The sequence below is a fragment of the Anser anser genome (assembly GCF_964211835.1).
Source record: "Anser anser genome assembly, chromosome: 2".
NCBI classification, from domain to species: domain Eukaryota; kingdom Metazoa; phylum Chordata; class Aves; order Anseriformes; family Anatidae; genus Anser; species Anser anser.
Window position 1 is genome coordinate 67365099 of NC_139721.1, and position 144179 is coordinate 67509277.

General features: G+C 37.5%; 4 long non-coding RNA genes across 5 annotated transcripts in view; all 4 read right to left on the reverse strand.

The window, feature by feature from the left end:
* Positions 1 to 11415: 11415 nt before the first annotated feature.
* LOC310893258 lies at positions 11416 to 86508 on the reverse strand. The gene is made up of 3 exons (XR_014578848.1): positions 86135 to 86508; positions 25290 to 25464; positions 11416 to 12432 (listed from the first exon to the last, which is right to left on the reverse strand). It is a non-coding gene; the product is annotated as an uncharacterized lncRNA (long non-coding RNA).
* LOC310893259 lies at positions 68257 to 78178 on the reverse strand. Its single transcript, XR_014578849.1, has 3 exons — positions 77348 to 78178; positions 74766 to 74780; positions 68257 to 69470 (listed from the first exon to the last, which is right to left on the reverse strand). It is a non-coding gene; the product is annotated as an uncharacterized lncRNA (long non-coding RNA).
* Positions 86509 to 99776: 13268 nt separating the features above from the next.
* LOC310894724 lies at positions 99777 to 110272 on the reverse strand. Its single transcript, XR_014580115.1, has 3 exons — positions 109621 to 110272; positions 101214 to 101380; positions 99777 to 101066 (listed from the first exon to the last, which is right to left on the reverse strand). It is a non-coding gene; the product is annotated as an uncharacterized lncRNA (long non-coding RNA).
* A 28263-nt stretch (positions 110273 to 138535) lies between these two features.
* The window catches only part of LOC310894723, a 21567-nt gene continuing 15923 nt past the window's right edge, over positions 138536 to 144179 (reverse strand). The window contains exons 3-5 of one of the 2 annotated variants that reach the window (XR_014580114.1): positions 143524 to 143586; positions 141879 to 142095; positions 138536 to 141672 (exon numbers count right to left, since the gene is read on the reverse strand). This is a non-coding gene — a long non-coding RNA (uncharacterized lncRNA). The remainder of the gene's footprint in view (positions 141673 to 141878; positions 142096 to 143523; positions 143587 to 144179) is intronic. The other variant, XR_014580113.1, reaches the window with a different exon arrangement.

Here is a 144179-nt window from a genome sequence, read left to right on the forward strand (position 1 = left end):
TGTTAATTAAAGGAACAAAGAAAAAATAGTGCAGTAGGCTGTATCCTACATAACAGCTTCTACTAATAAAAAGTAATAGACAATTTCCTGCATTCAATTCTTTTGAATACTATTATACAAGGTAATAGAGTTTTGGAAATGGAAGTCCTAGCAGCCTGTCAGAAAGAGCTTTCTTCCACTTTTTTTTATTAAATGACTAAGTGCAGCAGTCTGTGTCCTATCTCTCCCTCTTGCATCTATTGGATTGTATTATTTTACATTTTGATTGAAATGATGTCACCAGCAGATAAAAGCCTGGCCCAGGCATTGTAATTGAATGAGCCTGAGTTGTTTATTCTAGTGATCTACAGCGATGCTTTCCTTGTCCTAACACAGAATACATAAAAGATCCCCTCTTGTTTAACATGCTACTGATTAGATCTATTTTTTTAGAAGAAGAAGGAATCAAATTGGGGGGTTGAGAGAGTAAGAACTGGTGTTGGGGGGGGGGGAGGCGGAATGGAAAAAATAGATGAGAAGAGACCATCTGCAAAACTTTCCATGTGTGACTGAAAGTTTAAATAAATAAATTTCACATGGCATCAGTACCAGATGAAAACAGATTTGATTGACAACATCTAAATGATAGCTAATGAGAACATGTACATTTTTGAAAGGTTTTTCATGCTCATTTCCTAAATCAGAGGCTTATTCAAGTTTTTATTTAAAAATAAGACTTATCTTTGAAGAAGATGTATTTCTATTTGCTATTTTTTACTGCTATTAAAAATACAGTAAGTTGGATAATTAAATTACTGTTATTGACATTCCATTTTCATTTAAAACATATTAGATTTAATAGACTAAAACAATATTCAGATAAGGTGTTAAGGATAATCTATAATTGGCATTACTGAGAATCATATTTTATAAAACATATAATGACAGAGGAAAAAAAAAGAATTATAAGAACCCTTCACTTAGCACATTTTGAAAAAAAATACTTTGATAATTATTTTAAAAGAAAGTGTCTTTTATGTTAAGTGCTATTTCTTTATACACACTCACACAGAAACCTTACTGAAAAGTGAAATGAAGAAAAATATTGCACTATTTTATGTGATGTGTACACCCTCATGTAAAACTTCTTCAACAGTATTTTAGAGGGGTGTTTTTGTTTCCTTGTTTGTGGTTTTTGTTTGTTTGTTTGTTTCTTTGGTTTTTTAACTTCTGGGTCTTTCCTCGAAGTAAAATACATTTGTATGAGGTTTAATAGGAGTATGAAAATAGATGAAAATATGACAAGCCTATCAGGCAATTTTCTGAAATGCCTTTTTGCTTGAAACCTATGAATTCTTTGTCTCAAATCTGAATCTGGCAGCTAATTTAGTTTGTTATTTGGGATTTCTGTATGAGAAGGGAGCACAGGTCTACTTTGAGAAAGTATTTATTTAATGCATAAGTAAATTCTGGGAACACAAATAAATTAATTATTTTACAAATAACTACAATTAAAAAAATATTGTCAAGGAAATTGTTATTAAATACAGTAATGAAAAAAACTAATTTTGGATTTTACTTAATTTAAAAATTTCAAATGTATACAATATCTGTAATAATACTACTTCCCACAAGTGAAAATTAAAGTCAGCAAAAAGTTTTTTAATGTAGAATATAAATATATCTGCCATCTCCATATATATATGTTATTGTTAGTGTTATTTCCTGATTATTTGCTAAAATTTATGAATTAAAAATACATTTCCCATACCATTTACAGTCTATTTATCACTCCTAATAGCTGCATTACAAAGTTCACTCATAATAATTGCTGATACCTAACAAATATACCTTTGAGACCTGCAGATTTTTGCGGTTCATGTATTGTCCTGAAGGTATCACTATTTGAAAGCATATGTGAAAAATATTTTTTAATATTTCTAGTCAGTGATGAACTCAGAAGTGTAAAGCTGGAAGATATACTAGCTATATTTATAAATGTGTTTGTCTGGAATGTGTTTTAATGAATGTACTTTGATTGAAGTTAACCCTTCAACATGCACTTATTAGGATGAGATGGGTGATGCACTTTTCTCTTACCTTGGTTTTCAGTACTGATACTGCAACCTTCTTGGAAAGTAATCATTTCATAAAAACTAAACTGAAGTAAAGAACAAATTAATCCAGATCTGTCATTTAGAATTATAAAGCAAACTCAATGCTTTATCTGTAAACAATCATGCGTATTACAGTTGGCCACAGTTCTGTGGCCATGTAAAGAAAGCCAAGCTTGCCAAAGCACCAATCCATATTCAGTCCCCAGAGCTGCTTAAATGTAATTTGCATCACGGAGGTCATGCATTTGGTCTCTGGGAAGAAAAAAAAAAAAAAAAAGTAGGCAATGTTGATTTAGCCACCCTTCAAAAATATTCTCCAGCAGCTGCCTCAGGGAATAGCACTCAGAGGAACATCCCAATATGCCACGCTTTTTCTCACCATCACATTACGTTCTTGTTAAAGCATAAGTGGTAGGTACAGGCAAATTGATTTCAACAAAGAAAAATCACTGTGAACATGAACTCCAGTATCCAAGCCCCTCGAACACAAACAGGGATTTTTTTTATATATAATTCAGAGAAACAGAATTAAATTTTTCATAGCAATTTTAATGATTTTGGAATTTCCACTGTGAATTCCTGTGAAAATTCAGATGTCTGGTGTACATCCTAATATCATCAATGGGATTCCTGATTTTAATGGGAGTTGGTTCAGTCACTGCCAGCAGAAAGGTGTGAAGTAAAAGAAGGAAAAGCCTGTATTTCAATTTGTTATTTCTAGTCAATCTCTTACAATAGTATGCCCCTTTGAGATTTGCAGCCACAAGCATATTTGGTATACATGGACATTTTGTAGCTTATCAAAAGCAAACTAAACTTTCAAACCTATCAAAGTTTGCAAAAAGAAATGTAAGTTGGCAAAACGTAATGCCAACAAGTGAAAATAATCACAGGAAAACAGGCAGATGGAAATGGGTAACAACAGCCAAATGGTACCACAGTGGTAAGAATGCAGCAAAATCAAGTCTTTAAATATGAGAAGGAAGAATGCATGTGTGTGTGCTTGATTTGAGTAATGACATTTTACAAAATATTCAAACGCCAGTAATAATGATGTTTAAACTGGAAAAAGCACTATAGACTCTACAACGTTCCTTTCTCTAGCGTTTCAAGCATGTGAAAGTAATCTGTATAAATGACAAGAAGGTGGTATAAGAGGTTACTGTGTTGGGCTTTTATGGGTGGGAATGACAAAACTGATGTTTAGGAGAACAGTTTCCAGATTAGGTGGTGTGCTTTAAAATCTTGAAAATGTTTTAACTCATTCCTTAAACTATCTAATCCAAGGAACCCAAAATGAGTTCACAGTGTACTGTTAGACATATTACTAATATTTCATGTCTTTCTTTCACCACAGCAACAGGCTTACATATATATATACACATATCGATTAAAAAAAAAAAAAAAAAAAAAGCTAAAACTTCAAGTATATCTTATATCTAAACAAGGTATGCAATACAGGAAGAAACGGGGTTTTGATTAAAAGAAATGGCAATTTCCATTATCAATTGTCTTGTTTGGGGTACAAACAATATTTCAGAACCTAAACCCAACTCTTTCTAAAGCAACTCAAATAAGACACCAGATTTTCTAAAATGTTGTGCCCTAGCAGGCTCCTCTGAAATCAATTATTTAGAAATAAAAATCTAATTGAGTAATCTAATACATAATCCTCCTTTTGAAAATCCTGGTCTAGACAATTTAAATAACCACCAAGACATCTAAGTATATATAGGTCCTCCTGCTTTTTCTCAGAACTGATGTTTCATCTGTGTTTTGTCTTTTCTTCTAAAAATAATTAATACTAATAGCCATGAGTCTATCTCATAAAATCAAAACAACAACAACAAAACTGTTTTACATTAAGGAATGGTAGGAAAATAAGTAAAGGTACAGATGTTACCATAAGTCTTTAAGGAGTTATTATAAATTAAAACAAATGTAAATATACGCATAATTCTATGGCTATATGTATGTGTAGATACACTTACATACACATAAATATCAGAAAAGCAGAGGGTGAAATTTCTTTCTAAGTTATTTATAAAATGAGCTAGAGATGAATTAATTGAATTGTACAAAATGTGTTTGTTTAAGAAAATACATTACAACTGAGAGAAAAGATGCTTGTGTAGCATATTATTTCATCCAAGAAAGTATGCATATTTATAAAAAAAAAAAAAGTTTACATGTCATCGTGTTCCATCTTTGCATGTACTTGCTCCTTATCTCTAAAGCAGCATACGTTCCATATGAGAGAGGGGGTTGCCATGGTATCAGCACTTTTAAAAATTGAATAGCAGATCTAAAAGAAGCATAAAATCGATTTAACAAGTTGTCATGTAAGTTATCCTGGCCCATAAGGATGAAATCTATGCACCTTTTTCTGTATAAAAATGTTTATTTATAAAAAAAAAAAAAAAAATTAGTTTTAGTCACAGAGCTAAATATGCTGCTTGTCATTAGGTTTGTCTCCTTATCAGTTTACAAACAATTTGGGAGTGTACCTATAAAAATACACATTTTCAAGCACTTTTTTTCATTTTCTCTTAAAAATACAATAAAACACAGTAGTATTAAAGAAGTAACTCTAAGCAGTGCTTCTAATTCTGAAGATAAAATACTGACATATAATTGGAGACAAAAATAAACTTTAGTTAAAAATTCACTTTATGAAGTTCTTACTTATTCTAAATAAAAGAGGTTTCAGTAATCACCTTGAAGATGGCCTTTTATTTTTGGTCACTCTGAAAAGAAAACTCCATAACTATAATCTGGGACTTCCTAGAGTCACAAGCACAAACAGGCGCTCATAATTTTAGCTCCCAGTCTCCAGGGGAGGCCAAATAGTTCTTGCAAATATAGTGATATGGTTTCATGGGCATATTGGAGAAGTGTGTTTTTCCTTCTCTCTCCCCACCCACCCTCCTATTTGAAGAAGAAGAGGAAGAGAGAGAAATGTGAATGGAAGAGTCGTATAGGTGGAATATGGCAGTTTTTTCCAAAGCTATATCCTCTCAACTTCCCTGCAGGATAGGTTACCACAAACTCATTGAGTAAATCACAGCCAGAATCATTACTTCTGCTGAAACACCCTCATTGGCTGAACATAGCCTTTGGGAAAAGGTCAATGTTACCTAGCAACTACTAAGAGCTAGTGCCTTTTTATAAATTAACCCCTTCATATGCAGCTTCAATAACATCTTCCATTACAAAAGGACTTCCTCTCTTCTGTGCAAAACAAACTAAGAATCAATAGGTTCAGCTGTCAGAAGTTGCCCAGTGAAATCACAGATGAGCCTGAAAATGCTTTTAATGATTAGATTTGTTCACATATAATCTTAACTATGTTCAAATAGAATTATGCTAATCTCTCATAAACCCATACAAAAATCAAAGGCTGTTTCAGAGAGCTTCCAGAATTTTGTATGCCAAGTTTCCATCTCTGCAGCTTGGCTGTAGTTAGGCCTCAGGACAGGAGAGTCATAGAACAAACAAAAGGTGGAAGAGTGAGGCAAAGTCCGCAAAGAAGCCACAGACACTTGTCCCTCTGCAAGGTAGGGGCACTGTCTTATCACCTTGTTCACTATTTTGAAGGTAAAGTCCATATTGAAATAGAATGTGAACATGGCTGGATGTGACTAAGGGTAGTTCTTTGGCTCAGGGATCCCAAATAGCTGATGTGCTGGGGATTACCATGCTCAGGGAAAAGGGCAGAGCTGTCAAGTAGGAGAAAAGTCAGTCTGTGTTAGGGAATGCAGGCAGAGACTGTGGTAAGAGCAACTAAGAAGCAGACACCCTCTCTACATGATATTTTACCTCATGCAAGGGCTCTGTCATGGCCCACTGTTTGTCTAGGTTTGCTTTGTCTCACCAAACCATCTCTATTTTAACAAAATAGCATGCAAATTTATAGGCAGTTCAGCTACCAGCTATGTGCAATCTGATGAACATACATGACTCTTCCATACATGTCTCTATGCCGTGATGCACTAGAAAGAGTATCAGAAAGCTCCAAGAGATCTAATGGATTGACCACAGAAAAACCAATACTGCAGTCCATATCAAAAAGCACAGATGTTCTGCTTTTTAGACATAGCCATAGCCAGTATTTGCATGACTCCTCTGTTATTTTCAGAGAGGTTAAGACAAAATAGAAACAGTTTGCAGAATTTAAATGAGAAGCTGAGTTACTATTTTTGCTTCTTACAAGTCACTGAGTAGCAAAGATCTACTTAATAATAGACCTGTAAAACAAGTTCATGTCTTCAATATTTCATGTCAAAAATGAAGGAAGTATGATTAACAAACTTCACATTACTTATGCAACACCTAAAATACTCTATTGAATTCAAATCCAATGTCTTAACTCTCCCAGCCTCTCTCTGTCTGCAGTCTATAAATTAATCTATGGTGCATAAATACAATCTTGTACAGCTATTCTCTAGCCAGCAGTAAAACTCACTTGACTTTTAATCCTAATTCTACCTCATTGAGAAAAGCATGGCCTAGTTGATTAAATAAAAAGTTAAGAGCTTTTAATGACATGAGTTAAGAACAACAGATTCAGCTGTACAACTCATAGTGTTTTGCACAACATATATATATGTATACATAAATATATACATATATAAAAAAGAATATTTCAGATGGAAAAAAATAAAATAAAGTTTTATCAATTTTGTACAGTCCATTTTGCACTCAATGACCTTTCCCAGGGAAAGGCAAGTAAGCAGCCGTGTCCATTTCCATTTTACAAAATTGTAAATAGCTAGTTTTACAGCAGATGCGCACTTGCCATCCAGTCAGCAAATACCTTGCCAAAGACTACTCCTCAAGCATTCTGTTACTTGCCTATCAGATATATAAGTAGATTAAACAGAAGAGGGCATATGCAGACAAGAAGGGTTCCTGCAGTTATGGAAGCAAAAAAGTGCGGGGCTAATCTCTAGGAAGCCACAGTCTACAAGAGCTACTGTTTATGGAACACATTGATGGTACTATATCTCTTTTGTTGTTGTTGTTGTTGTTTTGTTTTGTTTTTAAGGAAATCTAGAAACATTACTAAAAAGTATGACTTCAAGAATGTATCTAAAACAACAACAACAACAAAAATAGAATATGGCAAATTCATGATAGCATTGGTAAAAAAGGCAACCCTGACTTGCGTGGCATGAAAGGAATGAAATATTTTAGGAAAAGAATGGTCTTTGACTTAAATGGCATTTCATATTTTATTTTCCATATCAATCTCAGCCTAATATTTTACTTGCATTTTTCTTACTTTGGACTCAGCTGTCTATAATAATACCCTTATCTCTCCACCAAGTGAAATTTACTTTGCATCCAGCAAGGCATTAAGTCTTTCTAGCAACTCCATCCAATATACATTACGTACAATAGGTCTGTCAGCAAAGGAATGTCCATTCAACTAGTATATTATGTTCCTCTTCAAGTCCCTTAGTCTTTGCTGCTTCTTAATAACTAATTAATTTTAGGTCATCTGCTTTCCTCATCATCATCTTGCTTCTTTTCCAGGAAGAAAATGAATGGAGTATCAGCGGAACCACCATAACTGATGTCAGGATTTTCTTGTTAAGAGGTTTGATAAATTGTCTAAATACATATGTGCTTTGAGTTACAGGGTTCATTAAAAAATAATCCTTTTTAAGGCTGAGATAGATTCCAAACATAGATGTTTCAGTCAGGACAAGTGATTGGCAGCCCAGGTATGCTCACTAGCTGTAAAGGGGCTCTAGATGATCCACCTAGGTATGGACAGACAAATCTGAGGTTAGGTGGAACAAACTACATCCCAAGGACTCAGAAGTTGTACCTACCTGCAGGCCACTCTCTGGACATTATCCATAAATGCCTTTGTCTTGAGGCCAAAGCTCCATGCCTATATTATACTTAAGCCTAACAGTAGTACAATATGAGGCAAACTTTTATATGCATTATATATTAGTAAGGTTGCATTTTGGTAAGCCTCCAGATGTACCATATAAAGCCCACATGAAACTCATCAGCTGAAGTACAGCACAGGTCTTAATCCTGCTGCTTTTTCAAAAGGAACAGTGAAAATATTTACAGACGATAAAATTGAGTTATCGTTTTTAAAACATCTTAGAGAAGCAGGATATATATACAGATATGTATTTTAATATATATACATACATACATATATACATACATACAATGTTAGCCAGTAAGCAAACATTATAGCCACAAAATCACAAGTTATAATCAGTAGAGTTAAATTTATAAATCTTTGTGTCTTCAGAAGCATTTTAATACTGTTGGGTGGTGAGGCACTGGAACAGGTTGCTCAGAGAAGTTGTGGATGCCCCATCCCTGGCAGTGTTCAAGGCCAGATTGGCTGGGGCCAATTGCTTGGGGCAATCTGGTCTAGTGGAAGGTATCCCTGCCCATGGCAGGGGAGTGGAATTAGATAATCTTGAAGGTCCTTTCCAATCCAAAACATTTTATGTTTCTGTGATTCCATTTTGATACATATCCTCCAGTCTTTAGTTGAAATCCCTGCACAAAAGATTTGATGACATTTTCATTAAGTTACACATTAACAGACACATGACTTCACTCCTAAAACAGAGAGACAGGGACAAAGAGGAAGGCTGAGCACAGCTTTTTGACTTGGTCTTACCTGGGATCTTTTGAGGCAATTTTTTTTTAAATACCTTAGTTGCTACGAATTGGCAATATGTAATGCTTTTTGCCCCGTCTACCCACGTTCCTGTAGCGTTGGGTTGTACTAATGTTTATTTTCTCTTTCTCCCATCTCAGTCTTGTGACTTTTCTCTTACTGTGTCCTTCCCTTTAGCAGGCTGGACAAACAGAAATAACAAGAAAAACTTGAGAACAAAAAGAACAATTAAAAATGTGTATCAGAAGTGATTCCTCTAAACTATTTCTAGTGAAAAATGCTGATTATGTATAATAAGCTCTTTGTGAAGAGGTGTAACATCTCATGAATGTCTCTTACACTGGAAAGGAACAAAAGATTACTGAGCAGCAAAAATACCATTGTGAACACTGTGAACCTGCTGTTTTGTTCTTAGGGCTTACATCCTAATTATAGCAGTTTTCTTTATTCTTTTTTTAAGAACCATTTTTTATTGCAGTATGGACTGGACATAAACATTCCCTTGGATCCTATGTGTAAATAATGAAAACATAAAAACTATGGATTTTTCCCCTATCAAGCAGGTTAATAGTTTAATTGTATACAGTTATTCTTACATTAAAAGCTGCATACCTGGCAAGCTTTATCGGGTAACAGGGACTTTTAAATGTGCCAATGTTTCTACAGAAGTAACGCAGGTCAATTGCAAAAGGGATAACCATAATGATTAAATCATTAAAATTTTGTCTATGCTTCACAGAGCATAGAGAAAATTAACTTCCCACCAACCTCATTTTTCTGCTGAACATGAAATAATGATTTTCTGCCAGTATAATTACAAAGCTAACATCTGATAGAGTCAGCATCCAGGGGGGATTATCACATGCATGAGTATTAGACCTCATTACCAGCTTGACTGCAAAATTATTACATCTTGTAATTGGATGGTGAGATTTATATACAGATTGGCTGGGTTCTCTGTAAGATTGTAATTACAAGCTTCGTTGGTTCGCTACTTATCACACGGTGCAGGAGGAGGCAAAAACAAGCAGAGGAAAGACCATTTCATTAAGCCATAACCCTATCAAGGGAGGAGCACTGTAACATCCCTGTATTTATTAGGCCAAACAGAGCTGTTTGCAGAAGGGGAGGCCATTTATTACTGCCTGACAAATGGGATTTCATTTATTTAACCTTGGTGATCTATTTCAGTAAAATGTACAAACGAGCCATCCATTTTATGATTCCGGAGTCAACGCCTCAATTATCTAAAGGCTAACTGACTGTTAAAGCACCCATCTGCTAGGATGAATTCATTGATTTAATTTGCTTCATGTTACTGAATGATTCTTCGTAGCCGGGGAGGGGAAAGGAAGGGGGGGGGGGGGGGGGCTGCTGGTTTAGGAGAATGCATCAGAGTGATTCAGCACACTTGTGTCTGTCTGCATGTGTATGCGCGCGCTCATGCTTTTTTAATCCTTCAGCACAATAGAAGAAGGCGATCAATAGCAGCTTAAATTTTATAAGACAAGGAGTTAAGTTGTTCGGCCCAAGCCAAAACACCTTTGTTCTACCATAACAAGTAATCTCTGTGGTGGAATTAATATTGACAAGCTGGCTTCTTTGTAGCTAATTTTGTGGGTGCCTGAGCCAATCAGGAGCCTTGCAGTAATAGAGTTGTTATTAGAGTTCATTATAAAAGCTGTGGATCAATGGCTACACTGGGAGGGAGAGGACATGCTGCAGCAGGATGCATATGTATGCTCAAGGAAATGAAATCCTTTTAATGTCCTTGTAATAATTTATTCTATAGTTCTCCTTGACTTAAAGTTTAAAAAAAAAAAAAGAAAAAAAAAAGGATATTTCAAAAACAAAATTAAAAATGTTCCTTTGTGAGGCTTTTAATTTTGTCACAACACTGAAAATGATAGGAAGAAAAGTAGGATTTTAGGGGTGGAAAAACTCAGGGAGACCTTGTTAGCTAGTTCTGAGTTTTATCAGAACTGGGTTTCATTTGGAAAATGTCACCACTCCCATCCTATCCAAACCACACAGGCTGGTTTGCTGAAAGCTTAAGCCACAGTGAATGTAGCATTGATGTCTTTTAAGCCACCCCTTTTCTCCTGCCTCCGTAAACCATCTGTCTCATTAAATCTGATTTTTAGTTTTTCTTTGATGGGGTGTCATTTTGTAGAAAACATCTTTACATTCAAGGAGAAGAAGTCACAAATAGCACGCTAAAGCTTTTTCTCCTGTGTTTCTAGGGAGGAATGACCTGTATGCTGTGAGTTAGCACTTTCAGCAAGCTGACAAGGAGTTCACAGAACACAGCTCTTTGTAAAAGGTTGCCTCTTTCAGCTGTAAAAGGGCCCTTCTTGATGTAAGAGTTCCCAGAGTAATAACCCATTTCTCTTGCGGCAGCCTCCAGCTCATGCTATAATCTTTCCCACAAGCTCCGAATCAGTACAAGAAAGCTGTTTACTGGACAATTTTCCCTGCATCTCAATGTCAAATGATACTGCATTAAAATGTGAGAACATCGCACTCTAAGAAAGGCAGAAGGATCAAAGGGAACCCTCACAGTGAGTGAGTTGAGACAAATTAGCATCTTTTGGTCATGGTTTCCTAAATATAATAATATGGCATTTCAGGGCCATGAGTTGTTTGCTTTTCTTCCTTCATTTTATTTCACTAAAAAAATAATAAAATAAAATAAAATAATAAAAATAAAATAAAATAAAATAAATAAATAAGCCATTTATTTTTTCCATCTCCCTATTTTTTTCTCTGCCAAAAATATTGAATCACTTTCAATTGATGCAATTAAACAGGGTAAGTCCCTTGTGTAAACAATGTTGTTTAAGTTCCAGTAGATATCAGTAAGTCAATATGAGGGATTCTTCTGCAAAAATAAAACCCTCAAATATGAGCATTGCTCTGTCTTTTTTTGTTTGTTTATGTGTGTGTGTGTGTATTTTCAATTATCACATTTTTTCCCAAGGATTGACAAAAAATAATCATTTCAATTTCCTCATTATTTTTTTTTCCTCCAGACCTCTGTCTTAAAACTTAGATTCTATTTAATGTAGTAACAGAAAATATTCCAGGACAGAAAAGTTGGGATTCAAAGAAAACTTGCCATTACTTTTTCTATACACTTTTTCTACCACTCTTTTCCTCCAGACAGAGGAAAGTAGGTGAGTATCAAAAATCAGTGATGGAAAGAGTTGAAAGTGATGAGAAAGGTCAAAATACAGAAAATATAGAAACCCACAGAACTTAAGAATAATTTTGTGTTAATCAGAAAGTTCTGAATTTGACGATTTATTTCTTTACTTTTGCAAATTTCAGAATTTTGAGCTAAATATCTCAACTGGAATTTTATTTTGAAAAGGAGTGAAAGAGGAGCATATTTCCTCTTTCCTCAGCTCAAATAAATATTTTTTCCAATCAGCCTTTCTCATTTTTCTCTTTTCTTCATAATGATTTATTCTTAATAGTGGAAGAATCTCAACAGAAACGTATTTGTGGTTTTAGTGTTTCCTCATGCTATTCTCTGACATTCATGTCCCTCCCAGAATCTTCCAGGATCTTTCTGAAGGATGAATTTCATTCTTGATGGTGTCATTGTTCTTCAAAGTATGCCTCATGACATGAGGTATGTCATGTTCTTTGAGGTCAAGTAGGGAAAGCCTGTAATGAAAGGGAAAAATGGACTGGTCAATGAATAATGCTGTGTATCAGAGGTCAAAAGGAGCTTCCATACAGTAAAAATCACTGTCAAATTGAGCACAATCCTGCAACACTGATGAAAACAAACAGGAAAAGGCTTTTTAGGCCATTGTGAAATCAGATCACAATGAAGCTGATACAGAGATTAAGGGCAACCTAAATAGGGCTCTAAAGTTAAATGAATATTACCATCCTCACTGAAAATGGAGATTAAATACCAACCCAAAATGTAAGGGTAAGATAGCTACTGGGAACTGGCACATCCAAATATAGATGTAATAGAACAGCTCCAGCAATACCACTCAGTATCAGTCTTTCTGAATCAGATCTGGTCAAATAATTTGATCAGAATCAGATAATAAAAATCATAATATAGACTATGTGAAACACCAGTTTAAGCTGAAGCTTAAAACAATTATACTGCCTAGAGCCTGTAGGTAAGGGTTTGGACTTGGTAAAATAGGAAGGCTCCTCTAATCCTGGGTGTCTGCATTTTTTTCTCTTAAGAAATCTGAACTCCTCCTATGAGCAACAACAATGAAGAATACCCCTTTCAATGCAAAGCAGAAATTGCCCCAACAAATTATTTCTTATTCAGTATACATTATTTCTAGTAGACCATCCCTTAGTATTTTTTCAGCGTAGTGCTGTAAGTGCTGTGTGGTCAAGCCCGCCATGAGCTACATAGAGCTGAACTATGCGAAGCCCAGAGGAGCAATTATAAATTTAGTATTAGGCTTTCTTCCATGTTTCTGCCCTCATCAGTTTATCTACTGGGCCCCCAGCCAGACTTTCTTAGCGTTTGCTTGAAGCTCTTCAGGACACTAAATTTCTTCTTGCAGCATGTTTTGGGCTACTCCATGCCAATGTAATGCAAACACAGAAATAACAATTGATCTGTAGTTTTACATTCCCTAATACTGAATTTCACTTCTTTGAACCACTGTTAGTCACTCATTATTCTCATTCACCTACTTTCCACCATTTTAAAGACTGGAAATTATTCTGTTTGCTTTTGTACTTGCAGAAGCACACAACATATCTTGCTGTGAACCCTTGATCACTGACTTCAAAAGTTACCTCTATACCTCATTGCAATCCGTTATCAGTTCTACTAACATAAATGTGGATTAAATGCTTCCAGAATTAAGATCAGTCTCAAATACCCATTGATTTCAATGAAAACAGAATTTCATGTTGTAGATCTGGTTCTCTGTGACAACACTTCATTTTACTGACATTACCTCAAAAACTTCACTGAGACATCCCAAGATTTATTCTACACTAGAAGTAAAGAAAAAAACAGACCACACTTTTAAACAGTTCAGTCCTAGAAGAGGTGCTTTCTTTGTAACAGGTTTATCCTTAGTGGAGATGAAATAAATTGGGCAGTTGTATCTGAAAATATTTTGAACAGCATTAGTGGAGGGAGAAAAAAAAAAAAAAAAAGGCTGTTCAGAAGAACACACATTTTTCATCCCTATTGCTTTCAATTAACACACTCAATAAACCATTGAATGTAACTGAACGTTACATACACAGCTGCAGTAAAAAGCATCTACTATTCAAGTTTTAAAGCTACTCATCCTTTGGCCTTATACTTCAAAATAGGCTTGGGGCAGGAAGGTACCACAGTATAAATAAATGGCTTAGAGTATGCTATTCTTCAGTAAAATGTGTGTTGTAATGAGATAACACTGCACCTCTAGTAGTTCACCATATCCTGAAGGTCTACAGTTATCTCATTACAAAGCATGTATGGTCATGTTTTATTGACTAATTCAGTTTTGTTTTTATTTTTATTTAAAAATTTTCAGTATGACTCAATTGTCCATAGACAAACCAGTAGAAGAGATGTTTAGTGACAGTAGATTATTGTTGAAAGGCTGATTGTAAATTTCAACAATACAAGCGCCAACATTTCCACTAACTTTCAAGAGAGTAAGATATATGTCAACAGATTTTTGAAAACATCGCTTTCCTCTTTAAAAAACTCATGCTTTATCTAATCTACACACCTTAAGATCTGCTGCATTTCACAAATTAAATATGTCCACAACTCAGAAAAGACATTTGTCAGAAGAAAAAGAATCAAACAATGTAGTCATGGTAAGCCATAATTAAAGATTAGATCCAAAAACTGTTGACAAAACTCTCATCTACCATACACACATTTTCCCTCGTATTTTTAGAAATAAATTCTGAAGAAAGGTTGTATAGAAAACAGAGTTTTTTACTTTTCTTTCAAGCAAGTGCGGGTGGAAAGGCTGTTATTTAGAGCAGAACAGAGAATAGAAAGAGCCTGGCTGAATGGACACCAAATAGGTATCTGTGTTGTTAGCTCTAAGCAAACTTATTTCAAAGCGAGGTTTATTGAACAGGGTTACCAAAGCACCATAGACACAGCATATAAAGTATCAGATTGTCTCCCCACAACTCTATAAAAGCAGAGATAGCCAAAAATATGACTGTGGGAGATGGGATTTAATATTTGTGTTATCACTTGCTATGCCTTATGACTAGGAAAAATAGGTTAGTTATAATGTTTGGGAAGAGTGATAGTTTAAGAGTCACTGTTTTCCCACCTGGTAACTCCTTTCTCATTTGCACAAAATGAACAAATGTTGGGAACATACAAGAACATAAGGAAAGTATTTCTGAATAAAATCTGATAAATTCAGGATTCCACTGTTTTTGCCAACATCTACACTTTTGTGTAGATGTAATTTATCATTAAAAAAAAAAAAAAAAAAAGAGAGAGAGATCATTACTTTAAAAATGGTGAAAATACAGCAGAACTAAAACGGTCCTTCTCAGGACCTTGTTTTATTTTGCTTGGTGAAATTTTTCATCATTATTTTTTCTCTGCTGACAGTAATTAAAAATTAAAATACTTAGAGTCATCAGGCTAACAGCCTTTGAGATCTAGAAAAAGCTAAATCCAAAAGTATCGCTGTTTCTCATTTTGCAAATAAGGTACTCAACACTCATTTAATTTTTTTAAGTAGATTATATATTGCTGAACAGTAAGTTCCTCAAAGATGTTTTCTATCATTTCTTATTTGTGTGCTACTCCTGACAACTGTGATCATAAAGAAACATAGTCTTCAAGTGCAGTTGGAAACCCTCAGGACTTCTGGAGAAAAAATAAAAATAATAAATGTTTTCCTGAAGATAAACACCCTCAAAATGGGAAGAAAGAATAAATAAATTAGTGACTGTCTGCTGAACATATGATTTGGAACATTTGCTCAGAATCAGGGTCAGTGTTTAGGCAACATTTCTCTCCTCCCTCTCTTTCCGGGTGTCAAATGGTGTGTCAAAATTCAGTGTATCTACTTGTTAATCTTTTTTGATTTAGCATTCACCAAGTGAGATCAGTTTTCTTCAGTTTGATCCTCTGCTATCTGTGATTTCCTAGGTCTCCCATTCAAGTACTGGGCAGGCCTGGGACTATTTAACTTCAAAAAGTCAGACAAAAGTAAAGAAGAAAAGACACTCTGGCTGTCAGGCCAGTGTGGTACTGCAGATCACTGGTGGGCATCAAACTGAGTTTTCTGTCACCAGGGCATAAGAGTTTTCTATGCTACCAGGGCATAAGAGATCTCTGTACCTTTCCAGAAGTATTATTTTTACACCATTAATAAAATTACCAGTTCCGGTAAATACCAGTTCCAGTAAATTGAATGAAATTACAACAATGGATAGAATCTAGTATTTATATTAATATAGTCAATACACTAATTTTATTATTTTAGTACTGTATTTTTTGGGTGGGAAGGGTGTGGGAACTTATTGCTTCTAGCTCTCAGGTAAACACTTAAGTCAGCAACCCGTAGTGCTATGCTCCCCTATAGATATTATAATGTTGAAATCTATTGTGCACAGCAGAACAGCTTCAACAGGAGACAAGGGAGCATTCACCTTGGAATATCCTACACCTCAGCAGTGGAGGTGCTTAACTAATGCATTTACTTTACACCTCTTTTCTACTTTTTTCCCAATTCCTATGCCTAAGGAGTATACGAATCCTCCTTTGCAGGATCCTAGACATATGGGTTGCAAATTAAGAAGCTTTTTGCTATCTCAGTCTTGGGAAAAGAGCACTGCGCTCCCGCTAAAAACATCTGCAAAAGCTGCATGGTGTTTCTGTGGTGGATCAAGCATTTACAGTAAATAAAATAAAATAAAAAAAATAAAATAAAATAAATAAAATAAAATAAAATAAAATAAAATAAAATAAAATAAAATAAAATAAAATAAAATAATAAAATAAAATAAAATAAAAATCTAACACACAATGGGTTCTCTCCCACACCTACACTGAACAAGCACAGTCTTCATTAAAGACTGAGTAGCCCTCCACTGATCCTCATGCTAACTTTTATTCTTACGCTAAGGTTTTTCTTCTTGTGAAAACAACTCTCAATCATTCTTACCCACTTCATTTTGTGGGAAAATGGAACTAAAGAAAATATCAAAGTATACCAAAAGGATGGCTAGGAAGAAGGGTGCCTAAGTAATATAACTCTGCATTTCTGTGAGACCAGGACTGAGACCAGTTGAATTTGGGGAATGTCATGGTGCTTGCTCCCCATCTTTGGAATGCAAAGTGGACATCAGCTCCAGAAAAAAAGTAGCCGCCAGGCCTGAAGGGGAAAATGCACGTGAGTGCTGCTTCCTCACCTTGCACCCTCACAGGCAGGCTCCCTGTTTTCTCTATACTGCATCTGCTCAGCCTACCTCAGAGCTAGTTCAGCCCTTGCCTGAAAAGAAAGCATCTCCCCAGGGAGGCTCCACATGGCCCTGGTCCCAGCGAGGTCCCAGATGCTGCCCAGCTGGGAGACAGCAGTCCCACCCTACCCCAGGCAACAAAATGTCTCACTACAGCAATGAAAATAATACTTGATATGTAACACACATATGGCATGACTTTCCCACTTGCACTGCAAGACTTCATCAAACAGTGGAATAACTGTGGCATAAAGCCTGCATAAGTAAGGCAAGAATAAGACCCTTTTCTGTCCTCTACAGCTTGATCATATGAGCTGCTGAGCATTTCCCGCTAAGTGCTTAGTGCCCTCTCCTCACATCTATTCGATTTCAGTGAAAATTCAGCTGGCAAAGTTAATCGCTTACAACCTACTGTTCTGATGCAATATGTTGCTCTCATTCAGGAAATCTGAACTGAGTATACAAATTCCCAGGTCCCTCTTACAGTCAATAACTTACTATTTAAGTGCAGTGTGCACATTAGCCCCGAACAGCTTGAGACTGCATTCTCCATTGATCAGATAAACAATTTGTGAGATATTTTATTACAAAATGACGCACCAATTTAGCCATCTTTTCATCAATGATGTGCTTAAATTGGATGTGAAATGCCAAGAAAGTTACCTCCCCAGGGTGCCATCAGTGAGAAATGTAAAGCAGAGGCTTTCAGTTAATATGGTTCATGTAACTGAGTTTTATCTTTCAGTCAAATCAAATTTAAGTCAGCTGGTAATACATGTTTGACCTCCCATTATCTAAAGCCTTCAATTGCATTGTAGTGATTTGTTAATCTGGCCTTAAATCATCCAGCAACCTCTATACTTCTTTGTGAATCATGGGGTTTTCTTCTTCATTTTCTTCATTAGTCCACAGAGTACAACTGATAGCATCTCTGCCTTCTTTTCCACACTCCACTCATTCAAGAACCTTTATTTCTGTCAGATATAAAATGCAATATTGCTTCTAAATTCATTTAAGTATAGAAGACTACACTCTGTTTTTAACTACTTCAGAGAACAGCACAGATATCCTTAAAAGCTCCCTTTAAGATCTCTGAATTGCAACAGTAGAAAATGAATCGCATAGTCTTCGAGATCTTTTATCAAAAAATATCTAATCCCATGCTAGCATATTTAATGAGACAAATTAAATTAACAGAACAGATGTCCTATCTAATGTCACAGCAACCTCATGTTACACTTCTGCCATAGTTTGGTCACTAAATTTCAGGAATGACATGAACCATTATTAATGATATATGGCATAAGTAAATAGGTAACACTGTTCACTTTCCTTGCCACCACTTTTGGGAAAAAAATAATAATAAATAAATAAAGGAAGATAGCATAAGTAAGGTAAATAAATATTTTATAAATAAAATGTCTTCATAGTACTTACCGAAGAAAAAAACTCAGAAGTCAAAATTCATGAGACTATGAGAAAGCCTTTTTTTTTTAATGTAAAAAGGTAACTCTGTTATTTGCAATTTTGGGTTGTTATAAAAATTCCTTTATTTTAACATATGAACAATAGTGAGTTTTGTCAGCTTTTAAAAACCTGTTGAAAGTACTGTTTATTGCAGTCCACAGCACAAGTCCCTCACAGAGGACCAAGAAAAGTTATGGTCCAATGTGTTAGGCGTTAGTAACAGGCCTAAGGAAATATACACCACAAGCGATAGGGCTGAATTCAAACTTGTCCAACTCATTTCATGGCATGGTTACTAAACCTGTATTAGATGGGTACAACCTTTCAACCCCAGCTGAACCAAACAGGAGGCAGACTGCTCCTATGTAAGAGGATATTTAGCAGTGACTTGAGACATTTGGTCCTTTTGAATCCAAAAGGCAAAATAAGCTTTTTTTCCTGCCAACACAGTTTTTCTAGCCTTCTGAAATTTTTCAGATAGACTCTTCTCTTCTCTTGATCCACAGGCAAAATACCACCACCACTATCCCTTCCTCAAGTCAGACATGCTGTCTTTGCCACACCAAGTTATAAAGGCATACCTCCCATTAACCAAATCTCAAACAGTAGAGCAAATGCAGAAGCAGCATTAAACTTCAGGGTATTTTACTGAAGAGCTCTTAGGTTAACTTTTATTAAGTCAAGTTTTATCCTTTGTCCTTTCATGATGTCTCAAATGGTTTAAAATCAATTTCTCCTACATCATCAACATCTGCTTCAGCTACTAGCTCAATTACTGCCTGCGTGGATCCCACTTGCAAAAGAGCTCATGACAATGACAGCAAATGAACACATTGACACCACGAGAGACTTCTGCTCTTTTCTGAGCTTGAATTCATTCTTCTGGACCATTCAGATAAATAACCCACTACCCATGTCTAGTTCATCAGCCTTTTCACTTCTGCCATTGCCTTTCGGATAGGCTGCTAGAGAAGAGCCCTTCCACAGGAGCTACCTCTGAGAAAACAGCTGTCAAACAGACAAACTCAGGCAATTGATCTTGCACTTGAATATCAAGAAGCAATACTCCTCATTATATTCTAAAGAGTTATAATCTTATTCCCAGTAATAGTTCATACTAACAATCCTTTACCTTGTATCTTAAGCCTTGTTTCTTACTGCTTAGCACAAAAAGAAATGTTTACAAAAAAAAAAAAAAAAAGTCAAACTAGGAAAATATATTCTAGTTTGGATTTTCTTACTTTTGATGCAGTTCTAATGAGTCTGCTTTTCCGTGTGTCTCACTCTCTGTGTCACCCAGACTAGCAATAAAGAAGGTAATATATGTTACCATGTACAGAAGAGTTATGTGGCATAAAGCTTATAGCTCATGTATAGTTTAACAGCTTTGGTAAAACATGGGTGCAGCACTCATATGGAATTTGATGTTAAGATCATAGGTGAGGAATTAGCAGCAAAATTGTTAGTAAATGTTATTTTTCAATATATTGGGGAAAAAAAATCCAGGGGTTGTGTTGAGTATTAATAATAGCTTAACAATTGTTGAGCAGTGTTACAGCGTGACTGTTCTCAAACACACACACATACAAAAAAAAATTTGCCATGACACAGAGCATCGAAAGGTTGTGATGGATTGTTTGTTTGCTTTTTTGTTTAAAAAAAAAAAAGTATAAGGAAAAAATATTGAGGTCTTTTAATTTGTCTTTTTGGCTTGGTGCACTTGGAGAATGTTTTCAACTTTTTCTCAGCACAAGTAGGCTGAAAACATTTTCCCACTTCTAAACAAAAGAACAAACGCTGAGATTCTAACATAATCACTCACCTCTAGAATGTGAAGCTTTAAATAAACTCATAGCAAAACTGCTACTAAAAAATATTCTAAATGTATTTATCAACTGATGATCAGTCATGCCTCAGTACAAGCTAGAAAACTCAAATAAGGCATATAATGAGAACTCATTTTCAAACCCATGCAGCTGCTGGGTGATGCTTTATTCTGTCTTTTTTTGACCTCAATCGTACTCACAGTAGAGCCAAACCGTACTTCAGGAGAGAGGAATATGCTACTCACATGCACCCATAGATCCCAATGCAACAATACTTCTCATTTTACAGCTTCTCTACCACTTGAAAGTTATCATCCTGGACAGCAGCCCATAACATTAGTATTTATTTAAAAGTTAAAATCACTTTTCTAGTAAAGATATAAATAAATGCCTTGAAGTATAAACTTTCTACCTAACATCACTCTTCCACTAGATGGTAAGTAATCTCAGCTGCCAGATATACCTAAAAAGTTGAAGATCCAGTACCACAAAATGCAGACAAAAACAAACTAAAACTGAAGCCATGAGTCATAAGCTTGTCTTTACAAATTAAACAGAAAATTGCTACCTAGAAAACATTAGAAATATCTGAGAAAAAAGAAGAATTTCTCACTCTCAAACTGACACCAATAATTAAAATGTGTGTTTTCTTATTTGAATATCTTATTGTATTTGGGTGCTTGGAAAACCTTCTTGCTTTTCTTGTAAAATTAACTGCTGTTTACATTTCAAATATGGTGCATCCGGCAAATTTATTATAGGTCAGCAGTCAGAGCAAATTTTTAAATAAATCTTTTAAAGGGTCATAGAGTTATTACATTTTCTGTGATATTCTCAAAATTCAGAACAGCCAACTTGATGAAATCTTGCAGGCTTTTGTTTATTTTTTATTTTCATTATTAGCTTTAGTATTTATTATAACCTAAAGTGATCTTATTTTTATCTAGATAGTCTTTTACTGCTGTATATTTTTAAATTTCACAGGACTGTCTCTCAGCTAAACTGTTTGAATTTTCTATTCATACGCTCAAGACTGCAATGACCAAAACTGTTTGAAAAAATTTGTTACATGTAAGAGTAGACAAAAATTCATTCTTTTGTAGATCATGAAAAAGTTTGTCATTCTTGCAGGGGAGGGAGGATGTGATAATAGAAGGCAAAGAGCACCCACAGATTTCAATTATATTGTCAAAAACCAGATTTATTTTTTTTTTGAAAAAACAAAAAATGTCACAAATACTTACTGCTTTGCAACTGTCGCTTACATTCACGGATTCAGATGTGTTTGGATTTTTTTTGGTTTGGTTCCAAATCAAATTAGAAATAACATACTTGCTTGTGAACAAAATAAAATGTGGGTATTTAAAATTTCAATGATCGAATGCTCACGTGATCTTAATAATAGTGTAAGTCTAACACATTCACAGGAAGTTTCAGATTGAGTAACATCTTTCCAAACAACCTGACCAATATCATTGATCTAACCTCATTGATCTAGGTGATGTAGCTCCTGAAATTACTCAAGGTATCAGAATCTGACTCATAAGTCTTTCTGTTTGGGTGGATAAAAATGAAACAAATATTATCCCTGCCTACTGTATACAAAGACACAACTGTGTATCACAGAGATAAGTAGTAGTGACACCTATGGGAAGGTTCTCTAAAATCATCTCCTGGAAAAGATAATTGTGACCTCTGTTTTTGTGTGGTCTCATGCCTTTCGTGCCTCTGTTGCTTGTAGCAGCTTTTTATATCCATCAATGATGAAGCCCTATAGTAAAAGACTTACCTTTGCCTTTTTACATTCAACTGTCTGCCTCCTGATGAGCAACATATCCCTAAAAATAAAAGCCATCTTTTGCTTCTACTCCTCTGGAAAAAACTGCCAAGACATAACATGAACTTTCACAGACCCTCCTGACGTTGTCTCCAAAGTATATAACTCAGTCACATCTATAGATGCTAAATGTGCAACAGATGGGGCAGATGGGCTAGGCTGGGTTGCCATCCTTGTTATCCCCATCCCTCCATGTTTCAAGTAGGGCACACAGGCTCTGGTTGTCCATATTCTCACTGAGGTATCTCAGAAGGAACTGGAAAATGCCATCTTCCAGTGGAAGAAAGAAAGTATCTCTCTTTCGTTATATAATCATGTAATACTTTTTCCCACATTGTAACTCTCTTTGAAAGATGTGAGGTGTAAAAATAGCAAATACAGACTTTTTTTTTTTTGATAAATTTCATTGGAAAATGTGAGTTCATTAATATCATTTTTCAGAGGAGTGTATAAGTGTGGATGATTCTTATCAGCAAGGGTTTCTCCTGTGCTGAATAAAATGTGATTCAATGACAGCAAAGGAGTCTGTCACAGTACAACTTGGAACTGAGGAGCTCACCCTCAATGTAGGATACTTATGAAGGGCACACTTGTTCTCATCTGGGAACTGATCCATACTGACTATAACAGATGGAGAAAAACAAAAAAAAAATCATTTAATTTAATGAATTTTATTCCCCAAAGTGGCCTTAACCATACTACGGTATGTTACTTTAAAATTTTGTCTTTTTGTTGTAAAAAAAAAAAATCAAAGTTACATAGTTATGTTAACCAAAATATTTGCCATTCTTTAGAAATTAGTAATTTTGAGGCTACAAGACTGATCATGCATATGGGTAGGCAGAGAACTATTTATGAATTTCGAGAATGAAAGTTCACAAAACAAGAAGCTGCATTTTTCTACTGCTTTATTCTAATCCTATTCTGAATGTTCTCAGATTATCAAAATAATTTGTTAGCCAACTGGGAGCACTGCCTGCTCTTGAACTTACAGCCACAGAAAAGCCTATTTATGAAAACTGCCACCCCCATCTCTTTACGTCAGTGCCTAGAGCTGCATTAGATACCTGCATGTGTTCTGTGTATGATATGCATAAATCTTGCAGTGGGGGAGGAGGCAGAAATTGTGGAAAATATTCTCTCAGAACATCAGGATAATAAAATGTTATTTTACAAACCACAACATTTATTCAACAAAACTTTGATTACTATGAATATCTTTACATTCCTGTTCAAATATATATATATAAATGATGACGGATATTTTGTTGATATTTTGAAATTATTATTTCATTTCAAAAGTATTCAAATATTTGTGTCTCAAAATCTGATTGTGTTTTCAGTTTTTCAGATAATTTTCTTCATACATTCTAGTTTCAAACTTATCAAGATTTTTCTGTATTTTGACCCTATGTTACAATTGAAATTCAATGTTAATTTTGAAATACCAAAATTGCCTATCAGCTGTCAAATATATATATGTGAGAGTACAATGTAAAGCTGGAAGCACAGCTATGCAGTCAGTCCACAGTTCAAGATAAATAATGACTTAGAATAATACAGAATAATACATGTGATAAGACTGTCACACGTTATTTACTACAACAGATAGCCATTGCTTTAGGACCTACTGTGATGCAGTTCATTCTAGCTGCCATCAGCGGGTTCAGCAGTGGCCAGTGGCTTGGTTTGCTGTTAGTTCACCCAGTCCAGTCCTGGTGATCCACCCTGGCCTAACTTCTTAACCTGACTTGCTCTCCTCCATTTCTTGTAGGCCAGGTTAGTTACTTCAGCTTCTTATTAAGGGAAGGGAGCTGTAAATTTCTTTTCATAAGCTCACTTGGCTGCAGACATTATATCTTTTCTCAGGAGCTGTTCCTTCTAATATCCCTGTGCCCTAAACTCTTGCATCACCTAAACAGCTCAGCTACAGCCGTAACATGACCAAACCCATTGGGAAAATCATTTAAACAGAAATACTGAAAGGTAACTGGGTACTGTGTAAAATCATTTTACTATTGGTCTGGACACGGTCCTGGGCAACCTCTAGGTATATACCTGCTTGAGCATGGGGCTTGGAATAGGTGACCTCCAGAGGTCCCTTCCAACCTCAAGCAATCTGTGACTCTGAAAAACTTCTACCTGAAGAAAGGCAATTAAAAAACATGCATTTACTGGTTAAAAATACCCTAACAGGTATGATAGCAGCTATGCAAGCACTGCCTGCTGATTAAAGAAACAAGAAGCTGACGATAAATGTAAATCAGAGTGCAGGAACCATAGAAAATTGGTAAGGGAAGAGAAGCAAAACAACTCAATCACTTTGCAAGAGAGAACAATTTAAAGGGATATTTTTTTCCAAAATTAAGACTCTTACAATATTGCAGGCCTCTAGAAAATTATAGTTTGATATCTAGAAAAAAAAATCTAGATAATGCTGTATGATGTACTGCATGATGTGCAAGATGTTTAAAAAATGCTAAAACTATACATATTAATTCAACGGGTCTGGGAAAAATTGAGCTAAGATGTGAAAAAGAACATAAGGAACTATGAAGATCATTGTATGTGTTGAGTTGCTGGGGAAGTTCCAAAGGATAGAGGAAAAAAAAAAAAAAAACCACTAAGTTAGAAACACAGAATCATAGAATCATTTAGGTTAGAAAAGACCTCTAAGCACTGCCAGTAAGTGGTAGAGGGGAACAGGGAATGGGGGCTGTGGTCAGTCCCTAACACTTCACCTCTGCTGCTCCTTCAAGGTTATTCTCAGTGCCTGCTCCAGCTGGGGTCCCTCCACCTGGAGGAATATGTTTTTGTCTCTCTCAAGTGGAAGAAAACAAGGGAAAAGGCGGAAGCTACCAAGTTCTCTCTTCTTCTTTTTCCTCTTCTGATATACTACTGGACCAAGTGAGGGGAAAAAAAAAAAAAAAAAAAAAAAACTAAACAGGACTTACTTTTTCCAGCCAGGGCTGAAGGAAGCTTGAGGCTTCTGACATCATTAACAAACATATTGCATTACAACAGCAGCACCAGGGAAGCTAGTAATGCTTCCCTGGTGCTGCTCCCCCACCTCTTCATGTTCCTTCTATTGCCAGCTCCACTGTCCTGCTGCCAAATCTTCCAGAGTCCCTGCAGGAATGAAGGAAAGAAAAAAGGAAGGACAAGTAGTGCAAGGTCAGGATATGGTTTCCAAAGTAAATCCTCTCAGACTTGCTCTGACTTTCCTTGCATCACTTCCTTTGATATAGTCTAGCCAGAGGCAGACCTCCAATTACATTGTCTAATAAACTGCTAGATCAGCCTCCTGCCTCATTACTCTAACTTTACCATCTCACTTTTGCAACTTTCTGCTCTCTAAGCTAACACATTATCTTGCCTTTTTTATTAGACTTCACCATACTGCTCTTCTCTAGCTATCAGATATGAGTTTTCTACACTGTCAAATCCCACCCTCAGTCTCCCAAACCCTGTAGCCTCAAACACACACATGCACACCTCTATATCAAACACTTGTCATTTCCTCATTGCCGTTCCCCACCAATAATAAAACCCCCTTCACATATTCCTGCTTTGCAGCCTTCCTTCAAACGTTTCTATCATGACACCTACAGATAATGGCAGTCCCCAGTGGCAAGGGAATGAGTGGTCTAAGATTACCAAGGTAGTTTGCACAGAGAGAAAGTCAAAAAGCAGAAGTCATAACATGAGAATGCTCTCCTCCAAGAATAAAGTGGTTCAAATATGCTGCAGTCACGTTAGACACAAGTTTAATAAACTTACTCAACTCGTTTTCCCTGAGTGCTCCTGTGTGAACATACCCTCTGTTTGCATTACTGAGTTCACACTTGTCAACACTCTCACAACACATTTACTTGTTGCAGCCTTCGGTTACATCTGTTCTGAAATACTGCCTCTGAAGTTTGTCTTTTCTGACATGTCCGCACAGTATTTAGGACAAGATAGATCTGATCTTTCACTGAGGTTCTTAAATACCACCTTGATATAAGAGGTTAACAGAAACAACAGTAATGAAGCTACATTTTAATGAACAACATGCTCACCTTTATCCTTGATTTTAATCCCATGACGATTATTGACTGTGTGACTCTTCCAACACACAGTACATTGCAAGCAAATTAAGTTTAAGTCTGTGGAGGTTTACTCTCCCTTTCGTCACTTAGATACCAGAGGAGTACAGTTTAAATATGTCTAAATTTTGTTCATTGGTTCTAGTTTGTCTTTATTTCAAACATAATAGAGCATAAATCTGATCACACAGCTTGGATAATATCATTGTTCACTTTATAGCCATGGTTCACCATCACACTGGACAAGATCACATAGGGGATAAGGTCAGAGAAACTCTCTATGTGTCTTCTACCCTGTGATGTTATCAGGTACTCAACCCTAAAGCAATAGAAACACACTGATAAAAAGAGGGGAAAGGGAACTGTGATAATAAATCAACTCAACTGCAGAGAAAGTGCCAGGGAAAACAATATTGATTTTTTTTTACAAGTCAGTGCACAGATTTGTCAGACAAAAGAATAGAGATGTCAAAACCCAGAGAATCAAACACACTAATACTAAGAGAAAAACAACTCCACTACCTACAAAATGCTAGAATGTGTGCATAGCGATATTTATCGGAAAGAGGAATGGTATTTTATCATACTCAGAATATTTAAAGGAAATATTTATACAGTCTCTATTTAACAGCTACTGTTTATCCCTCTCATTGATTTTACATTAAAACCTTATAGTAGGGTCAAGAAGAAGCAGAGTCAGAATCCACTGCAAAAAAGCAGAATCACAGAACCACAGAATCATCTAGGTTGGAAGAGACCTCCAAGATCACCTAGTCCAACCTCTGACCTAACACTAACAAGTCCTCCACTAAACCATATCACTAAGTTCAACATCTAAACGTCTTTTAAAGACCTCCAGGGATGGTGACTCAACCACTTCCCTGGGCAGCCCATTCCAATGCCTAACAACCCTTTCAGTAAAGAAGTTCTTCCTAATATCCAACCTAAACCTCCCCTGGCGCAACTTTAGCCCATTCCCCCTCGTCCTGTCAGCAGGCACGTGGGAGAATAGACCAACCGCCACCTTGCTACAGCCTCCTTTAAGGTACCTATAGAGAGTGATAAGGTCGCCCCTGAGCCTCCTCTTCTGCAGGCTGAACAACCCCGTCTCCCTCAGCCGCTCCTCATAAGACTTGTTCTCCAGACCCCTCACCAGCTTCGTTGCCCCTCTCTGGACTCGCTCGAGGACCTCGATGTCCTTTTTGTAGCGAGGGGCCCAAAACTGAACACAGTGCTCGAGGTGCGGCCTCACCAGAGCTGAGTACAGGGGGACAATCACTTCCCTAGCCCTGCTGGCCACACTGTTTCTTATACAAGCCAGGATGCTGTTGGCCTTCTTGGCCAGCTGAGCACACTGCTGGCTCATATACAGACGGCTATCAACCAAAACTCCCAGGTCCTTCTCTGCCAAGCTGCTTTCTAACCACTCATCTCCCAGCTTGTAGCGCTGCTTGGGGTTGTTGTGCCCCAGGTGCAGGACCCGGCACTTGGCCTTGCTGAACTTCATACAGTTGGCCTCAGCCCATCCGTCCAGCCTATCCAGGTCCTCCTGCAGAGCCTTCCTACCCTCGAGCAGATCAACACATGCACCTAGCTTGGTGTCGTCTGCAAACTTACTGAGGGTGCACTAGATCCCCTCATCCAGATCATCGATAAAGATATTAAAGAGAACTGGCCCCAGTACTGAGCCCTGGGGAACTCCACTAGTGACCGGCCTCCAGCTGGATTTAACTCCATTCACCACGACTCTTTGGGCCTGGCTACCTAGCCAGTTTCTAACCCAACAAAGTGTACACCAGTCCAAGCCATGGGCAGCCAGTTTCTCGAGGATAATGCTGTGGGAAACGATGTCAAAAGCCTTACTGAAGTCAAGGTAGGCCACATCCACAGCCTTTCCCTCATCCAGTAAGCATGTCACTTTGTCATAGAAGGAGCTCAGGTTTGTCAAGCAGGACCTGCCTTTCACAAACCCATGCTGACTGGGCCTGATCACCTGCTTGCCCTGCAAGTGCCACATGATGACACTCAAGATAATCTGCTCCATGAGCTTCCCTGGCACTGAGGTCAAACTAACAGGCCTATAGCTTCCTGGGTCTATCTTCCAGCCCTTCCTGTAGGTGGGTGACACGTTTGCTAGCCACCAGTCGAGTGGGACCTCCCCTGATAGCCAGGACTGCCGATAAATGATGGAAAGCGGCTTGGCCAGCTCCTCCGTCAGTTCTCTCAGTACCATTGGGTGGATCCCATCCGGCTCCATCGACTTGCGTACATCCAAGTGCTGTAGCAGGTCACCAAACATTTCCTCGTGGATTATGAGGGCCACATCCTGTTCCCCATCCCCTTCCACCAGCTCAGGGTACTGGGTATTCAGAGAACAACTGGTCTTGCCGCTAAAGACTGAGGCAAAGAAGGCATTAAGCACCTCAGCCTTTTCCTCATCTCTCATCACTAAGTTTCCCCTTGCATCCAGTAAATGATGGAGATTCTAGCGTAGTAAACAAAACATGCTTCACTCCTTACCTAAGGGAGGTGACTCAATGGTCATCATCAGTGACCTTACAGTCACCTCCCCAGGTGGTAGCAAAGTATCTTACTTCTCTTCAGTGGCTTAGAGGATCTTTCTTTCCAAAATGGCCATGGTAAGCTCCCAGAAATTCAGGGATTGGTCAGAATAGGCTAAGCAGACAGGACCATATTGGAGAGAAAAGACATTTAAATTCTATTACAGTAAGGAAATTAAGTATTAAAATTATATAACCAATTATAATAAAAATACTAGATGACATCATAAACTTTAATTCTCTCACTGAAGATAATAAGAAAATACTGGTTGTATAAAATGCCAAGTATAAGATTAGAAATAACTAGCAGTTCAGAACTGTGATTTTTCTGCTATCTAGTACTTATCTTTAATAAATTCAGAGAAACTAAGGTCAGGAGGACCATTATTTCATTTATTGTGTCCTATATAGAAAGCCCTTAAATTTCATGAAGTTCCCTTTACTTGTAGTCCCCAAACTTGTTTTGTTTAATCATTTTAGAAAGATATTCAGCATTGATTTGAAGACTTCATAAGGTATCAATCGTCAATTTCATGGGTAATCTATACTAACATTTTAGCACCCACACTGTTAAAAATTAGACCTAATTTCTTATTCAAATTCATATGCCTTTAACTCCTGACATTATTCTTTTTTTCTCTTAAATTACAGAGCACATGAGTTTTTCAACTTGAAGGTATGTGGGCATTATAATCACTTCATATTCAAGTCTTCTTTTTAGAAAAAATGAGTAAATTGAAGTCATCAAAGAATCATAGAATAATAGAATGGCCTGGGTTGGAAGGGACCTCAAAGATCGTCTAGTTCTAAGCCCCCTGCCATAGGCAGGGACACCACCCAGTAGATCAGGTTGCTCAGGGCCTCATCATTACGCTTCGTTGGGTTAGAAACTGGCTAGGTAGCCAGGCCCAAAGAGTCGTGGTGAATGGAGTTAAATCCAGCTGGAGGCCGGTCACTAGTGGAGTTCCCCAGGGCTCAGTACTGGGGCCAGTTCTCTTTAATATCTTTATCGATGATCTGGATGAGGGGATCTAGTGCACCCTCAGTAAGTTTGCAGACGACACCAAGCTAGGTGCATGTGTCGATCTGCTCGAGGGTAGGAAGGCTCTGCAGGAGGACCTGGATAGGCTGGACGGATGGGCTGAGGCCAACTGTATGAAGTTCAGCAAGGCCAAGTGCCGGGTCCTGCACCTGGGGCACAACAACCCCAAGCAGCGCTACAGGCTGGGAGATGAGTGGTTAGAAAGCTGCCTGGCAGAGAAGGACCTGGGAGTTTTGGTTGATAGCCGTCTGTATATGAGCCAGCAGTGTGCTCAGCTGGCCAAGAAGGCCAACAGCATCCTGGCTTGTATAAGAAACAGTGTGGCCAGCAGGGCTAGGGAAGTGATTGTCCCCCTGTACTCGGCTCTGGTGAGGCCGCACCTCGAGCACTGTGTTCAGTTTTGGGCCCCTCGCTACAAAAAGGACATCGAGGTCCTCGAGCGAGTCCAGAGAGGGGCAACGAAGCTGGTGAGGGGTCTGGAGAACAAGTCTTATGAGGAGCGGCTGAGGGAGACGGGGTTGTTCAGCCTGCAGAAGAGGAGGCTCAGGGGCGACCTTATCACTCTCTATAGGTACCTTAAAGGAGGCTGTAGCAAGGTGGCGGTTGGTCTATTCTCCCACGTGCCTGCTGACAGGACAAGGGGGAATGGGCTAAAGTTGCGCCAGGGGAGGCAAAGCCAAAGTTATAGGTGGAGCTTTTACTATAATGAAGCAGCTCCCTACACAGTGATTTTTTTTGCCACATGGTGAATTACTGGTCCTAACACTGAATCAGAACTTCGTGATAGAGAGGCAGGACAGAGTTTGAACCATGAGATGATTTAAATGCCAATGTTTGATAAGGCTTACAGCTAATTTTGTTTGTTTGGCAAAGCATGAAAACAACTCCTTTCCATTATCTTTTCATGGAAAAAAAAAAAAAACCAGTTCAATGGTAAACAAAATGCCATAAGAATCTGTTCCTACATTGTTTGTTTTGTTTTTCAAGCCAAGTAAAATCATGTTAAAATGAGGATTGTTAAGGCAGACAACCTTCAGCAACTTAAAGGTCCCAAAACCTTCTAGTACCTTTAGGAAAAATAAAAATAAAAAATCAAGGAATTGGATTGGCAGAGCAAGTCTCTTCTGAATTAACACCTACACCTGCTAGAAGATAGAATCACAGAATATCTTGAGCTGGGAGGGACCCACGGGTACCATCAAGTCCAACTCCTGACTCCACACAGGGCAGCATATGAGTTAAACCATGCATTGTCCAAATACTTTTTTAACACAGACAGGCCTAGGGCTGTGACCACTTTGTTGAGGAGCTTGTTCCAGTGCCCAATCACCCTCTCAGTGTAAAACTTTTTCCTAATAAACAATTGGAACCTCCTCTGATTCTGCTTTAAGCCATTTACCCCTCATCTCATCACCGGTCACCAGAGAGCTCCGGAGCTCACTTTCCTCATGAGAAATCTGTAGACCACAATGAGGTCACCCCTCAGCCTTATCTTCTCTAAGCTGAACAAGCCAAGTATCCCCAGCCATTCCTATAAGTCCTGCCTACCAGTTCTTTCACCATCTTTGTTGCCCTAATTTGGACACACTAAGACGTTTCATACCCTTCCTATACTGTGGAATCCAAAACTGCGCACAATACTAGAGGTGAGGCTGCACCAGTGCTAGGTACATTGTTACATAGCTAACACTGCTTTCAACTGGTTATCTATACTGTGCTTAGTGCACCCTAGGATATGGTTGGCCCTTCTGGCCACCAGGGCACACTGGCAGCTCATATTGAGTTCACCATTAACCAAAACCCACTGATCCCTCTTTGCAGGGCTGCACATAAGTCACTTGTCCCTCAGCTTATACATACAGGACTACACAGTCCCAGGTGCAGAATCCAGCATTTGTTCTTGTTAAATTTTGTATGGTTGGTGATTGCCCAACAGTCTAGTCTATCAAGATCTCTCTGTAAAGCCTCTCTACCCTCAAGGTAGATGCAGATCCACTTAGTTAACTATTATCTGCAAATTTGTGCAGTGTGCAGAAATATGGTGTTTCCAAACTGCTCTAGCTTGTTCTTGTCTATGAGGCCTGACAAATACAAAAAAAAAAAAAAAAGTTGTCTTTTTTTAGATGTTCTATGGGCTGATCATTGCACGGAATTTTGAATTCGAATTAGCGATGAAAGCCTATAGAATCTTGGGCAAATACCACCAACAGCTCTAACACTGGATTCACTTTATTCATCTATCTATTTTTAAGGAAGCATCTAGATTTAAAGACTGCCCTCCGAGACCTAAATAAAAGTCCTACCTAGCAAAAGATTGTCTTCCCTATTATACTTTCCTTAAAAATCTCTTTTCCACCCTGCCACCAAATGATGAAAGTGAGCTCTTTTCTTTCTTCTACTTTGTCACAAAACATTAAGAGAATTATTTTTGAATAATAATAATAATAATATAAATCCTGGTGGTTCTTTAAGAGGTAGAAAAGCCTCAACCACATAGGTCTGCTGCAAAATTTTCATCTGAGAAGTTCATACCACTTGACTTGTTAAAAACAAGTTCAAACTACATTCATATGCAAACTCCTTGGGGGGAAAAAAAAATCACAGTATACATATTTCATAATTTTAATGTTTTATTTTTCCATTTTTAGTATCTGATTAACAATATGGGAGCCCTACAGAATACCTTCCTGGGGACTGAATCTTTATTCTCTTCCTGAACTAGGTTTCTCTGTATCCCGTGAACTCAGATTCAGCCAGCAAAACTGGGTGCCTGTTCCTTTACAGCTCCACTCCTTCCTTCCATACAAGTCTCCTGCCTTGCTCACTTTTCTCATTGGCTGATATGGCATCAGTCTCCAATGCTGAGTTGCGGAGGACTGAAATATTCATCAGAAATTTCTTTTGCTCAGCCTGTGCAGCTATTTGTCTGTTTCAAAGCTAAGTTATTCTTATGAAAATGCCCATCGGCATTTTTCCTTCACAACAGCACATCTTATAAGCCTAACAAGACTCATCCATCATCTGCACTAACCATGGACTGAGGTGAAAGGTTAGGAGTCAGGGTTTGCAGAAAGTCAACTGCAAGGGGACAGAAGGCATGTTGATAGGTAAAAGACTGTATCCCTGTCATCTACCAGTAACAGTGATTGACAAAGACAATGGTGTTTGGTAATCCATGACATTATCCATATATTTAATATTTTCCTTTTGTTCTGCACAGTTGTAAGATATAATAGTTACTGATGAAAGTCTCTGAAAGACTTTTAGAACTTCTACCATGTACGCAGTACATAGCATATGCTCATTCTTTAGATGTGATCCCTCAGTGAGAGAGGTTCACCGTTTTAGGTTCCAGGTTCAGTCATTTTGCACTACCCACATGAGATCTTTTTTCTCCTCCAGAGAAGACAACAATTGGGTGAAAGAAAACAGATGATCTTGACAGTGTTAGATGTTCTTAACAACACTGTCCTTCAGGGACATTCTTTTAACAAAAACCATCACCACATTAGACTTTCTTAAATCCCACAAGTTTTAAAAAATAAGTCTCTCTCTGAGCAGGGTTTCTCTTTCACTCCCAAACATCCAAACTAAAATCTTGGCAACCATATTTCTAATTTCCAAGACAAACATTGTCCTCCATTACTCTAAATCTTTTAAGATTTACCTTATAAGGTATAGCTGCCTTGCCAATAAAACATCTCAGTTTTTCATGTTGTTTATTTAGAAAATTAAAGACTAAAAAAAAGAGCAGTATAGTTGGGATTATCTTAGGAAGAGAAAGATGTCTCAGCACAGTCTGCTAAACAAAAGCAGGTCCTTTTACCTGAAAAGAATTTTATTGTGAAAGCACTACATAGTAACATGAAAAAAAAATCTCCCAAGTGACATCACATTCCTCCCACAGTCCAAAGAGCAAATGATAGGGATGCTGGTGTCAGAGGGTATTTTTTATGGAAATATATCCAAAAAAGTATACAGAAATAGGGTAACCTGGATTCAACACAGTAGTCTCCAACTCTTAAACCAGCGACATAATATAAAGGCAGGAACAGAACTATGGTCTGTGACTGTCTTTTGGGGACACAAGGGTGAACTCCAAAATTTAAAACGGAGAGAGAAAGCAGTCCTTACAGAAAAATAATCAGAAAGCTTAAGGCCTGAGGGGATCCTTCAGTCATTCAATCTGACTTACTGTAAAGTGCATTATGGATCTTTCAGCTAGCCTGTGACACACTGCAAAACTTCCACTTGGCTCAAGTTATATTTGCCCAACAATTTTAGAAACATTTGCCCTAGACCTTAAGATCCATCAGGTGAAGATGCAGCATATTTCAGTGCTTGACTCACTTCATGGCATCAGCTCTCAGGGCATCACTCTCATTATGCCTGTCCAGCTAGAACAAAAATCTCTTCAGGAGCCAGTATTTCTTAACCTTGGAAATACTTAACATGTAGTAATCAAGTTACCATGGCCTTTTGTTTTCCCTTTTCTCAGCTGAACAGCTGGAGGTTTCTAAGCCTGCCCTTGGAAAGCCTTTACATCATTCTTGCAGCTCATTTACACACTGGCCCTGCTTTTAAAATATGTCCACAACCAGACTGTGGGGAAGAGAACTGTATTTGTTTTTTGTCAACATCTGTCTCAGTGATTTGGTCTAAAGAGGTAAAAATCACCCTTCTTCTCCTACTTGTTGATCCTCTTTTCTCATACCTAAGGTTCACATTAGCCATTTTGTCAGTGTATCACCAAATTCAGTATTTATGAAAGAAAAATATATTGTTAGTGTTCTACTATGCCACAGCTTATAGCTAAAAATTGTTACCTATAATGTGAATGTCAAAAATCTCACAGTCCCTTTGCAAAATCTCAGCCCACAATTAATTGGAGATGTGGAACCAAGGAGGTAGAAGTGTACACAGCAGAGAATGCCAGTCTTCTTTTAGTCATAATCTTTCACCCAATGTTTTACATATTTGCCTTTATTTCCATGAGAAAAAAAATATTTAATTTTTCATAATGTTACAACTTATTTTATTCTATTATTTTTTCAGGTGGGATTTATTATAATATGACTAAGGATACAGTATTATGAGAATGGTCAAATCACCAGAAAGTTATTGATCTTGGATATACACACTGGGAAAAATGTATATAAAAGATAAAGAATAACTTAAGGATTTTAGCCTTTAGTGGGACATTCTTTTTCTGTGCCAAGTTCCAGAAGACTAAAGCCAATCAGCCAGCACATTTAACTCCCAGAAGGCACCAAAGGAAAGGTTCATCTGAAAAAGCACTTGATTGCTAAAGGAGCTACTTCACACAACTATTAATCCCCAAGAAGGATGGCTGAGCTTACACTAAGAGTGAAATATGTGCAATTGAGGGTGCTACCCATTTCATTATTGACTGCTGAATGACCCAACACTGCAACCTGCTGCAAGGAAGCAATGATTCTCCTTTCCTCCTTCGCCTGTTTCTTTACACTGATCCTCTAGGGTTTTGATTTTAGCATCATAGTCAGTCTGCACTTTCTTAAGGATTTCCAGTTTTTGTTTTGGTAGGAAAGCTAATCAAGACTATTTTGAGAATTTTATTTTGAGAATTCTTGACTATAAAGGACTGAGAAAAAATATATATCACCCATTTAGAAATATTTTGTTTGCAATTTTATAATACATTTAAGTAAGTGTTTTGTACCATTAAAATCAATCTGTCTCACCTGTAAATTCAAATTCCCCCAGGCTGAGAATAACCCAGGACCCAGACCCTCTTCTTCTAAGAAAGGCTCTTTATTACTCAGCAGGCACAGCAAAAGTTAATGTCAGAATACATGGGGTTTTCTTTTTCTTTTTTTTTTTTTTCCTTTGTTGTTAAACTTGATGTAGTTGCAGGAGCTGATCAGGCATGCTCAGAGCACACCTAGCCATTTTTGACTATTCAGGGAGCTCGAGGCTGCCCACAGAGTAAACTCTTACACTGCTGAGACAAACTGCTTAAACTAAGGGCAGAAATATTAACTTAGGAAATAGCTCCAAGCTTCTTCCTCCTTATATCTAAGGAAGTTGTCATTTTCTTTTGATCACAAAACAGAAATTCTAGGCTCATTTACACAATTTAATGCTAATCCCTACAAAAGGATTTTGTTGTTGTTGTTGTTGTTGTTTTATCTCTTTCTTACCACATAAGTACAATTTACTGCTAAAATACTACTAAGCTTAGAGTCTTCAGTCTCTGTACCTCTATTCTCAATCACTTATTCACCTCTGGTTATACTATAAGGCTATCCAGACAACTCTAAATGCTTCAAGAACACTTTAGTTTAGCACTTCTGAAAAATCTTTACCAGGCACTAGCCTAGCTAACTGCATCTAAGTCTGGGGCCCCCAGCACAAGAAAGATGTGGAATTGTTCGAGTGAGTCCAGAGGAGGGCCATGAAGATGATCAGAGGGCTGGAGCACCTCTCCTGTGAAGAAAGGCAGAGAGCTGGGGTTGTTCGACCTACAGAAGAGAAGGCGCCGGGGGGACCTCATCACAACTTTTCAGTACTTGAAGGGGGCTTATGAAAGAGATGGAGAGCAACTCTTTGCTCAATCAGATATTGACAGGACAAGGGGCAATGGTTTTAAACTAAAAGATGGGAGATTTAGATTAGAGGTTAGGAAGAAATTCTTCACTCAGAGGGTGGTGAAGAAATTGAACAGGTTGCCCAGAGAGGCTGTGGATGTCCCACCCCTGGAGGTGTTCGAGGCCAGATTGGATGGGGCTTTGGGCAACCTGATCTAATGGGATGTGTCCCTGCCCATGGTAGGGGCAGGTTGGAACTGGATCTTTAAGGTCCCTTCTGTTCTATGCTGTTCTATGATTCTACGACTTGTTTCAAGCAGAGACTAAAGAATTTGGTCCTTCTCCCCAAGAGTTCTACAGGCCCAGTGGTAGAAAGCAGAGGGATAAAATATACAGAGGAGATAGAGTTTACATCAGAATTAGATATATCAGAGTTAAACCAGTTTCAGGTGGACTGTGTAGCCTAATCAGTCTTTCTGGAAAGGTAGATCTTAACCACATAAAAGAAGTGCATGCTTCTGTCAAAGATCTGCAGTGTCCAAACCACCTACGAGTTACATACCATCCACCATTTCAAAGGAAACCATGAGGTCAGTGGTTTATCACAAATTTGTTTTTGTATGATTACAATTTGTTTTTGCATGGTTACTTCTGATTCCTATTCCATGAACCTAAAAGCTCACAAATCTTCAGGGGCAAAGATCCAATGTCAAACCAGTAGTACATGACATTATGTCAGAGTTCTTAAAATGTGTTGAAATGACACCTGCCAAGCATTTGATGGCTAAATTCTATTTAGCAATCTGATTCAGAAAAAAAGTTTTCTGTTCCCTTGAAGTACTCCTGTGCCCACTACACATACTTCCAAGTTCTTTTTCCAAGGTGCATTTTCTCTCAATAGTTTTCAATATCATTAAATATCCTTTTTGATTTGGAAAATAATACCTGTGTAACACCCCTGTGCATCTTGTGACATTATGGTACTGTCCTTGGTTTTGTTTTGCAATGAAGAATGAAGTCAGCAAAGTCAAACTGTATCTGTCAGTTAAATGAAATTATATAACAACTAAATACAGTTTTTGTCTTAGCACTTAATTACCCTCCTCAGCTGACAGATACAGTTACTGGGATCACTTCACATGTGAAACTGTCCATATACAGCTGTCAATCATACACTTCATCAGGTTGCAAATACTGTGTTCTTCTAACATTTTGATAAGGTTTAACCTAGACTTTTTTATGCCACACTTCATTTCTTACATGCAACCTATTACATTTTCTAACAAAACAGACAAACAAACAAATAAACTTGCTATATTTATGGCAATAATAAAAGAGGTATTATAACAGATATTTCTTTTAATGATGGTTCTCTTAAAAAATCTGGTTTTGTTTCTACAGTCTCCTTTGTCAAGGAACTTCTTAGATTTCCAGATCTATTACAGAATGCATTAAATAGTTTTAAGTACTCTGTATCTGATTTTATAATATTATAAACATTTTTAAGTACTCCTATCTGGTAATAAAATCATGCATAATAAAACAGTATCAAACTCTACTTTGGTCTACTCCATATCTCTTTATTATAAAGTATTAAATATTAAACAATTTAGATAAAAGAAAGATGGGAAAGAGGTACTCTTCTTATCATAACTTAACATTAATATTTCATTAAAGCCCAAATGTGACATATTATTAAATTTTTTTAGGAGTATTTTTTTCTTATCACTGCATTTTTAAAACACAATACTAAAAATAGTCTTTTTTTCATGAAAAATTTACATTTTGAAACAAAAAATTAAAGGATTTATATTTCCCAAACTTTTAATGAACTGTATAAAACTGAATCACAGTCATATCATATTGTTGACATTTTTGGAGTCTTGAAATTTTCCAGACTTTTTAGCTATTATCAGGCATAATTAACATGGTTTCATCTAGGCAAAGTACATGTACAGCCTGGGAGACGAGTGGCTGGAAAGCCTCTCAGCAAAGGGATCTAGGGGTGCTTGCCAACAGAAGGCTCAACATAAACCAGCACCGTGCCCTGGAAGCCAAGAGGGCAAACTACATTTTGCGGTACATTAAACACATCACAGCCAGCATGTCAAAAGAGGTGATCCTACCACTATATTTATAATTAGTGCAGCCTCACTTTGAATATTGCGTGTAGTTTTGGGCTCCACAACATAAAAAAGATGTTGAGGTGCTTGAAAGCATGCAGAGGAGGGCAACAAAGCCAGTAAAATGGCTGGAAGGTGTGTCCTATGAGGAGGGGCTGAGGACACTTGGTCTGGAGAAAAAGAGGTTAAGAGTAGACCTCACTGCTCTCTTCATCTTCCTGAGGAGGAGAAGTGGAGAGGGAGGTGCCAGTCTCTTCTCCCTGGTAACCAATAACAGGATGTATGGGAATGGCACAAAGCTGTGTCAGGAGAGGTTCAGACTGGACAGTAGGAAAAATTTCTTTAATGGTGGTAGTCAAACACTAGAACAGATTTGGGTGGTTGATGTCCCAAGCCTGTCAGTGTTCAAGAGGGATTTGTACAATGCCTTCACTGATAGATATGCTTTAACTTTTGGTTAGCCCTGAAGTGGTCAGGCACTTCAGGTCCAACTTTGAAGGTCCCTTCCAATGATATTTGAAGGTCCCTTCCAATGGAACTATTTTATTCTATTCTGTTCTGTTTTATTCTATTCTATTTATTTACATACTTATTTATTGGAAAGTTAGAGTTACATTGAATGAGTTTCACCTCTATTTTTGCTTCCAAAATAAGATATTTTTTGAAGATGACTTTTTTTTTTTTTTAAACAAGAGTGTAAAAGTTCAAATGCAAAATTTTGCTGCAGAAACAGGAAAGGAATAGTCATTTCCCTGCCTATGGCAGCGGGGTTGGAACTAGACAATCTTTGAGTTCCCTTCCGACCCAAGCCATTCTGTTTTATCTGGTGATCTAAATGAGAAAAAGGCAGGAAGTCAATCATTCATTCAACTATTTTTTTTCCAAATGTATAAAAAATAAAAATAAATAAATAAATAAAAATAAGCTCTCCAGACTGTTGAACAACCCCTTCCTGCCTCACCTAGTTGGAGATATTGCAACTGTCTTTTCCACAGATTTTTGGGGAGTGTATGCAGCACCTGTATTGATGATTCAGCCTTTCGAAGACATGGTTTTTAGTATGAAGTTTGTATTAATGTTCTGTTGAAATGTTTTGTGTCTAGTGAGCTGCATATGTTTTGGCCAACATGACTCTAATACTTAATTAGTAAGTGTAAATTATAATTAGTAAAAAGTGTTATGCCCTTAGATCAGGGACTATTCCAAATACGAGAATTTTATTAAGCTATAGATGCAATTTTATTTAAAGTACATTATAGTTTATATGCACTTTCCTCATTCTAAGATTCCTTAATAACTTTAGCCTGACAGTTAATAATGTAACAATTATTTGCATATCTTTTACCTCATTGTATAGGAAAGGCAAGTGACCTTTGGAACCTGTACTATTTTGCTGAGCTATCTACATATGATGAAAGAGAAATAACTCATTCATCCATGCACACACACATGAAAAAGGGAGAGAAATCAGCACAACAGGTAAGCATATCATATTGGCATAATACAGAAAAGAACAAGACTAGTGACAATATGTTTATCATCCCTGGACAGTTCACATCCTAACAGTTATACCTCTGGTGACCAGGAGCTTTTGCAAATAATGGGATAACTTACTTGTCCTGCTTAGTGGGAACAAATGGCATTAAAGGATTTTTAGGATATCTTGTGAAATTGGAAAATGAAGACCTGGAGATCTATACAGAAGACAGTGAAAAATATTTCAAGCTCTGAGATAGAGATTTTTCTTTTCCTTTAGGATGAAACATGCCACAGCAGCAACGAGACAATGAAGCCATATATTGTCACACATATATTCTTGGCACCCAAAATCTCATAGGCTGTGAGGAAGTGTCATAGAATTTTAAAGAAAAAAAAAATGGGAAAAGAGAAAATGGAAAGATTATGAGATTATGAGATTAAGATAAGTGTAACTAATTAGTTATTGCATACAAAGCTCTTCTAGGAAGATGGAAAACATTTATTAGTAGGCAAACAAACTGAACAGAATAGGGAGTGATGTTTTTGATCCTGTTTCCTTTGCTTATTCAAATGGAAAAAATATATAAGTCCATATTCACAAAGATAAAAGTACAAGTATTATTTGGGGGAGCTCAGGATAAGCACTGTAATCACGTGCTTTTTAGTTTCCATATTACACAAAGTGGAAAATTAAATGTAGCTACTTTTGCTCTCTATGGGTGTATTAAACAAAGCTACATAAGAAGTTTGCTTACTTAGTAGTTTGCTCATTAATAGCAGACATTGATCAGCCTAATTGCAGGTACATATTCACACACCACTGCTGAAGTTGTTTACTTCTGATAAAGTTATTCAACTTTAGCATTGAATTATTAACACACAATTATTCTCAAAAACATTTTATAAGGCTTCCATAAAATTACAGCATTTAGGAGTGCTGCTTGTCATTTCCCAGTTAATTGTTTTCTGTGGAAGGAAGAAATTAAAGATCAACTCTATAAAACTAAATATGTACTAAAAATAAATAATAATAAAAATGCATCATAATGTGGACTTGTGATGAAGCTTACTTTTGTATTGTTTGAGAAAAAAAATATAAATAAACATAGGGGAATTTATCATTTCCATAACTCATCACCGTATCACTATTTTCTAGTGTTCAAATTCTGTAAAGGATGGAGTTAATCAGCATCCTTAATTGATCTTCTAAGAACAGAATTTCATTTCTTCACTCTAGTTCTGTTTCAGTTAAAACACATAGCTGACAACAGTGTAATTGTTGCTCTTGTTATTTATTCAGAAATGTGAACCCAGGGTCACAAGTACGTATAAAAATATATACTTCAGTTTGGTTTTCTCCCTGATTTTCTGGAATGGCCTAACCTCATAATCAACTTAAACACACACATAATAATTTACTTCTGAGCTCCAGTGTGGAAAAAAAACAGTCACCTCGAAAGGGAAACAGAAACATCAGAGATGCAGACAATGCGATCATGAACCATGTCATGTTCCAATCTTTTACTCAATGCAGACCTCCAACACTGTCCATTGCAGTCATCCAACACTGTCCTTGCAACTTCATTAACTCAAAAATACATTGTAAAAAATGAATAACTCCTTGATGATATACAGTAAAATCCCAATCTGTTGAGCTACAAAGCAGCCTTCTCATGAGTTGACTATCTAGTTTACTATGAAAAATAATAATAATAATAATAATGTCAAATGCTAAACCAGAGCAGCCTGTGGACTGGTACAGACTGCAGGCCTGGTAAACATCTGCAGGGAAATGAGCTGAAGTTTTGTTACCAGGAAGATATCATGGTTGCAATACAGGGGAATGGTCTGGGAACACACAGCTGCCAGCTATTAAAGAAGCATCAAGAAATGCAACTTCAAAGTGAAAAATATGAAATCTCTGCAGAAGAGGTCATAAGATGTCAGTGAGCATTCTGAAGTAGCTAAACACATGTGCCTGCAATATCTGGAGCTGCATAGTATCACTAGCCAGGAAGCAGCAAAAGAGGCCTTTGTGTTTCCTGACCCCAGCAATTGTGTGTTTTGGGGTTTCATGATGGGAGTCCATTTCCCAATGTAAATGCTACTTTGTGGCTCCTGGAATTCTTGAAGTCCAAGACAGAAACACTTTCAATTTCTCCTGGCCATTTCTCTGCCTCTGCATGCTTTTAACCCATGGCAGACAACTAGTAGCTTGCATCCATCCCCTGGGCAGTTTCAACAACAGTAAGTTACTGCCTGTGGTGAAGGAGATCATTCCCATCTCTATGGATGTTCCCCACTTGTGTAACTGTTTGGAAATGATGGTGTCCTTGTCTAAATCAAGCAGGAGACACGGGACATAGTAGACATGAATGGGAATGGCTCTCTTCAGCAGCACATAGATTTCAGGCCAGCTACATCCCCTGTGATGGAGTGTCCATTGGAACAAGAGCTGTCTGAAGAGCTTATTGTATTTGTGCACTGAAAATGTCAGTTATAAATGCCCATTCTACCTTCTGCATATTTGGGTGATTTTAATTGTGATATTCTCTAAAACATACAAACTTCAAGTTATGCAAATTTCTAAAGATTTTTTTTAATTATCATTATTACTATTATTAAAGACATTTAAAAAATGTTTAATAATTTATTTATAAGTCTTCATTAATTTAGTCATTCTGTTGATTGCTAATGGCCTGTTTTTCTGCAGGCCTTTTTTTTCTCTTGAAATTTAAGAATGAACTTTTAAATTTCCTTCAAACTGTTACCTAAATTATTTGCCCATTTCACTGTTTCTTTTCTGACCTCATTTTATTCCTGAATTCCTGCATTATTACTTAGTTCATTAATACATCAGCTTTCAAATAAACATAAATACATAATTTTAGACTTTGGAGCAAAGCTTTTTAAAGTCCTCTTCCTTTTTCAAAGAATATCCAGTTCATTGAATGTTGAGACTTATCAACTACCTCTAAAGTCACTGACATTATAGGTGGAAGTCTGTTGCTAAACAGAGGCAAGAAGTGTTTTTTCAGATATTTTAGGTACCTGAGACATCAGCATGGCAGATATGGCCCAGAGACTGGAGGAGATCTGCATCTCTCTGGAGACAAGCTGTCCAAGGCATCAGAACTGTCACTAAAAGCTCATGTTTGGGCAGCTCTCTCCTACTCAATATATTTTCAAGTGAAATATTTACAGTTAGGGGCCTGAAGTACTCATTCGACAGTGGAAAAAAAAATGGAACATACAGTCACTCGCTGGGTTTTCAAATGCATAAAATAATTGGCTAAGGGGATAGTGTATAAAACACTAGAAGGATTAAAAAGAGCTGTGACAATGTATCTTTGAATGAGAACTTTGTAATTCTGAATACAAATAAAGGGGGGACCACTTTGGTCAAAAAGGCAAGAACAGAATGCTTTGGAAACTTAAGTAACAGCCTGGGAAAAAGAAAAAAAAAAAAAAAAAAAAAGAAAAAAAAAAAGGAAAAGCAACCACCAGTCTGCACTCCAAACAGGAATTTCATGTATAATTTCTAGGTGGTATGTGCAATTCCCTATCTCCTTTCCTTCCAAGTAGTCACGTGCTAAAAGAACAGTTACAAGAAAGACCAGGAAAACAGTAGCACTATACCTTTGCTAGTACATGCTGAGCTGGACAGAGTACAGCTTTATGCAGAAATACATATAGAAATACAGAAATAAATAAGCACATTGTCACATCTACATGGGTTGAGATGGCAGCTGGCAACTAGAAACACATACGTAGATAGAGATGGATGACATCTGACTGTACAGACATGCTCAGAGATCACTGTTTCTCTGATCTGCGACATAAAACATTGGTACGAGCTGCTGCACAAGTCAAAAGTTGCTTGATAGTGAAAACCACCATCTCAAGACTAAAATTTAGCCTAGAACATATAACTTTAAATAAAGAACAAGTTAGTGAGCAGGCTATCTAGAGCTTATCTAGAGGATCACAGCAGGTGGTGAATCCCAGCAGAGTTAAGTGACAGCCTGATGGGGGTAACTTCCATGCACGGGGCTAACTAACACTCCAGCACAAGTGCAGCCAAACAGGGACAAGAGAATAAGTCCTAATACATTAACCAGGCTCTTTCAGAACTCTCTCTCTTTCATTTACGTTTGTTTATTAACTCAATGATTAATTAATATTAGAGGTAAAATATACAACAAGTTGAATTATTTTTCACAACACCATATGATGACTTTAAAGTCTAGACAAAATATCAGGCAAACAAGCAGTTTTTCACATTTGAAATGGAAGCAGAACTCTGTGAGCTACAAACAAATCAAACACAATTGATAGTTGAACACAGTTGTTCAGCTGCTGCTGAACAGAGCTGGTAGCTCTTTAAGGGTGTTTTCCTTAGAGTACAAGAACTCTCCGTCACCCTGTGTAAGAAAGCAGAAAGGGAGGGCAGACAACCAGGAAGGCTGACCAAAGACCTGATGGTCAAGCTGAGGTGCAAGAAGGAAATTCACAGGCAGTGGAAACAGGGACATGTAGCCTGGGAATAGTAGAGGGATGCAGTATGAGTGTGCAGGGATGGGATCAGGAAAGCCAAGGCATGGATGGAACAAAGCTTAGCAAGGGATGCAAAGAATAACAGGAAGGGATTCTATAGGTACGTTGCTCAGAAAAGAAAGGCCAAGGAGAGTGTACCCCCTCTGATGGATGAGAGGGACCTCAGGAACTACAGACTGGTGAGCCTCACCTCTGTGCCTGGGAAGATCATGGAACAGATCCTCCTGAAGCAGTGTCAAGGCACATACAAAACAAGGAGGTGATCTGAGACAGCCAGCATTGCTTCACCAAGGGTAGATCATCCTTGACCAATCTGGTGGCTTTCTATGATGGAGCGACTGCAGTAGTTGACAAGAGAAGACTGACCAATGTCATCTTCCTGGAATTCTGTAAGGCCTTTGACACGGTCTCACATGACATCCAAATTAGAGAGATATGGACTTGATGGATGGACCATGCAGTGGTTAAGGAATTGGCTTGAAGGTCACACCTAAAGAGTGGTGGTCAATGGCTCTATGTCCAGGTGGAGGCTGGTGACAAGTGGTGTCCCTCAGGGGTCTGTCCGGGGGCTAGTACTCTTTCATATCTTTATCAACAACGTAGACAATGGGATTGAGTGCACCTTCAGCAAGTTTGCAGATGGCACCAAGCTGAGTGGTGCAGCTGATACAACAGAAGGAAAGGATGCCGTCTAGTGGGACCTGGACAAGCTAGAGAATTGGGCCCATGTGAACTTAAGGAGGTTCAGCAAGTCCAAGTTAGGTGCTGAACTGGGCTCTTGGCAATCCCAGACATGAGTATAGACCAGGATAAAAACTCATGAGAGCAGCTCTGCAGTGAAAGACTTGGGGGTTCTAGTGGATGAAAAGCTTGACATGAGCTGGCAAGCCATGCTTGCAGCCCAGAAGGCCAACTGCATCCTGGGCTGCCTCAAAAGAGGCATGGCCAGCAGGTCGAGTGAGATGATTATCCCCCTCTGCTCTGCCCTTGTGAAGACCAACTTGGAGTACCGCATTCAGGTGTGGAGCCCCCAGCACAAGAAGGACATCGACCTATTAGAACAAGTCCAGAGGACGGCAATGAAGATGATCTGATGGCTGAAACACCTCTCCTATGAAGAAAGGCTGAGAGAGCTTGGGCTGTTCAGCCTGAAGAAGAGAAGGCTCAGGGGTGACCTCATTGCAGCTTTTTAGTACTTAAAAGGGGCTAATGAAAAGATGGAGAGAAACTTTTTGCTCATTCAGATAATGACAGGACAAGAGGAATGATTTTAAACTAAAAGAGGGGGGGTTTAGTTTAGAGGTTAGGAAGAAATTCTTCACTCAGAGGGTGGTGAGACACTGGAACAGGTTTCCCAGAGAAGATTTGGATGCCCCCTCCATTGAAGAATTTAAGGCCAGGTTGGATGGGCTTTGGACAACCTGATCTAATGGGAGGTATCCCTGCCCACAGCAGGGAGGTTGGAACTAGATGATCTTTAATGTCCCTTCCAACCCAAGCCATTCTATGATTCTATGATTCTATGGCAATTGCTCACAGTCAGAAAAAGTTTACTATGGGCATATGAAAAAGAATTCTTTTTTTAAATAATTAACTTTCCCATTTCTTCAATGACATATCAGAATAATTCCAATTTACCATATCACTTCTCTGTATCTTCCTAGGAAAAACACTAGAAAAACAGAGAAGTGAAATTATGTGCTGATTCACTCAACAACTTACAAACATCTTCACAAATGATTGTTCCAATATCTGCTCCCTGAACAAGATGCAGTGGCACCTGCATATACTTTTCTGTCTGTCCTCTCATGTTTTCAAACCCTGTCTAGAAAGAAGACAACTGGAAATGCAGCTTCACAACATCAGAGAAATCTACTACCAAGGGAAATTTTTCCATCAGGCCTTGTTCCCAGATTTGCAGCTGCTTCATTCCCTAGAAGCAACATAAAGATGCTGGATCATATCACTTAATCATGCCAAAACATCCTCAGTATTTTTAAGGACAAAAATAGAGCAGGAAAAATCTAATCCTTCTCATCTCCATCTCCACCCAAAATGTCCAGACCCAATAGATAATTAGTCCTTCTTAAAACATTACAAAGAAAAAATAAAAAGGCCAAAGCTAGTGTTCTTCCTTTCCTGTCAACTTTACATTGAAAATTTGATAGTTTTTTTTTTTTCCTTATCTAATTTCCTTCAAGTGCCTACATTAGAGAAGGAAAGATTTAGAATATACATTCAACAAAAAATTAATTCTTCTGGAAAATGGCTTATACCAGATGTCTGTGAGCTGTTAGCCACATGCTGCCAATTCAGTCTTTTGTTGTCATAAGCTACGTGCAGTTTCTCCAAGTATCATTAGTTCCTTTCAGTATCACCAACTAATCTGATTGAAAGACCAGACAGTAGGCTCCAAATTCCCAGATGTGGACTGCCTGTTGCTGCTAATAATTTTCACACCAGGGAAACATGAAAAGATCTTCTTGTGTTAAGAGTGTTTTATTTTATTTTTAAAAAAGGTACCTCAGATCCACATCTTTCCACATACTCATTCAAACCACTTGCAAACATTCTTGCACATTTTCACAGTCAGTTGCCAAAATATATAAGACTGACAGCATCAAATTACTTCCCCATCTTTTTCTGATTTTCAGACCCACACTCTTTTGGCTAGTCTGGTGGCTGAGGAAATTGCAAGGTGCTAAAACAATCAGATAAAACAAAACAGACCATTACCTCTCTTACTGGCATATCCTGTATTCCTTATGCAACTTTCATATTTGAATCATGATAGAGATGGCTGTCCTGTAGCCATCATTATGATAAAACCAATCTACTTACAAGAATGGAATTTAATGGAAAATATAAACGTGAAAATTTTTAACAAGCAGAAACATTCAACCAAATAGTGATCTTGAACTGAAACAGCATATCCGAATTGAACTTTCTCGTGCATTCAGATCACTAAACTCTCACATTTTCATTTAAGCATATATACTTTGCAGCCATATATGGCATCTAAACATAATACACTTATAGGAGTATCTTTATTTTTAAGTTTCTTTGCTTAATTTAAATTTGCTAAATTTATTAAAATTGAAATCCTAACACAGAAAACATATATTCTTTCTTCAGAAAGCCCTCTTGTTTTTTCCTTGACATATTGCAGGACTGACATATTTGATACTTCTAATCTGTCTGTATGGAAGTCATGCCAAAGCATAGTGCAGTCAAATTTTAAAAAAGAAATTATAGAAAATTTCCTTTCCCAAACTTCAGCTGCTAGGCAGTAAATGTTAGAGGTTATTCTTCCCTTGCTATCTCTGAAAACACCACAATTTATGTAAAATATGTTATCTTTCCTAGTAATGCAAAGTGAAATGCAGTTTTGCATGCTGTCTTATATAGATCTGCAAAAGAGGAAATGATTGTTTGATAGGAGACAATGGCAATCAGAAGCATCAATTATATTATTATACTACATGGAAGTTATCTTCCATCTTAGAAAGCTGCACTTCCTTAGATTGAAGACATATTCATTGAGCTGAAGGTCTGTCAGGAAGTACATCATACCTAGAGAATTTCAATAAGATCAAGACGATTTTCTACAGTGCATTTAAATTTCCAACTACCCTACATTTGCATGCTTTTGTTCAGTGCCAAAGCATAACAGATAAGTCTGCATCTGCTTCTCCAACTCTCTTCAGTTTAAATTTTTGCACACACCTCTACATTTCCACATGTAGACGGACATGAAAGCAATAAAAAATCCTGTATTATTTCAATTTAACCCAGAAATTGACAACACCTAACTTTAAAACTGTTCTATTGCTGTACTATTTGCAGTTCCAAGACTCCTTTCTGTTTCCATCCAAACTTAAAAATACTTTCAGAATGGTTCTTCTTCAAACATCTCATTCTCCAAACTAAAGAATGGTCCATCCCCACGTGCAGAAAGTCATGCAAAGGTGGCAGGAGGCCTGCAAGGATAACAAGGAGTTCCTGATTAAACTCAAAGATAAAAAGAAAGCACTCAGAGGTGGTTGCAGGGTCAGCACATTAGGGGGAATATAGAAGTGATGTCTGAGTGCACAAAGTTGGCTAAAATAGCCAAAGCCTGACTGGAGTCAAAGCTAGTGAGGGTCATGAAGGGCAATAAGAAGGGCTTCTATAGGCCTACCAACAAGCAAATGAATAGTAGGGAAGAGTGGGCCCAGTGCTGAAAAAGGCAGGGAACATGGTGACAATGAACATGGAAAAAGGCTAGGGTACTCAATGTCTTCTTCACCTGTCTTCACCTATAAGTATCACCTTCAGGAACCCCAGACCCCTGAGACTAGTGGGAAAGTCTGAATTAAGGAAGACTTACCTTTGTTGGGAGAGGATCACGTCAGAGAAATTGGACGTACAAATTCGTGAGTCCTAATGGAATGCACCAACAAGTGCTGAGGGAGCTGACTGATGCTATTGTGAGGACACTCTCCATTGCCTTTGAAAGGCTCTAGTGACTAGGAGAAGTTACTGAGAATCAGAAGAAAGCAAATTTCACTCCTATCTTCAAGAAGGGCAAAAGGGAAGATCTGGGGAACTACAGGATAATTAACCTCACGTCAGTCTCTGTGGAGGTGATGGAACAACTAATTCTGGAAGCTATTTCCCAGTATATAAAGGACTAGAAATTGACTAGGAGCCATCAGCCTGGATTTATGAAGGAAAAAACAAGCCTGACCATTTTGAAAGCTTTCCACAATTAAATGTCTATCTCAGTTCATGAAGAGACAGCAGTTGATATTGAATTAAAAGCTGGCTGACCTGCTGGGCTCAAACAGTTGTGTTCAGGTCCACCAGGTCAGATGTAGGTGAATCACTAGTGGTCAGGGGTGTATATCAAGGGTCAGTAGTGAGTCCTATACTGTTTAACATCTTCATTGATGACCTAGGTGATATGACAGAGTGTTCCTTCAGCACATTTGCTGATGATAATAACTGGAAGATGTGGCTGATGTACCAGAGGGACCTTGAGAAAGTGGAGAAATATGCAGAGAGAAACCTCATGAAGTTCAACAAAGAGAAATGCATAGTCCTGCCTGTGAAAATGAATAACACCATGCACCAGTACATGCTGGGGGCCAGTCAGCTGGAAAGCAACTCTGCAAAACAGGAACTAGGAGCTCTGGTGGACAACAAGCTGACCATGAACCTGGGCTGCATTAGGAAGATCACCAGCATGTTGAGGGAGGTGACCCTTTGCCTCTGCACAAAGTCAGTGAAACCTCATGAGGAATCTTGTGTCCAGATCTGGGCTCCTCACTAAAAGAGAGATATGGACTTACTCAAGCAAGTCCAGTGAAGGGCCATGAAGATTGGAGCATCTTTCATAGAAGAAGCACGTGAGAAAACTGGAACTGTTTAGTGGGGGAAAGAGAAGGCTCAGGGCAATCTTATCAGTTTATATAAAAACAGGGAGGTAAAAATAATGAAGTCAGAGTCTTCTCAGAGATATGCAGTGGCAGGACAACAGGCAACGGGCACGAACGGAAATACTAGGAGTTCCATTTAAACATCAGAAATATATATATATATATATGAGAGGGCTCAAACACTGGAACAGAATGGCAACAAAGGTGGTGGAGACTCCATCCTTGGAAATGCTCAAAACCTAACTGACCACAGACACGAGCAACCTGCTCTACTTGACCCTGCTTTTCATATGACAGTTGGACTAGACAGTCTGCTGGGGTCTCTTCCAATATCAGTGATGTGATTTCAAAAAGGGTTGCAACATGTATCATAAATATCTTGAAAGGGACAGCTAGGAATTTTGACATTGGATTTAAAGTACTTGAAATTGCATTTCAGTGACCACACAAGATGGATGTCAACAGAGGACAAGCAGTCCCTAAAATAATTTGATTAGAGAGGAAAAATATCTAGCATTCTGTCACTCAAAAGTACTTTAAGTGAATAAAGAACTGATGGAACTTAAATAGTAATTGTCAGTAAGAATCATCGAGTGACAATTTTATATTACATAGGTTGAAGTCTTTCAATATTTCATAAATTACCTGGAATTAATAAAATATAATTTCTTACTAGATCAACCAAACTCTGCAGAATATTATGTAAATCGAAGAGGACAATTGCATAGAGAGTTCTGATTAGTAATTTAGTAAATTTAAGCCCATTCTTGAAGCATTTACCTTAATACAGTCAAATGCACAGTCATGGATATGAAAGTAAGGGATAAGTCATACCATTTGACTAAAGGACTATGTTGTGGAAAACAATGACTTTGAAAATTATTTAGGAGTCACAACAGATGAACAACTGAACACAAACTCCAATCCAACTTTACCACACAAAAGGCTACTACGAATATGTGTAAACAGGGCAGTAGTATTTAAGAATACCAAGATATACTTTAACTCTGCATCTCATTGATGAGAACTACAATTATGATACTGTAACTCTACTATAAGAAATGAAAACAGAACTACTGAAAAGCTAACAATGTTCATGGAGGAACTGAAAAAGCGATTTAGACTGAACTAAAACTTACAATAAATGAACTGAGAAGTTCTGTCTGTTTAGTTAACCAACGAAGATAAGTAATTTCACTACAGTAAAGAAGAACATTCACTGAAATAAACCACCGGGTCTTAAAAGGCTCTTTAGTCTAGTGGAAAAGAATAAAATTAGAACCAGTAACTTATAGGTAATACTACGCAAATTTAAATAGAAGTTTATCACCAGTTTTTAACAATGAGATAGAATCACAGAATCATAGAATATCCCGAGTTGGAAGGGACCCATAAGGATCATCATGTCCAACTCCTGGCACCACACAGGTCTGCCCAAAAGTTTAGACCATGTGACTAAGTGCACAGTCCAATCGCTTCTTAAATTCAGACAGGCTTGGTGCAGTGACTACTTCACTGTTCCAGTGTGCAACCACCCTCTCAGTGAAGAACCTCTTCCTGATGTCTAGCCTAAACTTCCCGTGCCTCAGCTTGACACCGTTCTGCGGGTCCTGTCACTAGTGATAACGGAGAATAGGTCACCTGCCCCTCCACTCACCCTCGCGAGGAAGTTGTAGACTGCGATGAGGTCCCACCTCAGCCTCCTCTTCTCCAGGCTGAACAGGCCAAGTGACCTCAGCCGCTCCTCATATGTCTTCCCCTCTAGGCCCTTCACCATCTTCGTCGCCCTCCTCTGGACACTCTCCAACAATTTAATGTCCTTTTTGTACTGTGGTGCCCAGAACTGCACACAGTACTCGAGGTGAGGCCACACCAGCGCAGAGTACAGCGGGACAATCCCTTCCCTTGACTGACTAGCAATGACGTGCTTGATGCATCCCAGGACACAGTTGGCCCTCCTGGCTGCCAGGGCACACTGCTGGCTCATATTCAACTTGCTGTCAACCACAACCCCCAGATCCCTCTCTGCGGGGCTGCTCTCCAGCGTCTTGTCGCCCAGTCTGTACGTATAGCCAGGGTTAATAGCCAGAATGATCTTTTATTAACTCTTGATTTGTTTCCAATCAGATCTGTGTCATTTTACCAGTGACATGATATGAATTCTATTAACTAGCACTAAAAATCTCATAAATACACTTACTTCAATGTTTGTGGTTTTTGTTTCAAAGAATCATAGAATGGTTTGGGTTGGAAGAGACCTTAAAGACCATGTAGTTCCAACCCCCCTGCCATGAGCAGGGATACCTTGCACTAGATCACATTGTGCAAAGTCCCATCCAACCTGGCCTTGAACACTTCCAGGGATGGGACATCGCCAACTTCACTGGGCAGATTGTTCCTGTGCCTCACCACACTCTGAGTAAAGACCTTCTTCCTAACATCTAATCTAAATCTACCCTTCTTTAGTTTAAAGCCATTATTCCCCGTCCTGTCACTACACTCCCTGACAGAGTCCCTCCCCAGCCTTTCTGTAGGCCCCCTTTAGGTACTAAAAGGCTGCAATGAGGTCTCCCAGGAGCCTTCACTTTTTCAAGATGAACAACACCATCTCTCTCAGCCTGTCTTCATAGGAGAGGTCCTCCAGCCTTCTGATCAACTTCATGGCCCTCTTCTGGACTCGTCCTAATAGGTCCATGTCCTTCTTGTACTGGGGACCCCAGAGCTGAATGCAATACTCTAGGTGGGGTCTCACAAGAACAGAGTAAAGGGGGAGCATCACCTCCCTCAACCTGCTGGCCACGTTTCTTTTGATGCAGCCCAGGATACAGTTGGCTTTCTGGGCTGCAAGTGCACATTGCTGGCTCATGTTGTGCTTCTCTCCAACCAACACCCCAGGTTCTTCTCCTCAGGGCTGCTCTCAATCAATTTTCTGCCCGCCCTGTATTTGTGCTTGGGATTGCCCCAACCCAACTGCGGGACCTTGCACTTAGTCTTGTTGAACTTCATGAGGTTCACATAGGACCACCTCTCAAGCCTGTCCAGGTCCCTATGGATGGCATCCCTTCCCTCCGTCACGTCCACACAGCTTGGTGTCATTAGCAAACTTCCTGAGGGTGCACTCAATCTCACTCTCCATGTCACCAACAAAGACAATGCTGGTCCAATACAGACCCCTGAAGAACACCACTTACTACTGATCTCAACCTGGACATTGAGCTGTTGACCACAACTCTTTGAGTGCAACCACCCATTTCATTTTAGCTGATCTACTCACATTTCAGTGAAATTACCACATGATTCCTTTTGCCCTCTACTCTCTCCCCACTACAGGAAAGTGTCCGTACAGAGGTGGCCACTGCTTCACATTGCACTGACTTCAGCAGATGCAGATGGCCAGAGACCCATTCACTCTGGTGTGTAAAGGCTCAGGGCACATATCAAGGCCTGGCTCTTCATTCTGCAAATGACTGAAGAGCAGTTGATACCTAAGAGACAGAACAGGGCTAGAAGAACAATGGATTTCTGCTTGTAGAATGAGTATAAAATTTGAAGAAACAAAATTAAAAAGTCAGTATGATGTTAGTGGGTAGCAATTCATTTGTTTTCTCCTCAACAATACAGAAAAGCCAAGCTACTTTCATTTTGGGTCAAAACCAAATATTTTCTCTGACAAAAAACATTTTATGTTTACAATTTATTTTTACAATGCCAAAGCAGCAAAGCAACAGAATGGAGAGCTAGATTTAGGCACAAAGACAAGCTCTTTTTTCGACAGAGAACACTGGGTTTAGAACAGTCACCCTGCTACTTGCAAGAGCCTACTTAACCATTTACCGCCTGAGGAGACTCAAACTCACTACTCCTTTAAGAATGTGTATTAAACAAAGCTCTTGGTAATTTTACTGTCATGTTCTGCAGCTTCTCTTATTTTAGCTATTCCAAGCTGAAATACTCATCATGAGAAAGAGAGAAAAAGTATTCTGTATCTTGAGATTTGTAATGTTCAGAGCCAAGGAACCTGGCAAAAGCATGTTTCATCTAATGGATAAGATCTAACTGATTGTCTATAGCTTATACGAATTTCTACAGCACCCAAAAACCGTTTCCAAAAACTTCTTGCAAAATTAATTTAAGGTATTATTACTTATATCTTCCTTTCCCAAGGAAAATAAATAAATAAATAAATAACCTACTAACTAATAATGTTCAGGGGTTTCTCATGATATTATCACAATGATAAGTCATCATTCCATGAAGTATGACACTACAAAATGGTTGTAGAGGTCATGAGATTGCCTCTAACCAGCAGATCCCTTCCTACACCAATGACATCCCACACACTGCAGCCATTTTCTGTGCTAATCAAAAAGGCTGGTTGAGTGACCACCAATCCAGCTCCTATTTAACACAGAGAAGAAAATGTCTCTTTCTCTGTACCACATTTTGATATATCAAGAAGGCTATCTTTTTCAACACAATATTTTAAACTATTCAGCACTGTAATACTATATGCACAGCATTGGTTTTAGTGAAATATGTCTGTCATGAACACCAAAATGATGAGATTTTCATTTTGTTCTGTCTGCATAAACCTGCTGTTGAAACATAACATTCCGACTGTATAGACATGCATATTTTCAGCTCACAATGAAAATAAATGAATAAATAAATAATAAAATTTAAATTAAAAAAGTGGAAGCAGACAGCAAACCAAGCTCTACACTTCACTTTGTCCATCCGTAGCTGAAGTATACTACAGGTTAGACCACATGTTCCTCATCAGGAGAGGCTTTAGTCTCTTCACAGCCCTGTATGTATCTGTACCCTCGCTTCACTGCAAACAGACTAACTTCCCAACAGGAGCTGTTACTAATGTAGACAATGGCTAGCTGAAATTGATTTGATTTTATAGTGACCTTTTTAATGACAACACATTCAGGAAGGGCTTTCTCAGAGGACTGAATGAACAGATGGGCAAACAAGGCTAACAATTCTGTTCAGTTTACTGTATGGGATCTTTTTTCTCCTGTGCTCCCGACCTGGGCTTTTCTGCTTATTTCATTTCTAAGGAATTCTTTATATATATATTCATATGACACAAGCCCTAACAACATCAACATCACTGTTCATCTGATGTCCATTTAAACCACATTTGACTCTTCCAAGGAATCGTGTTTTACATGAGACAGCTTATACCTTTCCTGGGTTCACTTCAGCTTGGAGCTCAAGCTCTCTTCAAATCCTCCTTTCTATCTTACAGTAATTCATTTCTAGAGCTTTGCCTTAAATAAAAATGTTATGTATACAGATCTTAGTGCTTACTGCAGGATTAACTTTCTATCATTTTTTAAATTAAGTGGGTGCCAATGATAACTAATGCAGCAGTCTGAGAAAAAGAAAAAAAAATGTTTCCTAGATGGATTGTTGTAAATGTACCAATGTTTGTACACCTTCTTTTTCTCCCTGGACGCTAGACAGACCTCTATCACTGCATCAAGAAAGTTCTGGGCATCAAGCACTTATTGGAAATCTCCAACTACAGTACTGAAAATATTCCCATTTTTACATACATAGTTATTAAAGATGTATGAATTTGAAAAACATTTTATGTGTGATGCCCCTCCCCCCCAGCCACCACCGTACAGAGAATAGCAACTGTATCCACTACATGGATTACCTGCTGTAGTGCATACTTCCTTTTATTTTTTTCCTTTTTTCTTTTTTTCCAGGATGAAGCCCTTAAACTTTCTTTAAAAAATTCCTGACTCTGCCAGCAATTACACTCTCCTTCTTGCCATCATTTTATTATTATAAATATATTTTCATTCTAAGTCTTTTATATATTTTCACATTGTTTATTTACCCACACTTTTATTTGCCACATTCCTTTTGAGTTATTAGGGTCAAAAAACATTTGTCTGGAATTGTATCCATCAGTTTTTGGCCCCTCACTACAGGAGAAACATCGAGGTCCTGGAAAATGTCCAGAGAAAGGATACGAAGCAGGTGAAGGGTCTGGAACACAAGTCTTATGAGGAGTGGCTGAGGGAACTGAGGTTGTTTAGTCTGAAGAAGAGGAGGCTCAGGGCACACTTTATTGCTCTCTACAACTACCTGAAAGAAAGTTGCGAGGAGCTGGGAGTTGGCCTCTTCTTGCAGATAACTAATGATAGGATAAGAGGGAATGGCCTCAAGTTACGCCAGTGGAGGTTTAGGTTGGAAATTGGGAGAAATTTATTCTCAGAAATTTCTCAGAGTTTCTCTTCTTAGAAATTTCCAATGCTGTTCCAAGCATTGGAATGGGTTGTCCAGGGAGGTGGTGGAGTCACATTCCCTGGGAGTGTTTAAGAAAAGGTTGGGTGTGGTACTTAAGGACATGGTTTAGTGGGTAATATTGGCGGTTTAGGGATGGTTGGACCAGATGATCTTAGAGGTCTTTTTTCAACCTTAATGATTCTAGAATTCTATGATTCTATGATTCTTTTGGCTACCCACGTGTTCTATTTTAGTGCTTGGCCTTGGCCTCATGTTGGCTTATGCACTACGGCCCAGCTTAATAATTTTTTTAAAATCCCATTTGGTATCAGATCAATATTATAATACTATCAATTGCCCTTATAAGGAATTACTTCAATCTAGTGCTGGTGTTACCATACTTGGATATGTTTTGAGGTCTTGTAAACTCTTGCAAAGTGTGCAAAGTGATCTGATTCCACTACAACTCTTGTCTCTTCCTAAACTGTGGGTTTGTGGGTTTTTTTGTTGTTGTTTGTTTGTTTTTTGTTTTGTGTTTGTTGTTGTTGTTTTGGTTTGGTTTTTTTTGCCTTTTTTTTTCTTTTTTTTTTTCCCCTAGAATGTTTCATATGATGATCATCTCCATGGGCTTTTAGGGGACACAAAATTTGTTATGTAAGCTTTCTTTCATTCCTACAGTATTTTGGATCCTCCATCATATCTACAGGGACAGAGGACAGCATCTGCATTCTGCATATACATGTCTAAATTTGCTTCCTTGAAAATTAAAAGTCATTTTTGTCAAGAGTTAATCCTGGGGTGTACGATAGCCTGTTTTTTGATATTTTCTTACACATGGTGATGTAAGGGAGAGGGAGAATGGCTCTTCAGTCACATCGCACATGAAAATAATTATTATTGTTATTATTACTGTTATTATTATTATTATTTTGTATTTTATGTTTAAAAGAAAAAGCCAGATACTTCATTGTTACATCATTCCCATCTCCTTATTTTTCCAATTTTTTTTTCTCAGTTGATAATATTCTCTTTAATTTACAATGAAGGTATGAGATCGATTTGAGAAGTGGCATAATGAGGTTCTAATTTGTTCTCTGTTCCTTCCACAAGAATTTGTAATACTCCATCTGATTTTTGACTGCTACTGGGTACTGCTCTCCCATTTCCATAAGGCTATCTAGTACCACTCATAATGAGTTTTAGGGTTGTAACAGTCAACTCACAGCCCATCCAAGAATGTAAAATTAGGACCATCCTTATTCTCCTCTCCCCTTAAGGGTACCATTATTTATTGTTCTATACTGAACGTAATCAGCTGTTTTATCATAGCGTTCTGACATTGCTCTACAGCTCATCATCATCAGTAGATGGTATCATCAGCAATCTTTGTTGACTCAGTATGCAATCTTTTTCAGATTATTTATGAATATGCTAAAAAGCACATTGCAGCACAGATGGGTAGACTCTATTTGTAAATTCCTTCCAGTGTGACAAACAACTTTCTATCCATGCCCTCCTTTTCCCTAGAATATAATTTACTACTTGACCATATGAGAACCTTCCGTGTTACCCTATGGCTGCTTAGTTCTCAGAAGATTTTGGTGAGAAACTTCTTCAAACTGTTTTCTGGAAATCTAAAATGACCACTAGCAAGATCACTCTTGTCCATATGTTTACTGAATCCAGAAAATACTGACATATTTGAAACCTTTTTCTTTTTTTTCCCCTCCACAAAAGACAAGACTCATCCCAAATATGTATTTTCTATCTTTCCACCTAATATTTATACTTTTTTCAGAATAGTCTGTCAGTTAATATGGTGTAAGATAAGCTGGCACATGTACTTCCCTGGATGTTCCTTGGAGATACTGTTTTGAAAACTGGCATCATTTCAGCCACTTACAGTAGCAAGACATTTAAATGACTAGTCATATATCTCAGTAACTGCTTCATCTCTGAGTTTTTTTAGAGCTCTTCAGTGAAAGTCATCTGTGTCTGTAAATCTATTCTTGTCCTTTTTGTCCATTTGCTCAAAAACCTCATCCATCAATAATTTGATTTGATACAGATACTTCAACATTTTCCCCATCATAAAGGATTACCATCTGAAAAGTCTCACTCAGTTCTTCTTGAGTATACTCAGATATAAATAAATTATTTAGTTTTTCAGCTATCATGTTTCGCCTTTTGTATCGTGTCTTAGACTTAAATGTCTCCAGAAAACTTACTTTTTGAATACGCCAGGAAAAGTGATTTATTATTTCCATGCCTCTTGCAAGTTATTCTCTCAAACATTTCTGAACACCCTTATCATACCATCTTTATTTATTTATATATTTATACTACCAGAGCTGATGATCCTTTCTGTTCTCGTTTAGCTACAATCTCAACATTTTTAAGGAGCTCTTCACTTTTTCACAAGCTCATGATGTGTTTATTCATGTTCCTTACAGATTTCTTTTGGTATTTGAAGACTTTCCCACCCCACAGGCAATATGCATTTTCTCTCAGTTGTCAGTATGTTTTGTGTGTGCTTTTTTCTTTGTTTGCTTTTTTTGTTGTTAGGGGTCGTGGTGGTGGTGTTTTTGTGGTAATTATTTCAGGAGTAGAAGTTTTACTTCTGTCTACACATTTAGCATCTTCCTAATAAAATTCCTCACATTCATAGAGTTTGTTATTTTATCTTAAAAATAATTAAAAAAAATAAGTGTGAGTGCAAAGATACAAGATTTTCACACACACACTGAATCTAAGGACATTACAGTCACTCTTACACGCTGGTGCTTCATCACTAATACTAAGACTGTGTTTTGCACATACCTCAGAGCAAGTCACAAGTTGTTCTTTCTTCTATAAATTTCCTAAGCAACAGTCATCAATGGTACCTTCACTGTCAAGACTGACATACACTCAGACTACCTGGAATTAATTGTTGTTATCTGTTGCTGGTATATTTCCTATCATTACAGTCACTTTGATTCACCTTATCATGATTAGATATTCTGTAATATATCTTTCTATATCTGTTCTGTTGGACCTAAAATTCCTATCTGTATGGATTCTATGTGTTTCTTCTTGACACACTTAGCTTGTCAATTTGATTTAAATCTAAGCTTTGTTAATCATCTGAGTTTTATTCCAGAATAATTTAATTAAACAATATCGAACACCCAAAACGAGCTTTTTCTTTTTTTATCATCTTCATTTTCTTCCTGACGCCCTGCAGCTACAAAGTGAACCACTGCTTATGCTTTCTTTCATGTATTACACTCATTTCACTTCAGTTACTCCTTTCTTCCCACAAAAAAAAAAAAAATAATAATAATAATTCTTTGTACATTTTACTTTTGATATCAGGTCCTGTTTGGAAACCAGAGTAAAGAAATAGAGGTTTACTTTTTTCAGTCGCTGTTTAGCACTGTGTACTCTGTATTTGTGCATACGTTACAGTTGGATATTGTGAGAGTTTCTTCCATTGTCCCACAGGACAGGACTGTGGAGAACTTCCAGTTCCAGTGGCTAGTTCTGTGTTAATGAAACAGGTTCACAGAAGTACATCTTGGAGGAAAAAAAATGCACTTATACAACAAAGACGTTCAGAGAACATCTACCGGAGGCTATCAAGTAAGGAAAGTACAACCTTTTTTAACATCTAAGGCTTCTTTGCCAGTCATATCTGTTTGGGAAATTCATCCCACACTCATTAAAAACTTTGGGGTCCACAAGAGTATCATTCATCTGGCCCTATTGAATAGCTTCTTAGTTCAACTCCTGTACTGCTGTTATATCTACCAGGTGCACTTGCCAGTTCTGTCACCTCTACAAGTCTTCGCATCTAACAACCCATTAGCACTCATTAAATTAACGTATTTTGGGATACTCTCGACAGCAAAAAACAGAAAAAGGAAGAAAGCAGTTGTACAAGTGGCAAAGAGCATTGGTTCATCAGTTTATTCTGAAATAAAAATGCTGAGAGCTTCAGCTATTTATACTCTGTCCCTTTGTGTACAAAAATAAAAGGTTTAGAAGAATTTTATCCTGCTGTGCAACATTAAAGAATGAAAACAAAAACCCATGAAGTACCATCTGCAAATGACATTAAAAATAGGACAATCATAAGTAATAAAAAGGTAGATCTTACACAACTTTCCACTATTTTACTAAGTCACAGTTTCCATCTTACCAAAAAAAAAAAAAAAGAGAGAGAGAGAGAACTGAATAATTTGCAAATACAAAATGGCAGATATTTAGAAAAAAAATAAATTTAGCTATTTTTAAGACTATCCTTAAATCCTTGATTCTGGTGTCACAAGTTTCAAGATGACTTGATTATTTTGGAAAACTGGAAGGCATTCCAAATAGATTAACAGTGATGGAAAACCTGCTTTGCAGGACCTGACCAAAAACCACTCAATGTAAGTTCATGTATCCCAGATATGATCAAGAGGTGAGCCAGTTATAGTCACAAAGTACTTCTAGTAAGAGAACTTTATAATAAAACAATCCCATATATCTAGTAAAATATAAATTTCAACAGCATTAGGTTAAAAACAAACAAACAAACAAAGTTAAGTCCAGAGATTTTACTTAATCACCAAATCAGCTGACCTGTCTATCCAGGTACAGGGTAGATGTATAACCACATCTAATTCAGCATTTGGCCACTATGCCATCCACAAGGTCTCAGACCAGAAAACATCTTGTCCTATGAGTTCCTAGGTCTATAAATTCCCAAGTTCCAGAATCATTCCCCACAAACTCTATGCAAGTCCAGGAACCACCACCTTGATTGATTTGCAGTGCACATCTAAATTCCACAGACAACAAGAAAGAAGCAGTTGACAGCTGTGAGATCCAGTTTAATAGATATGTTGAGAATATGTGCAAGTTTCTACAAAATAAACATAAAAAGGTGGGTGAACCTCCCTCACACACCATTCACACTGAAACTCAGAATCCATCTAAGGAACCTGAAGGTGCACAAGCCCATGGTACCTAGTGAGATGCATCCACAGGTCCTTGAAGGAACTGGCAGATGTATTTCCTAAGCCACTATCCAGCTTATTTGAGAAGTTGTGGCAATTCAGAGAAGTTCCCACTGACTGGAAGAGGGGAAATAAAACCCCCATTTCTAAAAAGGGAAAAAAGGAATACCCAGGGAAACATAGTCCAGACAGTCTCACCTCTGTGCCCAGCAAGATCCTGGAAGAGATCTTCCTGGAGATAATGCTAAGGTACATGGAAAATAAGGAGGGGATTGGTGACAGCCAACATGGCTTCACTGAGGGCAGATTGTGCCTCACAAATTTGGGGGCCTTCTACAATGGGGTTACAGCATTGGTGGATAGGGGATGAGCTACCTGAACTTGTTTTGAACTTCTGAAGGCATCAACTCCTGGGCTATACCACTGTCAACTTGACTCCAGCTGGACTTTGTGCTACATATGACAATCCTTTGAGCCCAGCTGTTCAGCCAGTGTTCAATCTACCCCTCTATTCATTGATATATACAGTCAGTACATGAACTACTCACAACATCCAGGAGGCCTTTCTCTTTCTAGTTTCGATACTATTCTCCCACCTCTCTGGACTCAGAGCTTCTTGTTGGAATGATTCTTTCTTCTTTTCAAAAAATACATTTTTACTGTGTTAAATGAAACATTTGGGACTGCAGCACTACGCAGTTTAGTCAGAGTCTATTTCTGCAGTGCAATCACAATAATTATAATTATATATTCTTTTAACATACTGTTGAGATTGTTCATTGTAAATAAATATTTCTATAGAAGACAAAACCACAGGAAAGACCATGTAGTCGTATATACATTAAACAAAAAAATCATATGGAAGCAAGAGGCACAACTGAAATTGAAATCTATTATTTAATTTACCAAGGCACCCAAATTCCAGAATAGTGATATTTCTCTGTAACTAATGCTCACTGGATCATTCAATGACTGTGTATACAAGTGGTCAAGAGACTTCAGGGGAAGAGGTAATTTTAAGTTTTTCCCTGCCTCAATTGACAATACAATAGCATACATAATGTGCAATAGTTTCACCAAGAGACGTTATGAAGTTTCAAGGCAAAACCTTATAGGATGATCCTTATGCCACTTTTGAGAGCAGCAGGTAATCTGGGTTCAATTCAACATTCCTGAGAAGTTCAATAAATAAACAATAAAAAAGAGACTGGATGTCAGAAGAGCAACTAGTTCTTCTGGTTGCCATTCCAAGAGAGGGATGGATTAGACTGGCAATTAGACTTCACTAACAGATGGTGTTTATACCTAAAGCATAAGAGGATAAGGATAGAAGATAATGAAATGCTGGGATCTTCATTATCCTTCAGTAGGTAAATGCACACACACACAGAATGGGCTCATAAAGTGTGAGAATTCAACTGATGATGTCAGATCTAACACACCTTTTGGGATGAAAGGGAGGAGAGAAGTATACCTGTGAAACCTTCTGCTGAAATAAGAGGAGAATAAAAGCATTGCTACCTGAAGATGGCACTCCCTGAAACCAAAAGACAAGAACAAGTTAATGGAGCAAACAGACTTGTGAATATGAAACAGAACTGAGAAGGAGGTTTGATGCCCTGGAGAACATAAGAGCAGCAAGAAAGAAGAAAATGGATGTCAGCTCTGAAATACAACATTGAGAATACAAGTTACTAGAAATTGAAGGGGAACCAAGTCAGTACACAGAAACACTGAAAGACAACAGAAGGGACACTCAGAGACCCAGACAAAATTAAAAATGGCACATAGAGGTGAGGGATGGATATTTACTAAAACATATAGAGGCAAGCCTGTGCAAATTCTGTTTCCTACATACTGACCAGGCTACTGTCAGGCTGGTCACCAAAGGGGATCAAAAAAACAAAATGGTATCAGATCTGTCAAGTGCACCTGCAACCGAGAAGTCAAAAAAAAAAAAATTACTGGTAAACAAAATTAGACCCTGAAAAACAATACTGCCCTAAAAACCACTGGAAAAAAAATATATATATATACATATATATATATATATCAAGTACTAACTGCTTCAGGGAAGACTTAAAAAAAAAAAAGCAGTTATTTGTATGAACTTCAGGAAGAATATCAGGTCTCTAGAGAAGGAATTAAAAGCCCAATAAGAGAATAAACTAACCAATAACTAAAGGATGACTGGTATAAGGAAGCTTCTGTAATGCTTGACTGTTGGAATGTACTTATTGAAGGAAGTCATTTTTCAAAAGATAAATTTGACTTAAATGCCCAAGGGAATAGCTAACTAGGATCACACTTGACACAACTGATAAAAACAGTTTTAAACTGAGAAATGATAGATCTCCAAACACTAGTCAAAAGACAAAACATAGGGTAAATGAGAATTCATAAATGGATTAAAAAGCTTGGTAGCAGGAAAACATGATAAATAAAAAGAATTAAGACTAAACAGCGATCAGGTAACAGGAAACAACATGACTGAGTCTACTCTGTACAAGCAATGAAATAAGAAAAAACTATTCTCAGGAGCTTTCCCAACAAAATGGAAGATCTTAAATACATTTATAGAATGTGGAAATGAATGCCAAGGAGAAAAATGAAGCTTAATAACATAAAAGTGAATACTAGGGTACAGATATAGAAGGACAAACACCATTCAGGAAAGATAATATTTTGGAAATACTATTTAGGAAAGATAAGCAATGTGGGATACGAAACAAACAGTAAGGTATTATGAAGGAAAGCATGGTTCTGGATAAAAGGCATTGTTGAAAAGATAGAGTTTCTGCTGGAAGCAAGGTGAAGGTTTATAAGAAACTCATGGTCAGTTACTAATATACATAGAAATCACTGTAACATCACTGGAAAGAAAAATACTACTAGATAATGTGGTAATACCAGAGACAAACTTCCTGATAAAGATTAGAACTGACTGCTTCGGTAATAACAGCTAATGATATCAGTAGAGCCAGCTCACTGTTGCATGTTACAACCAAGAAATCTCCACAACAAATAGACAGAGCTAACAAAAATTCACAGTATTTAAATTTGATTTTGTCATGTAATGAAGATTTAAATAGTTTATCACTGACAGATGAGTTAGCATAAATTAAATCAAATGGCTAAAACAATAGTTCCATAACTCAATAATCAACTTAAAAAGGGTGAACTTCACTAAATTTAGGGATCTCTTTAGGGAGCTCTAATGAACTGAGGAATACAGACACTGGAATTTCTTTAAGAAAAAGATACTAAAATAAGTAGGAATCTGTATTCCAGATATCAGGCAAGAACTCTAGATCTGACTAAATAAACAGCCATCCCAAAGTAGTCTACTGGCTATAAGTACGCCATCAAATGCAGAAGGGATTGTCAGGGTCATCTCACCTCTATGACAATATGGAAATTGAATGGGACTTGTCAAGTCTTTTCCTGGCATAGTACAGCAAAGAATAATAAAATAATAATAATAATAATAATAATAATAAGTTTGGTGAATTTGAACAAAGACAAATGACAGTCCAAATTGGGCCAAAAGCTAAATTTGCAGCTGTTTTCAAACAGCTTGTGATGACTGGCTTTGGAAGAAAAACAGCATGGATAACAAAGTATGGAACAGAAATTAATGTGAAAGAGGTAAAAGTAACAAAAATTCAAAGCACTGTGTATTCTTAGCTGGGAAAGAGGAAAGCTTCTTCACAACAATACCAATGGATATAAGGAAGAGACTGAAACTTTCCTCTGGCTTGTTTTCTCATCAGAAGACAATATTGTTGACAGGTGAATAATTCCATCATCACATTTATATAAATCCCACAAACAATGAACAAGAACAGAAAGGCTCAAAAAAGCCTTGAAAAATTGAGCTTTGACATGTAATACAGCACTGTTTCTCAGGACATTTCATTCTCATGAAACTTTTTCTGACACAATTTTTGCCTTTTCATAACCTCAAAAAATAGGACAAGCCAGATCACAGTAACTTCGCCACTTCACCACCACATGGAAATACAAGTGTGCAAGATCTGGGACTCTTGATAATTCAGTAACATTCAGAAACACCTTTCATTCAAAACATATGCTGTGATCTATGCATACTTCAAACCTAATTCAGACTTCCTGAGAAATTCATTCAGTACAATCTCCTGCACTATCACACTGTATTCAGCTTCAGGCATCTCTTTAAAATAGCACCCTCTGCCAACAAGCAGTGATTATCAGTATACATTAAAAATAATAAATAAATAAAATAAGTTCTAACATAACAGTACAAAGACTTCAAGAATTTCAGGATGCACCATCCCTTAAGAGCTCTGTTCCATCAGCTGTCCAACAAAGTGCTGACAGACTTCAACACTGGTGGCAGCCAGCAGTACACTCAAGGCATAATTATCCAGAGACTTAGGAGACTTAGACAGCAGAAACAAGCACACGAGTTGCTTCAGTAACAAAAGCAACTTCCAAGGGGGAAAAAAAAAAAAAAAAAGAGAGAGAGAGAGACAGAAAAAATGTCCTCTTTCTGCTTCATCAGGCCATGCAGACAGATCCATTCTCAGGATGTCTCTAAACTCAGGACATCTAGGTTTCTACTTGTCATTTAGGTCCTGGAACCAAATTCAAGCAAAGTCTGATATTTTTATCCAAATAGAAATTACATATCCATGCTGTAATGCTGATGTTGACACACTCTGCAATGCACACAATGAACAGATTGTGCCACAGTAGGGTTCTCATTTCAGACGAAGTGTACTTCTAGGTATTCCCTCTGCATAAATAGACAGCAAAATTTATTTGATTTTGAGTATTTCTAAGACAATGGTAAGCTCTCTCACTTTCTCTTTTGCTGCAGAACTCCAGCCAGACCCAGCACTCCCCTTCAAGCCTGGAAATTTGTTAAGAATTCATGAAACAGGTTTCTTGATGAAGAATACTGTTTTATAAAAGAGGTCTTGGTTAGGGGGCATAAATTAGCCTGTAAATAATAATTCAGCTTCTTATGTATACAGCCTGTGTAACGAGCTCAGATTTAATGCATTACTGTACAAAGAACACTTTTATTATAATAAAACAGTAAAATAATGCTTCTTTTAAAAATATTCTTATTACTATCAGCATTTTACTTTTGAATCGTGGAACACAGCAAAGCAACTGAAGCTACAGGGCAGCAAACACCTGAATGAATGTTTTGGAGATATCATCAATGCTATGCTCCAAATGTCATCACTTTATCTGATTTGGAAAATGATTCCTCTCAACCCATATATTGGCTCTTTCCACTTTAAACACATGTTCAAAGTAGTATGAGCAGAAGTTGCTGAATTTCTTCAAGTAAACACTGTATTCTGTACAAATATAAATGTATTTATCAGTATCTTCTGTTGTATACAGGTTATATCATTCTGTTTTAGCAGAATTTAAAACACATCTCATTTTCTTAAAATGTCTTAATCAGTTTTACAATATGCAAGACAATGGAGAAGCAGTCCCTAAGAACCTGGTATTGCGCTATTTTTTTTGGCTAAATGCCCAAAGAAATCAACAGGGATTTTTGATTAAGTAAGGTAGTGCCGGTTATGATACAATAAAAGCATAGCATGGAACATTCACTGAAGCTAAAACATACTTATAACTTCATTCTCTGAAACTGATCTCTTCATTTTCACTTTACAATATGGTTCTGCTAAACAACTGGTACCCCATTGCTCATTTTTATCCTTGAATTCTCACTAAATCTGCTAAGTACTGCTAATATATATGAAGTGCTTCTTTAACTAGTCTTTCTTGTACAAAGTAGTCCACTGGAAGCTTTACATTTCAACACATTGAATACATAGCAGGGAAAGAATGTCACATTGATTTTTATGTACAATGGTTATGTTACAACTAACTTAGAATGAATTTTGCTTTTAGATCTTGATAGTGACAAGAAGACAAAACCAGACAAAATAGGCACATCAGTAATAAATACTTATTCAAGTGTTTTTGTTAATTTGTTTTGTTGTGGTTTTTGTTTTTGTTTTTGGTCCTCAAAGATAGAATGTCCAGTTTTTTAGTCTGGTTTCAGAGAAACTTTTAGATCTGTGCCATCAGTTAGAATGATACTAATGGAACACTTGCTTATCTCACTTCAGGAGAGGTCACTCCAGCCCTGGATCCAGAAACTGAGGGTGGCCAGCCACCAGGTGGGAAATCTTGCATGTCAGCCTTGTCCTTAGCCATGCTTTCACGTACAATCCACCTTGTTCAAGTGCTCTACTGTTCTGCAAGTAACAGAATAATCTGTGGGAGATCTTTCCCACTTTTACATTCACTACAGCCTACATTCACTACAGATCAACCCTAGCAATTCCTGATGATGAATTTATTACATAGCAGCATCAGGGCTGAGAAACATTAAAGTGACTTTTTGAGCACACTATACGTATATATACTTTGCATATTGTTACATAAATTTTATTTTGTAACAGCATTATTTCTACTATACCTCCGTATTTTGCTTGTATGTCTATTTAAAGAATTGTTATCCTTATCGACACAATTTTAGTATGTAAAAGGCTCTTAATTGCATGCCTGTGTGTGTATATACAAACACATCATATATCCATACATCATCTCTGTACATATATATATATAAATTACATATATTTGAATATTTCTCCAAAATATTAAGCAAACATCCTATAATTTAGCAGAGAATGAGTAACTTATCTAAAGGTTCTGAACTTCCAACTGAGTTTTTTTTTTTTTTTTTTTGAAAAAATAGCTCTGAAATGTTGATTGGTAATACCATAAAGATAAGATTTGTATTTAATTTATTTCCCATCGAACATAATTGATTGCCTAGAATTTTTTTCTAGTTTAATGACTTCTATATTTGATCTTTTTAACCAAACAGATCACTGGTTTCAGACTAGAACTAGGATTAATCTATTATTTGCCCTAAACTTAATGCAAGAGTGACTTTTCACAGACACTGATATGTTGCCCAGCTTTCAAGGATAAAAGTTAAACCAACAGCCCAAGTAAGACCTAAAATTCAGTAATTATCTTTAGACTAGCAACTACCATGAACAAAACTTGCCAAGAGACATTCTATTTAAATCTTTGCACATATAAACTCAGAAAAATAACATGCTACAGGTGTAAACGAGCTGCATAAAATCACTTGAGAATTTATTAACTCTGCTTCTCTCACACAATACAAATGATAACTTGAGCACCCTCATCCCCTTTCATTTCCTGAGAAAACTATTTTATTGGGTTTCCTCAGGTGGAAACAGTAAAACCCAATGTAAAAACTTGCTGTCCCTGCCACTTCCTCCTCTTCCTTCTCCCATGCAACACACACACACACAAGTCTAAAATGTCTGTGTGTGGCAGCTGTTCATTTTAAGAAGAGCAGGTCACACAATTTAATTACAGGTGGGAAACTGGAAGAATTTTGCAGGACAGGAAGCTACATCACTCTCCATTGGCAGAACAGTAGAAAAGAAAATGACTTCAAGTACCAACATAAATTTAATTTTGGTTGCCAAGAGAGTTCATGCGCTATGAAACTGCATGCAAACACCCTGTGCTGGGTTTGGCTATGGAGGATGTTGATTATGGCAGGTAATTCTGTAGCTACCCTGGGAGGAAATACCTTGGGCTCAGCCAATTTGGCAATATCTAACTTATCTTAACAGTCTCTAAACTGTATGTTCCCCATTCAAGACTGAGACCGTATCTCTTTCTCACTGCAATGCACTGAATTAGCTGCCTCTTGCAGCTGATCTTTTAGTGAAGACTGATAAAAATAAATAAATAAATAAATAAATAAAGTAAAAATAATGACACCTGCCTCCTAGGTGTCATTTGACCAAAGTAGTCCCCCTCCACAGAATGAGAATTTCCTTGACTTTCCCATTAATGCTAGAGAACGTAGACAATTATTTCTTGCTGTTCCTGGAAGTTGTTTCCTCTTTTGTGCCATTATCTTCCTGGTTTTGCTGTGCTTCTCAGAGTAACCTGATCTTTTCTTTTCCTCTCTGCATCCTTTCTTCACCTGAGGTAAAAGAAGAACTCATGATTTTAAAAAGCTATCTTACTACATTTCTTATCTGTCATACAAAATGGAAAATTATTTATATCTGTACTACTCGTGTATTTAAGGAATCTCTACCCCATCCTTTAGCTCCCTTATCTCTCAGACAACTTTCCTGGAAAATTATAACATCCTGATATTTGCATTTACTGAAGTCTGCTTCCCTAAAATCCACCATTTCCGTTTTGCTACTAGTCTTCATAGGCTACCACCCCCTGAAAACTGTTATTTAAGTTACTTTCTGCATAAACAGTCTCAGTTTACTCCCCCCAAAAATAAATAAATAAATAAATAAATAAATAAATAAATAAATAAATAAAATCTAGGATACTTTCACCTCTAGTTGTTTTTCTACACTTCTTATATAAAAAACATCACCACTGCACTTCAAGGACCTGTTAAATATTCCATGTCCTAATATATTATTTTTCCAACACAATCCAGACAGTTAAAATCCTCTGATAGAATAGTTACATTAGAATGCACCTTCAAAGATATCTAGTCCAGCTGCCTGACCACTTCAGGGCTAACCAAAAGTTAAAGCACATCAATGAGGGCATTATCTAAAGTCCTCTTAGACACTGACAGGCTTGGGGCATCAACCACCTCTCTAGGAAGCCTGTTCCAATGTTTAACCACCATCACATTAAAGAATTTTTTCCTAATGTCCAGTCTGAACCTCTAAAAGTGCAGTTTTGTGCTGTTCCTGGGTGTCCCGTCATCAGCAACCACGGAGGAGACCTGCACCTCCCTCTCTGCTTCCCTTCCTCCTCCACAGGACATAGTAGAAAGTCACATTGTTGTGTTTGTTTGTTTGTTTGTTTTAGAGGATTTGTCACTAAATCCCATGCTCTGGGTGATTCTACAAATCACTAGTGAAAGCCCTATCCATCTGATCTTGGTTTGGTGGTTTGTCATGAATTCCCATTATTAGAGTGGTCTTGCTTCTTTCTCTTTCCCTACTAACTCACCTCTGCATTCTCAGTCTCAGAGTATGAACATACCTCCTTGATATTTCCCCAAACAAAGCTTCCTAGTAGCTTCTCTGTCATGTCACATCACCTCTTCTCTTTCAACTAAATCATACCTTTGATTAAGACTTTACATTTTTGCCTGTTTATTCTTTCTTATCATGGTCATCCAAGAGGTCCCCCAGACCAAGCTAATAGACTACATGGACACGAATAACACTTAATCTGTTAGTTTTAGTGCTGGTCCAAGATGCAGCTGGGCTTTTTTCATCCTCATTCTATTTTATAGAAAGCTTTCTTCTTACTAGGTTATTGAACTGGTAAATTCAATTGTAACTGGTAACAACAAAATTTTCCTTTTTTCTTTAAAAGTGCTCTACTTTATGGTCACAGAATTGTCCATTATGTGATCATACATTTATCTCCAGGATGTCTGTACCTGTGTAAACCCTAACTTGCAAACCCCATCCACCCACCCTGGTCTCAAATGCCAGAAGTTACTTTTGAACTGCTTGGGATCATTTCTAGTACAACGTTCAACGTGGATGTACAATACTGGGTGGCCTGAATGAGCTTCATCAAATGTTGAGTATTATATCAGATTTGAGGTCCAGAGAGGAACTCCTGGACTATGAGGTAAACAGACTAGTCTCTCCATCAGTCTCAGAAGACAGTCATATATTGCTTCTTCCTAGGATCAGTGGTAGTGAACCTTACCATCTATTACCTACATAAGGTTTTATTTTCTGCCATGGGTTGTGAATCTGCAAGTGTTGCTGGTACAGTGTACTTGTCTCAGATCTCAGCTTTACACATTTAGTACTCTGTTGATTTTCTTATCACTGATGCTTCTCAGCCTGACCATTTAGTCCTGCAGATCACCTATTTGTTTTCTGAGACATTTCCTGACGATACACTTTCCAAAAAGCACTTCATCTCTTTGCTAATCCTCACTGGCAAGGAAACATAGCAGGAATCTCTCATTCACCTCGGAACCAGAGTGGAGTCCTTGGTCTCTTTCTGAATGGCTCTCTGCTATACACCACAAAAAAAAAAAAAAAAAAAAAAAAAAAAAAAAAAAAAAAAAAGTCTAGGAGTGATACAGTCCTCGCTCACCATATAATATGATCATCATTTTTTTCTACATAAAGGGATATTTCTTAAATATCCTTAAACTCCACTTTTGCTACCACTATTTTTAAAGTCCTTCACTGAGGTCAGATCTAACCTGGCTAAAATAGGAGCAGAAATATCTGGATTCAGACTTCAGCTCCTTCATATCCATTTAGTCTATTTATTATCAGACTTTTGGATATCATCTGAGCTTTCATGTCATCTTTTCTTCCTTGTTGTCCTTTGTTTCTCACTCTCACATTACTTGCCTAATGGTCTTTTCAAACCTTTCTAACCAAACTGGAGTCTTACAACCATGATGAAATGGTTCCAGGGAAGAATTTAACCATGAAAGGTACTAACAGAAGCACCCAATGTGACACTTTCAACAAAGGGTATTTTGGTTATATAACAAATTAATAATTCTTGAGAGAATGCTCAAATGAACAGACAACTTTGACTTTGTATAATGTCAACTCATTATACTGTGCTTAAAATACTTCTGAAAGGATTATGCAGTGTGTTTTCTAAAGACCGTAAGTGAAAGACACCAAGGCTGCGTTAAAAGCCCACAGTCCAAAGCTTTTCTTTAAGAACCTCTTCAAATCAGTCTAACAGAAATGGAGGAAAAAAAAATAAAGTGTATGTTATGAGATTTGCATTTTTGCACAGACCAAGGACAGGCAGAACAAAATAGGAGTAACATAACCAAGAATCTCTTTCCAAAATGTCTACCATTTAGATTTCCAGTCACCACCTGTCACTAAAGGGGGAGTATTGACAGTTCCATTCTTCTGCTAGCAGAGCACATAGCCACAGCTTGCAAAATCCCAGTCAGGATAAGTAGTCAAATATTTTTATGCTTTTTGAGGCTACATCGGATTAGGCTGAACCTTGGAATCTCAGTTTATGCAAAACAATATTTTCCACTCACAAACTTGTGTAAGTGTTTACACCAATATTTTAAAGAGTTACCCAAGAGTTCTGGGATTTGGTTTTGGCATATAAAGCTCAAAAAGCATTTAATTTGATTCACTCAAAGCTGAAGGTTCTTCAGCAGCTCTGCAATCTCTAATTTCAGCACCTGCAATTGTTTGCACACATCAGGCTCAAGAAATAAACAGCCTGATTAAAAGCACACAACACATTTCAGGTCATATTTACTCAAAGAAAGCCAGAGAAATCGTGAGTCATACAAGATACTGGTATCCCTATGTAGGGAACAAATAGAAGTCTGGTGATTTTGAATCATGACATAGGCTTGGAACCCCTATTTCCATTTTGCCAATAAACATATTAACAAATCACTAATTGTTCCTAGTTTTCTAAATAATTATTTAGAATATAAGTTTAAAATCCATTGTTTTTGATTTTATCAAGAAGTTTCTAACCATGAAATGCATATGTGTGTATATAAGTATTAACATGTGACTTCTGGTATATCTTTTCTAACACTTTTCCATTTCTTTTATCCTTTATGCACATTGTAAACCAAATACCCAACCACAACCCACGTGGGCAAACCTATGCTAGTTTTCAAACAGCTATCTCAGGTACTCTAGCATTACATATTTTAGCTGTGTTTCACTTTCATCTTAATTTTGAGTTTTACAACTTAAGTTAAATTCTGTGCTGCCACAGCCATACTCATCGGTTGTTTAATGCAAAGGGATCCTATTTCTGTCTACACATCCTGTAATCATATAATCTTCCAAAGACTATGTACACTTGCTGCAAGCCATGGAAAGCAAACTTATCCCCCTCCAATTTTGAGAATAAAATGCTATCAGCTTTTCCCCACAGTCTATCATAGCTTAGACTTCAAGTAGTGCCATGCCTGTGACTGATCAGGACACTTAGCACTCCGCAAATTTTCCAGTCAGTCAGGAGTCTGGCCACCAGGCTTCTTGATTCTGAAGGGACAATCACAGGCAGCATCCTACTTATAAAAACTCCTCATACTCCTAAAAAGTAAAAACACTCCTTTAACTTACTCAATGCACAATGGTGCATTTACTTCTCTTTTTATAAAGTTCAGACTTTCTGTATAAGCAATTGATCTTGTTAGCCTTTTTTTGGTTGTTTCAAGACTTTCCAAGACCATGCATGCAAGAATGTTTTGAAACCCGAAGCCAACACAGCTGTTTTTAACCATGTCAGTGCCAAGTCACACTCAAATGGATTTCTTTCTTCATGCACAAAAGCAGCTATTTTTAAATTCTGTAAAACTCCACACATCTGGGAGTGCTTACAGTACTAGTAATCCCTGTATAGTATATGTTGTCATTGCTAGTGGAAATTCCACCTCCTTGATCGTAGCACCAAAGAGCTCAACATCTTTTTGAAGCAGCTCTGGTTTATTTGGGCTTCACTTCAGATTTCTGGTCACACTCTTATCACAGATTACTAGAGATGTTTCAGTTCCAGAAGTTTCTGCCAAGCAAGATGAAGTTAATCACAGAATGCTTAAATATTGAGGCATGTATGCCCCACAGTATTCTTTATTATCCTCTCACTTTCTCACTTTTAGGTTATGCAGTTTGCAATTCAAAATCCTGAAGAAACAAACTACAAATAGGAAGCAGGAACAGTGAACAGCCATATTTCTTGATGTATTTCTTGAATAATCTCCAATAATTCTTTCTCCCCTGATAGTGGTACTTGGTCAGATGACTACTGAATGGTTCAGTGATCTTTAGAAAACAGCTTCTGCTACTCCTATCCATTAAATCTATCTTGGTTTTATTCTTCCTTTAAGGAAGTCATACTGTTTTCGTGCAATTTGCTTCATCTAATACACACCTGTATATGGAACTTTTAGGATGCTATTCCTGCCTGTGTTAGCTATACAACTAATAAAAACTGAACAGTTATCCAAAACAACTTCATCCATTGTTTTTGTTTTCCAGGTTTCTTCTTCAAATTTCAGAGGCCAAATCTGAAGGCTCAGTTCTCTCAGTTTTGGATAAACACATATTCATCAACCATGACCTAATCAATTTCAAACAGATTGAAGGGTTCACATGGTGTCAGAGAGCAGCAAAGGCCAGCTGCTCCCTAAGGAAAATCAAACCCCAAGCCAACAATGACGTAGTGCAGGCAGCGCACTAGGTCACTGACCAGGTCACAGTCCCACAACATCTGAAGACAGCACACAGAGCAGGGTACTTACTAGTAACAGGGCCCTCTGACAGTCCCAGACAAGGTAAAGTGATGAAACAGGTCCAGGGTTCACCCAGGCAGCAGTCAGGAGCAAAAGACAAGACCAGAGTTTATAATAGGGGTCCAAAGCTCATTCAGAAAACACAGACAAGACTGAAGATAAACAATAATGTTCATCCAAGGGCATCTATCCAAGAGACAAGCTACCCACAACACAGGTCTCAAGTCCATCCAGGAGTCAGAGGCACACCTATGGCACAACTAAAGCCAGACCTGAAGTCTCAAACCTAAGCTGAATGGAGCTTCTGGACCCATGGTAGGGATGTGGGTGGAGGCCCCAGATCAGACTGGTCAGGGCCTTGAGGCCTGTTGGTGTTCTCAGGCCCCTGGTATTTTGTAGTTTCTAGTTATTTCCTATATACTTAATATTTGGTTTTCATTTGTATCACATCTACTAACAGTAGTTAGTAAGTGTCCAAATATTTTGTCCAAATAGTCACCATTTTAGCACATTTCACACGCCATTTTAGGATTCACAGCCAAACCTTTGTTATTGCCCTTCGGCTGCCTAGACCAGAACTAAATTTTTAGGATCACTCTATTATAGGTTTATTTGCTGCTTCAATTTTATCCTTCCATTTCTCCAACAACTGAGTGATTTTCATATCACACACTTGCGACTATCAGTTCTACAGAAATATATGTGTGCATTTTTTGTGCCCAGGTCCATTTTTGTTGGTTGATTGGTTTGTTTTCCATAAAACCACCAAATAACTGAACTGATTTCGTGGTGGTTTGTTTTCCATAAAACCATCAAATAACTGAACTGATTTCGTGGGTTTTTTTTTTGGTTGGTTGGTTGGTTTTTTGTTTGTTTGTTTGTTTTTTTCATAATTTTTCATTGTTGCTGCTAAAATATTGGACATACCTCATGGGCCTGTTTTTCTTGGGCTTGGTTCAGAAGGGCACTCACTGACTTCTACTAGATTGGAGCAGCCCAGTATCTTTCAAAGACCATGATCTACTGTACATGCAGAGCTTGGCCAGGCAAGCTGATTGCCAGAAAAACACTCCATTCCTCCAGCTACAGTATTTCAATTCACTCATTCTGACCATTTTTCAAAATGGGACACTGAACTGAGATAAATAGCTGAGGGTAAACCTTATTGCTCTCTACAGTTACCTGAAAGAAAGTTGTGGGGAGCTGGGGGTTGGCCTCTTCTCACAGATAGGACAAGAGGGAATGGCGTCAAGTTGTGTCAGGGGAGATTCAGGTTGGAAATTAGAAGAAATTTCTTCTCAGAAAGAGTATCTAGGCATTAGAATGGGTTGCCCAGGGAGGTAGTGGAGTCACCGTCCCCGGGGGGGTTTAAGAAAAGGTTGGATGTGGTACTTATGGACATGGTTTAGTGGGTGGTATTGGCAGCAGGGGAACGGTTAGATGTTGAAGGTCTTTTCCAACCTTGATGATTATATGATTATATGCATTATTATTTTTTTCCTGTCTTTTCTATCTTCTTCTGAACTTTCCATGGGCTGCAAACACACAAACACATGTTACAAATGTCTAACTCAGGGATAGTGCTTGCCCAGTCCCACACACTAACAACTAGCTTCTTCTAAGGACTATAGCTCCTTCACTTGTTTACTGGTGTCATTTGTTCACTCCTTGGGTCTAAATTGAAGCTCCCTTCCGCTCAGTGGTACTATGTTTGTCATTTGGTACCATGATTTGGTCCAGCTTGGTCCTACAGGAATTGAGATCATCAGTTTGTGCTAAGGAAATTGGGCCCTGTTTAGGCATGCGTTCATTTCACTAAGAAGTTGTCAGGCATTTATATATCTGTAAGTTGGCTCTATTACTAATCACAGGTGATGGGCTCACATACCCTTGTTCAATTAAGAGGAAATATATAAAATGTTATAAATTAATTTATTTTATCATAAGCCCAAATCTCTTACAGACTTCTGCTGTTAAGGTCCTAAGCTGTTGGTCCATGCTCATTTTTAATTTCAAACAATACTACAACCTCTCTTTCTCTGCCTCACTTTTAGTCAATTCAGCAAATTTTATGTATGTTGGTCATCTCCTTGGATATGCCTTTGACTTACACTCTAGTCAGTTTTAGGTGTACCACTGCATAATTTTTGGCTGTTCCTTACATCTCCTACATTCATGTTTGCAAACAGAAGCCTCAGTAAAGTTTCACCTGGCTCACTCAAATAATTTAATAGTAAATAAGACAGCGATTGCTTAACTCACATTACATACTCACTGCGAATCTGTTTATAAGGCCTAGACTAACATTTTAATAATTGTTTCCAAGACTGATGCTCATGGCATACTACACTTAAAAGTGAAAAGCTGAGCTGTGTTTACATCTACTGCATGTCACTATCCCAGGCAATTCCTGCTCTTATAATGTTCTTTTCCACAGGTATCTGGGAATCTTTGTGCCTTTTCCCTCCCACATAACCCCCCGGTACAAGTTCATTAAATAAAGAAATCTCAATTACCCTCTGGGTGCCGCAAAAACACCATTATTTTTGCTACCAAATACAATTTCAGGCCCACAATCTTAATCTACTCACGGGTTTATTCACAAAGACGGCAATGGTTTCTTACACCAGCAAAACCAAAGTTCCCTGCCCAGTGGGACAACCTCCAGGTAGAATAAGCGGCCAACCATGCGGCGAGGCCGGTGCTGGAGCGGTGGCCGTGGGGGACAGGAGCTGACCCTGCGGCAGCCCCGGGCTGCCTTCGCTTCCCTTTTGCCGTCCGTTTGGCATCAGCCCTCACTTCCCCACCTGCACAAGCGCTGCCTGGGGAGGGGGTGGCAGCGCAGCGCACCCACCCCGCTCCTCTGCCCGCTGAAGTCCCCGCAGCCGCCAGCGGAGGGCGCCCGCCCCGCTTCCCCGGCCGACGGGCGGCACCGAGGGTCCGCGGAGTGGCGGCGGGGGAAGGGACGGAGGGAGCATCCCGTAAGGCCCCCGGGAGCAGCCCTGGGGCTGGGGGAAAGATGCCGGGAGAGCGGCCGGCCTGGGCTCCCTGCTGCAAGCGGGTCTGTCCGGGGGACAGGGAGCCCGCTGGCCCACGCTTCGGCTGCTCGGTGTTGAGCGGAGGCAGAGCATCCTTCACGGCGGCGGGATAACGCGTTTTTCTTTCCTTTCTTTTCTCTCTCTCTCTCTTTTTTTTTTTTTAACAAAACTCCCCCTGCATCTCATTTGGTAATTTAACGGTGTGTGATTTAAATCAATATAAAATTCAAATACTTTTGTGCCACCTGTTGGATTTTACCACTAATTACATGTAACTGGAAGTACACTTCTGTATGCAATGTGGGAACTACTTCCCACAAATGCTTCTAGGTGCCTTTATGAAAATGCTACTTTGTTTGCTGCTTAAAAATATTTACTCTCTGGGCAGACAGAGAGATCTGGTTTTCCTCATACAAATCTAATCCATAAATTATAGTTAACACTCAACGAAAGCCCCGGTGTGTATGGGTCCAGAGTTCTGGTGATAATGGAGTAATTACTTGGAAAGGTTATTAAAGGAGAAACTCCACTCTGGAAGCCCAGAAAATGAAAATAACTAGTAATCAGCGCACAAAACTATACATGCACCTGATGGCATCCATGGGCCAGGAGTACAGCAGGCCTGCGCTTTCTTCATGCCAGTGAATACACAAGTACCAGTACTACTGTTCAGACTATTAGTCATGAGTGATCATGTAACACAAAGCATGCCAAATGTTGAAACTTACTCAAAAAAAAAAAAAAGTTTTCCCTTTCTTCAACTGCTGTCAAGCTGTACTGTCAGGGAACATTTTGTTATTTAAGAATACACTGATTTTCTTTCACATTACAGTGGCCAGATTTATTTGTTATATATTAATATTACTTTAGAATGTCTAGGTGTAAAGGAATTGCAAGTAAACAACGTTCCTATAAGAATCTGAAAATTAACTAGTGGTTTTATCTGGATTTCACTTCCAGAATAGATAATGAGTTGTGGGTTATCATGTGTCTTGTTATGCCTTCCCTGTGTGTAATCACACTTCAGATACCTTACTGTTCTTTGAGATCAGAAGGTCTTGAAGCACGTACAGAAATACATGTGCATGGGGAACGAGTGGCCTTCTCTTTCTCCATACCAGGTGTAACTTCTAAACTCAGTTCAGGAGGTCCCCATGATGCCACTTTCACACAGAGAAGAGTGAAATGCCCTGCTACCATCTCTGCTTCTCATGCAATGCAGAGTGACTGCCATCACTCCAAATGATGGAAAAGGACACCAGATCCCAGAAGAGTTCTTCCATGGGGACACAGGAATAGCTGAAGCTTCAACGTTGTTTCAATTTGCCTCCATTTTCACCTTCTTACATCATTTTCCCATTTTTAAGAGTAAGTGCACAGAACTATTAATGTATAAAATCTGGTTTCTTTTTCAGTTTTGCTTACCAATACAAAGATCTTTGTGCCACATATTTCCAGAGTGTGTTCTACTTTTATGTTACAGTGCAAAAAGTGTAAAAAGACATGAAGTACAGCTTAATGAAAACATGCAGATGTTTTCTAAATTGTTTGTGCTTTTTGAACCAAAGCTGGCAAAAGACTGAAACACAAAAGTAAACTACAAAATGAATAAAAAATATCAGGCAATTAATATGTATAATGCACTATTTCAGTGCTCACATCTGCCCCTCTAATTCACAGAAGACTTTAGTGATAAATTTAGTTGTCTTCTCTTAGCAAACAGTATCTTTAAACTGACTCTACCGACCCCAATTTTATCTACTTTGGATTTTATGATTACTCAGATTCAAACTCTTATTTGGTTTTATGAGGACAATTTTCCAGCATTTGAACAGTCAGAAAAATACACGAAGTAAAATTAAAGTGTTTACACACCAGTATTTTGCTCTTGGCAAGTGCATAAGTGACTTCACAAGATGCAAGTCAGTGCACATTACATATTACACATTGTCTTTTTAGGCCAGTCTGTAGGCAACATCAGCACGTCCCGGGGCTCCAACACAATGACTGTGTTTTCACTTAGTTTATGAAGACTCATAAATAGCATCTCAGGGTTTAGTTCCTAATGTGGTAAAAAAAAAAAAGTGATGTCTTCGACTAAACTGAAGCCCAGTTATTTAAAAAATGCACAACTGACTTCACTTTCGTTAACATGAACTTCCCTCCCATGTGGATAATATTAATTATTCATTGCAAATTTATTGTTACGTATTAAAATAGGTCAAGAAGCAGGGAAAACAGAGTCATACACCAAGTGAGATCTTTCTTGAAAGGAAAAAAAAAAAAGCACTTTCTATTTAAATATATATTTTAAAAAAGAATTGTAACTAAATTGATGAAGTCTTATGCAGTGGAATTTAAAATTTATGGAACATTTCTTAGAGTGGAAGAGTCAATAGGTTTGGGAAGTGTAAGCCAAAACACAAAGAGAACCTCAATTAAGGAGGAAACAGTGATTTTTGTAATCCTATTTCACAGCAAATCTGGATAGACTTCTTTGATGAAGGTTATGAGAGCAGGAAAAGTATCAATAGCCATGCTTTCTTGAACAAAGAAAGAACTATACAAGGTCTAGAAGGAACATCCCCCAAAAATATTAGACCTGCAGAAGTCATGATGACATATGCCGTCACAACTGCATGAGGTCACAAGGAGCACAAGTACAAACATTTGCTGTAGAGGAGGTTGGATCCTTGCCTAGGAGGGATAGAGGAAGGGTGGCTGTAACTCATTGGTTGAGCTCTTCTTTGTAATTTGAACTGCAGAATAAGGTAGCCCTTTACAGTGACATACATGCCTAGAGGTGAGCCAGGAGAAGGAAATCCTGAAGAGAAAGAGAAAGAAGGGAGGAAAGATGAACCCCTTCTCCTTCAGCCAGAAGAACCATCTATCCTAACGCAGGAAGCCATCTTAGCCTCTCTCAAATTAGAAAATAAGGCCCTTAACCCTTTGTTAACCTCTTTTTAACAAAGAGCTTAACAGTACCTAGCTTGCGACTTTCATCAAATGACATCCTTCTCAATTTTTCTGTGATTTCCAGTGCTGTGCTATGATTTCTCAGATCATAACATAACTCTAATCTTGATGCCTTTATTTTACCTGCCTCCCGGTAGGGAGTCAAGTTCCTTTTCCATTCCTCTGCATTGCAAAAGCACTGAGTCTTTCTGCTCTCATATTCCATGTGTTCCTCCAGATTGCTAGAGGAGCAATAACTGATATGTGTAACGCTTCCTTAATTTATGCTCTTCCTTAGTTCTAAAGTAGACGTAAAAAAAACAGGTTAATTTTGGCAGCAGAGGAGTTGAAAACCTATAAGACATATTTATCTCTTGGAATAACAGGAGGTACATCTGCAAGTCAGGCTCCATTTCTTGTTTTTCTGCTTTTCTGGTAGAGATACTGCATGGACTCCAAACAGGCAATAAAATATCTTCCATAGTTGTGAATATATAGTAGTGTGGGTAGAGTTTGGAGAAATTTGCACAAACCATCTAGAAATATATGAGATATAGCTTTCTTAGTTCATAGCGTACACATTTTAGGTGGCAGTCTCTGTGTTTCAATAACTGTGGGAGGAAACCTGATTTCAAAAAGTGCATTCATCTTCCTAGACAAAAGAAAAGATCAGCTTCCCAGAAACTTTTGTCATGGAGTCAATTCTTGCACAATGACATGTAGTGCTAAATAAATCATTTTTTGAATTACAAATTGTGAATCCATCACCCTGGACAAATGTTATTCATTTGAGGGCGGGGGGGAAGGGATGACCTAAGAATAATTGTTTTACAAGTATTCAAAAGAGAGTCTGATTTGTCACTCCCATTTTTCAGTGCCAGTGGATCATGCTAAAGTTGTTGCCAACTTTTAAAATCTCCCCTTTGACTTTCAAGTAATGTGTGTGTGGTTAAAAGACAATTAGGGAACAGTGGTGTGATTTGGTGATGCAAGGCAAACGGCACAGTTTAAAGTGTCATTAAAAATCTACTTTCTTTGCAGCTTTAGATAAGGTCTCTCTTTCCTTTAGTCATGCTTGGATGTTCTATTCAGTGTAGTTACCAGACTGATATTAACAAGAATTAATGTGTAAAACTAATGCCCTCACTTTGCATTTTCTAGCACTGTCTCTTCAAGGTAAGACTTTTTTTCAGCAGTTTATAAAGTGCAGTGACCAACTTTACATTCAAGCAAAAGGAACTGTTCTCTCTGGCCAAACAGTGTGACCCCATCCTCCAACACTGCCCTTACTAGCTGTATGCTAGTCATATTCTTCCCTTCAGTTCATATTAGTAGAATTTAGCTATATGTGTCAGCATGAAACAATCAATTTACCTGACAAATTATAAAACAATGTTTTGTGGTGTAAAAAAACTATGGACTCTACCAATGTGCCAATCAATATATGTGCACAATAAATCATCAAATAAAAATATGAAGACATGGGACAAAAATAAAAAATCTAAATGCAACCCACACGACAATCTATCAGAGAGAGCCTGAAGAAACACAAAACATATTTGGACACAAGTGAAAAGTTTCTGGGCTCTGCCAGGATGCTGGGCCAATCAATCACAGTGCAGTTGATGAATCACAAAACACATTCTGCAGCATGTCAGTACACATACGCAGTTAGCACCATTCTCATCACCCTGAGTCTGTCTCACAGTTAAATTGAGTGAAGGTGAGCCATAGGACTGTTGTTTCTCCCACCTATTGACCTTCAAGACCAGCCACTCTTAAATCTTCTTCTCCTGCCCTTCATTAAAAGTGAAGATTCTAGACACAGGTTCAACACAAGAACAAAAAAGTTTTTGATGTCAGATAGGTTGATAATATGCCACTAAAAGCTGTTGAACATAGATTTTGACAACAGAACAGACACCTGCAAGAGTGATATTCTCTTCAAAGATTTCCATATTATTTACATATTATGAGAAAAAGTAAATCCAGAATTTAGGCCACTGTCCCATCTGTAATCTTTTTACTTAAGCTATTCCTGCCCCCATTGTAATTCATTACACCAGGGGAAGGTGGGGGGAGGCATATTAAAAATTTTATTCTGTCTTAACTAAAATCATTCAGCCCAAAATATTTCTCTTCTGGAGCAACTCAACTTTTTGCAAATTATACCAAAATCACCTGCATAAAATTAAAACATTGTCTGCAAGTCAATTTTCCTTTGTCTTATCATCAGTCTCCGTTACAAATACTCTAATACAACTTTTTGTAAGTACCTTGCAAAGCATTTTCCCAGATTAGAAGGAGACTCATCTGGTATGATATTTTCTATTCAACTTAAGAATTTTTAGATAAAAATGTATGTCTCAAAAAGCAACTTTTTACCAGATCTTAACTCTTGTAGAGCTTGAGTAGTCATTGTGTCCTTCTATCTAGTACTATTTTAGGGTGAATTTTGCTAGGCCAAGACACACCAACGGGAAAGATGTTTGCCTAAAAGGCAGTGGCACTCACTTTAAATATATATACATATATATACATATATATAACAAGCAAAAAGCAAGCCCACAATCATGCCAACTTTTTCTACAATCTCAGAAGATGCTATAGTTAAGGGAGGTTATATGATGAATTAATGAAAAGTACTTGCACTTACTCCTGTAACAGTTATTCCAATTTATATGAAATAGTTTACTGAAAGAGCAATCTGGGTCCTGATTCCATGAGAGTATGCTGTCCAGTTCTTATGAACTCTTTAACCTAGTCATAATTTCATTAAACAGATATCTCAGACTATCCAAATGACTCTTCAGCATTCATGCAGCATGGTACAGAGAAACCTACTGTACAAATTTCTTAATACAGAATTCAGAAACATCCTAAGCTGTGGAAAATTTAACTAACCAAGTTGTTCTAACTAAACCATATATAACATTAAAAATAATTTGATAGAAAGAAGTTTGGTCCCTTATGCCAAGAGATAGGAAATCCATCACTAATTTCATAAGAGTATGAAAGAAAAATGGTTGTTTTGGAGTAGAAAAAGAAAAGGGGAAAAAAATGATTGTTATATAAGAAGAAAAAATCTTGATATTTTCTATAACTTTTATTACACTTTAGTATCCATTAATAATTTATTATCTTCTTCTGATGGTTATTAACATCCCTATCACTATGCAGAAATTGCAATTTGTAATGGCACCAGGACAAGAAGCAATTCAAGTTGTAATACGTACTATTTACAAAGGATTGCACCTTAAATGTAAGTTGGTAAATACCCTCAATTTCTTTTGATGTTGAGGTGATGGTAAGCATGTCGCAAGATCTATAAATAATATACTATTTTTTCAGGAAATGCCTGCGAAGGATCATAAGTTCTGAAAAGCATAAGTTTGTACATATACATACATTCATGCATATTCTGAATGGAAGCGGATGTATGCCAGAGAGAGAAGAAATCAAAGGTTGGCTGATATCTTTCATCATCCTTCTTAATAATTAACTCTTGTCATGTTAAGGGTTCCCAAAAACTTCTACATATAATCCTGTCTCAAGTTAAAAAATATGCTGATAAGAATAAATAATGAAGGAGAATAAATAATGATGGAGTATATACATATCATACTGGAGTCTACTCTTGAATGTGAGCTCTTTTATTTTCATTTATTGGTAATATGCATTAAAAAAATTACTCCTCCTTTCCTATGCACAAAATATTGGCTGAACAATTTGATGATGTAAATCACTGAGGTTATGCTGACTGATATTATCAAAGAATACAACCCTTTGTGTTCATTATTTTAAAGCACACCTTTCCTACTGTGGTCAGTGTTGTCCACCTCTTTATTTCTAGGTAAGTCACATCACATTAGGTGTCAGACTTTTTTATTTATATGTCACTGAATTAAGCTGAAGAAGATGCAGAAAAAATGTGACTATAATACTTAGGTAAAAAAGATCAAGTTCAGTTCTCTCCCGGATGAAAAAAAAAAAAAAAAAAAAGGAAAAAAAACATTATTTTTTAAAGATGTCTGCCAACTCAGAAATACATTGATTTTTCCAGCCACTGCTTGTTAGAATCACCCCTAAGAAATAAATTATTAAACTTGGAAAAGTGAATCCTTCATAATAAATAAATAAATAAAATTAAAAAAAAAAAAAGCAAGGCTTATTGTATACAGATGCTGGTTTCTTCTAGCAAATGTGTGCCAGATATGCACAGCTGTCTTTCTGTCACTTGTGATCCACCTCAGTATGTCTCCTCTTTAGTTTTAGCTGTACATTGTTGAAAGTGTTAGAAGGAAAAAAGTTCATTCCTTATTTTGAAACTTTCACCTCTCTAACATCTCTCTACCTCATATTTCTGTGTTTTTTTTATGTGTCTATTGTGTGGGAGTCACACACAGATGAGGTGTTCAAACACTGATTGGATATAAAGCTTGTATCTGAGCTCACAATGAAATTAAATAAAAGCGTAAAACAATAATAAGGTGGAGGTGCTATCCCTTCCACTAAGAAAGAATAAAAATAAATAAATTAAAAAAAAAAAGAAATAAAACCACTCCTTAAACACTGATACTTTTCACTTAATTGCCTGAAGCTTATGATTTAAAGGCTTGTTTTCTCAGCTGATAGCCCCAAGCTGTGCCCAGTTTCTTTACATACAAAAGGATAAGAGAGATGGTGACAAACACACCCCTTTTCTCAATCAGAGGAACAGTGTTCCTCTTGTTCCCTAGGCGTGAGTCAGTTGAAACCTGAGCCTCAGTTTTACAGCTTAGTACTTACCATCTGGCTTTCACGTGAAAAGCTTTTAAAATATATACATCTGCACAAACACACACACACACAATGTAAGATATTTTTGATTCCAACAACAGATACAGATATACAAAAAAAAGTGATCTCTAAATCAGGCTTCTTCTTGCAATTGAAGCTTTTTGTATCTTCTGTGCACCTTGGACAGGGGAACAGATTGTGCCTCTCCTCTTTGGATAAATCTTTTATGTATTTGAAGGATAATGTCATATCCCCCTTCAGATGTTTCTTCTTTAGGATAAATGACCCCAGGATGTTCAATTTCTCCTCATAGCTGACATTTCCAAGTAGCCCAGGCTGGATAGTTTGCTCTTACTGACACTTTGAACATGCTGATATAATAGAAGGTTTACTTACATATCTTGTCAAGACATTTCCATGTTTTATAATCTCAGTGAGAAGTCTACCCTTCTTTACAACAACCTGGCATCGCTACCTAACCAGGTTATCCAATTTGCTGCCCCCAACCCAGTCTAGCTATGCACTCAATAAAGTGGATGAAAATATATCCACCTTCAGCCCAGAGTGAAACAGGACAGCCTGATAGATATAGCTTTCTCCACTTACTTGGTTTATTTGATCAAAAGAACGTAGTATAGTTCCTCTAACTTTGTAGATATGCATATCTGAACAAGTCATCCAGTATCTCTTTGTAGTTAATGGCAGTAAAAAGAAGGAGGCAATTTTGTGATACAATTCACCTCACTCTGATAGACACATCTCAAGTAGGTCAGATGAATCACCCCACTATCTGATTCAAAATCAAGAATGTGAACAAGCAAAACAGGTAAACAGAGGAAAACAGGTTTATCAGGGCATACGGAGAGAATATTGAGAATGAGAAGTTATTAGGCAAAAGATGAGAGGAAAGAAAGTGAATATAAACTATGAAGACTTAATTGATCTTCTAGAAATAGTTGCTAAGATCTAGCAAAGAAAGGGTGTATTTGAGTATTGAATGGAGAAAATCCAAAGAGAGAAATTAAGCCACTTTAAAAAAAAAAAAAAACGGGGGGGGGGGAAGGGAAGGGAAGGGGAGGGGAGGGGAGGGGAGGGGAGGGGAGGGAAGGGAAGGGAAGGGAAGGGAAGGGAAGGGAATCAACACAGAACCATGGGCTGAACCATACATTAAAGAAAAGCCAGACAAGTCAGGGTGGATTAACTTTATGTACCTTGAGGAAAAACTATACTGGAGAAACATTCCATGTAATTAAACTGAAAATATGCCTTTGTAAGTTACTTTTATTCTTTATGTGGGAAAACAAAGAAGTACATTGTATTACAGGAAAACATTTGTATGTATTCATCTTGAAATACCACAGACCAACATTTTGCATTCTTATTTATCTTTTGCAACATATGTAAAGCAAAAGTTTTAGGTGTTCTTTACTCATATTGGTGTTTAAGTAAGTTAAAAATAGAGATAAAAAGAAAAAATGTAGGAAGGCAGTATAAAAAAATTGTTCTATGCTTTCATCACTTTAAACACCTTACCTGGAGGTTTTTCTGTATTCATCTCATGTAGAGAATAAATTGGCCCAAGAAAAGAAACATTCCTGAATAATGGGAAGCAACATGTGTGTATTTCTGAAAACAAAGAAATTCTTTGAATGTCTTCCAAAAAAATCCAAGTATATGCACATATTCTTCTAGCTAAGAGGAGAGCTAATACTGTCTTCCTACATGTTTTTATTTTATCTTGTTTATTTATTTATATAACTCCTGTTTTGTGTGTGCTGACTTGATCCATTAAGCCTAGTTTTGCTTGGGTGCTCTTCTTTCCTGCCACCATCCTTGGTGGATCTCAGGAAGGAATTGTGCCTTAGGGGAGGGGACAAAAATTTTTACAGGAAATCCTGTCAGGTGGGAAATGGGCATCACTCATTATGATATATCTTAATCCTACCATCCTCTACTATGTCTTGTGGATCACCCCAAGAAGGTAGAAAAGAACAAGGATGAGAGCAGTACTTTCCACACTGTTTCCCCTTTGTCAGTATTGCTCATATTTGAAGAAGTTGGAAGGAGTCACTTAAAGAATGAGGAGATGACAATTATTAAAAGATCAAAAAAGTTAATACTGATGTACTTTCTTCTTTGCTCCTGCAGCCATTTCACATTCCCAATGTCACAGTCAGTGAAAATGACTCTTGGAAACAGAATTAATACCAGGTCTTACCTTTTGACAAAAAGTTTTAAGTTCTTTCCTATATGAAATGATTTAACTTATCCTTGTATTACCTGGTAAAATACAATACAGGGGCACAGCTTAAGAACAAAAGTTTTGTGACATGTGAAATGCTTGCTTCTCAGAAGCAAATTCAGAAATATCCAAACAAAGTAGCTCCTTCAACCTAAATAGTGCATGAAGTTCCACAGGAGGTAAATTCAGCAGACCTACTAAGAATGGAGAGTAAAAGGTCAGGTAATAGAGGCACAGAGCAACTGTGATCTCATGGCTCTAAATCTTAATCTCATGGTCCAACTCAATTTCCCACCAAGGGTTATTTAGAGTGCAAGTATTCCTTAAAACACTGTAAGAAGTCAAGAAAAGGTAGTTGAAATACTACTATTAAGTCAAAGAAGTCATAGGAAAGAGAGCTTTAGAAGCAGTATGGAGTTTATTTTTCTCTTCTTGCCACTTACCATTTCAGACAGAGAAATTTTAGAATGAAAAAGGCAGCCAAAGACAAAGGCGCTGAAATGTCTCACTTCTACTTCCCCATTTTGCCCACACTCTTATAACTTCAAGAACCAACAATGCAGCAAAAGTGATGCTAAAGGAAAGGAGCAAGGGAGGTATCAAGTATATTGGCAATCATCCCTGGAAATTGGACAGATACTGAGGAAAGGCAAAGGAATCTGAGGGGTGAATGAGCAGCATTTCACTAACAAATTAACTCAGTGATGTCAAAGAGGTCAACCATCTGTGTTTTTGTAGATTATAGGACTGAGTTCTTAGATTTTTGTTTAAAATTCACAGGTAATTGTAGAGAAAGTGATAGAATAAGATATAAGTATCACTGGTAACTTGAATAAAACCTGTCTCTTGAAAACTGCAATACATTAGCAAGATATATAGAATAAACATAGTGAGTTTTTTTCCTTCAACAGTAGACTCAACTGAAAACTAACCTGGTGTACAGAAACAGACCTAAGCCTATAAATGCATCCATCTATCTAGCTGAGTTCTGGCTGGTGACTTGTACTGCATTTTGATTTTCAGAAATACCCACATATCCATTTCTCCTCTAAATAAAGGCTGGGAAAAAAATGGACCATGCGTCACTGGAGGGGTTAACATAGTTATGTTCTCATGTCCTGAAATAAATCATATTATAAAGATAAGACTTTGTGAAATAACTTTCTGCCTCCAGCTTTCCTATATAAAAGAGGGACTAACAGATATAGTAGGCTTTCAGATAGTCTCATTAAGGGAAAAATACAGTCTTTGATGATATCCAGTCACAATCTATGATTTCATTTGTTTATTGCAAATATCTGTATTATTTTATCTTAATTCACTGGGATGAACACTGTAATATAGTCCAAGGCAATATGGTTTTGTATGTTTACTCCAAGTGTAAATGAAGCCTCATTCAAAAAATAATCCTGTATAAGAGCCTGTATGAATAAATACATAATATATGTACCAATTCTGTTCAGGAGGTGAATCCTCTAGAAGCCTGGTGTCCTTCTAACACCTGTAGGCAACCCACACAGTTTCTAGAGTTTCAATCATAAAAATGGAATGAAAATATCTATCACTAACGGTAGTGTGCGAATTGAGTAACAGGTGGTACTGTTAAACCTGAAAAAAGCAGGTCAATGTGTTGGAGAGAGCAAAACATAAGGAGCCCTTCTGCATGTACTCTTTGGCTTCAGTTCATAGCCAAAACTTTTACTTTAAACTGCCTTCAGAAGTAAGTTTAAATGGTTATGGCAGCAGGTTTTATACCGCCTTAACTAAAAAGTATATCAGTTCACTCTTACTACAGTTTAAGGGAGAGCTGATCTCAGGATAATCCAATTAAATTGAGTTTCATTGGTTTGCATGTGATGGAGATATATTGTGAATGAAGAATAAAACCCTGTGTTTTGATTGAGTTGTGGATTTAGCTTATTGTTCCTTTATGGTTCTGCCTGGGTAGCTGAATAGATTATTTGATTTTGTTATATCTTTGTTGAAGCAAAGAATTAACAAGAAGACTTTTTTTTTTTTTTAACCTTCACAATACAGTACTAGCTATTTCTTCATTTGGTCACATAAAATGTAGTAGGACTGCTTGAGAAGCTAAACATTTCTCTATTTAATTATACAGTTATACATCCTGGTATCTGTGGTTTTGTTCCAAAGCAAAGTACTGCAGCACATGTTCACTGATTTCCCCATCATTTTTATATACCTAAATGTTTTTTTCTCTTGCAAGTAGATAGCTCAGAAGAGATTATTCTCTAGGTTAGGTCTTAATATTCTTATTTATTAACTTTTCCTGGACTACTTATTTTGTTAATTCCAAGCACTATATAGCAGTATCTAAGGACTCCATCTCCATGCCCTTGCTTCTGCTACTTTTCATTTTTCACAAGACTCTTTAATAAATTCCAATCATTCACTAAGGTGGAGACATGAGCTTGTCATTTCTGCCCATTAAATTTCTGCTCACTCAATTCTGTCTTCTGGTTAAACACACTACATTCACCCAGTAGTACAATATGTTCAAGACCTATCCATAACATGAGGTATTCCCTCAGGTTGGGAGGGGTACTCCGTTTACTGGAACAACAGAACACAAGTGCCAGCTTTTCTTCATTCTTACTCTCACCTGTCTACCAGTATGGAGAGATAGTAGCAGCTCTTTCACTGACTTTCCTCTGTGCCAGAATACCTGATGCAGTAGAATAAAAGTGTGCAGTAGTGCAAGGTGCATAGCCTTGATAGCCTGCTATCAAGTTTTCAATTTTTAAATGCAGAATGTAGAACCAGCCCTTTCTGGAAACAATCCACCAGTCTAGTATCCCAAACTGGAACTTACAAGATGAATTTCAGTTCTGACAACTTCTCTATTTGCTCATATTGCCTGGTTATTTAAATAACATATTCTCCAAGTGTGAGTGTTTTGTAGCAAAAATAAATATCACAATCCTTGCTCACTTGAAATGAGAATAATTTGTATATTAAGATGATTGGAATCTTTTAAATAGCACATATGTCAGGTCAAACCAATATTCAGTTCAATCCAGTAAATGCTGACAATAGCCAATGGTGAATTTGGCAGAGAGGTTTGCTGATTCGTGATATTACAAAGAGACCGCCAAGTCTGGTGGGTCCCAAAGACTACCACCCCTTCCTACTTGAAAAAGTAGGATCAAATGATGCTGTAACAAGGAAACGCTGAAATATCAAAAAAGATTTTATGTCCCTTGAAAAGATTTTGAAGGGAGTGGGAGCACAAATAGTGTTCTCCTCTGTTCTTTCAGTTGGTGACTGGGACCCAGGAAGAAGGAGACAAACAGGCCGAGTGAATGATTTGCTGAGAGGCTGGTGCCATGCCCAAGGTTTTGGGTTCTACTACCTTGGATGCACTTTTGAGGGACCAGGCATGCTGATGCTGGATGGGGCACAGCTCACTAGGTGGGGCAAGAGTGTTATAGGCAGTAGGTGGCTGGGCTTATCAGAAGGGCTTTAAACTAGATGCAGTGGGGGAAGAGCATGCACCTCTGAGTGAAGAAAGAATACCTAAGAACACTATCACTCTAATTAACAATAGGGAAATATTCGTGAACTGTCTCAATGCAATCAGGAAGGGTTCTGGAAATGTGATACAACCGATAGCCCAGCTGAAATGCCTCTACACCAGTGCACGCAGCATGGGAAACAAGCAAGAGGCGTTGGAAACCATGGAACAATTAGACAAATATGACCTGATTGCTATCACAGAAACATGGTGGGATGGATCACATAACTGGAACATTGGAATAGAGGGCTACAAAATCTTCAGAAAAGATAGACAGGGAAGGAAGGGAGGGGGTGTTGCCTTCTACATTAGGGAAGGGATTGATTGTGAAACGTTGCCTCTGAGAAACACCCATGGACAGCTTGAGAGATTGTGGGTGAGAGTTAAGGACCACATCAATAAAGGACAGTTTGTGGTTGGGGTCTACTACAGGATGCCTCATCAAGGAGAACCTGTGGATGAGGCATTCTTGCTTCAACTACAAGAAGTGTTGCACTCGCACACTCTCATCGTGATGGGGGATTTCAACTACCCAGATGTCTGCTGGGAAAACTACACAGCAGGCTGTAAGCAATCCAGAAGATTCCTAGAGTGCGTTGAGGATAAGTTCCTGGTCCAGGTAGCAGACAAACCAACCAGAGGAGAAGCGTTACTTGACCTGGTGCTCACCAATGTGGAGGAGTTCATTAAAGATGTCAAGATTGGAGGCAGTCTGGACTGCAGTGACCATGCCCTTGTTGAATTTGTGATCTCAAGGAATATGGGCCTGGCAAAGATCAAAGTCAGGACCCTGAAATTCTGAAGAGCGAACTTCAAGCTATTTAAAGACCTAGTAGCTGAGATCCCCTGGAACGCTCTCCTTAGGGACAAAGGAGTTGAGCAGAGCTGGTAACTCATTAAGGATATTTTCCTTAGAACACATGAACTCTCCATCCCCCTGCATAAAAAAGTGGGCAGGGAGGGCAGAAAATCGGGAAGGCTGAGCAAGGACCTGCTGGTCAAACTGAGGTGAAAGAGGGAAATGCACAGGCAGGTGAAGCAGGGACATGTGACCTGGGAAGAGTATAGGGATGCAGTCTGGATGTTCAGGGATGGGATCAGGAAAACCAAGGCATGGATGGAACTGAGCTTGTCAAGAGATGCAAAGAATAACAGGAAGAGATTCTATAGGTACATTACTCAGAAAAGAAAGGCCAAGGAGAGTGTACCCCCTCTGATGGATGAGAAGGGTGAACTGTTAATGACAGATATGAAGAAGGCTGAGGTATTCAGCAACTTATTTGCCTCAGTCTTCACTGCCAGTCAGGTTCCCCATATTTCTCATTTTCCTGAACCCATAGATGGAGGCTAGGGGAGCAAAGTCCCTCCCACTGTAAGCAAAGAGCAGGTTTGAGACCACATGATAAAACTTGCCAAGCCTCTCTGCTCTTGTGAGGCCCCACCTGGAGTGCTGTGTCCAGGCCTGGAGCCCCCAGCACAAGAAGGATGTTGATTTGTTAAAACGGTACCAGAGGAGGGCCAAGAAGTTGATCGGAGGGGTGGAGCACCTCTCCTATGAATAAAGGCTGAGAGATCTGTGGCTGTTCAACCTACAGAAGAGAAGGCTCAGGGGTGACCTCATTGCAGCTTTTTAGTAGTTAAAAGGGGATAATAAAAGGATGGAGAGAAACTTCAACTCATTCTGATAATGACAGGACAAGAGGAATGGTTTTGAACTAAAAGAGGGGAGATTTAGATAAGGGGTTAGGAGGAAATCCTTCACTCAGCAGGTGGTGAGGCACTGGAACAGGTTGCCCAGAGAGGCTGTGGATTCCCCGTCCCTGGAGGTGTTCAAGGCCAGACTGGATAGGGCTTTGGGCAACCTAGTGGAAGGTATCCCTGCCTATGGCAGGGAGGTTGGAACTAAGTGATCTTTAAGATCCCTTCCAATCCAAGCCATTTTACAATTCTATGATTTTTAGCCAAGACAGCAAGTACAGGACAAACGAACCTGGATATAGCAGTCTCTTCCATAAATTTGTCCAAACACCTCTCAATCCATGTGAACCTTTATCACCCACGACGGCCTGTGTCAAGGAAGCCCCCACTTTAGCTCTCTGTTACAAAGAGAACTTGTTTTCTTTGCACTAAACTGATTGGTAGTGTTCAGTCCTAGGTCTTGTAGAGAAGAAAAAGAGGGAAAAACATTTTCCCTTCTATCATTTTAATGGCACTCATGATTTAATAGACATCTGTTGTATAACCCTCAGATGTCTCTGTAATCTGCTCAGTGTTTCCTGCGTGGCTCAGAAACCATTCCAGAAGTTCAATTGTCCTTGTCGCCCTTGTCTGAGCCTTTTACAGTTCTACCATTGTTTTTGAGGTGAAGTGACCAAAAATGCACAGGACGTTCAAGGTGTACATGCCTCAGGGATTCATCAGCATTGGACCATCAGGTGGTGGCAAGATTCTGTTAGTCTTCTCATTGCTTTCTACTTCATTCCTTGGAATCCATAACATTCAATTTTTATTTTATTTTTTTTTTGGTCTTCTACTGACTGAATGTGTTAAGTCCACATTTTCACAGAGTTATTCATCAAAATCCAAAACCCCAAGATCTTGTTTCTGGGTAACAATGGTCAATTCATGATGCATGCTAAGTCAGGATTTATGTCTCATGTATATTATTTTACATTCACCTATGGTAATTAGTAAGTCTATTTGTTTAGTATTTCAATACTGTGAGTTACTTCTGCATCTCTTTACAGCTGTCTTTTGATTTTACTACCACAAATATTTCAATATCATTAGCAAACTGTCAGCAAAGTGTAACCTTTTCCTAGATCATTTATAAATAAATTGAACAGCATAAGTTATAGCTTACTTGCAACCATTCTCATTCCTAAATCATCAAATGATTCATAGAAAGCAAGAAATTATATAAAATCTTTGTTTATTCTTATTCTTACCATGCATGTATTGGTTCCAGCTTTAAGGAGGCAGGTTGTCAGCTGGTGGGAAAGCAGGCATTGAGAAGCTCAGTCTTCAACTCAGTCTTCAGAGTCTGGGAGGTGAGAAAGAGAGAGAGAGACAGAGACAGAGAGACAGAGAGACAGAGAGAGAGAAGATGCATACAATAAGGCAAGGAAAAAATGCAGAAACCTGTGTTGGAGGGAAAGAGCGTGTGACAATGACTGAGAGGAATGGGAGAATGATGTACAGGTAGACCTGAAAGTAGCCTGGAACTGTGGGGAAAAACAGAAAAAGCAAGCTTCAATACCAGAAAATGGCAAAGGGCAAGTGGATAACAAAAAGGAAACTGAAAGGAAATAAAGAGTCAGAGAGATTCTCCAAAAAGATACTGAGTACCCAGGGACAGAAAGGAAAATTGCCCTCCAGAAAAAAGAAGAAAACACAGCCCAGGAAAGGAACTCATTTAAAGGCCAACTGTCCAGAAATTTTGCATTTAAAACTGTAAAGGATGTAAATTTGTTTTCCAAATAAGACAACTTGAGAGGAAAGTAAATTCCTACAGGGAATAATGCCATTCCAGTTCTACCATTTGCTATTACACAGTGAGACAGAAATATCACATATGCTGGCACTGGATGGGATGGAAATTACAGAACGAATGTATGTGTATTTTAGCAGTGCTTTAAGAGTTGAGAAAATAATCTGCAAGTATACAGCCTGTGAAGGAAAATGGTTGCAATCTTTCCTAAATGGCCTCCAAAGGGAATTGCCCATGTTGCATGCTGTACAGACAGTGCTTGTTATACAACCACTTTCTCAGCAAGACCCAATGGATAGAAGATCTAATTGATACTGTCAAAAAAATCTGTTGCCACATTTCTAAACTCAGTAGCTGTTCACAAAGCACTGAAATCTGTGCATCTGGCAAAACCTCCCTCTGACCCATAAAATTGCCAGTTCAAACATTGTACTTGTGAGAAACAATTGAGGGCTGATTTAAAAGCATTGTTCGTATTACAGAGTTCTCTCCAAACTAAGGATGAGAAAGGTATACAAGAAATAGTAAACTCCAAATCAAATTGTGCTTCACTTTTGTTTGTTTGTTTGTTTCTCATTAGCAGAATTGATATTTCTTGGCTATTTTTATCTGTTTAATTTGTAATAAGCACTAGTGATAACTCTGAAGCCTTCACTGTATAGAGTACTGCCAGCAAAAAACAAGATTTCCAATTATGAGCTGCCAAATTCCTTTAACCTTGTTACAGAAGATCCACTCAGAATGACAAATTAATTCATTTTCCTTGCCAATCTAGTCACTGTCCTCTCCACTGAGACTGTCAATAACTGCCAATTGCAATCCTGAATATTGTGATATTTTGTGAAGCACTTGGCATGCTTGCTAGTGGCAAGGGATGAGAAGTAGATTTGAGAAAATCACCTGGAATTTGTACCCTACAAAACTGGTGAAATCTTATACCTAGGGATCTTCCATGTCTTCAAAAAAAAATCTTAAGAACTGGAAAAAAAAAGGTATTTTAGAGTTCATAAACATACGGTAAAATGACCACTAAAAAAAAATTAATTATGCTGTGTTAAATTTTGCAAAGAATATTAAAACCACATATTCTTCTTTAATCAGAGAGATGATCGTTTAAAAAAGAAAATGAGAATGAAATACAGCACAGTGACTCAGATTGCTACAAAGTGTGTGGTACAGCTCAGCATTGGAAGTTATTAGCTAAGCAGGAAAAGATAATGATAAGCAGAAAAACTCTGAACTGAGTAAAGTAGTAGGTGAAAGGAAGAGGGCAATGAGTCAATGAGTACTATTGAAAGCGGATGTATCTGGGTAGAGTGAGGATTAGTATAGGTGTTTTTTATAGATTGGTTCTTGCATATGCTTTTTTATCTATTCAGCATTTTCATTAATTGTCTTGGCACAAGAAGTAGAATTGAGCTAATTAGATATACTGATGACAGAATGTGGAGAAGAACTGTCCATAGGGAGAAGAATCAAGACTCTTCAGGAAGTATTACTTTAATAAAATCAGATGAAATTAAATAATGGAAAGTCACAGTGAGTCACCTAACTAAGGAAAAAAAATTCTGGTAGGACCTGATCATTTAGAAAGGAGTGAGGAGAAATGCCTGGGTATATGAGGCAATCACAGTATCTACTTTAGGAACATTTAATGGTAGTATAAAAAAAAGTACAACCACAGGATGTTCAGGTACTAATGCCATTGGTAAAGGCAAAGATAAGGAGATGTTCATCAAATCAGAGAAGTTTCAGGCAGAAGTTACTGGCTTTTTCAGTGAAATTAGGTTTTGCAGCTGAATTTCCACCCAGCTTCAGCAGTGTTACAGTTCTGGAGTGTCAACAGCACTACCTCTTGTGTAATCTCTTAGGCTCTTCTTGATACTTTTTAACAACTTAAGTAAAAGGCACACCAAGCTGTAGTCAATGGTGAGCTGATGGAATCATTCCACCTCCCAGAACACAACCAGTAGCTCCTTTTTGATTATGTTTACTCTCATGGCTGCTTAGGGTTTTGTTTATTTTTTCTTTTTCTTTTTTTTTGGCAAACACAGGATGCAACCTCTGCATCAAGGCTATTCCTATGTTTCCTTCTTATACTTCTTTATTAGGCTTCTTATTGCTAACCGCTTTGAAGAGCCAGGGACAGTTGAAAAGACTATATCTAAGTGTTCTTTTCTGTTTCCAAAAGTCTGTAAATGAATCATTGTGGAGATGGTTCAAATGCTAACAAGACTTCCAGCATAAAAATCTCAAAATTGTAACTCACTTTAATAAATCCATGGGCTTCCTTCACACCTTTTGATCTGGACCATTCCTAAGGGCTCCTAGATTCAGTCTGGACCAGATTTTCAGAAGCCAACAGCTCCTTGATAGAGGCAGTAGCAGTTCCTGCTGGCTGAATTTTTCTTGCAATTGGCATACCATCCTGTTACTATTATCTGTTTGAAGATAAGCTGAATATTGTCTCTGAATATTGCCTCAGAGTAAAAGCAATCAAAACTCAGGACTGCATTTCCATGAGAAAAATCCCCCCACCACAGCCACTTTATACAAAAATAACAATACCTTCCAGTTCAGGTCTCAGATGGCAAAATACGTTGCTGAAGAGTGTGGAGAGGTCCGTTTCTTAAGGGAAAACTAAATTATTTCTCTCTTATTTTTCTTAAATGATATGGGACACACAGGTTCCTTAGCTCCCGGGAAGTCTTTGTGCTCACCTAGGTCCAGAGAGCAGCTCCCCAGGCAGTCCTTGAGGCTGCAGGAGCCTGGGAAACTCCCTGACAGCAGAGGAATAACCTGCCCACCCTGAAACCTTAGGCTGTGTCCCAGAGAGCTGCGGCAGCATCTGCAGTACCAGGGCAGATATCTCTCATTCACAGTGGACTTTGAAGCTTTCTGCGTTTCCTCCAATGAGTTTGACAACATTGTCCAAACGTGGTGGGTAATCCAGTCTCAGGGAAGTCCTCACCTTGGTCCCACATGATGTTCACTAGATCAGCAGCTGAGAAGCCAGGCAGCAGTCCAATGGACTTCATTCCACACAAACATTTCCAAATGATGTTTTTCCAAAGTCTGGTTTGATTTTGTCAAATTAGTTAAAAATAATTTATGCAAAATTCCTAGGCATCTTTAGGCAATAATTCTTCTCAAAAGCATAGATAATACTGGAATAGCTCTTGGGATAATCTACTCTTCATAGAAATTACAGTGTAACAGTACCTGCTAAATGATGTGGCACATGTTGTGAGAGTTGGTTTGTATAGTTTACAAGCAAAAACTCATTCTTAACATAAAGAGCAAACATTTTTTTTAGCCCTGAATAACTCGTGTGCCCAGGCTGTAGTCATTTGTAATGTTTTATAACTTATTGCCAATGTGATGCATCATGGTTTGTGTTCAGTGCAGATCCCTAAGCTTATCTGTAACCTCTATTTATCTCTCACTTCTGCTAACTTGACGACAAGTTTCTGCAAACACTGAGATGCACCATCTCTGCAGACTGTTAGTTTCTCTTTGCCAATTCCTTGCTTCACAAGGGCTGAATTTTAGAAATTTTCTTGGCCTTTTTCCACCTTAAGCTCCCTCCCCCACAGTCCATCTCCCTAAAAGACATTTCATCTTCTGTCAGGATGCTGGACAACAGAGCTGGTTTTGTCTCCCATTGAAGAGGATCTGGCAGCATACCACAACCAAATCTGTTGGCTGGCATTGCTCCTGCCTACCAGTGGGAGATGATATAGTGTGGCTCTCGTATGGTGCTGTCTGTAATTAACCAAATGTCTACAGTTCCAAAGCTAAATGTGCGTGCTGGGATGCTCAGATCTGTGATGTTAGTTTCTGTGTCATCTTCAGCATCTTGGTTCTGGACTTAAGGAGATTATTCTTCTAATTTCTCAGTGGAGTTTCAGTGCTTGTAAAACAAGAAGAGTTTTACATTGCCCCTAAAAAAAAAAACAAAAAAAAAACAACAAAAAAAAAACCCTTCTCAGTGAGAGAGGGAAAAGATTTACCTTTATGATCACATCTGTATTTCCTAACATTATTATATATACAAAATACACAAAAGTCTTCTTTTGTCCTGTACTTTTCACTGGAAGTCAATTTTACTTTGCAGTTGAACTCCCTCCTTACTAATACTGCTGATTTGTTCAGTTTTCAAGGGCTATTTTCCTGTTAAATACTCACTTTTTTGCTGTTCTAAATCCTGATAGACCAACCATTGTTACCGTACTTCATATGAGAAACTATATGAAACTGCATGTTTCAGTGAACACAACCAATCTGTGGACCTGTCCAAGTTAGGAGAGCATGCAGCTTAACAGACTTCTATGTAGATCATCATGCAATTTATAACAAAAGGCTGTAGCAAAATCCACCCTTGCATTACCAAGCAAGTGTGTCAAGACAATCATATAGGATGAACTCATGAACCAGTCAGATAACTACTATCATTCAGCAATGAGGTGTATTTTCCCATTGCTTTATTACAGAAGGACTGACATCATTCAGCATGTGTGAATCCATCCTGCAGGACAGCTTTTCCTTCATTTAGAAATCTGCACTTGTTCCTTGACCCACTGATCTACTTCTTGCTTGGTACCCCTTTGGCTGCACTTTCAGGTAGCTTCCTCCTTTCTTTCTATCTATGCTACTGTCAATACAGTGCAGTCAGAGAAAGGTCAAAGGCTTCTACCACAGATGCCTCCTATATCCTGCCCAGGGTGTCTGTTTACCTCTCTGAATAAGATTAATCATACAAATGGGTGCTGCTGAACTGTGAACATATTTTTCATCCTTTTATACCTCCTATATGACAAAAAGGGTGGCCACAATGCACAGCTGAGCACAAAAACATCTTAAATGCCATTCATCAAATATTTCCTTCTATAAGTATCTCCTTCTATATAACTTTGGTGTCCAATGCCATTAGTGAGTTGATATTGAAAAGCTATACTGTAGCTTTTTATGTGTTGGAAAATTAAAACCAAACCACAGCATCATAGTGTGGGCAACAATGAAAAAAAATATTGTTATTAGAGGAGATATACACGGTAGGGTAAGAAATTCATAATATTCCTTTGAAGAGACCATATATGCTTCAGCACTTATGCTTCATCTTTAGCACAATAATTCTGTTCAATGTTAGCCCACAGTCCACTTTTAACCCAGGAGAAACAACATTTTAAAAAATGTCCAGATGAAGAAGGAAAGTAACATTGTGCTTTAAAAAAAAAAAAAAAAAGACAACTATAACAGGAGCTAACAAAGAATTTGTAACTTATTTATTAAGTTTATCCTAGGAACAGATGTTATTAAGTGTTAATAATCTCTTTGAGCTAGACTGACTGCTGAGCAAAAATATTACAAATGTAATTGCACAAGCAGCATCAAAAAATGATTCTAATTTTTTTAATTCGGAAATACCAAATTCATCAAAACCAAATCTTTTTCCAGGAGTCTTTTCATTTCAATATTTTCCCTTGGACTTGGGATTAAATTTTTGATCCAAATTAGAGAGAAAATCAGAAGCAAGTCCCCAAGTGACTGTTGAACTTGGATGTGGAAGCCACAGGTGCAAATTCCTGTCTATATCAGACAGAAGGAATTTCACTGCAGAGCAAGGATTTCATTTCACATGAATGCCTCCAGTACTGCTATTCTGAGGATAGCTGTTGTTTTGGGTTTTATATCAAGAAAAAATGTTATGAAGTCTTTTGTTTGTTTGTTTGTTTTTCCCCCCATATGGAATAAAAGCAAATTTTCAAATCTTTCAATTTTTTTCCACTGAACTTGAATTCTCATTTTCCAACTAGCTCTACAATCATATGGTCCATCTGATATTTTAGTGCCAATCTTACACATGTCATAAGCAGAGTCTCCAGCTACAAAATGAATAATTTATATGAAGGGAGTGAATCCCAGAACACTGCGAGTTTCCCGCATGAATACTTTTGTGCCTCTCATTTGTCACACACTTCACTCCTTATTTGGTTCTTGTCAGATTGAGAGCTAAGGCCCAGAGCAGTTGCCCCAATAGGAGCATCTGCTCTTCCCCTTTTTTTCCAGAGCCTACAGGAGGTAAAAATATGACACTGCTATGCTGAGAGTGTTTTATTATCCTCTTCATATCTGCCCTGTCCCTCAGTTTGCAGTCAAGTAAGGAAGATGGAAAGATTTCTTCATTCTTCATGGCTTTGCTCATGGGTAGGATGGCTTCTGGCACATTGGCCCCATCCACCTGAACTCCATGCTTTGGTTTAGATAAGTCCTATGTACAGAGAGTAAATGGAGTAGCTTTTATATTTCCAAGAATAATTAAGTGAAAAGAAGGTTTTTACAATTTTATTATATTTTTTTCAATTTGTTAGTTTTGTTCATTTTTTGTTTGTTTGTTTTTCCTATTCCTATAAAATACCTGATTTAGTGCTTAGAGCACTAGTGGGGTGGTTGCCAGCAGAACCTCAAGCGTCAGTTCTTCATATCATGGGGTGAACATATATCTGAACAGTTCCCAGATGAATTACAGGATTCTCCTCCAGAACTACAAACCCAGGAGAGTCTTGGAACAGGAAAATGTATGAGCTATGAAAAAAAACAAAAAACAAAAAAACAAAACAAAACAAAACAAAAAAAAAAAAAAAAAACAATGAAAAAGAACAGACCTACAGAGAATGATCTTGAGGGATAGGTACAAAATATGGAGGGTATATTCAGCAACATAGGGAACAAAGCAATATAAATTACATACAGAAGAGACATAAATCTAACTGTAATTAGGTCAGATGTGCACATGTTTGTAATAATTAGTTTCTCAGATACTGCTGCATATTACACTGGTTAAGTACTACCCCTGCCCCTCCACTTTGATGCTCCTCCCCAGCTCCAGGCTGTGACTCCAGGTTTTAGGTGTGTTTCACCAAGAGTTCCACAACCTGTTGCCTACAATAGCCTTGATGCGTCTCCAGAAGGCTTTGAGTGCTTTCTCTGCCTTAACTGACAGGAGCAAAGCCTTCTGGGATAATTAGTGCTGCTTCAGTTGGACAGGTAGCGGATGGGAAATAAACAGATTCAAGAGCTCAGGGGATGTCCGTGTTGCTGTAGGCAGGGAGGCAGTGGAAAATAAATATAGCTAAGCAGTTGGAGAAATATTTATTTATTTATGCTCCTTTTCTTTTAGATGGGAGATGAGGGCCAGCTCCTATCTGAACTCATTTTTTTTCTAAATAACTTACATTTCTCTCCATCCCTTGAAAATGGCATCCTGCATAACTCTATGGCCAATTACACTGATGACCCATTTGGAAATGCTTTTCCTTATTGTTAACTGTGAAAGGAGATAATTTGTTACATAAATAATGAATTAGATGTGTATTAATCTAGAACTGCTTGTCTGAATGGTTTGCAAAGCAGCTGTGTGATTTTAGGCAGTCATATGCTGTCAATTAACAACTTATTTTTAAGCCAAATCTGTTCGAGCCTGTTATGTGTATCACACAGTTTGGAATTTCTTCATAGGTCTTACTAATTCTAACTGTATCCTATTGGCTGCATAGTAGTTTGTACCTACAAAAGATTAGCCAAGTTAAATTACTGACTGACAGAGGGAACTTCCAGCTGCATTCCAGTTATTAATCTGATAGTGATACTTTCCCTGTTGTTGAAAGGTTGGGAGACCTCATTAAATTCGCTATTTTTTTCTTTAGGGAAAACATATAGGGAAAATACAAAACCAGAAAGGTAACATAAAAGTTGCATATTCATAATATATTATCAATATATTATTCAATTAAGAGATGGAGCTTTTCAGTTCATAGTTTAATAAGAAGCATGGCTTATATGTATGGCTCTGATTGCTCACTGTCTTTCCAAAAGCAATATGCACTCAAAATTTTAAAGAACTGATCTTCTGCTGCTACATAATTTGGGAATATCTGAGAATTCATTTTTAAAATGTTTCTTCATTATAACAGATTAATTTAAACCTTTGACATGTTTCTTATAATGTGCTATTTATCAAAAAAGGACTTCCACATTTTGATTGTTCTGACCTTGTTGAAAGCTAACAAATATTGAAAGGCTGACACTGAACAGTATTATTCAAAGCCTCCCTTAACAACACAAGTTTTCTCAGCTCAGTATTTCTTAAAATGTGATCCTGAGTATGATAGCATGACTGAGCCACTTTCTTTTATACTTGCCATTAGCATATGCAATATATGCCACTTTATATTTTGGACTGCAGTATGCAAGATCACTGTGGGTTATTTTCTGGTAAAGTATCCCTTCTTTAAGAATGTGTTCATTTCCTGGGATGGGATGGGGGGGGGTGGGGGGGGAGGTCAACAACTCCCTTGTTGACGAGGGACAACAAGCTTTTATAAAAGAAGTCCAGGATACTTTTTGCTACACAAATTTAGTCATACTCTCCCAAGCATATGAAATTTTAAGTGTTGTCACAAGAAGAATTGCTCATGCTATGTATCAAGTCTTTAATAAAGTCACTTATAATTAAATCTGTTCCACTAGAAAAATGGTGTTGAAGATTGGCTAGGAATCAGGCAAAATTCAGGAGTATTAAGATCGTATATTTCCACGTGATGGCTCCCCAGTGTTTCATTCATATCATATGAGCACCTGACCCACACCTAAGAAGGATAAGGAAAAACTCCACATCATTGCCAGGAAACATGTCCTGCTATAAGGAAATTTTAGGAATTTCCCCATTCTGAATGCCTTGAGATATCCACTTCTTCCAGCTGTGGGAGGAAGCTCTGTCGAATACATGAATTCTCATAGTCCTGTCACCCTTACTCTTCTTCATTCTGATGCTCTTGCATTCTCCATTTCCTCATGTTTTGTTTTGTTTGTTTTTTCCATTATTTATCCAGTTCCATTTTACCTCTTCAATCTATCTGTTCCCTCAGTGACAAATCAAATTTTTCAAATCTAAAACTCAAAATTCCTCCCTTCCAGATGAAACCAAGATGAAACTTTCTTAACAACAGATTATTTAATAATTATCTCTAATAAGTTTCTGAACCTTCTGTTCAATCATTTGACTATTTCAATGGTGGCAGAGAAAAGGTAACACACCAAAATAATAGACTGAGTCTCCCTTATTAAATTGTAAGCCAAACAAGTAGCATCTATAGATATTTTGTTTGTTAGGAAAAATCACAAAGATTCATCCTGACTTTTTCAGATCAAAATTCTTCTTCCCAACTAAAAAGAGCTGCTATTACATTGCATCCCTTCCTCTCTACTTTCCGCTGTTTCCATTTTGCCCTTTCTTCCTCTCCATACCTCCATCTGCACTGTAGAATTGCTCCTCCCCTCTTTCACTCAAACTGATTAATTCTGATTTCTCAGCTAAGTTTCTATGATAAGCCAAGCACCCAGTGAAATTAATAAGATTTTCATAGCATTTATTTTCAATTTTCTCTATTGTTCAATTTGCTCCTATGATTGTGCAGCTGAAGAAAAAGGATAAAATGTCAGAGCATTGTACAGATCCAAACCAGCCCCTTTGAACTCTGATTTTACAGCAGAAGCATCAAAGAAGAATTACTACTCTGAGGCTTTTTATCAACAGAAATTATAAAAAAGAAATTATAAAAGAGCATATTCACATTCTTACCTCAATTTCCCATTCTAACTTCAGGAAGTTCCTACTGACTTTGATGATGTAGGATTAAGCCTTTGGGCCCAGATTCTCAAAGGTACTTAAAGGTTGCAAAGCCAACATTTTTCCCCCTGTATCCTCATGGATTACTCAGCGCAAAGACAATTTCCCAGACAATGAATGGCAAGAGTGAAGGTCTGACCAAAAAAAAAAAAAAAATCAGAAATCAACTGAGCAAGAATCTGCCTAAATCAGCCACAGCTGAAGAGCAAAGAGTTGGAAGTAGGCGTAGTCATACATCTCTGCACAGGCTCTAAGGCTCCTAAATGCCTTTTCTTCCCACCTTCATTCTGGTCACTTTGGTGTGTAGGGGTTGGTCGATGGCTGTGTCTGAGTGACAATGGCTGAAATATGCCTGATCCCATGCCATAGAAACCAGTAAGCAAAAAAGTGGATGTGTCCCAGACCCCAAACAGCCATCTAAGTACACAAGGCTGATTCACCTAAGTGAAATGCAGTTCTGATGCAAGCATGTTTTTTCTGGAGCCAGTTTGCTCAGGATCAAGTTATATACCTCTCCACAGTCTTTGCAGACCTGCCAGGTCTCCTGTTGAGGCTCTTCCACAGTCTGTGAACTATTCCGTGTTGAGAGCAGACAGTAAGCAGACAACCTGTGATTAGAGGACTGACTTGACATGTAGGAAGGTGAAATTCAAGCCCTTGCCATAGAGACTAGACTTAGATCTAACCAAAAACCCAGGTGTGGGCTGAGGCAGGGTTCGCTCACAGGTTGGCCTCAGCATTTAGGCTGTGTGTTGTCGCTGGCCTAACTACAAGTCTTAAACACTCAACCAATCAAAGGGTAGATTGGCAGAGATTTTGAGGATTTCAATGTTGCATATCAAGATGGTGAAGAAATATTTTGGAGAACTGGGCCTCAGTTTTGCTCACCTTGAGGACCTCTCTTTTCTGTTTCCATCTTACTGTGATACTTCAGGGAGAGGACACCCTTGCCCTAGCCTTGAACCTGCTTCACCACATGGGCTTATCAGGGTGGTGGGAATGGGGGATTGCTGTCCCCAACACTCTGCTCATGTTGCTGGGGTAGGGCATCCCTCACTGTTGGGGCACTGCCTCTTCTGCCCCACTGCCACCTCTTGCCCTTGCAGAGCACCCGTTCCTCCTGCTCCCTGGCACATGAAACATGAAATAGCTGAGCCAAGAAGTATTTCAGCTGCAGGGGAACAAGAGATTTCCCACTCTGTCTATCCGGCTGCTGCCTCTGACTCCCTCCCCAGCTGTATTTGTCAGGCCCGCCATCTTTCACTGTGCTCCATCACCTCTCACCCTCCTCTGCTGCTCTGTTTTTATGGTAACTCATTTATAAAATGAAGACAGTTATATTTATAATGTAGAGCATGCTGGAATACTTAATCTTTCACTGCATTTTTTTCAAGTGTGCCTTACTCAGACGTGGACTGATAAGATGACAAGTGCTAAAACAATCTGTGAAATGATGCATGGACTTTTAAGCAAATTAATAAGTGCCTTGGAGCAAAGATATATATAATCACAGAAAAACCTGACTCTTTTCATAGGAGATATATCCTTGAAATACTGTTTTATCTGGTTAATTAGAGTTAAGGGGTGGAAATGCTGGCTTTCCCGAGATTAAAGGGAAAATTTAAAATATTCAGATGGGAATTTGTTTTATATAATATACTACATACACACTTAAATATTAAAGTTTGATCCTTTAATATTTAACCAATGGACAGTCCACTGAGACATCTCTTTCATTTCCACTGGGGTGCTGGTACAAGCACCAGCTAGTTTTAATAGACATCACACATTTAAAAAAAATAGGCACAGTTAAGTCACAGTTCAGCTAAGAGCCATGGGGCACAATATGTTGCATGGGTCAAAAGCGCACGTCCTAAAGGAACTAGTGAACTAGAACAGTGTCTTTGTTATTAATCCGGAAATTGCATTTTTAGAACATATATTGCTGACTATATAAGTCTCCTTTTTTTTTTTTTCTTCCAGTAATTTTTTTTTCACATGAACAGAGCAAACATCTCTCTTTGTTCCTTATAAAGATCTTTTAACTGTGCTCCTGTTCCAACTATGCAGTAACAATCCCTTATGCATCTTAACATTTATGTTTATGCAGGCTAGAAATGTTCGTGCTTATACTCATACCAGACGTCCTTAGCACACGCTTCCAACTGCCAGTGACCTGCACCTGACCTTCTTCAGAAATGCAAGGTAACTTGGCTAGCTCTATTTCTGGTCCTTCTGAAAAAGGATTGTCAGGTCAAATTGTGACAGTTTAAGTGTGATGTCTGATATTGACTGCTGTCCAGCAGGGCCTGTAAGCACTGTGTCTCCCACTTCATTCAGGACCTTACTATTGACTTGCACTATCGTCTTAAGGTTAGTCTTTTATCTCCTGTGCTTCCAGGCAAAGAAATAAGCGGCACAAGAGAAAACTGCTGTAGCACAGCCCAATGACATTTCTCTCACAGGGCTTGTGGCTGTGTGACTTCAGTGAAAACTTCAGAGGAAAAATCTTTCTAAAATGAGGCAGGAAGGTAAGGAAGATATCAACATCCTCCATAAAAAAAAAAAAAAAAAAAAAAAATTGTTTGACATTTCTAACTACTATTGCTGAAATAATATTTTATCTTTTCCTTCCTATTTCCATCTTCCAGACCTGTCAAACCACTTTCCTAACTCCTAAATTTGTGCTTCCCAATCCTTTCCAAGAGTAATTCATATCCTTCTGGTAACTGCCAACTGTAATTTTTTTGCCATAAAAATTAAATGCAGAAGATTAGGAGCTTTGAGGTAGCCCTTCTAATAGAGTAGGAACCTGAAAATGCTTAGGAGCACTAAGGATCCCTGCTGGTTACTGACCATGGTATCTGGCAAAAGGGCAGAAGACAGTATCATCATTAAATCCTTATCTTTCTCCTTTTCAATTTAGTTGATTTGCAACATACATAAATAAGACTTGAAAACTGAGGGCTTCAAGAATTACATCATTCAGTTTGGTCTCATCTTTGACTTAACTTACTTTTTAACAATGGAATAAAATGGACTCCTCAAAATATTTATAATTATTAAATGTCTTGAAGATAAGATTCCATTCAAAAAATAATTTGTAACATGTCTGTTATTAATGCTGTTTTATCTAATTGGAATGATTGCTATTTAAACTTTAGAAATGCTTAGGTCAACAGACTATATATACCTTTTAAGCTGACATTTAAGCAGGCTTTTTGCTGCATGCAGTGATTGTATTGGCTACATTGACCCAGGACTGTTGGTAAGGTTGACCACCTTGTGTTTTCTCACCAAGAAACTATTTTTACCTGGTACCACTGTTTTTTAAATGTTGTTTGGTAATTTGACCAGTAGTGCTTGTGTGTAGAAGTACATAAATTTCAAGAGTCAGAGAAATGTTTAAGTTCTTGCCTCCTTTTGCAGGAAAAAAAAAAAAATAATAATAATTTATCCATTAATTGCAAAATATACATTTGATTCCCTAGTATAAGAAGGAACAGATACATCTTCAGTCTAAGTGGGTGGCATTACATCATCCCCTATATTTTATCCCAGGATAAAACCATAGAATATTATTTTTCTTGCCTGCTTTCCAGATGCAGTTCCTTACCTGGATTATTACAGGATTTGACTTTTTTTCACCTTCCTTACTAGACAAGAAGCTCTACCCAAGCCCTGAGGAAAACTTTGTTGAAGCAAACACGTCAATAGTATTTTATTTTTATTTGGATTTTACAAAAAAAAAAAAAAAAAAAAAAGAAAAGAAAATTCCTGCCTCATTTCACATGTGAAAACTTTGTTCAGTGTTGGCTTGAATAGCTCAGACTACATCAAAGACTTTAGCAACAAGAAGTATTCAGTTTTTACAATGTTAATTCACAGTTAGTCTAAACATATTTTAATGCTTCTTGAAGCACAATATTACTTATGAAATCTCAAGTTTGCCTCATTGATCCTATCCTTGTTTTTTTTTTTTTTTCCCCAAAAAAAATCAATTTATTCAAGACAGTAGCTAGCTCAGGACTTTCAAGTTAAATCTGACAGTATTTTATTATTAAACTAAATGTAGCCATAAGAGTCAATAGGATAAAAGACAAGTTTTTTGCTATATTTTGGCCTTCAAACATGATCATCCAGAAGAAGTACTGAAAGGTGAAGTGCTGATGTGATAATTTTTCTATCTACTTGGTTTTCATGGGTATTTACAGATTCTGTACATGTGCCATTTTATATTAGGAAGAATGTCAGTTAACAACATGTCATAGGAAGATACCAGCTACAAATTTTGCTAACCAACATGACGTATTAAAAAAGAGAATATTCACAAGGTTTCAGAATGATAAGAACATTTTCTTGGATTTTGAGTTATGTCAGGATATTTCTATGAAGAGGTGTTTTTTTTTAAAAAAAAATGTTTTCTGTTACTTTTTGTTGAGTAATGGAGCGTATTTGCTATTTCTGAGGAGACCTTGGTATCTGAAACAGTAATGGAGGATTAAAAGAGTGATAGTCACAAAATATGCCTTCAGGCTGACATAATATTTCTAGAAATATACTGGTTTTCTGCAAGTATTTAAACAATTAAGTCCTACATTGAAAATGTAACAAAGGTAGGTGTATGTTACGGGGTGATTCATGGCAACTGTAGTTTTAAATTGAAAACTTCAAATGGGTCTGTTAAGTGCCATAGTCAGTGCTTCATAACACCTGCAGAACTCACCAAAAGCACTGCAAAGGTCAGGATACAGGCATTATTTAGCCTTTGTTTTTTATGTGCAGGTACTGAGCAATAGCAACATCATGAAAACAGCTGCAAGTTTTAGAGAATTCACTTGGCATTTATGTTGCAATGGCCTTTTTTGGTGCAATACAGTAAAAACTAACCACATCCTTAACTGTCAATTTTCCTACTTCTGGACTACACTCCTTTGTCATAACTAATCTGTATTATTACTACATGATTTATAATCCCTAACAGTATTTAGGGAACCCAAAACAGATTTTTTTTTAACCTTTCCATTTAAATTTATCAACCATCCAATCCACCAATTGTCTTCCAGTCACTATACTGGTTATTTTAGTGGCCAAGATGTCTTCACTAACTACTGTCCTCTTCAGACTGAGTACAAACCTGTGCCATGTTTAGCCTCAGGCAGCTTTTCAGAGCTTACATCAGATTGCAAGCAGGCAAAGATGGTGAGGAAGGAGCTTCTGGCTTTGGATTGATGATGAACAGGCAGCTGCCCAGGCTCTCCATCCCTTTACCTGCAGTGAGAAAAGCAGCAGTGTCCTCACGTGTCAGCATGTCACAAATTTACCTCCTGTTAGGTTCTGGCATCCACATGACTGATGTTCTCCTTCTTTGCCCAGGGAGGACATCAGAGTTCTCACACCATGCTGCAACATCCAGTGCCACTTAGGTCAGGTGTTGCCCCACTATAGGTTGAGTGCCTAACAGGCAACCTGCAAGGCAAAAATAAAACACCATCTAAATGGAGAAATAACTCATCACCCACCAGTGGGGATGATTACCTTTCCAAGTAACTTTTGAAAGTGAAGTTAATGAGGACAAACTCTGTAGTCGACCATCGCTTTGGCAAGATTGTAGCCCAGTCTTCAATCCGTTTATTCTCTAGCAGCACTGGTTGACAACCAGGGGAGAGGAACAGCCCTCAGGGACCTGTGACACCCCCCCCAACCCCCACTCTCCCCAGTGTTAGCGGACAGTGCTGGGGAGGGTCTGGGCCCTCTGTTTCTAGCAGGGCTATGTAGCACGGGAATGCAAATAAAACAGCAATGAGCCCAGCACAACCCAGTTGTGCACAACCCAAATAGATGAATGAACAAATCACTCCAACCCAAAAAGAAGCAATAGCAACAATTCCACACATCAACAGAAACACATAGCAGATTAAAAATCACAGAAGTACAGAACGGGAATATGGTGCAAATCTCCCATGTGCTATGCAGGATGTATAGGAAGAAAAATGATGAAATCTAAAGAGAACATATAAGGGTCCTCTTCACCTTCTGCTGTGTAGAAGACAACTATAATGAGCCTCTGATAACCATTGACATGACTGGCTGAAGGATGAAGTCTGTCAGCGTCATCCATAGTTTGCAGAACACCAGAGTCTGCACATCAGAAAGCAATAATTCCTGCCAGTAAGAGTGGAGAGTATCCCTAGGACTTACCCATTACATTCAAGAAGTGCTTGAGTTTAGAGTTCTTTCCTCAAAAATCCTTAAAGAGTCCCTATAGATTTACCTTTCACAGGTAATTTTTTATTTCTTCTATGGACAAGAATGACATTTATAAATTAGAGTTGTATTTTCTGTAAATCCTCTATATTTTGTATTTCTGCTATGCAACATAAGTGTTAGAATATTAATAAAATGCAAATTGTTATATGAATTGTGGAAAATATTTCACATTGAGAAATGCAACTGCTTTTAAAACAGTGCCTGCAATATTTTGCTGGATCTTTATACTGCAGTATCTTTTTATTTGTTTGTTTTCACATTCACTTACCACATTTGTTTTCTTATGTTTTAAATTGGTCAGTTGTGTTCAGCACTTTCACTTTTCATCTTGCTTCCTTTTTGCTTTAACAGATGAAATATTTGTAGCTGCGGTCTCTTTGGAATACCTTTTCTTCTGAGACATGATGCAGCACGTCTGGCCAACTGGAACTAAAGTTTATGAAATATATTACATATGTAACATACGAATAGTGTCTATTTTCTGTTGCAATAACTAGCATTAAATGTTGGGCTCTTATAAGAATCATTTTACAAAAATTCTCAACCTCTTTGTAAGCATTGGTACAAGAAGTTAGCGAGTTTGGTTTCTGTTTATTCTGTGAGTATTGTTTATTGTACCTTGTTGACATAATAAATGCTGGTGGCTGTACTGTGTACCTTGGGAGACACTCTGGAGGGAGAACAGGACAACATCCTGGACGTGTTCAGCATGAGATGCTTCTAGGGCATAAGCAGGAATGTGAAGAATGTGAACATAACACGGGAGTCTGAAGAAGAATGAAAGATTTGGCACAAGGAGGGAGTCTCCTCTGTGCAGAAGGGAACAGACCTCCCTCAGGTTGCCAAGCAGAAAAAAAAAAAAAAAAAAAAAAACACTTTCTTGAGCACGGCAAGGAGTTTGGGGAAACTGGACGTCATTGGCTGTTTCTGGTCTGAAAGGCAAATGAGGGGGGCACCTTGCCCTGCAAGGACACAGTGGCAGGAGGGGGGGACATGGAGATTTGCTTTCAAAACTTCTTAGTTAATATAGATCACCTGACAGAAAAGTGATCCCTCTCTACAAAGAATTATCTTGTTCTAGCTAATCAGTTTTGATCCTTCATAAAACCTGTCTTTAGTCCCAGGGAGATCTTCATTGCGGCTGGACACAATCTTTTAGAAAAGGCAGAGCTTTCCCACAATCTGGCCAGTGAACAGTAGGGCTTCTGCAATTCTGTCTTTATTCTCACCTAATAGTATTCCTCCAGTTAAAAACAGACATTATTTTCCATCTTATGTGCTTCCCAGGAAACCCAGAAATTTGAACAACATACTTTCATAAAATTTACCTTGAAGAATCTAGGGTGAATGATATACTTAAGTCTGATATATTATATTCTTTTTCAGAGGGTTATTTCTGAAACATTTATGCATGTTAGAACAGAAAGGACGGCTGTTGCTAAGTACCATTTACACTGTCACAACACTTACGTTTTCTAGTCTATCCACCTCTATGAAACCAGACATACAACTGAAGTTATTTGCATTATACCCCAGATTATACAGTTACTTGCCTCAGACCCAGAAATGCTGGTTGAACCGGAAGTTAGATGGGAGAAAGATACAGGAACCCACTCCCTTCCTATGCCCTCCTCATGAGTGACTAGTTACGGGTGTTTTAAAAAGACCTGTTCATGAAGAGGAAGTAGCCATGAACTATTCATATTTTCAATTGTTGTCTGTTTCTGTTTACATTAAAATCCATCAATCATATTACTTGGTTGTCCCAAAGTTAACCCAGTTGTCCAGTTCAAACTGAGTAATTCACCTGAATTAGCAAGTCACAAGTCTTAGTTTTGTCTGCAAAATTTCTGTATACTTCTTACATCCTTTTCTTAATATACTTTCTTGCAGAAAATTGATTGAACTGTGTAGGCCACAGAGCCCTGAAGAATCTCTCTGTAGTTGATAGTCCCCCATACTTCCATATATATATATATGCATACATATACATATGCATACTTCCATACATATATATGCATACATATGTATATCAATAAGCAACCTTTTGCTGTGGAAGAAGGCATGGTCTCATGTTCTGACTTCGCAAACAGTAACGGGTTCTTCCTAAAGCATCATTACTATTAAGCCTGAAGTCACCTTACTGACAACATTTAAAAAAAAAAAGTAACTCAAATACTTTTTAGAAATATTTACTTCCACCAAGCCAAGATGATTCCTACCAATATGATTGTGAGCAAATCCTGTGCTCCTGTTCTATCTAATCTCTCTGATTTCTGGCCTCAGTGACACTTTCTTAGGGCAATCTGGGACTAGATGGTTGTCATCAAGGCCACCATAGCTTCAGGAATTTCTCAGATATCCCCCCATCATACCACTGTGCATCTGGAGAGCACTATGCCCAATGCACATGCTGAGAAAACAGAGGAAAGAATGTATGGCAGTGTACAACACACACTGTAGTACATTCACTCTTTTTATTCTCCATTTACTCCATGAACACACTGCAATATTTTCAGGATAAGACAGGCTCCAAAGGGGAAGAAGGCAATGGGCAGTGGATTAATCTGGAAACCACTGTGTGGGGGCCATGACAATTTCAGTGTCACTTCTTCACATTCCCATTTTGGCAGATGACATTTTAGCCATTGTCATATTTTGCCTGGGAGAAGCACACAGCTGATAATCTCATTGTAGCTGGGTTCATATTTTTAAGCCTCCTTTACTTTTTTCCAGACTCTTGTATAACCCTTCCTGGTATAACATCATCTCTGTTTTCCATAAAGCAACTGGCAATAGGTACTATAAAGATACCGAGAGCATGCAGTTTTAAATTTTCTTATTCATATTAACTGTTATTCACATTCCTGCTTAATGCTTATTTTATTTTTAGAACTCTTTCTTTATATATTTTGTGCTATTTTATAGCTTACGGAGTTGTTTCTTGGTCATGAAATACAGTGTGAATAAATAAACTTCATTTTCTGATTAATAGTTTGTAAATACCTCTTTTGATATCTGGATATTAGGTCTTGATACTATTACTAGATGATTGTATTTTGGGGTAAAACTAACTCAATCACTTTGTATGTAAAATAATTGCAGAAAACTTTTCTGAAGTCTATCAAGAAAGAAATAACATGCCAATATTTGCTAACATGCTATTTTTAATATAGGCTGTTCAGCTCAGAAAGCGTATGTCATGGATAATGGAATGTCATTTGTTTCTACATTTCTGAGGTTTTTCAAGCTGCAAGTTGAGTCTTTTGTCCTTTCTGGCTGTTGGCATGAAGAAGATACATACAATTTCCTGTGTTTTTTCATAAAACATGTCAGAACAGAGGATAATCTGTATAAAGTTGCCCAGCAAATTTCAGTGCATCTTGGACAAAATATTTTCCAAGCACTGAGCTGAAGTAAGTAACATTTAGGACTGCTGTTTTTTGATATTCTGTACATGTGGGTACGCATAAGTTTGTTTGTTTATATTCATGCACATTTATGGTTACCACTACGTACTGTTTCCTCTGCTATTACAGAATACTTTGATACAATATTTTGCATAACCTGTATGAGTCAATGCCGTGTTAATCAGAGCCAAAAAGCATATCCTTTCTCTGAAAAGTGCCTCTATCTGGATTATTTTTTCCGTGGTTTTCATTTATTTGAATGTGTTTTCCTCATATCTTTTTCTGTTCTTGAGAGTTTCTTTCCACCAAAGATGTATTTCTTGTGTTTATAACAGATGTTGTATTTAAAATAGTAACTAAAGTAATGTCAATTCTTATCATTTTGGTTGAGTCATTTGTTCAACAAACACCAATTTAACTGTTATCTGCATACTTCAAGAAAATATGTTTATGACAGTCAGACGCAATTGTTTCTAAACAACGTGACACTTTAAACATGCATGCCTCTAGTCTTACAAAGAAATTATAGAAACATTACAAATACTACTAGAAAATACTTTTCTATAGATTCGTACTACTTTGCTCTCTCCTGAATATGCTATGGACTGTTTTCAGTAGTAATTACTAAATCTATCTGTTGCTTTCCACTGAAATCTTGATTAGCTCTAATTTTAGGAACTGCATTTAACTATGTTATATTAATATTAAAATCATGCTGTACATGACTGTCTTTCTTAAAGACACTGATAACAGTCATTGTTGTATAATACATGCATCAACTGTCCAGTCATACAGTCATTCACAAACATGTTTATGATTTGACTATTGTGTTCAGACTATACCTGAAAATCCCATCAGAACAAGGTAAGATCTGTAGTGAGTAAGAGATCTCTTTCATTCAGCCAACTTATCAATTATCTTCTTCTACAAGTTACTTACTGCATTTGCCACAAGTGCTGCTGAAGTGAATGAAAATCACACCTGCACATCAGCGGATAGACAATTCCCATAGCTTTTATGAATCACAATTGAAATGAATTAGTGGTGTTCATTGAAACTACCTAAACCAGAGCTAAGGCCTGGTCACTGAGAAAAGCAACTGCTGAGGCAGTAGAAAGGATGATGCATGAGACTGCAGGGCAATGCAGTACTTTGCAGTCTGTAAGTAATTAAGAAGGATGTTGAACAACATCCACAAAAGATAAATATCTTAAAAACAGAAGATTCAGAAAACTCTCAGCCAAGAATTCCATGAGAATTAGCTGAAAAGCTCTTCTTGCTGATACTCATCTTCAGTACATCTTGCGATAGCAGAAAAATTCAGATGCCTAGAGAGCATTAATCTTGTGAAAGCTCTCAATAGAAGTGCAAGTGGATGACCTGTGTTACTAGGGACCAGGGAACCTGGTATTAATCCACGATATATTAATGAAAAACTCATGTAGGATTTATATCACAAGGAATTAAAAGATAAAAAATATGAATACTACCACCAGTCATTAAAAAAAATTTAAAAAAAATTGATTATTTGAGGAGAATGTCTCACAGATTTCAAAAAGCTGGGAATAACCTTCAGCAGATGTTTCTGTTGAGATCCATATTTAACTTAATGCTAGTCAACATTTTAATCAGATCTGTAGCTGTCACAGATCCTGGCTGAATGGCAAATCAAGTTGAGAAGAGGGAAGCACACATCTTTCAAACTTTAATCAATTATGCAGCTATCTGCAAAGTTATATATCTATTAAAAAAAAAAAAATTGACCATAGCCACAGCCTAAGAAACTACATCCAGTTGGGGGTGGGGAAAATTGCTTTCAGAAAATAAGTACATCTAAGTACATAGACGTGTGAAGGTAAGCTTCCATTATATTGACTTAGCAAAAGAGACTTCTGTCATCCTCAGATAGACAAAGAGCTATAAGTAGGAAAAGTCCAAGATGATTTTAGCTAGCCATATAGCACTGGTAAGGCTAACTGGAGCATGTCCTCCAGCTTTGGCATTCTTGTTTCAAGAAAGATGTTGAATGTGCACAGAAAGTGTCACTCCAATTATTTGAGAGATAAAAATAAATAAATAAAAATTCCCTGTATAGATATAATAAGGAATCTGCTCAGCTTCTCAAAAACAAGAGTGAAAGATGGTTTGCTTACAGCATATAAAATATCTATATGGCAAGAAAATAATGGCCATAAAAGAAATTTTCATAAATCAGGAAACACAGATCAAAAATCACCAGGTGAAATCTAAGCACAAGAAAATTAAATGTGAAAATGATCTGGTTGTTAACTACAAGAGTGATTAATCCCTGGAGCAATGACCAATGGACATGTAGTTTCCCACATCTTAATGCCTTCACGTAAAGATTGGAAGCTTTTCTTTAAGAGCTACATAAGTCAAATGCAACATATGCACCAATTAACAGCAAATGATTAAGCTCATTACAGAGGATCTTGCTCATACTATACAAGCGATTGGACTAGATGACCTACTGATTGCTTGTCTTTCAACTTTAGATTTATTTGAAGAGCTGAACTTCCCATTTCCAACCCAACTTTCATGTATTACAGACACACAGGTGTTTTATACCTCCTTGTTTCTCACAGAAAGCCCACTGCTAATGTGACCATGCATGAATTACATGCAAATTCTCTTTTAAGATAGTCCATTGCTTTCTCTGAGGTGCAAGCCATAATGGTCCTGATATAAAGTAAGATCAAAATAGTTGACTTAATGGTCACTAGGAATTTAATTCAAAATATTTTAATTGAAAACTACTTTCTGCAATACATTTACTCAATCTGTTCTGCAGCTGTCACTTAAGTAGTTCATAAGATTCAGATCTGTATTATTCTTTTCTTTTGTATGCAAACCAGTTGTAATTAACCCCATTATGTAACCTGCTGGTGAAATAAATATGATTTTGCAGCAGATACTGTAGAATTTGGGACAGGGAGAAGGGGTAGACATGAAGAATCTCTTTTTAACTCATAGTTAAAACTAATGATGACAGACTGTCAGGAAAGAAATATGAAGGTATATAATTATTGGCTGGCATGCCTCAGGCATCACCCAGGTGTTAAGAATATATAAAGGCTGGGCATGCAAAGACGAACCTCCTCCAAAGGTCCTTTGGTATCCATCTCCCAAAAGTTTTAATAGTGCCATTTATTTTACAGTATTGTTAGACTAGCAGTAATTGGTTATAACACAGCCAATATAACAGAACAAAAAGCACACACACATATATTACTTTTTTTCCAGAGATTCCGAATCCACATGCAGGATAACTCAAGTTGTTAAATAAATTGTAACAAAATAAATAAATAAATAAATAAATAAATAAAGTAAATTCTGAAGACTATATGGTAAGCTGACAATCCTTCCTATTGGATGAAGACTAACAACAGGGATTCAAAGTCAGATCCTTCAGCTGTTGTTACATTCTGGATGACTTGATTTTGTATTTATTGTTCAGACTTCTTAAAAGTTTTAGTTTTCCAAAAGGGAAGCTGAAAGCTTACACTGTAGTATAGTTAATCAATCACCTTATGTGAACAGCCAGCAGTGACATGCTACAGCAATCGGTTTATGGACATTCCATAGTCTGAAAGTTAATCATCCAAATTATTGTATTTATACTTACAAATAACAAAGCAACAGCAGAAATCTGGATCCATTTCTGAGTGATTCATAAGCATGGATGGAAAATATAATCCGAATAACTACCTGACGAGCTCTGACACACACAAACACCCACAGACTGGCATACAGTGCAAAAAAGGTTCTTGTGGTTGCAAAAGAGTTTCCATTTTTTTCCCTGCTTTCCAAACATAGAACTTTAAAATACATTTTAGGTCAATACTTTCTGATGCTTCTATCAGTGGATTTGGGGTATTTTTTGTTGTTGAGGAGGGTTTATTGGAAAAGTCTGTGGGAAAAAAATAAATAAATAAATCGTCACTTTAAAATAGAAAGAAGATTTTTTTTTTTCATCATTAAAAAATAAGTGAAAAGAGAGTTGTCTCATTTCCTTTAAGGCCTGGAGCCAAAAAACTATTTAATTTTAAAATGTCAGCTTAGCAAGAAAATATTTCTCTTTATACACAGTGGGCCTTCCGGAAGTATTTGTTTAAGGGCATGATCCACCTCTCATTCATTTCAGACTGATACAGACTTCAAAGGCTTTAGCTGAGGCCCTACAGGTACATTTGGACAGTGGTGAGCTTTACCACGCATAAATCTGTAGTTAAGCACACACAGAAATGCCAAGTCCCATTAATTACTCCAGTATGGTCAAACCAACTTTTCAAATGCATCAAGAAACTCAGGAGCCAACCAACAGCTCCTCCTGTCCCAGGTCCATCAACTTCTGCACACAAGAGTGTCCTGTGGGCTACGGTGCTAGACTCCTGAAGAGATGGCAACCAGAACAGTACACAGCACGGGGAATGTTAGGCATCTCAGCCTCTAACTCACCTAAAGAGTGGAGAAAGGAGTAGCTTTATACCTTCTTCATCCCTATGTGTATCAACTAGAGCTCTGCCTCAAGTGTTATTTTTCCCACACACACCTTCTTTAACTCCTGGAGAACATATGACTTGAAAGGTGAAATTTGGTGCTTAGAAAACAACTCTGTAAAACATTGTCCTGAAAGTTCTGCTAGTAGAGAGGGGTGACGTTCTTCTGAATGCTACTTTAATCTTCAGATCAGATGTATTATTAAGTTTTGCATTTCAAAAATGGAATTGAACTTGTAAATCGATATGAAACTTCCAATTAGAAATAATGTTCTGTTTGAAAAAGTAATTCCTACTTTGTTCACCACAAAACAGAATTTTAGGAAGAATGCATTAATACAGGTCCAACATAGATCATAAATCAGTAAGTTTAAAAGTACTCTCACTTTTATTTATTTTAGAGCACTGATCAGTTCTACTTTCTGAAGGAGCCTTGTCTCATAATAAGATCCAGTTCTAAAATATACAACATTTGCTGTGGTGATGACCCAATTATGAAATCCCTAACATCTTTTAGTACTGGTTTCTATAACTTCTGTGACTGGCCATATTTGTCAAGCTGTATTCTATAATTTTATTTCAAATGTTTTCTGAAACATAAAGATCACATAGAAGTACTTTTCTATTTTTAATTTTGTGAGTACCAGAGGTTGTTTTCAGGCATGTATTTCATCTGTAATATTAAGAAGCACCACACTCTTACTATTAGCATTATTTTATTATACTTTTTGCTGGGTTTTGTTGTTGTTGTTGCTGCTGCTGTTGTTGAATTTTAGTGTTTCTAAGTGCCTTGGAATAGGTTGGTAGTTGAGTTTTGTTCAACATATTAATTTTTCAGCTGCTGGTTTAAGCTAAGAGTTACAGCTCTTACATACAGATTATGTATGCACCTCCTTTAACTCCCTTCCTTCCGTTCCTCAGACCTGTTCATGCCATCCATGCCCCTTAAGGCACAAGTGTCTGTTGCATCCTTTTAATTGCTGTCACTCCCTTGTCTATTACTTCATTCTCTTTTCCCCCTTTGCACCCCAGACTGGGTGTGGCACTTTTCTGAAGCAAATACCTCCAAAAATAGTGTGTCTTAACTCCTAAAATGGGTTGCAAATCTGCAGTACCAGACTTCATTCCCCTATAGCTCATACCAATTCCCCCACCATACCCCAGACTTTGGCTCTCCAACCTATCAGGGACCACAAATGTACAACTTATCTATCATTGTAAAATTGTCCTCCAGCAATCATACAAGCAAAGGGAGGCAATTAGTTCTCCCAGGGTGTGAGCATTACCAGAAGATGCTCATCCTGTGGATGTTCACTGCTTCATCTCTGGGAACAGCCTCCCATCTGGCTTTCCATATGTCCCCCACAAATACAAACACTGTAACCCAAGGTACCACAAGTATGTGGTCAACTGTGGTGGTCACATTGAAAAACTCACAGCTTCTCATGCCTGTAAGGAGTGCGACAGTCTGTATTATACCAAATCTGTGCAGGTGCTTTCTCTGAGGGCCAGCTAAATTGAACCATTATATAGCTGCCACAGGCAAAGAACACAAAATTGGGCAGTTACCACAGCTCAGCTGACATGTGTTAACTTGCTAAGCTGTATGTGTAAGATCAAAAGTTTCCTTTATCTTATGGTACACATCAGATTAAAAACACATCAGAAATTACCATATATCATTTAAATAATCAAGCTTAAAATTAAAAAATAATTATTTAAAAAAATGATGGAAAAAAAAAAAGCTCAGAACACTTTTGGTACAAATTGCCTTTCTGTTTATTTGTCCAAAATGAGACAAGGGAAGCATCCATGGAGTATGCTTACGATCATGATCACTGATGTCTGTGGTGTGGACAAACCAAGTTTTATCAAGTCTATTACAGAATGGAAAAGAGACTGCAGGAGAACAGCATGGTGGCAGCTGCAGCAGCCCAACACCATACACTGATGACACCCATGCAAAGTGAGGGGTATCTCAGTGCTGTGGCTCACCACAGAGCACACACTATGCTTCTGCAGCCCAGCATGAGAAGACCCCATGAGGTCTCCCCCAGAAAGGAGCACTCTTGGTCACTGTCTATAAAAGCAGCACACCACTACTTAGCAGTCATTTTTCTCTAGGGATGACATGTATGAAAAATTACATCAGTCATTACTCACCACAAACTTTAGGAGACATCCCACTAAGTCATTTTAAACCTGAGGCCCCTCCAGCAATAGCCCACAGAGATTTACAGTGCCAAATCAGTAGGGTATGGAGGAGCCAGAAGCACTGCTGCCATGATAGAGTGGACCGTCACCCAAGCTAATTTACCCTGCTTCTCAGATGTTTGCTGCTGGATGATCATCTCTTTTGTCCCTGTTTATCAGAGGTTGTTTCAAAGATGCTTCAAGAATGCTATCTGTGGCAGCCTATTGCCAGCCTTTTGAGGATTTATGAAATAAGGGTCATGATTTCAGTATCTATTAATAATAAAATGAGCAAATAGTATTAAGACAAAAGCTACGGATTCAAAATTATGTTCATTAATCTTTCTGCATTAATCACCCTGCTGCATGTTGCACCTTGTAAAGCTTGTGTATCTCTTCGTAACTAGCCTCTGATCACTTTGTAGTAGTCCAGACTGGATGTGAAAAAGGCATAAATGACTGTGTAAATGCTTTGTAATCCATTTATTCCATTTGTTAATTTGTCATCAGAACAAGTACCTGCAAAACAATGTTTGTCAAATGCCATGAGTCCAATGCATTAATCACGACAAGACGCAGGGCACACACGTATGCTTTAGGATGCTGACTTCAGACCTCTGCTGCTTAGTCCTTAGTTGGTTTGTTTGTTTTGTTAATGGATGTTTACTACAAGGTCATTTATTTTTTGAATTCATGCCATTTGGGGATTTGCTTGGGTGGTTTGTGGCACAGGGGTTGATAATCTCTGTAAGCATTCTGCACTTCCAAAATTTCAGGGGAAAAAAACATACATGCATATAAAAATGATCTCATGGATTTTCACACACACACACACACACACACACACACACACACACAAATAATCATGTGCAATCATTTAAAATCCATAAAATCATTTATGATTTTCATTTCCATAAAATCATTTATGGAAAGTGCATTTTCCAAAATTTCTTTGTTATTAAAGCCATTTATGCTTTTAATATGAAAAAAAATGTAAATAATATTCTTACTATTGCAAGGAATACAATTTAATACTAATTTTCTATGGATTTAATTAATTAGGTAGTTTAAATTCCTTTATTTGTTCATTACATTTTCATACTTTACAGTTTTAGGTGAGAGGCATTTAGAAGCCTTAGGGGAACAAGTTTCGACACAATCCTACTCAAACCACATAGACCAAGTTTCCTAATACACATTTCATTGTCTAGTCCTTACTTACACTCATAATTACAACTAGAATAAACAGGAGTTAAATAAAGCTACTCTGTGTCTAAGCCTTTGTTCTTTACAAAAAGGAGGAAGAAACCGTCCAGACCTAAACTGTGACTGTTACTGTTCTTTTCCTTCCTAATCCTTCCTGCTCAGCTTAAATTCCCAATGTTAGCAGGCATTTAATGGTTATAAAATGTGCTTTTCCTTCTTGTAACTCCTTCTACAGAAGAAAGACTTATTAGTCTTGCTATAGATTCAACACTGCTTTTCATAACTGATAATGTATGCACTGCCTTCTAAAATTGGCATGGCGGGAAAAAAAAAGGGGGGGGGGGGGGGGGGAGGAACATAGGTTTCTGCCTGAAAAATGCCCATGTAAGCTTCACAAGCAAACACTCCAGGCAATGCAGGGGGAGCCTACAATGCTGCAAGGTGCAGAAGAAGCAGTCCACCAAGCCCAGTTAGTCTCATCAGCGAGACCAGTTAACCAACTAGATGCCTTTGCACCATATTGTATGCAATTGCAAGGGTTGAATTTCACTACTTCTGTTGCAGTCTTGAATGTTTCTTAATAGTAGCATGAAACATAATGTGAACCAAAGTGCCTATTAACTCTTTATCTGAGGAAAACTTGGGTGGCATGCTGGCACTTCCTCTTGTTCTGTCTCATCATCAAACATCTTACAAATCTTCAGAGAAGGAATCTCCTTTTAGCTTTGCCCACCTGTTCCTTACCACTGCAAGTCATGTACCTTTAATTTGTGTTGTTTGGGGTTTTCTTTTAATGATTATGACCCTGATTACATGTTTTTCTTTGGATTCTGGAAAGTTGCAGTTTGGGGAGTTACAAGGAGACACATAGGGAACTTCAGAGGTGTGAAAATCCTTGAAAATACAGTTTGAGAATTCAAAGACTAAATGTATACTTCATTCCAAATTAAGGTGGTTAAATAGGATGTGTCACATGGCATCTCAACAGAAGAGAAGCATCAACTCGAATTGCAGACAGAAGCCCTGGGGAAGCAATTGTTCTCCAAAATGATTAAGGACCAAAACATTTTTTGCAGAAGGCTCACTGCAAATCCTAAGCTTGCCAAGAGCACTAGCCAACAGCTTGTTTTCAGTAGACTGAAGTCATGGCAGGAATTTGCATGTCTTGCCAAAAGCCTCATAACTGTAAAACTGATAATCAGATATACCCACAGGTGAGAAAGCATTCCTCACAGTGGCTTGTAAGAGTCTGGAGGCTTTCTCTGTTTAATTTGCCCTTGCTGCACAATAGCTAGATTTCTACAATTAGAAAGGGTGTTTCCCCAGCTTGTAACTAATACTCTTAATTTCTGTACAGAACCCTCAACTGTTCGGATCCATTTGTACAGCCTCCTTTGAGCAACATGTGGACACTTTTGCTTGTACTGCAAATGCTTCTTAGGAAATGCTTGTTTTACTGCCTGGTTCACAAAGCTTCAATACCATGTATTATGAATCATAAAATATTAATCTTCAGTCTTTAACAGCATAAATAGAATCTTGTTTAAACAAGAACAAACAATCAATGAGCAGGATTATGCTACTGTGAATGAAATTCCCATTACTTTGATAGTGGCAGACTTTCAGCCTGGATGCTTTCTTGCTAGCATTTCTTGAACTCTCAGAAATAAATACCACAGCAAAAGAGCATAAGAGCATAATTTTGTTTTCACTTTCATGATACAGGTACAGATGCTAGCCAAATACATACATTTCAAGTTTACTTCAGGCTTTATTCCCGAAAAATAAATAATTGCATGCTTTTAACTAATTGTTCTATTTATTTAGCTAATAACTTGAAATAATTTTGTTACTCTAATTTAAGAAGTATTTCCCCAAAATACCAATAGCAAAAGAAAAGTGAAGGGTGTCTTCTAGCCAGCAAAATACATAAAAAAGGGAAATGAATTACATTTAAGAGGCATTAGACCTTTAACATCTCTGCTAAACATCAAACCCAGAGAAATAATAAATAATGCACTGTAGCTCATGTTAATTCTGACATTATTCATTCATAAATGGACAGGAATAGGTAGCTAACTCAATAACAGCACTTTTCTAGTATATCCATGTTAATGTAAAAAATATGTTTTTTGTTGTGTTTTGTTGTTTGTGGTTTTTTTTTTGTGTGTGTGTGTATGTGTTGCTGTTGTTGGTGTGTTGTTGTTTTTCCTTCATAAAATTCAGGTATCATAAAACACTGTTCATGGACATGTTAGGATTCAGGATACTTAAAGTTGCATACTTTTTTCTTTTAAGTGAAAGCAATGAGAAAATATATTTTTTTTCCCACAAAGTTTAAATTCATACAGATTATCACAGTATCTTTATTTTCTCTCACATTCAAAACCAACATATTTACAAGCAAGAAATTTGGATGTGATATAAGATGTTCTCAAGCATTTAATAAAGTGGATGCTGGTATCATAATTTTTAAGTGGATAAGTTACCTTTGCTTTTGTTTTAGTAGAATTGTTTTTCACTCTCAGAAGGGCTTATAACACTGACGTTGTAAAATCCCCGGGACTCTAAAATGTTTAGTCAGTTGGCACGTTTTCCAAAGTAAGCAGCATTTACATGAACCTGAAAGATCTACTTACTGAGTGGTTCATGAGTTATGTTGGGCAATGCAATGAATACATGAGATTTGGAGCATTTAAAATATTTTTCCTATTTCGCTTCATTGTATTTTTTTATCTAGTATTTTTAATTAAATTAATGACAGCCTTATAAGGTTAGAATACCTTATTTTATCCTCTAGTTATCACAATCTAATTCTTTGAATAACCATAAAACTTCCCTTCTTAGTAATATATTTCCCATCACCAAACAGCTGCTCTAAATGGCAGAGAGCTAATGCACTATGTTTATAGAGGTTTTTAAATGTTCAGAACTTGTATTAAACATCAACGTAAAATATAAATTAAATGGACAGTGAAAAAGAAAAAACCCTGTGCTCTAAATACTTCCATGTTTTAACTCAATTTCATTTGAAAGAATTAATAAGCTTCCGTATTAAGTGATATGCAAAACAGGTACACATACTTTTCCAGTGTGAGATTTGCATACATGTTGTCTTCCTTTCCAAGATCCAAAAGCAAATCTTCATCTGTAGCTACTTTAAGTTCCAGTTCAAGACATTCTAAATTATTTTATATAACCATGTTAGTACTACACAATTGACAAATAACAAAAATATGCATATAGAAAAGCTAAGGTGATTATTTCTTTAAGCAAAAAAGAATGCTCACTTTTGTTGTAGAAAATGCTGTTACTGGAAAATGTCACACTGTGCAGAAAAATAAGCCTGTTTTATGGCAACTTAGTTTGTATCTAAAATTCATTATTGCACTTTTTAAACACTATAAGAGGCTCCACCATTTATAAAGGAACTGTTTGATTTAATGGCCTACAAGTTGTGAAGTGTTTGATTCAGGTAGGAAGATCGGATAGATTCTACAGGAACTGGCGTTCCAGTTCCTGGAGAAGTAGATATGAAACTTGAGCATAATATAAAGCTAATTTTCAGTATAAAAATGCCTTTATGTAGCTGTAATTTAACTTTTCAAAAATAAACAATATAAAATTTTATTCATACAAGAAAAGTCTTTTTATGTTCCAGTGCAGTACACTGCAGTTTCTCAAATATTGTTTTTAATTCCAAAAGTGCAGGTTTTATTTTTTTTATTTTTCTCTCAACCTGGCTGTCAGTAAGGCTACACACTCTGTCTGCAGGGAGAGAGAATGAGGTTTTAGTGTGACAGATGAGTCTGGTGAATACTTTTGTGAAATAATAAAAATAAATATGTCAGCTTGTCATTAAAAGAAATAGGTTGTCATTCTTTGTTTATTAGTCCTGCCTGCAACCCAGGGTTGCCTACTGTGTATAAATAGGTTTGCTAGATAACTTGATTTCCTGTTTCTTTTTAAAAAATTTGGAACAATTGGCTCATATATAACACTTGTTAGGTTGATTTTGTGTGTGTGTGTTCTTTTCCTTTAAAACATTTTATATAATAGAGGGGAGTCTATTCTAATTCTGGTTTATCCTAATATTGTCTATGATAATAGTAAGAAGAGTGTATGGTAATAGATGAAGTGCCTAGTGAACTTCATAGAAGAACCAGAAAAAGCCTGAATGAGCACATACAAAACAAACAAACAAACAAACAAAAACACATTAGCAAAACCAGAGAAGGGCTTGTGGTCACAAGAGCCACAGAACTGCTGGATACACTGTAGGCTCTATTGAAGCCTAATACAAATGTGTCTATTACAACATACACCTTACAGTGACACTGGTCCCTTTGTTCCTAAATACAGCCTCGTGTAAAGATGGAACACTATAATTAAAGGAAATAACCAAAGTAAATTACTATTTACAGCAAATTGAAGTAATTCAGTGCTTATTTTTCAAAATGTGCCTGGCTTGGGCAGCTTCATTTAATCCTGCTTTCAAATATTTCTGTCACAGGCACCTATAGGTTGGGTCTGCTAGTAAGAGATGTTTTGAGGGCTGACTCCCTGGCTTTGCTCATGGCAGCCAGGGAATGTTATAAAACATAGGGCATTCTAAGTTAAAATTCTCACTTGCTCCTGAACATGGCGAGATACCCTACCCAATTTCCAGAGCCAAGACAAAAGGAGGAAAGACAACAAATCCCCATAATGAAAGCACTGAAAGGTGTTTATTTTTGGACACTGTGTTCCAACCCTGGGACTCTCTCCCTGATGAGATCACTGTGTTAAAAGGCACAGTGCAGCTTTCAGTCCGCATCCGTACCTTCTGGTGTGTGAGAAGAAGGTACATTTTGATGCCTCAGTGACCAGATCTCCTTCCAAGTAGTTTGCTAAATTCCCACTGGCTAGGAACAGCAAAGCTGGAAGTGCACTAGATGGAAACCAGGGGCCATGATAATTGTACCAAGGCCTGCTGAGATTTTCCTAACTGCTTCCAGTAAAATAAAATAGTCCCCTAGTAACAGTGGCAAGTCCCACAAGAAGGAACAGTACACTATGTTCACTCATATATGAATAACACTTATTTTATCACATGAAGTTATAGATCCAGGTGCCCTAATGGAAAGAGGGATTCAACAAATACATCACTGGGTTAAAAAATTGCCATTTTTCCTCAGATATGACTTAACTTGCAGTACTCTCTTATTTTTAGCAGGAGATGTCTTTTGTGAGTAAAATCAGGAAGATTTTTGATTTGATATCATAGCCTATATAAAGAAGATTCTATTAATTCTATCCTTTTTGTTTACATAATCTGGAAAGAAAAGGAAATGAGTTTAAAGGGCAATGTGACTGACTGTTAAAGGTAGGATATTATATTGCTATGACAGAACATTGTAAGAAGAAAACCTAAGGGACCAGATTCTGATCTTCCTTATGCTGTTCTAGACTTGTTTAATTACTACAAGCTCAGTTATAATGCTGAATATAAAGTGGTTAATCCTGCCAATTATAAGAAGGTTAAAGTTTTCTGATCTTTTTTGCAACTTTCTTTTTTAAAGGCTATGGAATATTCTGCTAGTATGAAATGATATAAAATTCCATTGATCAGTGTCTGACATCATACACATTTCTACTGCAGGGGGAAATTAACTGAAAGTCCAGGAGCACAGAAAAAAAATGCAGCTTGAACTGAAGAGAAAAGCTAGGAAAATGTCTCTGTGAGGACTCAAGGTACAACACTGGGTAACCAGAAAATGCCATAAGAATGAATTGTCTTGATGCTCACGAAGTACCATATTTTGAGACCACTGAATGTTAGAAAAAACAGAACTGCAGCTACCAAGCTAATCAGTGCTTACTTACAGTGTCACTCTAAGATGAAATGTTTAAAAAGTATCTTCAAAATGCCTTGTGACATTTCACACAGCCAGTGGGAAAAAGAAAGTGGAGAAGACAGAAAACTCACCATTCTGAGCTGTACCTGTTGTTCAAGCACCCTTGTGTCAGTGGAAGAAAAGAAAAACAGTGATGATATAGTTTCTGAGGCAATAAACCTGCACTTGGATCAGACCAAAGAATCATTTATTCTAGCATCTCATTTCTGACAGTAGCTGCCTGAGAAATTTTGGCCATGTGAGAAAGGCCAAGGTACAGAATGGGAACATAAAGAGAAACCATGTTAAATCAGACTGCAGGTCCTATCAGTAACCCAGTATGTGGCCTCTAGCATTGGTTATTTATTGCCAGGGATGCAGTGAGACTTCCCCTGGATACCCTCTGACCACTGATGATTCTGCTTTTAGCCAGAAGCATCTTTTTATTCAACAGATGTCAATCTGGTGGGGTTTTGATTACCCTGAGTATGTCTGGTCATTTTCTGAACCCATCTGAAATGATCATTTCTTCTTTAAAAACCTCCGAGCTTCTGGTAACTTTGATTATTATTTTTTTTTAATCAATATTTTTAATCATCATTTTTATATATAAAGCCTTTCATGGCTTTATCTTCCGTAGATTTTTTTTGTCTACTGCTGCTAAAAGTCAACTCCGTAGGTGCAAATTGCTCTTCTCTCTCCATTTATAAAAACTGTTCTCCTAAAATACATTAGCTTTCCCTAATTCAGAGTGAAACTCACTCTAAGGTGTGAAATTTTGCCTACGCTCAGACATGGAAGAACCCTGCAATTTGCGTATCTAAAAGTAAACACGTTACAACTGGAGAGAAAGGTGCCATGAAGCCCACCTGAATCATAGTGTGACTGGAGTAGAGCAATGGTGACACCATGGTGGCAAGTGTAAGCGTAGAGAGATAATACCACTGAGATTTTAAATCTGTTCAGTAGGAGCATGTGTCTTTAAAGTAATATATATTTGGAAATCTGAGGTATTAGATGAGTGGCTGACAGAGATTATGAGCAATCTTGGCTAACAGCAGAACTGCTTTCTCATCCCTGAAAAGCACCAGGTCAAGAGGAATAACGTGGTGAGTGGATGAAGGGGAGGGACAAGAGGCTGGTAGAGCTCAGAAATAAAAGGTCTTGTTAGCTGTGCAAAGAACAAATGTGATATGCAAAACTTTGTCTACATGAAACATGAAACAATTTATTTTGACCTTGAATAGCGATGCTTTGAATTGAGTAGATATCTTGGAGGGAATGGTCAATTTAAAAACTAGGAAAAACAATCTTCCAATGCCTTTCTTGTCTGTAGGCTACATGGAAGAAATTAGAGATGCTAATCAAAATTCTAGAAAAAAAATGGTTTTGGCTAATCATTTATTTTTGGAATAATGTTCCTGGCACAGTGGGAAGTCATTGCATATACGGCCTCCAGGATCCAAGATCACTAATTACTGGCACAGTTCTCCAGAATCTTTCAGCATTACTCTTCTCGAAGTCACTTGAAATACTGCATTTGAAATACAATAATAGCAAAGAAAAATCTGTGAAGTATAATTATTTTAGGGATAATTAATTTTGACTTTACTTCATGATCCTAACCTTTCATTGATCTGGATTCTCTGCTCTTAGATAACTTTACATTTCTATATTTATGCCTTTTTTATTATTCAAAGGCATATGAACCATGAAAGGAACTTGGGAAAAAAATAAAAACAAAAAAAAAAACAACACATACATTGTTTCCGATGGCTACTAAGACAATATCAAATGATTATAAAGTTATAGTGCTGTTACAAAGCCAGTGAAAGCTAATTTTAAACTTATAAGGTATTGCTCATTAATGTAGCATACTCAATTTTGTGCAATTAGAACCAGTAGCAGAAATCAACCTTTAAAATTACTTGTTCTGAAGGCTTTTCATTGAAAATATTTTCTATCTCTGTTTAAGAACTGTGGAATTATTGTAACTAATAAGGCCTGTACTTCACACAAAGCATTAAAAAAAAAAAAAAAAAACATTTAACAATGAGTTATGTATGCAAAAATAAAAGGTCCTTCTTGAACATCCCAGTCCCCAGTTTCCTTTACTTTCTGAAAAGCTTTGTGTAGATTTAATTTTCCATTATTGCAAGAACTTTGCCATCTCTATCCAAACATACGAGTATTCTGAGAGTCAGCATGCTAACAGGGTAAAAACAATATTCTGCAAGAGAGGGCTGGAGTACTGTACTATAGAAGAAAAGAATATTACATTTTCTTATAGACTTTTCTCTGGATCTCTTAGAGTAAGGTACAAATATCAGGAATGGGATATTAGAGTAGAGAAATGCAGCTTAATATTTAACTGACTGAAATGAAATTTTACTAGTTAGTCCACTGAAACTGAAAAATATTCCAAACTGACTGCAGTCTTTTATTTTATTTTATTTCATAGTTTTTCTTTTATTTTACTTCCATGGAAAATAGATTTATCTATTTGTTTTTCTGTTTGTTTGTTTTTGTTACAGAATTAAATGTTTCAATAGAGACTCTTTTCTATCAGAAAATCATTTCAGTGGAAAAATTTTCACAACTCTCTATTTTGCTGTAGCAAAACTCAAAACTCAGAAGCATGCTCAAGAAACTTCAATATCTAATCTGCTGTGAGGCAGAATACTAGCTGACTACTACCTTGTGCTGAAAGCATTTTTAAAAATTGTCATATGATAAACAGAAATATCTGCTTTTGAGCTTTTGTTACTTTTTGAAGAAAAACAATTTTTTGGTTTTGGTTTTGTTTTGTTTTTTTTTTTCAGTTGTAAATAAAAACCATTCAGACTGAAAGCATATTTTGGTATTTCAGTTCTGAAAGTACGTAATCAGTAATGTAAACCAGTGTTTTAAATACTCTGATTTAAATAAATCATGAATATTAATGTCACATTTTACTTTAAAAAGTAGAAGAGTGGTGAAGGACAGGGACAACAGCAATGAATCTCTATAAGAAAAAAAAATAGAGGAAAATAAGGAGTAGCAAGAATTGACTGCTAGCAAATAGGGTTGTAGTAAGAAGTCATCTTCAGCTGGACTTCTCTGTGACAGGAAAGATGATTGAAAGATGTGTCCAAAAGGCAGCAAAAGCCAGGTGGGAGCAAAAGAGAGGTGTTACAGTAATGACAAAAGGACAAAAAGTGAAAGCGGTGACTATTGGAGAGCCCAGAAGATGACAATGAGCAGAGACGGTGCAGCAAGGTGTATTGCTGATGATAAACGAAACAAAAAACAAACAAGAAAAAAGAGTGAGTGCACATACTGGATGGTCAAAAGCAAACTAATCAACTGTATTTAAAAAGTCTAAAACCGATAGTCCAGAGAGCTGAGGAATGACAGCCCAACATGTAGCTACAAGAAGCGTAGCTACTAGAGGAGCGACCACTCAGGCATTGAGCAGCAGTGGAAAGGAGGAAGGCAGCAAGGAGCACTTCATGCCCCTGCCTGCCCCTGGCTGTCTGCCATCCCCTGCACCAGGAGGGGACTTTGTGTTACCCAGGGGCGAATGAGTCAACATGAGCGAGCAGGGGAGGGAAGCAGGTGGGAAGTGACTCCACACTGCAATGGTTGTCACGTAAGATATGCTACCCCATCCCTTCTGGGGGGATTTATTTCTGAAAAGAAGCCAAGGAGCACGTTGAAGCTCTCAGTGCAACAGTGCCCGACATTTTGCTTAGGGCTTGAACCTCAGCGATGGCTGAGCCTGAGAGGAGGAAAATGAAAGCATGACGAGAACATGAATTATTAATGTTTCTACATTATTGTACTCGGAAAGCAGGAGCCAGGGAACTGAATGGAAGAGAAAGGGCTTACAATGGGGAAACTGGGAGGCTACATGCAACCCTCAGAGGGGTGAGCTGTGCAGGTGGCATTTTATAATTAACCTTACGTCTCTTAAAAAAAAAAAAAAAGCAATAATCGTGTATCCTGATCAGGAGTATAAATGTAGAAATAAAGCATTATGGAACTACAAATGAAATTAAGATAGCATAAGAAGCAAGACAGAGACTTCTTGGGTCTCTAACATTTTGATGTGCGAGAACTCATACCAGCAAAGAACTGGTCTGGCCAGTCTCCTTACACTTTTCCATTTGTGGTTTCATTTTTCTTTGTGTGTACTTAATCATAATTTAAATGCCCAGCTATCTCCCTTGCCAGGTTACCCATTAAGCATAGCTAGTGATTTTGAACACAGTTCTGAAACATTTGCAATTCTATGTGCCTCCTTACATACCTATCTATCATCTACTGTACTAAGATAGTTGCATTGAATATCATAGTCTTTCTTCTTTTTCTGAGACTTGCAGACCATGAGTGGGAAGCCAGCCTTCATATACAAACAATAATTTTTGAAAAAACAGAACATTTGACAAGCCAGCATGCTTGTCATGTGACATATTAAACATAGGTTGTGGAGAGGGAATGTGCCCTCATGTTTCTCCAGAGAATTTCTGTGGCAGTAGCTTCCTGTGCATTATCACACAGCAACTATTTCACATCAAGGGAAGAAAAAAAAACGTAGTCTATAATACATGTTTTCCACAATAACTAGCAATAAAATCAATAACTAGCAATATAAATGTTCTACTAGTTGCAAGGAACATTTCATGGTCTCAGCTCCATCAGCTGACATTACTAAGAAATACATGCCATGGTTTCCTTCACAAGACAAACAATATTGCAACTACAAATTCTCTGTGTTTCTTACTGGCTTGTTGTAATCTTTATTTTCTTTCACATATTATTTCCCAGGTTATAAACATACACTTTGTGCCATCCTTCAGCACATCTACAAAATTTAACTGAATATTTTAATTTATATTTCTGCTGGACCACCCCAAGCTCACTCATGAAGCTTCAGAAATGCCTTTTGAATGAGATATTTAAATACATCTGTGAGCATTCTGTAAATCTAAGTCCTCTTTGGCTATCAGGGTCTAGCATTAAGAGCCTCAAGTAAGAGCTTTTTGCTCTCTCATATTTAAAATCAAAGTTCTGTTGATTCAATCACATTACAGCTGACGCCAGTTATTCCTGCACAAAATGGGTTGACCTCACAGGCAATCAGTGACTAGACAACATGGACTACTATATAGAGGAGCCCAGAATTAGTATAGGAAATAAACAAGGGGGCATGTGATCACCAGACAGGTTGGGTAATGTTTTCTTTTAAAATATTCTGCCTATTGTTTCCGTGTCACTTCAAACACAGTTTATAGAGACAAAGGTCTGGAAGGTACCCCAAGAAGTCATCTTGTCCAGCCTTATTTCCTAAAACAAAATCAACTACATTTATGCATTCTTGACAGATATTATCTAATCTTTGGCATTTTCATCATTGGAGGTCTTTGCATACAACCTCTTCAACCAATTTCTACCTCTGCCTTTACCACAAGGAAGATTAACTTAACATCTTCCTATACATTTCTTTATGAATTTTAAACCCATTACCTCCTGAAGAAACCACCATAAATTAAACATTAATAAGTAAAAAAATCAATGTTTCTTTTGTTTCTGAAGAAGGTTTTCAGATATTTAAAGCCTGTTACGTGGCACCCACCCCTCATCTTCTCTACTTATAAGAGACAGTCACTCTGAACTCCTAGGCTGGTAAATGCTGTAAATCGTGCATTTGGTTAATTCCTAGACATCCACATTGTGGGCCTGGATAAAACATCAAGGACCTCTGCCAGCCTGCATGCCTGTTTTCCTTTCCTAGGAGTTGGGTGGGTAAGGGTTGACAGAAGGAGGATAGTGAAGGATGTGAGCTGCCCACGGAGACGAGAAATGGCTAAGGTTGGCAGCCAGACCCTGGTGGGAGGAAGCACTTTCTGACTCCTACTGTGTCCAGTTCTAACCTGCAAGAGCACAATCCAAGGACAACATGGCACAAATTGCTCTGCCAAGGTCTTAATTTTAAGAGACAAATGCTACTGCCAGATATTATTCAGTAAAATAATGAAGAGAGTTTTAGTCTTTCAGAGTAGTGCTCATGCAACAAAAGTTTTAGCTCCACTGTTTCTTTAATCCACACCAGTGTCATAATCATTGCAACTACACACAAACCAGTCTGCCTCACCAGCCTGGTTTAAAAAAAAAAATCTACATCAAAACTATTATTTTTTTATTTTATGTTATTTATTTTATTTATTTATTTTTGTCTGCATTCAACAGACATAAGGAGCACAGAAGGGCTTCCAGAATGAGGAAGGGACCTGCTTCTTGCCCTGCCGGTAGGATCTTGAATCAACTTCAGGAGCAAACTGTGACATGTGACATACTCTTCCCCTGTTCAATGTAAAGAGCATAAATATCACATCTCACATCTCCTAGCATACAATTCTACATATCAAACGTCCCTTCTCAAGTCAGGAACTTAGTGTTGCATGTCCTAGCCAAGATCTTCAATGAACAGGACTCCTTTTGTTAGCCTGAATCTGGAGTCACAAAAGGAGTTGGAGTACAACTGTCCTCAAGTCCTCCCTGTTTATTATGCACTGCAAGCTTTTTGGTACATTTCATATGTTTGTAGGACAAGGTACCTACTTGGACAGTAGCTTGTACTGGGTTTATATGGCAAGTGTTTGGTACCGGGGGGCTGCAGAAGCGGCCTCTGTGGGCAGATCCCAGCAGCTGCCCCATGTCAGATCAGAGCCAGCTCCAGACGGCTCCAAAAGGGACCTGCTGCTGGCCAGAGCCAAGACAGTGACAGATGTTGGTTGGGCCTCTGGAAGAACAGATTTAAGAAAGGGAAAAAACTGCTGCACCACAGCACCTGGGAGAGAGAGGAGTGAGAAGCAGCCCTGCAGCCCCTAAGGTCAGTGCAGGAGCAGGGCAGGAGGTGCTCCAGGCACGCAGCAGCAGTTCCCCTGCGGCCTGTGCAGAGGCCCCTGGCGGAGCAGGCTGTCCCCCTGCAGCCCATGGGTCCCACACGGAGCAGATCTCCACGCTGCAGCCCGTGGAGGAGCCCCCGGTGGAGCAGGTGGATGTGGCCTGGAGGAGGCTGCGGCCCATGGAGAGCCCCCGCAGGAGCAGGCCCCGGGCCGGAGCTGCAGCCCGTGGAGAGGAGCCCACGCAGGAGCAGGGGGCCTGGGGGGAGCTGCCGCCCACCCGTGGGGGACCCGTGCTGGAGCAGTTTGCTCCTGGGGGATGGATGGAGCCCGTGGTAAGGACCCATATCTGGAGCAGTCCTTGAAGAGCTGCTGCCTGTGTGCACCCCCGCAGGATCAGTTCGGGAAGGACGGCATCCCGTGGGAGGGAGCCCACGTGGAGCGGGGGCAGGGAGTGACCGTGAAGGAGCGGCAGTGACGAAGCGCTAGGGACTGACGGCAGCCACCATTCCTGCACTGCTCAAGAGGAGAACACAGAAGAGGGTGTATGGGGCAGAAGGTGTTTTTGGTTTGCTTTTTAGTTTCTCAGTTCTCTAGTTTGCTAGTGATTGGCAATAAGTTATATAAATCTCCCTATACTGAGTCCATTTTGCCCATGACAGTAATCGGTGATCAATCTCCCTGTCCTTAACTCAACCCTTGAGCCCTTTCCATCATATTTTCTCCCTCTTTTCCTTTGAGGAGGGGGTGTGAGAAAGCAGCTATGAGCTCAGCTGTCTAGCAGGGCAAATCCACCACATAGCCTTGTGCTGATAAGTAAAGAGGAAACTGAGATTCGGCATACGTACAAAAAAAAAAATATTGCTGATTATCTGGTGAAACTAAGACCAAACCCATACTAAGAGATTCAAGGATCCCATGCCTGAACAACAAATGATGGGTGAGATCACTTGAGATAGTTGTAAGCATCTTTTAGTGCTGTGAGGAAAGTATGAAAATATTTCCCAGGAGGATAGGCATGATGGAAAATGAATAGACTGAAAGGAAATCAGAGTTCTGTCATCTTTTCCAGGGTGCTTTTGATTCTGGGTCCAAAATATAAATAAAAGTATGCAGATGTGAAAGCCAAAACGGGATACAAAGGACTAGCATTATTGACAGTGTTCAGTGTAAATTTTGTTATTGTAACACAGTTTTTTCAATACAACCATGTGCAGCTGATAGAAATTACATGTGATTACCTTTCTGTTTTTGTAACTCATTTCACTCTTTTCTGTTTCATGAATGTCCAAATGTGGGTAGAAGTTAATTTCTTTAATAAATGCTGTACTCTCACTAAATAAATAAATAAACAAATAAATAAAGCAAGTACAGCTACCTTTTTATGTGCTAGCAACTTCTGAGAACCCTCAGAGTCCATATGTGGAATATGCATACATCAGTCATTAATTATATGCATGATGTTGTTATTATAAGACAAGGTATGATACAGCAAAGATACAGGTCAGGAAAGAAATAGCAAATAAATTAACCAAAGACTAGGCATTATTAAGCATGAGAAGACATCCAAAAATGCCTGAGAAAATCCCACAATATTACCTGTACGTACACATATAGCATTACGACAATAAACAGTCATTTTTCATAACAAACAAGTCCAATATATTTGTGTAGAATCTAGTTTTACCCACAGCATCCTGAAAACTTTCCAAAACTCCTAAGCCCTTTACCATCATTTAAAATACAATGGAAAAAGCTGTAGCAATTGAGACAAAATACTGCCCTCACTTAGGGGGGAGGGAATGATTTCAAAAGAAATAGAAGTTAAAAAAAATAAATCTTTAAAGCTCTCAAATTATCAAAGAAAAATTCTGTTTTCCAAGCAGGTTCCTCAGTACTTGCTCAGAAACAGTTATTGTTTTGCTTTATTTTGTTTTGTTTTTGCCAAAGGTGATTTTGAAACAAACTGGCAAAGGGTTCTAGAAATAACTCAAGGTTGAATTTGTCTTGATGCTTGCTTGCAAGGTCAATTTTGGCTACTCCAAAGCTCTGATTGGCATATCCTTCCTCCTAGGAACTTATGCTTACTATGTTCATGTGCTCTTTTATTTTAATTCAGTAAAAACTCCATTTAAAATAGCTGTGTAGATCTATCTGCATATAAATGAATCTGACTCAGCTCTTATGCTTACACTAATATTTCAGAAAGCTAAAAGACTTAGTACAAAAGGGTCTTACATTTGCTGTTGTCAATGTAGGAAAAGCATCAAAAGTGTACACTACTGTACCATAATGATATGTAACTTAGTGGAGGGGAACTCAAAATACTATCCAAAAGCCCCACCAGCATTGCTCACACACAGCCCCGGGGAATAAAAATTTAAGAATAAGGCAATATTTGTCCCTGCAGAACTTCGTGAGAAACTGCTGTGCTCAATGATGTCTCACCATTGACAGCTACCTGTGTTACCTGTCAGCTAGCTAGATTTTAATCTATTTAACATGTTTTATTGACATGGCATAGCAATAGGGGATTTTATGTAGTGGTTTTTTTTTGTTTGGTTTGGTTGGTTTCGTTTTTTTTGTTGTTTGTTTAGAACTGCGTGTTGTATACACTCAAATACTTTTCAAATGACTAAACAAGTCACATCTACTAATTCATCATATCAACCAAATTTATCATTACCAAAGAGTAAAAACTTTGGTTTTTACCAAAATTTTAGTTGGAATTTTAGTTGGAAATTTTTGTTTCTTTATGAACAAGTTCCTCCACTAGGTGTTCTTTTAATGTACCATGGCAAGAAATACAGCTTATCATTTCCCAGGCATTTTCACAAGCATTCTCGGAGTTTCAGTGTAACACGAGTGGCACTTTTTTGTCCTGGATTTTCCCTTAATTTTCTAAGATTTATTGAAAACAAATATGGTTGAGAGCATAGAATTTCTTTGCTCATTCTTTCAGGATACTTTCATGCAGGTTTGGGGAATCTGATGACTTGGGGGTTTATTTTATTGTTTTTGTCATTGGTAGAGAAATTTAACCTTCTTGTTTGTAGATTGCAACTTTTACCACAGCACATTGGTATTTATACTCTGGCCTACCTAAACATCTAGGCCAGTTCTGTTAGCAAAATTGATTTAGTCTAGCAAATTATGAGGGATATATTTTTTAAAAATGACAGAAGTATTTCTATATGTAAGGTCATCTGCCGTGGAATCTGGTGAAGGAAAAAATAAAATATACCCTCCCAGTACATGCTCCATAGATCTAATACACCAAGGAACAAAGCAGAACAGGTGATTACAGGATGTGTTCTCTTTAACTCTGGGAAAAGGAAACAGTGCTACATTATTCAATCTGTTCCTACCACAAACTATTATATGTATATATATATAAAATACATATATTGAGGGCATATATATATATATGCATAGGAAAAATTAAAGCTAAAAAAGAAATGATGATTTACTTACAGATTATTTCTCTTTCCTTGCATTCTACATCAGCTTTACATAGTTCCTGAACTGAAAAGGTCTCTAGTCACATAAGTTTAACTTCAACATCAGGGTCAGACTGCTAAAACTTTTGAAAGAAAAGAGTTAAATATGTGCTCAAGTGTTTGCAAGATCAATACCACTGTTGTCAGTTACTGACATTATTTTCATTGAGAAAACAAAACAGAAAGGATAATAAATATGTTTATTTTATAAGATAAGTTAAAAATGTAGTTTACTGAAGTGTTTTTTTAAACTCTAGGTTAATTGTCATATTCTGCTGCTCTGGTTTTAATGACCTGAATCTCTCTTTTATTCAGTTTTGACTATTTTCTAAATGAAAACAGTTTCAACATGGAAAGCAAAGATTATCTGAGAACATTGGAATTACACGTTTCATTTTTATATAAATATTTTTTGTTAAAAAGTATTCCTTGCATTAGACTTGAAAACTATTGTATCTTTGATTTCTTCAGAAGGGCTATATTTTGGAAAGCACTTGCTCTCTGTTTGTACAGTGCTCGACTCTCTATAGCAACAACTAGGATGAGGGCATTGAAATCCAACCATGATGTATTTTGGGTATGAGTAATAAATTATTATTAATGAGCCATTATAGTAGCTGATATTTTCCACTTAAAATTCTTGCAATACGTTATGCATTGTATTTTTATATTCTAAAACCAGATTCATAGCTAGCCTTTTAGTTAATAAAAAAGAGCTGTCAGAGACTATATTTGGCAACCAACAGTATAATAAATCCCTGTCTGATTTATTAAGGTGTCAAAAGAAATCTTCTCAAAAGAAAGCAAAAAGCTTTCAAAAGGCTTGTGTTTCGGTTGGTGCAATTTTGAACATTAAGCGAGCTTCAAAATATGAAGACTGAATATGCAAAATGAATCGCCAATTAATTGCAATGTTTCATCAGTTTTAGGGAAAATATATTATTAACATTAAAAAAAAAAAAAAACATTAATACCATTACACATTTTCAAGAACTAGAACAATTGCAAGATTTTGCAATACTTTTTCCTATAAAGTACTTTCAGAAAGACACAATGGCCAATTCAATGGTATCCTTTTCTCCCTATGCATAACAAAAGTCAAAACAAATGACATGTGAAATCAGTCATAAGAGTGTCTTTATTACTGAGTAGGCAGACCTGCATGCATGAAAAGCGGTGAGTCCAGAGATAGAGCTGCACACCTTTTGACAAAGAACTAATCTACTGCTTTTGTTATTGTCTTTGAGGTTGCAAAATCACTATTTCATGAATTTCCTATGAATATAATAAGAATTATTATCAGGAAAATTACTTATGTTCTGATACTAAATTTTAAATTGTGTATGTCTTAAAAGCAAATAAAATAAAGCTCTTTTTCTCCTAAGGGGGAAAAAAAAAAAAAAAAGGCTAGAAATATTGTAAACCTTATTGCATTTCCTTGGATTTAATTTTTTCTGATTTCATGGGGGGAAGGAGGGGAGAATCCCACTAGCACTGGTAATTGCATAAATGCTACAGAAAAAAAAAATAAAAATAAAAAAATAAAAAGGAATGGATGAATAAAATAATTCAAACAGTGACGTTTACTACTTGGACTAGATCAGTGCACTGGAGATTTAATTTGCATGAGATAACATTAAACGTAGAGGAAAATGTAACTAATGCCCAGAATAGCTTATAGATACATGGCTGAACTATCAGTAAAAGAGTGTGAATAAGTGAAAATAAGGAAATTATTATTTAAGGTCTTCATATTTAAAAAAAAAAAGTCATTTTGAAGGTGTTACTTTTCATCTTCACTTAATTTCCTTTCCTCCTGTCTTGCATTACTTTTGTAGATTTGAAGTTTGCCTTCTCCAGCAGATGATCTAAGCAGCTTGTAGACACACATTTTGATCCATTATAAAGTTCCATGCACTTTATTAGAAATTAAAGCGATATTATGAATAATCTCAAAAGCAGTGAAATCTCAACACTTCTAAGAGATCGGCCAAGGTGTACTTCTGATGCACTTATAAGATTACTTATTCATCATGCCTCTATTGAATACAATAAAAAATAAGATGCATTATGTTAGAAAGCATTTTATTGTCTTCTCCTGTATCTCATTTTATGCTTAAACCAGTAAATGGACTTCTTTCTAATGACATAGCCATGTTATTATCAAAGTGCACATTGTACTGCCAAAGATGAAAGCAGTATGTTTGGAAATCCAATTACAAATTCTTTCAATCAAAAATACTGTGAATGCATTTGAATATTTTTGAAATAAAAGAATTAAAACTACAGGTATGCTGTGTATTTAACATGTAGTTGCTTTTTCAATTTTTCATTTATTTCTAGGTTCACCTGAAAAAAACAGCTAAGTCAAATTCAAGTAACTTTGGCAGTTCTGAACATAACATTACTTTTCCACAACAGGAAAAGCTATTCACATTTTGCATATGGTGCCCATGAATAAAACACTTGAGACACTAACTGTTCAGCCCAGAATTTGAAATTTATCTGTCACTGTCAGGAATGGCGATTCTGTATTGCACAAATCAAAGGAGAAAAAGAAGAAAAGAAGGAAGGAATGAAGGAAGTTTGTTTTTCTTCATATGCCAACATACTAAATTAAAGCTGAAAAGAACACCTATTTTAAGAAGCAAATGTGTAAAAATAGCAAGTTGAATTACTTAAGTTTCAGCTTCAAGTGAATGCCATATCAGCATTTTCAGTCTTAGAGAAAAAAGTACAGCTTTCTACCTGCCAGCCTTGCCAAATTCAAACTCAGTAGATACACAGGCCACACTTCTCTTCTGACTGGTAGCAATGTTCCTTCAAGCCAGCTTAGCCCCTACATTACATTTCTTCAGCTCCCCACATTGTTTCCTATTTAGACCCATAGTAACACATTTAAGTCAATTTTTTCTTGAAATAGTTTGTCCTATCACACACAAAAGGAAAGAAAACTTTTGTCTTGGTCTTGAAGATAGTAGCAGACTGTCCAGTCACTTTTCCTTTCATATTCCTTTCATACTCAAACTGAGTATAAAAAAGGCTTTTTTAGGTCATGATTCACATGATCTACTTTAGATGCCATTTTTAAAAGAGCATGATCTGATCTCCTGGAGATGCACATTTCTCTCCTTTATTAGGAGCTAAACATGAGGAATCTTTCAATGACTCACCAGCAATGCCTCCCCAGGCCCCTCAGAAAAACTGCTTGCCATTATTATATGGCTGTTTCAGCTGAAGTCCCTTCATGGAGCAAGCACATGAGGAGGATGTAGTAGAAGCAATGAGGAAGGAAAATACAAGCTTCTCTTTCAAAAGGTTGGCTTTCTGGAAAAAAATAAAAATATATATAAAAAAAAAAGGAGAGATCCAGATCACAGGAGGCTCCTATATCCTCTGAAAGTGGATACTACTTTGGATGGTCTAAAAACCATCTAAAGATGGATGGTCTTTTTGCTACCTTACAAACAAAACAAAATATAACAAATTATAACAAAACAAAAGGGCCTCTTTTAAGAATCATAATTACTTACATTTAGGACAGGTTTCCAAACTGCAAATTTCTTGTGAAACATCTGTCACTTCTGGTGGCACTGTGTAAACCACAAAGAAGCCAGAAGGCCCTTCCACATTTTCTGCCTTCAGCATCGACCTCCTTAGACATTTCCTTTTCACTTCAGAGGAACTGTTTTTAACTGTTCCCATTTAGAATTGTTCCACTTTTAGGATCCAGTAATTTTCTTACCTGATCTGAAAGGAAAAAAATGGAATAACCAGGGTATAAGAGTCCTCTGATTACTCCCAGTGTGGTTTACCTCAATTTCCTCAACAGCTCTACACCTCATGGCTTCCCTAGTTTTTCATAATCATTCTTGATAGCAATTAATCCAAACAACAGTCTGCTATAAATTTTGTCATCCTACTATTTGCCAGCCTCTCCAGTATATTAACAAATCTGTTAAAACAACACTGACCATTGTATTCAATGCTTGGCACTTCCTTGTTAACCTTTTGCCATCATGGAAATGTGCTATTTTTACTAGTCAGCCTCACTGATGTCCAACGCAAGTAATGTTGTTTTCATAGAACTAGTCTGTCTCTTTACCAACATGCAAGGGGCCTCTCAAATTTTAAGGGAAAAATAGCTGCTGCTGTGAAAACCAAAAATATCAAAATCTGAAAACTTTAAAAAAAAAAAAAAAAGAAAAAAAAGAGGAGGTCAGGGTGGGGAGGGCATGCAATGCATGCAATGTAAATTAATACTTGCACTTTGCACTCTCCAAGAGTTCTATCTTGAATCTTTCCTTCTCCTTATTCACCCCCAATAGGAGTCTACCAGAAAGTCAACATCACCAACCTTTGATTAATGCAAAAAGAGTTATTACGTTGCATACATCTCAAAGATTTTTCTCTCAATGTCTGCTTTCTTCAGAATGTAAAAACCAGTTACACGGTTGAGAGAAAAGGCTGTTTGGATGGACCATTCATCTCCTGAACTTCTCTACTTCAACATTCTCTGGAAAGCTGCTGCACCTGGCACAACTGTGGGGCTTAGGCTGGTCATTAAGGAGCAGGATGGGAGTCACATGTGTAATACAATATCTAGGTTCTCTGATGGAGCATACACAGCAACAACACATTCTGCATTTTGTCCAGTTCTAGCCACCACATCTCAGACAATAGCTGAGGAAAAGACTTGAAAAATACAACTGGATGCTCAGGAGCAATCTCATATTCTTCTTGAACAGCCCATGAAGACCATCCAAAAATCAAACTGTTGAGGGCAAAGATACATGTGAGATATAAAGATTTCATTCCAGTGCCTTTTGTAAATTATTTTTATTTTAGTATTTCACACACAAAACATTCCTCATATGCTGCTCGATTGTAATGCCATTCTTGCATGAGCTGTATTTGTGAGTCAACAGGATTAAGTATTTCTACTATTTTTCAGTATCTGAGCAACATAACCAGTAAAGCATCATTGGCTCCACTAGAGAGAGCTCTTGTGCTAACATAATTATATTAATAAACATAATTACTTATTTGAAATCAGTGAAATTATCTATGGAGGAAGATGTTTTATGCACAAGAAGGGGTAGCAGAATATGGAGCTGGATGACCAGTGTTTCTATGACTTAACTAATACATGCTGCAAGATGTTCCCTTTGTGCTCACCTTTGGAAAGTGTTTACATAGAATGTTTTCTATTTGCATGAAGACCTTTTCAAATTACTCTAGCTGTGGAAAGAAAAAATAAATAAAATAATAAAGAAAAAGAACAGTAAAATCACAGACTGTAGCCTGAAACCAAATTATGCCCTACTAATGAACATTTGCAGCTTTCTAGACTCAAAGGCCAGTGCTCAGCATAAATTCAGCTATTTCGAGCTAGAATAAATATAATCCTACTGTAATTCCAGTGAGAATAAGCAACTATATGAGGGCATAATTCAGGTCAATGTGCTAAGGTGGGTTCTCCAGAGTACTTGATGCACATAGAGCTATGGCAGACAGGAGCTGGAGCCCTGTCCTGGAGTATTTCAAGGGAAAACACACAAAATATTACCAGCGAAGGAGTAGGAAGAGATTAGAAAAGTTTTGACCTGATCCCAATGGAGTTCAGATTTTAGCTCTAATCATTCATCTGTCTTAATCCTACAAAGTGGTTTAACAGAGAAGAAAGGAGAGAGAACTACTGAAGCATGCACAAAAGGTACAGGGAGGACTATTGATTGAAAGAACAAAGCTTTCTTTTCTACTCTGTTTACCACTGCAATTGTCGTATCTAGTTTTATGCTTTCTAATTTCAATTTCTTTGTTTAAAATGTGAA